Below are 144,179 nucleotides of genomic sequence, written 5' to 3'. Positions count from 1 at the left end.
CTGCCCAGCGCCGGGGACACAGAAGAATGTAATCAGGGCACCGATCACCAGTGCCCTGATTACTAGAGGTAAAAAAACATACACACAGTGCCCGCCATCAGCACCCCCATCAGTGCCCACAATCAGTGCCCATAGTGCTGCCAGTCAGTGCCTGCTCATCTAGGCACTGATGAGCACTGACTGGCAGCACTATGGGCCCTGAGTGTGGGCACTGATGGTGCTGACCATCAGTGCTCATCAGTGCTGCCCATCAGTGCTCATCAGTGCCACCCGTCAGTGTCCATCAGTGCCATCCGCCAGTGCCCATCAGTGCCATCCGCCAGTGCCCATCAGTGCCATCTGCCAGTGCCCATCAGTGCCGCCTGTCAGTGCCACCTCTCAGTGCCCAGCAGTGCCACCTCTCAGTGACGAGCAGTGCCACCTCTCAGTGCCCATCAGTGCCGCCTATCAGTGCTCATCAGTGCCGCCTATCAGTACTCATCAGTGCCGCCTATCAGTGCCGCCTATTAGTGCTCATCAGTGCGGCATATTAATACCTCCTCATCAGTGCCCATAAGTGCCACCTCATCAGTGCCCATAAGTGCCACCTCATCAGTGCCCATCAGTGCAGCCTATCAGTGCCCATCAGTGCCGCCTCATCAGCGCACATCAGTGAAGGAGAAAAATGTATTTATTTTCAAAATTTACTCGCAGAAAATAAGAAAAACTTTTTTTTTTCAAAATTTTCTTTTTTTTTTTGTAAAAAATAAAAAACCCAGAGATGATTAAATACCACCAAAAGAAAGCTCTATTTGTGTGAAAAAAATGATAAAAATTTCATATGGGTACAGTGTAGCATGACCGCACAAATGTCATTCAAAGTGTGAGAGCGCTGAAAGCTGAAAATTGGCCTGGATGGGAAGGGGGTTTAAGTGCACAGAAGGCAAGTGGTTAATCTCATAAAGAAATGTACAATCCTTAATTGTGTAAATACAAACAAAATGTGTTATAATATAAAGATTCTTAACATACATAAAAACCATCACATAGATGAGTTAGCACAACAGTGCTCCTGGTTCAGGAGCATGTTGGCTCATGGCAACATGCTCCTGAACCAGAAGAACCCATAAGTGGTCCGACATGTAGCAGGGTCTGTGTCTGAAGACCATCAAGATGGCCGACCTCCTATGCCCGGGTCAGAAGGGTTCTAATGTGCATTAGAACCCTTCTGACCCGGGCATGGGAGGTTTGTTGTTGTTCTTACTCATCTATGTGATGGTTTTTATGAATTAAGAATCTTTTCCTTATAATATATTTTGAATGTATATACACAATTAAGGATTGCACATTTCTTTATGATATTAACTAGTGGATGCCTCTAAAGTCCTATCACTTCTGGTGGTATCCTTTCCCCCTTTTTTCGCTTCTTTACATACAGTATGTATTGGTTGTGCAACACTATATCTAGGATCATGTCTCAATTTTTGCATGCCCCTACATGTTAGCCCATGTGTCTAATGCACACATTAGCATTTAGAGGAGTTTAAATGCAGAAAAAAGCCTACTGCCAGCACATCCAGGAGCAGCCGTGTTTTAGTAGAAAAAAAATGTGTGATGCAAGTACATGCGTAGTAACGCTAGACACGTTTAGCTCTTGAAAATCAATTCATTTCAACATCCAGAATAAATTATTATTCTGACCAATTAAATGAATTGACGCCCACACACTTGATGCACCAGACATTTCACATGTGTTTACAAGCATCAAGTGTTTTTTAAGCCAAAATGCTGCTGCCAAGAGGAAAGGTGTCCACAAGAGCTAGCAAAGTATCCAGTGTGCATGGGGCCTTACTCACATAATGGAACTTATCTGCACAAAATAATGTGTTTGTTACAAAAACTGCAAATTACATTCTATAAGAATAGCTAAATTGATTTGCAGTTTAAAAAAAAGTTACTGCAGTTGTATTATTTTCAATAAAAACAAAGTCCCAAGCAATAGTATGAGTTGTAGCTGAAATTGAAACAGTGACGCAAGATGCCCAGTGTAGTAGACGGATGATTAATTATAATTTCCAGGATAAAATTGATACTAGTAAAATCAAATTACAATTTGTGTCACAATAGGTGTTGATTGATGTTATCATATTTTTTTTACCTCTAAGGGTCTCCTCCTATAGAAGTATTGGCATGATATTCCTAAGCTGCTCTGCTTTTCTGGATTTCTGACAGCCATCTTGATTTTTTTGCTTGCTCTTTCAATGGCTTTACAATGGGTGGCAGAGTATGGGGTGATACACTAGAATCTGCTGTAATAAGTGATATGCAACTATACAATCAGAACCCATGCATATACAAGAAAACAGCTTTTAACCACTTGCCAATCGCCCCACGCAGATTTACTGTGGCAGGGCGGCTCGGCTGCGCATTATCACGTACATGTACGGGATTATGTGCATGCGGTCTCAGCGGCTTGATTAGACACAGAGGGAGCCAGTCCGCGGGAGGAGCAGGCTTGATCGCCGCCAGCCTCCCGTGATCTTCAGGGAAACTGACAGAAGAGCCACCTGCCTGTGTAAACAAAGCAGGCTGCTCTCCTGTCACACAGGCACAGTGAGATTGCGAGTCTCAGCTAAGCTAAAACACCGATCTCTGTGTGCCTTTCACAGAGGCCCCCCCAGTTAGCAATCACATTTAGGAGCACATTTAACCCCTTGATCACCCCCAATGATCAAGACCAAAATAGAAAATAAAAAGTCCAAAAATCTATCCAGTAGTTTGTAAACGCTATAACTTTTGCGCAAACCAATTAAAATATGCTTTTTGGGATTTTTTGAACCAAAAATATGTAACAGAATACAAATTGGCCTAAACTGATAAAAAAAATAGATTTTTTAAATGTTTTTATTGGGAATGTTTTATAGCAGAAAGTAAAAAATATTGTTTATTTTTTCAAAATTGTCACTCTTTTTTTGTTTATAACGCAAAATCTAAAGACCGAAGAGGTGATCAAATACCACTAAAAGAAAGCTCGATTTGTGGGGGGAAAAAATGACATCAATTGTATTTGAGTACAGTGTTGCGCGACCAGGAAATTGTTAGTTAACCTGCTCACATCCGCGCTACAGCCTATATACGGCTGCAGCGCGGACTTGAATTTTCGGGAGGCCGTTTTTAAACGGCCTCCCATAAACACGCCCTCCGCGCGCTCCCGCGAGCGCGCATCGGGCAAAAGCTGTGTTGGCCGTGTCCCTTGGACACAGCCAATCACAGATCGAGACGAATGGCCAATCACAGCGGCCATTCGTCACGATCGAGGCATCCAATGAGAGATGATCTCATATGTAAACATATGAGATCATCTGTCATTGCCTCGGTAGTAACAGACTCCCCGCGTGCTCCCGCGAGCACGCACCGGGGATAATCTGTGTTGGCCATGTCCCTTGGACACAGCCAATCACAGATCGTGACGAATGGCCAATCACAGCGGCCATTCGTCACGATCGAGGCATCCAATGAGAGATGATCTCAAATGTAAACATTTGAGATCATCACTCATTGCCAGCTCTCCCTCCTCACACACAGACTGCAGTGTGAGGAGAGGAGAGATCGTAAGTGTAAAAAAACCAGTGTGCCCATCAGTGCCCGCCCAGTGCTCATCAGTGCCGCCCAGTGCTCATCAGTGCCGTCCAGTGCTCATCAGTGCCGCCCAGTGCTCATCAGTGTGCCCAGTGCCCACCAGTGCCCACCAATGTGCCCATCAGTGCCCGCCCAGTGCTCATCAGTGCCACCCAGTGCTCATCAGTGCCGCCCAGTGCTCATCAGTGTGCCCAGTGCCCACCAGTGTGCCCATCAGTGCCCGCCCAGTGCTCATCAGTGTCGCCCAGTGCTCATCAGTGTGCCCAGTGCTCAGTGTGCCCACAGCGCTCATCAGCGTGCTCATCAGTGCTCATAAGTGTGCTCATCAGTGTGCCCACAGAGCCCATCAGTGTGCCCATCACAGTGCCCATCAGTGAGCCAGTTTAACCGTGCCCATCAGTGTCACCGTGCCCATCAGTGTCACCAACGATGGCAAAAAAATTTTTCTCAGCCGAGGAGGCCTTCAATATCATCAGTGAGGACATGGACAGGGAGCTTTCTGCTTCGGAATCTTCGAAGTCAGAGTCTGACTCCGAAGTAAATTACGAGCCGGTCATTAGCAGCGGGACGCAGACCGACTCCAACGAGGAGGAATACTGCCCGCCTGCCAAATGAAGGCGTTCTGGTGAGGAGGAGGCAGTGCCATCCACCAGCTCCACAGTGCCATCCACCAGCTTCGCAGTGCCATCCACCAGCTCCGCAGTGCCATCTACCAGCACCACAGTGCCTCGGCAAGAAAGGCCAAGCTCAAGTGGGGTGTCACCTCGCCCCCAAAGGGTTAGGACCAACGCCAGCCTTCCCTATGCCCTTCTGAACCCCCTGTGGCTTCCTCCCAACTCAGGAGAAGCCATCATCCCCCCTTTCACTGCCCAGCCAGGAGTCCAGGTCAACACGGAGAACTTTGCCCCAATTGACTACTTCCGTTTAATTTTTACGGAGGACCTGCTGACGTCCATTGTGGCCCAGTGCAACCTGTATGCACAACAATTTATCCAGAGTAACCCCACATCTTTTTATTCCCGTCCCTTTGAGTGGAGAGACCTAACGGTGGAGGAGTTCAAGATATTTTTAGGCCTCACCTTCAACATGGGACTCAATAAAAAAAACGAACTGCAAGCATATTGGTCAACCAAACCAATCTACCATATGCCCATCTACTCTGCAGTAATGCCCAGGGCCAGGTATTTGATGATCATGAGGTTCCTCCATTTTAACGACACTACCCAGTGCCCTCCCCGAAATTCCCCAGCATTTGACAAGCTGTTCAAAATTCGGCCACTTCTAAATTATTTTTCAGAAATATTCCCTCAATTATTTACCCCAGACCAAAATATATGTGTGGATGAGTCCCTTGTGAAATTTACCGGCAGGCTGGGCATCAAACAATTTATTCCCAGCAAACGGGCCCGCTATGGGGTGAAGCTTTACAAACTATGTGACCGAGCCACAGGGTACACCTATGCCTTCTGGGTGTACGAAGGGAAGGACACCCAGCTGCATCCCCCTGAATGTCCGGACTACATGGGATCAAGCAGGAAAGTTGTTTGGGACCTCATTTACCCTCTCCTTGAAAAAGGCTACCACCTGTACGTAGACAATTTCTACACCAGTTTGCCCCTGTTCCAAAACCTTCACAGAAAGAAGACTCCTGCATGTGGCACGGTCCGAAAAAAAAGGGAAAGGCTTTCCTCAAAGGCTAGTAAACACCAAGCTGAGAAGAGGGGAGACGGCGAGTCTGAGAAATGAGGAAGTTCTGGCTGTGAAGTGGAGGGACAGAAGAGACGTCTACATGTTGTCTTCGATCCACAATGACAACTATGTGGAATCCCGATGAAGGAATGGCCCAGTCCGAAAGCCAACATGTGTACATGAGTACAACTTATTCATGGGGGGAGTGGATTTCAACGACCAAATGATGGAACCCTATCTACCCACAAGACGTACCTATCATTGGTACAAAAAAGTAGCAATTTATATTTTTCATTTGGCCATATACAATTCCTACATTTTATACCGCAAATCCACCGAAAGCCCCCAACCCTTCCTTTATTACCTGGAGGAAATCTTCACAACCCTCATATTTCCAAACGGCCCACCAGAAAACATTAGATCTGACGTAATAAGCAGACTGTCTGAACGCCATTTTCCCAGTAAAATCCCTCCCACACAAAGAGACCAAAAACGGCAGAAAAAATGTAGGGTGTGTACCAAGGCAGGAATTCGAAAAGACACCCGCTATTATTGTCCCCAGTGTCCTTCCCAACCAGGCCTCTGTGTAGACGACTGTTTCCGCCGTTACCATACTTGTCTAAATTATTAGTATGGTAAACGTAGTCCTCCGCTTTCACCCCTTATGCCACTGTATGCTCCTGAAATGACCCTGGACTGTTATTCAATGACGCCTTTGCCTGCTGATTTTGTACCTATGTCTGCCTGCTCCGGAACTGACCCTGGCCTGTTTTTTGACCATGCTTCTGCCTGCTGATTCTGTTCATACCTCTGCCTGATCTGGAACTGACCCTGGACTGTTATTTGACCATGCCTTTGCCTGCTGATTTTGTACCTACCTCTGCCTGCTCTGGAACTGACCCTGGACTGTTTGACCACGATTTTTGCCTGCCTCTTGAAGTAGTGGGATTCATACCACAGGGGTCTCACATATGTGACGGGACCAGAATTGTTTTTCTGGATGAAGAAAACAATTTTTTTTGTTTTTCTTCTTCTCAGATTAGGGTCTGGATCCCGGAGGCTTCAAAGCGATTTGGGTGGGAGAAGCCTCTACCCCTGTCCCCATTCTATCCCGACAGAGGCCCTACTTCTGCCTGCAGGACTACCATCATGCCTCTGCCTGCCGCATGCACTGACACTGGACTGGTATCCTTGCCTGGAGAATTGCATGCACTGTTGCTGACCAAGTCCCTGCCTGCTGCCTGGACTCAACTCCTGTGGACAACTGCGCTTCTAAAACTACAGGTAAGCTTTTGTTTACCCTTTGCTCAGCAGAATGTATTGTGGGGTGTAATTCATGGTAATTCATGGTATGTGCATGCTATGTGTCTTTGCATGTTGGGCCTCTGTATGTGACCTGACTGCGTAAAAGTCTCACACATGTGGTATCGCCATACTCAAGAGGAGTAGCAGAATGTATTTTGGGGTGTCATTTTTGCTATGTACATGCTATGTGTTGGAAATATCTTATAAATGGACAACTTTGTGTAAAAAAAATGCGTTTTCATTTTTTTTCCACATTTTCCGAAAGATTCTGGAAAAAAATGACATGTTCAAAAGACTCATTATGCCTCATAGATTATACGTTGGGGTGTTTGCTTTCCAAAATGGGGTCATTTAGTGGGCTTTTTCATTGTGCTGGTGCTCCAGGGCCTTCAAAATTGTAATAGGTGGTTGAGAAATGAAAAGTGTATTTTATGCTCCGAGAACGCCTGGAGGTGCTACTTCAATGTTGGACTTCTGTATGTGGCCTGGCTGTAAAAAAGTCTCACACATGTGGTATCGCCATACTCAGGAGGAGTAGCAGAATGTATTTTGGGGTGTCATTTTTGCTATGTACATGCTATGTGTTGGAAATATCTTATAAATGGACAACTTTGTGTAAAAAAAATGCGTTTTCATTTTTTTTCCACATTTTCCGAAAGATTCTGGAAAAAAATGACATGTTCAAAAGACTCATTATGCCTCATAGATTATACGTTGGGGTGTTTGCTTTCCAAAATGGGGTCATTTAGTGGGCTTTTCCATTGTGCTGGTGCTCCAGGGCCTTCAAATTGTAATAGGTGGTTGAGAAATGAAAAGTGTATTTTATGCTCCGAGAACGCCTGGAGGTGCTACTTCAATGTTGGACTTCTGTATGTGGACTGGCTGTAAAAAAGTCTCACACATGTGGTATCGCCATACTCAGGAGGAGTAGCAGAATGTATTTTGGGGTGTCATTTTTGCTATGTGCATGCTATGTGTTGGAAATATCTTATAAATTGACAACTTTGTGTAAAAAAAATGCGTTTTCATTTTTTTTCCACATTTTCCGAAAGATTCTGGAAAAAAATGACATGTTCAAAAGACTCATTATGCCTCATAGATTATACGTTGGGGTGTTTGCTTTCCAAAATGGGGTCATTTAGTGGGCTTTTCCATTGTGCTGGTGCTCCAGGGCCTTCAAAAGTGTAATAGGTGGTTGAGAAATGAAAAGTGTATTTTATGCTCCGAGAACGCCTGGAGGTGCTACTTCAATGTTGGACCTCTGTATGTGGCCAGGCTGTAAAAAAGTCTCACACATGTGGTATCGCCATACTCAGGAGGAGTAGCAGAATGTGTTTTGGGGTGTAGTTGTAAGTATGCATATGCCATGTGAGAGAAATAACCTGTTGAATATGACAATTTTGTAAAAAAAAAAATAATAATTTTGCAAAGAATTGTGGGAAAAAATTTATGAAGAAAAATTACTAATTTGCAAAATTTTATAACAGAAACTAAAAAAAAAACATTTTTTTTTAAATTTGTGGTCTTTTTTCATTTATAGCGCACAAAATAAAAAGCCCAGCGGTGAATAAATACCATCAAAAGAAAGCTCTATTTCTATGAAAAAAAGGACGAAAAATTTATATGGGTTGAGTGTTGCATGACCGCGCAATTGTCATTCAAAGTGTGAGCGCACTGAAAGCTAAAAATTGGTCTGGATGGGAAGGGGGTTTAAGTGCAAAGTAGGCAAGTGGTTAACATAACGAAGTGCCAAATCGCAAAAAATGGCCTGGTCATTAAGGGGGTAAAACCTTATGGAGCTGAAGTGGTTAAATAGCTGTCCACTGTAGTGACCACTATGAAAGGGTTAAAAAAAAAAAAAATGTGAGCAACACACAAAGGTATGTAATTAGCAGTGAAAAAAAAATACATCTATCAGAAAACAGTAAGGGGAATCTGATTTCTTTCAATTCGTTTTGGTATATGTATTTTCTTCTTGCACTGATTTATTGAAATGGCTTAACAACAGGAAATATGCTTTGCGATTTTGATCAAGTGTACTAAAGCAGAATTTTTGAACCACATGCAGACCCAGTGCTACTTCTTACCAGCCCTAAAGCATTTCAAGAAATTGAATTAAATGAGGCTGCATACTGTTCTACAGCATATGTGTGCTAGATATCTTTACTAAATTTGTGTGTTAAATGTCTTCAGGATTTTTTTTAGATCAGGTATTGTGGCCCATAACAGGTCTAGAGTGACAGCTATTCTACTTCATTTGTCCCTATGTTTTATTTGAGTCTCATATGCCTGGTTTAAAAAAAACAAACAAAATAACCTTGTTAAGAGTCATATAAATGACTGATGTAGCCGGGCGCAGATTAGAGTTATCTGACACTGCAGACTTATTCTCTGTTCTCTCAGACTATCTCTGTGCTCCCCTAATGTTGGTCTCGGATTTCATGCATCATACTCCTGAGATTGGAAGAGACCATTATGAGAACTGTAGTCTTCAGGAAAGATATTACTGCATTGCTGAACTGTTTATGAACTACACCTCCCAGTAATCCATTCGCTCCAGGGGAAGAGACTATAAAGGGATCTGCTTAACAGGCCCACGCTCTCTTGCGTCCCGGGATCCCTTGTGTGTGCATCGGTCTGCCGCAGAGAGAGAGAACTGCGGCCTACTGCACACCACCCAGCTGTGTGCAGACTCAGCCCAGGCGGGACAGACAATGCTCACTACATCGTGGACATCCCAGAAGCATAGCTGATCATATCAGAGTCGGAGGGACTCACTGAATCAGCAGAGCACAGCCATCCCAGTGTCTCACAGCGTGGAGAGTTGACTTTGCTTGTTCTTCCAGGAGTTATAGGAGGGTCATCAGGATGGGTGAGAGAGCACCTGCTAAAAGTCCACTTATCAATTGCTACAGCATCTCTTGAACACTGTATACAGACACCCTACATTTGGATCAGTTAGTGGATCATCATTATTTAGAATAAGCTATCTTGCGTTGCTTGTCTCACACTGTGCTACACTTGGGAATCATTTGTTCTTTGAGCTCGGCCGTTGAAGATAATAGCGAGGCCTCGCATTCTGAACATTGCTATTTTGTTGCTTTTAACTACTTATCGACCGGGCCATAGCCAAATTACGGCTAAGGCGTGGTCGGCTTATTCTGGGAGGGCGTACAATGACATCCTCACAGAATCACACTTTCTCCACGCCCCCTGGGGACCAATGACAGCGGCCTTTTACCTTGTGATCGCTCCGTCCAATGATGGAGTGATCATAATGTAAACAAACAGTGGTCATTCAGGGGTTCAATCTCTCTCCTCACATCGATACAGTGTGTGTGGAGAGGAGAGAGATGGTTCTCAGGACCATAAGTCCAGCAATTGCTACAGTGCCCAGTGGGGCCCAGCAGTGCCACTAAAGTGCTCATTTGTGCACCATCAGTGCCACATCAGTGCCACATGTGCTGCTACAGTGCCACAACAGTTACAACTGTGCCACTACAGTGTGCATCAGTGCTACATCATGGCCACTGCAGTGCTCATCTGTGCCATCAGTGCCACTACAGTGCTCTACAGTGCTCTACAGTGCTCACCTGTGCCATCAATGCCACTACAGTGCCCACCAGTGCCACCTGTGTCACTACATTGCCCACCAGTGCCACATCAGTGCCACTACAAGGCTCACCTGTGCCACCAGTGCCACATTAGTGCAACATCAGTGCCACTATAGAGCTCATCATAAGTGCAACTACAGTGCTCACCTGTGCCCTACAGTGCCATCAGTGCCACTACAGAGATAATCTGCACCACTACAGTGTCCTACAGTGCCCATCAATGCCACATCAGTACTCTAGTATCAAAAAAAGATAAGAAATAAAGTGAGAAGTTGGTGTGCAAACATCAAAAGAGGCAAACAACATTAAAAGCAAGTGAGTGTGCACACCCATAAGAATGACAAGGTATGGAACTGGATTAGGGAGGTAACTGGTCTAAGAATCTATCTAATAAGGAGTCATTGTGCTGAGGAGCTTAGGGAGCGGAAGTTGCGAGCGAGTTATACTTATGGTATATAGAGAGCTTGACCCAAATATAATAGGGTTTGGGTATATGATAAATGGAAGACTCAAGGAGAGTGGGGTATGCTGGAATGTTTGGTGGGGCTGGAAAGTTGTGCTGAGTCTATAGAAGGCTGAATCTTGAGTTTGCCCAGGGTGTTAGGGAGATCTGCACGCAGGTACCATTCGGAGTATTTAAACAGCGTCATGTGGAGGGAGATTTCCTCTGGTGAGAAGGTATGTTCCATATATCGACACCATCTGGCTACAAATCCTTTTAAGGATTTGGATTGTTGAGTGATAGCTTCTAACTTTTCCAGGAGATATAGATTTAAGAGCTCTTGTTTCAGTGAGCTAAGATTTGGGGGAGAATGGTGTATCTAGGCTTGCATGATTGTCCTGCAGGCCGTGAGAAGGCAGATGTGTTGAATCCATTTTAAGCAGTGGGTCTGCTACAGTATCAGAGAAAGAGGAAAGTGTTAGTGCAGTGGCATCCACTAGTAGCGCAGTGCCATTCACAAGAAATGGCCAAGCCCTAGTGCGGTGTCATCTCAGCCTCAAAGGGTTAGGACCCATGCCAGCCTTCATTATGCCCTTCAAAGCCCTCTGTGGCTTCCCCCTAATTCAGGAGCAGCAAACATCCCCTCTTTTACTGCCCAGCCAGGTGTCCAAGTTATTACAGAGAACTTTGCCCCTACTGATTTTTTTATTTTATTTCATTTTTACCCAAGACCTTTCATCTTCCATTGTGGCCTAGTGCAACCTCTATGCACAACAGTTTATCTCAAGGAACCCAGATTCAAGTTATGTTCGTCCCTATGAGTGGAGAGAACTAACCGTGGAGGAATTCAAAATATTTTTGGGCCTCACTTTCAATATGAGGTTCACAAAAAAAAATAAAAATTATATTCCTATTGGTCAACCAACCCTATCCACCACATGTCAATTTTCTTCTCCATTATGCCAAGATCAAGATGCCTAATGCTTTTGCTGTTCCTTCATTACAATGACAACATCTAGTGCCCCCCCCCCCCAAATAACCCAGCACACGACAAATTATTTAAAATTCGGCCATTTCTAAATTTTTTCTCTGAGAAATTTGCTCAGTTATTTACCCGTGACCAAAATATCTCCGTGGATGAGTCACTTGTCCATTTCACAGGTCTGCTGGGCTTCAAGCAGTGTATCCCCAGCCAAAGGTCCTGTTATGGGGTTAGGCTCTACAAATTATGTGACAGAGCCAAGAGATACATCTATGCCTTTCTGGTGTACGAAGGGAAGGACACCCAGCTGCATCCCCCTGAATGCCCAGAGTACATTGGAGCCAGCAGAAAAGGTTTTTAGGAGCTTCTATATCCACTCCTGGAAATAGGTTACCATTTATATGTGGATAACTACTACACACGCTTGCCCCTCTTCCGCAATCTTCACTGGAAGAAGACTCCAGCGTGTGGGACAGTGAGCGCTAAAAGGAAGGGCTTCCCGCAAAGGCTTGTAATGAAAGACTATGACGAGGGGAGACGGCGAGTTTGCTGACTGATGAGATATTGGCTATCAGGTGGAGGGACAGAGGAAACATCTACATGTTCTCATCCATTTATAATGACACCTTTGTGAAAATCTCCAGAAGGAATGGCCCAATTAAGAAACCAGCATGCGTCCACGACTATAATTTGTTCATGGGGGGAGTCGACTTCAATGATCAAATGATGGAACCCTACCTTCCCACAAGAAAAACCAACCATTGGTATGAAAAAGTCTCCATTTATTTTTTTTTGTTTCCCCAGAAAGCATTCGCTCAGATTCAGTGAGCAGACTCCACAAACGCCATTTTCCTGAGAAACTTCCCTCCCTTGAAACAGGTCAAAGACATCAAAAGAAATGCCGGGTGTGCTCCAGAGGAGGAGTTAGACGAGACACTTATTATTGCCCCCGGTGTCCTTCCCAACCAGGCCTCTGTATAGGTGACTTTTTTCACTGTTACCATACTTCTCTACATTATTAGTGAAGTATGGTAAATGTAATTCTCAATTCCTGTCATTTATCTCCACAAAACCCTTTATGCCTTCTCCGGAACTGACCCTGGCTTGTTATTTGTCCACGTTTCTGCCTAACACTAAACTGTACTTACCTCTGTCCACTGTAGAACTGACCCTGGCCTGTTTTACGACCACACTTCTGCCTAACGCTAACCTGTACATGCCTTTGCCCACTCTAGAAAAGACTCTGGCCTGTTATAGGACCATGCTTCTGCCTAATGCTAAACTCTACATACCTTTGCCAGATCTGGAACTGACCCTGACTGTTTATTAACCACACTTATTGCCTGCTTCTTGGACTGATCTTTTACCCTGCTACTGGAGCAGTGGAGACGAGAGGCTTCAAAGAGTTTTGGGTGGGAGAAGCCTCTACCCCTGTCCCCATCCTTTCCTGGCCTGCTACCTGTACTATGGACAATGCTCCTGCTTACTACCAGGACCATTATTTTGGCACTGCTGGCAATATCTCTACCTGCACTGACCCTGGACTATATATGGACAGTATCCCTGCCTGTACTGACTATGGACAATATTGCTGTCTGGACAACTCTGTTCGCTGTGGCTGACCACATCCCTGCCTGCTGCCTGGATCAATGCTTTCCTGTGGACAACTGCACTACGAAAACCACAGGTAATCTTTTGTTTACCCTTTGCTCAGCAGAATGTAATTTGGAGTGCAATTCCTGGTATATACATGCTATGTGTTAGAAATATGAAAGGTCTTCAAAAATGTGATAGGTTGTCAGGAAAATATATGTGTAATTTATGCTCCTAGAACTCCTAGAGGTGCTTCTTGCGTGTTGGGCCTCTGTATGTGCCCAGGCTGTGCAAAAGTCTCACACATGTGGTATCACTATACTCAGGAGGAGTAGCAGAATGTATTTGGGTGTAATTTGTGGTATGCATATGCTGTGTTTTCAAAAACCGTATAAATGGACAACTTTGTGTAAAAGAAAATGTGTTTTCATTTTCTTTCCACATTTTCCAAAACCTGTGGAGAAAAATGAGATGCTCAAAAGACTATAATGCCTCATAGAATATATGTTGTGGTGTAAGCTTTCTGAAATTGGGTCATTTTGAGGCGATTTCCATTGTCCTGGTGCTCCAGGGCCTTCAAAAGTGTGATAGGTTTTCAGGAAATTATATGTGTAATTTATGCTCCTAGAATGCCTAATGGCACTTTTCCACTGCAAGTACCGGCTCGGCTCTACTCGGCCCTGCTTGGCCCTGTTTGCTTTTCCACTGCTGGTACCGCATGGTACGGTGTTGGAACAGTTTGGTACGGTACGGTATGGTTTGCTTTTATGGGTGGGATAACAATGGGGTGGGTGGGATTCTCTGACCAATCAGTGGCTAGTAGTGACTGCATGCAAAGGATTGTGGGATATGGTACCGGGTATGGTACCTCTTGGAACCACAATCGAGGTGGTACTGTTTTTGAGAGCCGTACCGTTCAGTCCCAGGCAGTGGAAAAGCGCCGCCGTACCGTACCATACGGAACCGTTCCTACACCATACCATGCGGTACCAGCAGTGGAAAAGCACAAAAGCGAGCCAAACCGTTCGGTTCCATGCAGTGGAAAAGCGCCATAAGTGTGCTACTTGCGTGTTTGACCTCTGTATGTGGCGGGGCTGTGTAAAAGTCTCACACTTGTGGTATGCCTATACTCAGGAGGAGTTGCAGAATTTATTTTGGCGTGTAATTTGTGGTATGCACAAGCTGTGTACAGATTTCGGGAGACAAAAATCAGATGAGCAAGACTGGGCATGCTCAGAGAAGAAAAAATAGACGGAAAGTTAACCATCACATGACATCACTTCTGAAGTTGGTTTTTGTTGACCGAGAAAATTTGTGTGCAGTCTAGAGCACATTTCAACCAACACAACAACACTGGACAAAAGACGGCCGATCGGTCGGCCGATAATTGTTGCGTGTGTACGAGGCATAAATCTAAAGGAAATCGGACAACAAAAGTTGTATAGTGTGTATCCAGCCTAACTTTTGGACAAAATTTATGAAGAACATTTACTAATTTGCAAAATTTTATAACAGAAACAAAGAAAAATATATATTTTTTACAAAATGTTCACTGTTTTTTTATTTATAGTCCAAAAAATAAAAACCCCAGTGGTGATGAAATACCACTAAAAGAAAGCAATATTTATGTGAAAAAAAGGACAAAAGTTTATTATGGGTAAAATGTTGCATGACAGAGTAATTGTGATTCAAAATGTGAGAGCACTGAGAACTGAAAATTGGCCTGGATAGGAAGGGCGTTTAAGTGCCCAGTGGGTAAGTGGTTAAAGGGGACACACTACTGGTACCTAGATTGTCTCATCTCTCATTACGATACAGGAACTATAGACTGGCCAGGGGTTTCCCTTTAGTATGAGTATTTCATATAGCAATTCACAGCTTTCTGAGAGATTCACTCACTTACTGTCAGATACTGTGTATATTGGTGTTTTTTGCTTGTTACTATAACTGGTTGACTAGCTGTTTTTTTTTTGTATGGTTTCAACTAAGCCCTGGCTGTTTACCTAGAGCCTCGTGGATTAATACCTCCTTTAGGCCTTCCTTTTGAGTAAAGTAAATCTTAAGAGTTAAAACAGATCTGCATTGTGTCATTTAGAGGTATACAAAACATGTCTGAACCTAGAGTGTCAGGAGGGCTGTACAGTTCACAGCGTCAAAGTGGCACAGAAGAACATACTACAAGCATCCCCCAAGGGGGCATTGCTACACTTAAAAAGGACAAGTCTGAGTTTTAGACAAATGTACTGAGAAAGTTTTGAGTTTTGAGAGAAAATATTGCCGATGGATTGAATAAGTACTGTATGTAATCAAGGACGTGTAAGGACAAGTAAGATGGGGAATGATTGAAAGGATTTAAACAAAATAGGTAAGCTATACATTCAGATACAGAAAAATATTAATACTGGCGCAAAAAAGGAAAATATGGGTCCCACAGGTTCCACACTAGGGACCTGAAAAAAGAGATATCAATCGACAGGACAAATCTCTATAAAATAGCAATCATTAGTCCATATGATAAAGTCAATATCAGACAGTCTATATATATTCCATATACACTGCACTCTGAAGGCTACTCTGGTGGCAAGTAAGAAGAGGGGACTTGGAGACAGTGTAGGGAGAACACAGGCACCACTCTAAGTGTAGTATAAAGTATTTATTCAAATAAAAATCATATACAATTGTACTCACAAACGAGCATGTAATTGAGCATTAAAGATATCCATAAGGGGAAGATCCGTCTATCCGGTGCTGTAATTCAGGATGGCTCAAGCGGTCACAGCTCCCAGAGTAATTGCCGGTGGTTACCAGAACTTCCTGGTGTCTGGAATGCACAAGGGGCTCCTCCTGACGTCACTTCCCAGATGTGACTTATTGGCGCAGGCGCCGCGTTTGCGGAGCATGGGCTCCTTCCTCAGGCCTATCATATACAGTCAGATACAGTATGCAGTATTAGAAATCAACCCTTTTGTGACCAAATGTCATTGCCTCATTTCATTCAAGAATAACTCTATTACTAATTTGCCAATTCGGCAGCAGTGCCTGAAAACTAGGAAAGTACACAGGTGATTATTTTTAGTGATCTGTTGGACCATTATAGAGAGATGAACTCCAGAGCGGACACAGACACAGCCTGCTCTCTTCTATGAGCGGTTAGATGTAAACGGACCTCCTGTTTACACCCGACTGCCATCTGATCCAATCCGCTGCATGGAAGGGTCTCTTTTTGGCAGATTGTATTGGATGTAGGCGGGTGTAAAGAGACACATGTCTGTTTACACCCACCACTGGATAGAGAAGAATTGAGGTATTGATCGGGTCAACCTGAAAAATGGACAAGCAGACCTGATCAGATTGTCCATGTAAAATGGGCCGTATGCTTTGATCATTTCACAGAGAAAAGTTGTGTAAGCTCTAACCTCATGAGCCAATGCCGTTGTAAATAATATGCAGGCTGTGATGTGAGAAACAGTTAACAGAAGTGCAACAATTTGACCAAAGTGGTTGACCTGGGACAACTTAGAGCTAAATAAAATAAATGATTATTTACTAAATAAAAAAGTTAAACTAGGGATAACAATAGAATACACAGCTTGATATTTCTTGTAAACTCTGCAACTGTACCCAGCAAAGTTTTTTAGTAATCTGGATGTTTGGAGCAGAGTTATTGGGGTGTGAGGAGGTATTTCAGGTGGAAGAATGGAATGGGTGAGTTAAGGTTCTGGAGTTTTGGGAGGTCATCATGGTCTGTGTTTTCAAATCTTTCTTGAAAGCATTTGGTTTGGTCATTAGATAAAGATGCTTGAAATCAACATTTCAATAGATTATAAAAAAAACAATATAAAGGGTGAAACCTCAACAGTAATATATACTGTGCAATTGTCAGATAAGCAAATATGGTTTCAGGCTTCTTCATTTATTAAAAGCAATAGCATTGCAAACTGTGATTATGGAATGTATGCTCTTGTTTCCCATGTGCCACATGCTTTTGAATGGTTTTAGTGAAACTTAATAAACACATCCCAAGGGGTACTGTTAGGCTATCTGTGTGTTGGGGCACAGTGGGTTTAGTCAAACTTCAGGTGTTAGGTTCTTAGGCGATTATTAACCTCTTCCGGACCGCCCGCCGCAGGTTTATTGCATCAGGCAGCCCCTCCTGCGCGAATTGACATAGCCCTACATTGGTCGCAGCTGGCACGCTCCTGCCCTGATTCGGCAGTGGGGACTCCGATGCACGGGGCTGGCGTCTCCGATTGCCACCGGGCACTCGTGATCGCTCCCCGCTGAGAGAGAAGGACGGGCAGCTGTTGTAAACACAGCTGACCGTTCTTCTCTCTGGAATGATCACTAGTGATGAACGAACATCGGCGGGGCGGTTCGCGAACGCCAGCCGCAAATTTTCTCAAAAGTCTGCGAACCGCGAGTTCGCGGCGGGCCCCATTGACTTTAATGGGAGGCGAACTTTAAAAACCTTTAGGTCATATTTGCAGCCACAAAAGACGTACTAGCTGTGCACATATAGTCCCAGCACATAGACAATGTCATAACAGAAGTATTGCAATTGAAAAAGTTGCCCTAAATTTTTATTTTTATTTTTTACAGCAAAAAATATATATATTTTTTTTCATAAATCAGCCAGAACTGACAGCAGCCGGTAAATACATTGTCTAATACATATAGGGGCCATTCACACATCTGTAAAATGGGTCCGCATCCATTCCACAATTTGGTGGAACCTTCACAGACCAATTGTTTTTCATTTCCAGTCTGAAAAATTAGGCATTCATAAAATAAGGCTAAATAATTGATATGCAACTTGCATCATACATTACGTTTGCTACATTTATGAGAGCATTTTAATCTAGGACACCAGTATCAACACAGTAACTGATTTTGTAAAATATTGCAATAACAACATTTCATTAATATATAACCACTTTCCTGCTGGGCACTTTTACCCTCTTCCTGCTTAGACCAATTTTTATCTTTTAACACTATCACATTTTGAATGACAATTTTGCGGCCATGCAACACTGTAACCATATGAAGTGTTTTTTATTTTTTTTCACACAACTAGAGCTTTTTTGTGGTGGTAGTTAATCACCACTGGGTTTTTATTTTTTGCTAAACAAATGAAAAATGACTGATGGGTACTGATAGGCTGCTCTGATGGGCACTGATGAGGTGGCACTGATAGGTGGCACTGATGGGCTCTGACAAGGTGGCACTGGTGGGCTCTGACAAGGTGACACTGATAGGTGACACAAATAGGCACTGGTAGGCGGCACTGATAGGGAGCACTGATAGGTGACTCTAAAGAGAAGGCACTGATGGGCACTGATTGGCAGCATTGGTGGGCACTGTTAGAACTGTACTGATAATCAGGACATCGGCTCTCTTCTCCTTTCCTTACTCTGTCAGCACGAGGAAAGAAAAGCTGATAACCAGCTTGTGATCCATGATTAGCTGCCATTTGGCACAAAGGATCACATGGTAAAGGGCCTCTGTGATTGGCCCTTTACCCCAATCTGTGAATCCTAAGGGCTCAGCGAGCACAGATTGGTGTGCAGGCAGCGTGATCATGGGACGATGTCCATGGATGCCCTCTTGGCAAAGTAAGTCCCCTGCTGTAGCTGTCGGCTATAGCGGGAGCATGAAATGGTTAATTTACAAATGTATCAGACTCTTATTTATTTATTTATTTATTTTTTATTATTTGTTTTGTTCTGAAGTTATTTTAGATTTAAATTGGACATATTTTTATCCAAAGCTCATTCCAAGCGAACAGCAGGGAACTCCTACTTATTTTGTATCAGCCATTATGAAGCATTCATTACCTCATAAACCCCAATGTAACCATTCTAATCAATAAAAGGAAATTGATTTATCAAATCAAAATAAAGTGCCGTGCTATACTTTCAATAAAAAAATTTCTAATACTCTATGAGTATGTGCAATGAGTAAATAAGTGGATTCAAACAAGTTACAAATAATGCTATTATGTGAAAAAAATATATAAAATATATATGCTTATGCAACAAAACAATTATCCAAATAGGGCTCCTTGATCTGGATTTTCTGAGCAGTAGTGCCCCAAAACTGTATATCAAAGTGTCTCCACACTCGTGCTCCCCACCATGGTTTGCGCCTCACCTCAGGTGAGTGTGACCCTACAATTAAGTATGGTCAAACTGCATTGTGAGCCTTTCCTGGGCTCTATCAATATGGATCAGGATCCCCGACATCTATATTACCACACCAGTAGGAGTCATCCGGGGCTTTCACTTAGAAGAACCTACTGTTTGTTTCACCTTTCTTCTCACACTGATTTCTGAATGGTAAGGTCTGCACTCATCACAGGCACCTGGTGACTTCTCTGTTCTATGTCCCAGGGAAACAGCTGTAGAGATTTTTTTTAACCTCTTATTGCCGGCACCTTCCGGCCCTTCGAAAGGTTTATGACGCCGTGAGGTGGAGCGGGGCTTAGGATCATGTGACCAACATGATTGGCTGTCACGGTGGTTACGTGATCTGAAAACTCCTTGCAATCGGAAGCTTTCGGTTAGGCAACAGTAACTGTGCAGGGAGCGCGAAGCGTGCATGCTCTCGGCACAGGTGTAATGGCAGCAATTCACACAAATATGAAGCCCCTCTGCACTAGGGACCAGGCGCTGAGAGGCCGCATATTTGCATATGAACGGTGTACGAACGGTTTAAAGAAACCTGTTTATTAAACTGCCACTAAATCATGTACACAGTTTATATTATATTAGATCCATATTATATATTCATATTATTCAGATTATATTAATTCATGTGGCATCAACAGATCAGCCAATCAGAAACCCTTCCAATGGTAATGACTGGCAGAAACCTGCATATCAAGGGGCAAATTAAACTGGGGGGGATTTTTGAAAGAAATAGCCTAGGGTATAATGTAAGTGGATTTTTGTACATACGTGGAAGACACATAGATGCATTTATAAATTGTATATGTATGCAGGCTATGCGGAGTATCTATACTGTACACTTGCCAAATTGTTATACAAAATAACTTCATATTCTGAAGAGACTCTTTGGTCATTGGGGATTTTGGTCATTGTAATATTTTGTATATACTCTATCGGACTCCATTTCTGGAGTCCAATAAATGCTATACATTCTAGAAAAAAGAACCAGGGTTCCCTGAAACTGGCTTAAAGAAACTATGATTATTTTATATAATTGACAACACTACCTTCATAACAGCAGCCAAAGACATCACACAAAGTTGAAGAGCAACTTACCCCTCAGCCAATTTTGTAGGCTAGCTAGAAACTGTTCCAATTATACAGACTATTAAAACTAGCATACATAATTGTTACATAATTTAACAGGAGACCCAGTGCCATCCATAACATTCTTAACAAAAACTGGGAATTACTGGGAAGAACTGATCCCAAACATAAGACGCCTTTCAATCAAAACCTAAAGTATTCTTTAGGAAATTGAAGTGTGTTGAAAATTTGATAGCCTCCAGCAGAAAAAAAAACTGAAGGGAAGCCACTAAAAGACCATCAATTTAAAACTTTCCTGTCATGTAATAGAATTTTGCAGTGTGGAAAAAAGAAGGGTCCCACATGTCAATTTATTACACATGGTCAAAATGCTTCCATGACAGTTAAGAGAAAGAACATGTGATTAATGAATGTATAACATACTTTACCACCTCTGCAATACATGGTTTAAGCTGTCCTTGAGGGCAAATATATGTAGGAAGGACAAAAAGAACATTGAGAGAACACAGGAGACTAATAGAATAAAGTATAAATCATAGCGTTCCCTGCTACACTTGAAAGAAAGCCATGATGGCAATATAGCAGATCTAAAATGCTGTGCCATCCAAGCTATTCCCTCACAATATTTTTTAAAAGAAAGTTGTGTTTTGAAGAAAGCTTTTGAATCTTTACCTTAAGTGCATTGGTTTCCAATGGGTGATATGAAGAGCATACCCATACAATTATATAATAAATATTTATCACCAAAAAAATATTACCCTTCAACAGTTTTCTTCTTCCCAAAAAAGGTAGATTTTAGTATACAGCATGTTAATATAAGAGGTACAAACCTATGTTAAATCAGTGTGTGCTACCGTTTGTGCAAAACCTCAAATAAAAAAAATAAAAAAGAAATATGCAAAGTATATATACCCAATATAAGTAATGGTTCATTGTAGAAGAGGAATGTGAAGGAAGTGCCCTGTAAAGAGGATGTGAGGGAGGGTACCATGCACTGGATCCGACAAGGAACACAGGTGAGTGGGCTGCTTAAATACCCCCCATCTCCCAGGCTCCTCCTATAAGTTCAGGCCACCATACTATCCTTCTTATTTATAGTCAGAGCCCTCAAACTAAAATAGATGTAACGGATCAGGGCAGCCCTGACCGGGTACCTCCGTTGACAAATGCTCCCAGTGCTTTCCAAGGGCTCCAAGCACTCCACCAGACACACCGTAACCACTTCAGACCCCACGAACTGCCACAGCTTGGTTAGGGTCTCGTTGAGACAGAACTCTAGATTGAGGGTGAAGGAACTCTAGAACAACTTTATTGAACAAGACTTATATACAGAATTTGGAACATCCGCCCCCAACAACCGCTTTCCTATTGGTCATTTGTAAAGTACCTGTAGTCCTCCTTCAGGTCCTCCTTAGCCATGCAAATGAGGACTTGAAAATGAGTCAGCAGGGATTGGTCCGATAGCTTGACCAGAAGGACAGTTATGTGTAATGAGACAGAAGCCCCCAGGGGGCAATCAATGTACACAATAGTCAGACACAGAACAATGGGAGGTCATTAGTACTTAACAATGAGACAGGGCAATCCACATTCCCTCCCAATACACAAACAAAAGGAAAACCTGTCTAACATTGAAAGATATGTAATATACACAGCATTTAGGAATTACAGATTTCATGGCAAATGGGAATAAATCTTAATATTTCTATATGGAGATATTGCTGGCAAATATGAAGCAATCCAAGCCATTACTTATCTGTCTTTAAATTCCAGTGACGGTGAATACTGTCACAGATGTGAAACCACATAAAGACGCCACAAGACACACAACATAACATAGACCTGATGCCCTGGTCAGCTGGACAGTACACCAAAAAGAGGGCAAAAATACCCAATAGGAAAAGCTGTTTTATTGGTGTACATGACATTTATTGGGCAAGCTTGGTGAAGGCTTTCAACATCTCAACCTGAGGATTCGGAATGTACCGGTAAAGCAGGTGGATTTCCATCTGCCTAATGCCCCATACACACGTGCAGATTATCTGAAGACTTTTGTCTGCAGACTTACCAAAACCATATAATATGAGGTCAAACCTAAACACTTTCAATTTGTATGCAATCCGGCAGGCCCTTGCACTACATAGAAAAGGTAAATCTGAAGACAAATGTCTTCAGATAATCTGCACGTGTGTATGGGGCATAATCTTCTTATGAGGCCGCTCTGATCCGGAAGGAGTGCCCGGAAAACTGGGTTGAGGCCTAGATTAGCCAGGAGGATGCGAACATGTCTGATGAACTGGCTAGCTGTTAGTGGGCTGGAAGGAAAAGGCAACAATGGGCTGGAGCTAGATTCACTCGGCAGGTATGATAACAACTGGTCCAAAACTACTGGACACCATTCGTTGTGGGTCTGGAAGAATTTGATGTTGACCCCGGTGCCAGACTGATGAGTTTGGACAGATGTAAGACAAAATGGTCTTGAAGGCGGGCCAGATGATACCTGCATAGCACCTGGCAACCAGGGCAAGCAACTGTAAGTGAACTCACTTGGCCATAGGAAGCCAAAGAAGGTCAGGTAGATAGCTGCTTCCATGAACAGGCTAGGGAGCAACCCAAAAGGGGACCGTGACAGGATGGCTGACTTGTCCCGGAATGTCGAACTAGATATTTTCTACTATAATTCAAGCATCACGTCCGCCGGACCCACTAAATTGCTCCCCCTCTGGCCAATTGGCGCGTGTGCATGCCACTGGTGGCGTGCGCGCACCACCACTATCTATCACACAAAGCGACGTACAGGTACATCATTTTGCGTAATAGAGCCAACCTGCTGCCGTAAAATTATGGCGGCTGGTCAGCAAGTGGTTAAACATCAAAAACCGGTGTTTTTCAAGTCCAGCACCCCACTAACCAAGAAGCATACACATCTAAAAGAAACCTAAACACAAAAAAATAACCATATTTATGCAGCCCAGTATAATGAGGAATACAGAGACCTGATCATTAGGGGTCATAACAAGTGTTCAACAAACCAATGAATCAACAGTCTTCCTACATCTGAAGAAAATGTGTTTTTTTTTTTTTTTTAAAGGTTTTTATATTTTGGTCATTTTGGAAAGCTGAGTCACAAAAAGCCATCTACATCAAACTGGAACAACCATTCATTCTTCTCTTCAGTTTTTACAAACAAAACGGATGGGTATAATAAAAAAAAAATCAATAAAATTAGTAACACTATGTAGCACTGCCCCCTAGAGGACTGTTGGTGATTGACACTTTTGGATTCCTCTGGGTTACCAGTAGAAACTGCATGCAGAATTCTTAGTACTTTACGTTCTTGGGTCAGTCAATGATCAGTCTAGGGGTAGGTTTTTTTGTTTTTATTTTATATTGGAATGGGAGAAGGGATGAGTGGATACTCCAACCTTGAACTATTCACAAATTCTGAGGACTTCTAACTTGAGGATGATGCAAGGCCGCTACTTCATCCTGACACTTGAATGAAGCTAGGGTAAATGTTCCTGTTTGTATTTCTCTTCAGGGTACTCCCCCAGTACCCCCTTTCTCAATACTGACTGACACCCGTCCCCTGACTACACTCTCTGGAGTGGTCCCCTTTCTGGGCAGACTCCTGGGCAAGATCCTCTGTACTCACAATACTGCTTTCCAGATTCTCGCAGTGCCCCAAGTCCTCAGTCATTTCTCCTGGACCTCTGGGTTCAGCTCCACACTGTAGGTTCACCAGGCCGACTGCCTGTGACCATCACCAACTGCTGCAGAAGAGGAAGCAGTCGCTACCCTCCTTCTGGGACTCTGCTTCTTGCCAAAGACCTCTACCTCAGGTGCCCCTGGCTTTTTATACCCTGCCCCACAATACACAGAGACAAACAGTCTGTCCCAATCCCTGGGGCTGTATCAAAAGCCTGTGTGTCATTGGCCAGGTTTCCTCCACTGTCCAATGTGCCTCCCCATTGGACACAGTGGGGACACACCCTCAGACCAGATACATCACACACTGGGCACACTGAGCAGACCTAGCTTACAGCAGAGTGCAATATAGATTTTACCTGCTGCTCCTCTGATAGGCAGACAGAGCCAAAACTATACTCACCCTCTATCACCTATCTAATCTTGGAGGACGCTACATCTGTATTAAATGTACCCTTGTGGATGACATAGATCTGTGTTAAAAAAAAAAAATAGAAAAACATAATGTAAATAAAACACCAGTAGATGGGTTACACCTAGGAGTCTTCAAAAAACTCAGCCATGATTGTCAGATTCAGAATACTTTATTGATCACAAAGGGAAACTATTGAAACACATGCCACACTCAACAAAGACAACACAAGATCACAACAATGAACATAAACCAAACACAAAGACATAACACAATTTCCAATAACAGCTATTATTATTATTACCACCCAATAAAATAAATTGAAACTACACTGTAATAAACATCCATACAATTACTATATAGTTATAGCCATGGTATAGTCCGGGCATCACTAAATGGCGGCCCGCGGTCCGTTTCCGGCACGAGCTGCTGCTCTGTCAGGACCGCCGCGATCAGCTGCTTGTTTTCTTCTCTGCCTCTGCTGCTGTCATTAGCAGAGCAGGGTGGATGGACGGAGGCGGGACTGTGATTGGGGGCAGGACCGGCATTGAATGGAGAGAGGCAGCTGCCTGAATTAACTTTTCAGGTTGGAGGTGATTGGCTGCTGGGAGGCGGGAGGTGATTGGCTGGGAGTCACACAATCGGCTGCCTCTCTGCTTGCAGGGCTGCTGTTCTTCTGCCTCTCGAGATTGTCCCCACCTCTTGCTCTCTGTTCTGTGTGTGTAAGGTAGGAGAGTGAAGTGAGGACATGGCTGTGAAGTTGTGAAGGATGATTGGGGAGCAGGGGTCATGTACATGGGGGTAGTGTGGTGTGTGGGGATTCATGTAAAGGGGAGCAATGCTGTGGGAGGTGATATGTTAAGAAGGTAATGGTGTGCGTGTGTTGATGTAAAGGAGGCAGTGCTATGGGGGGGTGTGTTAACAGGGCAGTAATATGTATGTGTGTGGGGGTGATATAAGGGGGCAGTGGTGTGTGTGTGTGGGGGGGGAGGGGTGATGTAAAGGGAGACAGTGCTGTGAGGGGGATGTGAAGGGGGCAGTGCTTTGGGGGTGATATGTGAAGGGAGCAGTGCTGTGGGGGATGGGTGAAAGGGGCAGTGCTGTTGGGGTGATATGTGAAGGGGGCAGTGGTGTGGGGGGATGTGAGGGGGGCAGTACTTTGGGGGTGATATGTGAAGGGGGCAGTGCTGTTGGGGTGATAGGTGAAGGGGGCAGTGATGTTGGGGAATAGGTGAAGGGGGCAGTGATGTTGGGGGGATAGGTGAAGGGGGCAGTGCTGTAGGGGGATGTGAGAGGGACAGTGCTGTGGGGGGATGTGAGAGGGACAGTGCTGTTGGGGGGATGTGAGAGGGACAGTGCTGTTGGGAGGATGTGAGAGGGACAGTGCTGTGGGGGGGGGGGTGTGAGAGGGACAGTGATGTTGGGGGGATGTGAGAGGGACAGTGCTGTTGGGGGGGATAAGTGAAGGGGGCAGTGGTGTGGGGGGATATGTGAAGGGGGCAGTGGTGTGGGGGGATATGTGAAGGGGACAGTGCTGTGGGGGGATATGTGAAAGGAGCAGCACTTTGGTGGGTGATATATGAAGGGGGCAGTGGTGTGTGTGTGTGTGGGGGGGGGCTGGTGATGTGAAGAGGGACAGTGCTGTGTGTGTGTGGGGGGGGGGTGTGAAAAGGGGGACAGTGCTGTGTGTGTGGGGGGGTGGTGATGTGAATGGGGACAGTGCTGTGTGTGTGGGGGGGTGGTGATGTGAAGGGGGATAAGCAGCTGCACAGAAAACGTGCAGGGGTACCATTGACTCTTAAACGCAATGAAATATAAGGTGCGGTTTCCCACACATGGAAATTGCATGGTGCAAACGCACAATGCACTTTCTATGCGACTGCATTTTAAAAAGGTGCCAGGGCTTTTTCCCAGCAGAAAATGCAGACATAGCAGCCCATTCAAATAAATGGGCTGTCGTGCCTGCACAACTGGGCTGTGATGTAAAGAATCCGAGTCATCATGCAAAAATGCAATTCGGACCTCTGCTGGAAGAAAATTTTACTAATCGGACCTCCATGAATTTTAATTCAATACCACTGGTAAAGTCAAATCATTGTTCCTAATTTTAAGGAACGTCTTACTTACTGCAATAGTACCAACAGATTGTCAGAAAGCACATTTGGTACCAATATTTAAGGAATGAAATACAAAACCGGAAACTAAGCTAAACTGCCTAAGCAGTCAGCTTGGCATCAAAAGAATGTAAAGTATTGGAAGAAATGGTAAGGGACAATTTCCAAGAATTTGCCAGCAAAAAATGGTCTCATTAGTGATAACCAACAGGGATCCATATTGAATTGTTATTGCCAGACAAACCTTTAACATTATATGAGGAAGTGAGCAGCGATTTGGATAGAGGAAGGCCCATGCAGGTAGTGTACCTAGATTTTGCTAAAGCATTTGACACAGTACTCCACAAAAGTTTATCTACAAATCACTGCACTTTAGAAATCACTGAAATGTGCACTGTAGAAATTATATGTACAGGGATATAAAACTGGTTACAGGTGATCAACCAGAGAGTGGCTCATTTTTAGAATGGTCTTGAGTTGAAAGCAATGTTCTCCTGGGCTGTGTCGTGGGATCAATTCTGTTTAACTTGTTCATAAATAATATGGAGGTTGAATTAAATAATAGTTTAGTCTCAGTGTTCACTGATTATATCAATCTAAACAGGGCTATAACTTGCTCTTGGGTACATTGCCCGCCCTATTGGTGTCTCCTTGCTGCCTGGACCCTCTGCAAGAATCGCTAACTGGATCCTTATGTAATGTCTGCTTGATGGGCACATTACTTACCTGTATCTGGTAAGCGTATTGGCATGCTTTGGTGATTGTGGCACCGTGGTGGAGGAGGAACATTTTTTGCACTTATACTCTTCAGCAAATCTATTTATATTTTTTTCATTTATATTTCATTATCCTTTGTTATAAATTTTTTGGGACTATTATTATTGAGCTTATTCACTGATTACTATTTATTAAGGTTTTTGGGATTATTTACTTTGGATTCATGCACATATTTTTTCACATTTATAATTTTTAGATACATTTATTTGTATTTTGTCACATTGAGCGCAGCTTTTTTATTGTTGTATATTTTTGGGGTCATCTCACTATAAGCTGAAGCCTGCTTGTATATTAGCGCGGTCATATTTTTGACACATTATCTGGTCACAATATGTTTTAAAAAAAAATAGAAACAAAGAAGGAAAGACAAGAAAAGATATTTTAAAATTAAAAAAAAAATCATTATTATTTCTTTTTATTTTTTTACATATAATCACCAGTCAGTGTCCTTGGTCACTGTCACATTGGTTATATTATGATGCTGTACTGCACTAATGATAATATGTAAAAAAAAAAAAAAGTGAAAAAAAAAAAACAGTTTTCTTTAAAAAAAAAAAAGTGACAATAAAATGACAACTTCAAAAAATGTGCCATGCCTCTTACTAAATACCTCTGATTGTCTACTTTTCAAAAGGTCATTTGGGGGGTATTTGTACTGTTCTGGCGTTTTTTGGGCATCAAAAATTATATGTCAGTACTTCAGGATTGATCAATTTTCAGATATACATAGAATGCTATAACGTTCCTACAGACCAAATAATAATCACTGATTTGGGTTATTTTCACCAAAGAAATGTAGCAGAATACATTTTGGCCTAAATTTATGAAGAAAGATTATTTATTTGAAAAACATGAAAAACATGTCATTCTTTTTTCAAAATTGTGGCTTTTTTGTTTATAGCGCACAGAATAGAAAACCCAGTGTTGATTAAATACCACCAAAAGAAAGCTCTATTTGTATGAAAGAAATGATAACAATTTCATTGGGTACAGTGTTGCATGGCCGTGCAATTGTCATTCAAAGTGCAGCAGTGCTGAAAGATGAAAATTGTCCTGGGCAGGAAGTGGGTAAAAGTGCCCCAGTATGCAAGCGGTAATATTGAAATATGTAAAGTAAATGTAAAGTAATTCACTTGGAAGCAAAAACTATTCATACAAACTACTTACTAGTGGAAAAACCTCTGGGGGTATCAAGGATGGGAAATAATCTCTTGGTTATTGTTGACCACAGACTCATGCAATGCCAAGTTGCAGTAAGCAAGGTAAACAGACTACTATCATGCATTAAAAATGGCATTTATTCAAGAGAAAAAAACTATAATTTCCCCACTTTATAAAACACTGGTTTAATCTAATCTTGAATATGCAATTCAGTTTTGGTCACCAATCCTCAGGAAGGATGTCTTTCAACTGCAGGGAGTCCAGAGAAGGGTAACAAAACTAATAAGGGGGATCAGTAATGGGAAAAGACTACTAAACATTTTCTCCCTGGGGAAGAGACTCTAATAAGAGGATATGATCACAATATACAAAGCTTTCACTGGTGACTGTAGCATCTGGAGAAAACTGTTTAATCGAAGGTCTAAAAAAGACATAGTCACAAACTGAAGCTGGATGAGAAGAGGTTTAGTCCTAAACTATGTAAGGAGTTCTTTACTGAAAGAGCAGTAAAGATGTTGAATTCACTTGTGCAGTTAGTGGTATTAGCAAAGAGTGTGGAAAACTTAGATGTGTTTCTCAGTAAACAAATTTTACAGAGAAATGTAAATTGGTAGTGACACAGAAATACACACACATACAGTGCCTTGCGAAAGTATTCAGCCCCCTTGAACTTTGCGACCTTTTGCCACATTTCAGGCTTCAAACATAAAGATATAAAACTGTAATTTTTTTGTGAAGAATCAACAACAAGTGGGACACAATCATGAAGTGGAACGGAATTTATTGGATACTTCAAACTTTTTTAACAAATAAAAAACTGAAAAATTGGGCGTGCAAAATTATTCAGCCCCCTTAATTTAATACTTTGTAGCGCCACCTTTTGCTGCGATTACAGCTGTAAGTCGCTTGGGATATGTCTCTATCAGTTTTGCACATCGAGAGACTGAAATTTTTGCCTATTCCTCCTTGCAAAACAGCTCAAGCTCAGTGAGGTTGGATGGAGAGCGTTTGTGAACAGCAGTTTTCAGTTCTTTCCACAGATTCTCAATTGGATTCAGGTCTGGACTTTGACTTGGCCATTCTAACACCTGGGTATGTTTATTTGTGAACCATTCCATTGTAGATTTTGCTTTATGTTTTGGATTATTGTCTTGTTGGAAGACAAATCTCTGTCACAGTCTCAGGTCTTTTGCAGACTCCATCAGGTTTTCTTCCAGAATGGTCCTGTATTTGGCTCCATCCATATTCCCATCAATTTTAACCACCTTCCCTGTCCCTGCTGAAGAAAAGCAGGCCCAAACCATGATGCTGCCACCACCATGTTTGACAGTGGGGATGGTGTGTTCAGGGTGATGAGCTGTGTTGCTTTTATGCCAAACATAGCGTTTTACATTGTTGCAAAAAGTTTGATTTTGGTTTCATCTGACCAGAGCACCTTCTTCCACATGTTTGGTGTGTCTCCCAGATGGCTTGTGGCAAACTTTAAACAACACTTTTTATGGATATCTTTTTGATTTCAATAAATTTTTATTCAAGAATAACAAGTACAAACAAATGCGAAAATGGTACAGGAATGAAAACTGATTCAATAAAAAGGTTAATGGATACAGGTAGAACAGTATAGTGTGGTGGGTATGTAACAAACTATGCTTATATGTATCCAGTAGTGATTCAGAGCAAATGGAACCATACCTCGATCCAGAAAAACCTAGAAAAGAAAAAGAAAAAATGAGGGTACCAGCTAATAGGCGACGGGAGCAACCCCCACAACGGTAGGGCGCCACCCTCGAGACACCCCAAAAGGGAGCAAACTGTGTCCCGGAGGAAGCGCACCCAACCTCCATTAGTGAAACATGTGGTATCCCAAACACGAGAACTCCGAAGGAGAGCTGGATAGAGGTACGTAATTCCCAGTCCCAAGCTAACCTAGCAAGGGACCCGTATTCCAAGTTGTAAATAAGAATAGTAAGAGAGAAAATTCTAACAATTCAAAAACCCATCCCAAGTAATTGGCAGGGGCTCCGGGCCCAAACCTAGAGACCCCACCAGGTATAGTCATTGACAAAACACTATAAGTACAGCAGTACCAATAGGAGAGCAATAAGAGGGAAAAGAAAGAAAAATAAGAGGGTAGAGGTGACAGAAAAGGAGGCTGACAAGCAGCAAGGACAGAGATAAGATAACAGGAGGAAGAGCAAGAGGGGGTAGAGGGTTCCAGCGGTCCCACCTCGGCTAAATGGTAACATGAACGTAGGCCGCCCAGTGTTCCCAGATTCGTTCAAATTTCGTTCTGGAGTCATCAAGAATACTATACATCTTCTCCTGCGCCATTATCCATGAGATCTTGCGCTTAGCCAAATAGAGCGGAACAGAAGGCTTTTTCCATTGCCTGGCTATCGCCATTTTGGCACCGAGGAAAATGTAGAAAACGAGGGCCTGGGTGTGTTTGGGAACTTTAGGAATGCGCTGACCTAAAAGAGCATGCGTAGGGGATGGATGTACCACAAGACCAGTAATTCTCCTTACCATACTATAAATGCGCCCCAGAACGTCCACAGTTTGGGGCATTCCCAAAAAATGTGTAGACTAGTACCCATCAGGTTGCAGTCACGAAAGCAGGTGGGTTGCGTGGAGGGATAGATGGTGGCCAGCCGAGCGGGCACCATATACCACCTCATAAGCACTTCCATGAGACCAACATTGTGAACACCCCGGAAAGAACGCCCAACACATGCGTGCCAGTCAGGTAGGTTCCAGTCTATATTGAGGTCCTGTTCCCATTTGAGCATGTAGGCTGGTTTATTTTGAGTGTCGTTTAGAAGAGCATAAATGAGGGGGGGCGTGGCCGCCGCGTAACAGCATGGACGTCTGAGCACAGAGCTCCGCCAGACCAGGGAGAGAATCTACTACCATCGGCGCCCTAACACCTCGCAAATCGCCCTGCTCCTGCCTGTGTGATTGCTGGACTCGCCCTGCCTTCGATACCGATGGCTAGGAAGAAGAAGGATACCTGCCAGCCACGGCAGCTCCAGCACTTCTTTATGGCCCAGGACAAGCAACGCAGCCAAGATGGCGGCGGCGGCGGATCTCCGGCCTCATCCAGCGGGACGTCTCACTCCTCGCCTAGCCCTCCACACACCTCGGCACAGAAGGCGGGACAACCTAGGTCCCCGGCGGCCTCCACCCCGATGTCCAGGAGTCCTGTAAAGAGCAAGCCCAGACTATCGGGAGACATGTCGGCCGTGGAGGTAAGCCAGGGGGACCTTTCATCCACCGACACTACCCGGGAATTGTCCCCTAACATAGACACCTTCCCTGCCAGCGAGAAGCCGGTCTCTGAGGTCAGACTCAGAGACATGATGATGTCCCTGCGGGCTTCCATGCACGCGGATATGATGGAATGTGTCGCTGCATTTAAGGTGGAGGCGCAGGCCCTGGGAGGACGCATGGACAGGGTTGAATCCAAGATGGGGGAGTTTGCAGCCTCACACAATGAACTGATCGATGCCCACTATACCCATGAGGATGAGATTGACAAGCTCAAATCAAAATTGGCTGACATAGAGGATAGGTCGAGAAGGAACAATGTAAAGATCAGGGGGGTCCCAGAGTCGGTGCACCCTGGTGCCCTGGACCAATATGCACGAGACCTTATTTTAGCGGTCCTCCCGAACACACCACAGTCTGAACTTGTCATTGACAGGATTCATCGCCTCCCTAAGCCTTCTCACCTACCGGAGGAGATCCCCCGAGATGTTATTATGAGGATTCATTTTTATCATGTAAAGGACAGCCTCATGTCAGCATTCCGAAAGAGGGATCCTATACCGGAGGCATACTCCAGACTCCAGCTTTTTGCTGACTTGTCACAATACACCCTGCAACAAAGGAGGGTTTTACACCCACTGACAAAAATCCTCAGGAATCATTCCATTATCTATAGGTGGGGGTTCCCTGTGAAGCTTACGGTCACGTACAACAACAAGCCCCACATTATTACCACCATGCAAGCTGGCCTGGACTTGCTTCAGTCTTGGGGTCTCCTCCCGGACCAAGATAACACCCCTCCAAGGCCATCCGGGCGCATCTCCCCACTACCTGAGGACTGGCAAATGGTCACCCATAAGAAAAAGGGGAAGAAGCAGCCCAAAGGGTCGCCACCTCAAGCTTTTCCACAAAGACCCTCTCCCTGAGCCTGGCCGTAGTGCCCACCCAAACCTCCCCCCATGACTATGTGCAGTAAACCTGCTCACGAGTTTGTTCTCAATTTTTTATGCATATTACGAGCATTTCACCTTTGCTCCTATGTTTTGTTGTTTCTCTCTTTTTTTCTACTCCTTTTTGGTCAGCAGATTAAACCCATGGACTATGGACACCTCGCATGGACACATGTTGCGGACGGCCCCTGCCTTCTTTGCTCACTGTGGCTCCACGGATGGTTATTTCTGTGCTCCCTACGAAGTCGTACTGGATCAGGTAATATCACCACCGCCTACACGCTTAAATGATGGCTATCACAATCACCTCCTTCAATGTACACGGCCTCAACCATCCTGCCAAGCGAGCTTCTATGTGGCGTGAGGCTCTACAGTTGAAAAGTGATCTCCTATGTGTACAAGAGACTCATTTTATGCAGTCCTCAGCCCCAACGCTGTCACACAGAAGTTTCCCTCATATCTACACAGCATCGGACAGTTGTAAACGCAAGGGAGTTCTGATAGCAGTGAGAGACTCTGTAGCCTTTTCCCTACACAGGGTTGTTCCAGATCCGCTGGGAAGATATCTTATACTGCAGTGTGAACTGAACAATATCCCCTATACGATCTTGAATGCATATGCCCCCAACACGCGTCAGATACGCTTCTGGCGGAGGATGTTCAGACTATTGGACAAGCACAAGTATGGTTCCTTGGTAGTATGTGGGGACTTTAACTCAACGGCGGACCCCGCGTTGGACATCTCCTCCTCACCCAAGCGAACGCCTCCGGCTTTACAATCTATATTTCATGAGGTGGAGATGTTTGATGTGTGGAGATGCCACCACCCGGGGGAGAGGGATTATTCATTCCACTCCTTGAGACATAATACCTATTCCCGCATTGATATGATACTGGTTGACAAGCGTCTGTTACAATTGACACAAACCTCGAGCATTCATAACATCACGTGGTCCGACCATGCCCCAGTATCCATTTCTGTGCGGGAAGATCGTACCCCGGGTCCAGCGTATCTCTGGAGGGCGAATGCACAGGTGCTAGACTCTCCTCAATTTGCCTCTCAGATAGAGCGACATCTTGAGGAATACTTTTTGCATAATGAGGGTTCGGTTCCTGACCCCACAGTGATCTGGTGTGCCCACAAGGCCTTTATTCGGGGGATACTTATTAAACTGTGTGCAAGGCTTAAGGGCATGGCAGAGATCAAGCGCTTAGAACCCCTAAATAAGAACACCCCCCATCCTCGCTTTGCCCAACAATTACTCAAACTTAGATCGGATCTGAGAAACCTACTGGTTGAGAGCCAAGACAAATATTTTAGAGCCCTAAAACTCTCCCACTACTCGGCAGGTAACAAGGCCGGGAAGGTATTGGCGAATAAACTTAAGGCTAAACGCGTCAAAAACAGAATTGCATACCTCCTGGATCCCGCCACAAACTCAAAAATCATGAACCCGCAGGAAATAGCTGACGCATTCGCTAAATATTATGGATCCTTATATAACCTTAAAGATGACCCTTCCACCCCTCAACCAACCGATCAACTTATTTCTGATTTTTTGGCGTCCATAAACTTGCCGACACTTGACCCTTCCGCCCTGCAAGCTCTGAACACCCCAATCACGACAGCCGAGGTGGAACGGGCCATACGCACCCTTCCCTCCGGTAAATCCCCGGGCCCTGATGGACTCCCCAATTTATATTATAAGAAGTATGCAAAGACGCTTAGTCCTCACTTAGCCTTGATGTTTGCGGCTGCTGTGGCCTCTGCCTCCATGCCAGGGGAGTTACTCCAAGCATATGTTGTTACATTACCTAAACCTGGCAAGGAGCCTACTTCTCCCCCCAATTTTAGACCGATATCCTTATTGAACACGGATATCAAGCTGTATGCTAAGGTGTTGGCCCTTAGACTTCACCCTATATTGCCGAATCTCATCAACCCGGACCAATCCGGGTTTGTTCAGGGACGACAGACGTCGGATGCCACAAGAAGGGTCATAGGGCTTATAGACAGGGCAGGGTCTGGTCGGGTGCCTTCTCTGCTGCTCTCTTTGGATGCGGAGAAGGCATTCGACCGGGTCCATTGGACATACATGAACAGGGTGTTGCAGCGGTTTGGCTTCCAGGGATCTATCTTGAGTGCGATTTTAGCGCTCTATTCCAACCCTTCCGCGAAGGTGTACACCTCTAATATGCTCTCAAAAGCTTTCCCAATCACCAACGGAACGAGGCAGGGCTGCCCACTCTCCCCCTCAATTTTTAACCTTCTTATCGAACCTCTGGCGGAGGCCGTTAGATCCTCTCCTCACATCAAGGGCCTTGTGACCCCTTTGCGCTCCCATGTAATAAACCTGTTCGCAGATGATGTTATAATCTTCATGACGGACCCAGAAAAATCCCTAGCGGCTACACATTCCCTGCTGCAGCGGTTTAGCCTGGTTTCCTACTATAAGGCTAATTTTGCGAAGTCCTTGATCCTTCCCCTGGGCTTACCTCAACAACTGAGTCGTAAATTACAATCTCTGTACCCCTATACATGGAAACGAGATTGCATACCTTATCTGGGGATCTTACTGACCCCAACGGTGGATAAATTGGCTGCTACGAATTTCCCCCCTTTGGTAACTAAAATTACGCAGGAGTGCCAGAGAATCCTGAAAACTGAACTCACCTGGTCGGGCCGCCTTGCCTCGTTCAAAATGATTATTCTACCTCAGATCCTCTACATATTTAGGTCCTTAGTAATTCCTGTCCCCCGTCAAATTCTCGCATCGCTTCAGACAGCACTGAAGGGGTTGGTATGGAAGGGGAAGAGACCAAGAAGTGCCCACTCCCTTCTCTCTAAACACTGGACCGCAGGCGGAATGGGCATGACGGATGTCGGTGACTATCTCCTCGCCTCGCACTTGGCTCAATTAAAGCACTGGGTGGCCCCAGGGTGCCAAACGGTGTGGAGTTCTTTGGAGGAGGACATCTGCTCTCCCCTTCCCCTGCGGACGGTGCTCCTGGCAGATGTGTGGCGCCCATTGCCGCTAGAGAAGTTGCCCATCTCTGTCAGTCCCTCGCTGTTGGCTTGGCGGGCGTTCGTGACTTGTGCACTACCGTCATCCCAAAAAGCGAGGGTCCCTATCCCTACGGGAGTATTGGAAATAGTTATCCCTCACTCCTCCTTCAGAGTTTGGACTAGTAGGGGCATTACGAATTTGGACCATATTCTGATAGGAGACAACATCAAATCCTTTCAAACCCTACAGGCGGAATACGCGCTCCCCTCCTCTGAGCATTACAGGTATCTACAGCTCGCCCATTTCCTCCGCTCCTTGACATCCCCTCATATCCACTTGCCCCTAAGGGGCTGGACGTTCCTGCGGGGTAACCTCCGCTCGATTAAAGGAACCTCCCTTTTCTACAACCTTTTTCACAACAAGTTGGATTACTGCAAAATTGTCCCACTTACAAAATGGGAGGGGGATCTGGGGGACTCATTTACTGATGAGCAGTGGAAAGCAGCCTTCCGTTCGGTTAGGCAAGCCTCATCTTGCACAAACCACTGGGAACTGTCCCAAAAGATCACCCTGCGATGGTACCTCACCCCATACCGCCTTTCTAAGTTCGTACCAAACTATTCACCCCAGTGCTGGAGGGGGTGTGGCGCCGTAGCCCACCTTGTTCATGTGTTTTGGTCTTGCAAGCACCTGACCAGTTTCTGGAACAAGATATTCTCCATAATCTCAGAGATTACTGGGGTGATAACCCGCCCATCTCCAGCAATGGCGATATTGAATATAGGGGTTGAGAGGTTCCCTATAGAAAGTAGCTCCATAGTTACCCACATACTACTGGCCGCCCGCGGCCTGGTGACTAGACGATGGAAATCAGATATTGTACCCAACCCCTCAGAGGTCATTGCCATGGTCAAAACTAATTCTGTATATGAGGGCATTCTCGCACGCAAAGCTGGTCGCAGCGCCAGATTTGACCGTGAATGGTCCTTGTGGTCCTCTTGGATCTCGACTAAGGGTTATTAATCTTGCTTTGCTGATAATTTGATTTTGGATTACTCTGCTGACCGGTTATTCTTGTTTTTTTTTTTTTTTTTTCTGTTATGTTTAATGGCTATGCCCTAATTTCACCAGTTCCCTACTTTTTGCTGGATATGGCTGATGTATGCAATGTTATGATGATTTGCAGACAACTCACAAACTAGTCTCCCCTCCCCCCTTTTTTTTCCCCTGTTTTCCGAACCTGTGGTCTCCTCAACCCTTCCCCCCTCTTCCTTCCCCTCCTCCTCCCCCTTCCCTCCCCCCCCTTTTTCTTTTCTCCCTTTCTTTTCTCCTTCTTCCCCTCTTATTATGTTTTTTCCCATCCCTTCCTTCCTTGTCTCCCCTCGTCGCTCCCCTCCCCTACCCTTTCCCTTCTCCCCCCCCCTCCCTCCTTTCTTCATTACTCCTTCCTCCCCTGCCCCCTCCTCCTTCTTTCCCCTCCTTCCCCCCCTCTCCTCTCCCTTCCTTCCTTTTTCACTCCCTCCAACCTTCCCTCCCGGCCCCCTTCCCCCTCTCCCCTCCTCCCCCTACCTCCTTCCCCCTTCCTCCAATTCTTCTATCCCCCCATTCCTCTCCCCTCTTTTCCTATACCCCCCCCCACATCTTTCCCCCCTCACTTTCCTCCCCCCTTTTCTCTTCCCCCTCCTTCCTATGTATCTCCGGCCTTCTCTCCCTGCTCTTCCTTCCTCCCCATTTCTCTCATTCCTCTCTTCTCCCATTTCTTCCCCCCCCCCACCTCCCTCCTCCCTCTCTACCTATTGATGCCCTCATCCAAATCTTTATGTGCATCCATGCTGGCAGACGAATACTGCATTAGATGACACATTACATCCCGAAAGGTCTGCCCAAGACTCTTAATGGTATAATTGTATGACAATTCTAAATTCTAACTGCTGTACATATCCGTGTTGCAATTTGTATACCCTTTCTTTGTTATGCTATGTCATAAAATGTACTGTTCCTTTTAAACCTAATAAAAACTTCCTTAATGGAAAAAAAAAAAAGAAGAGCATAAATGAGGGAGATACCCCCCCTTAACATCAGTGATTTGGGCACACCATTGTTCATAAAGCGATGCCCGAAGGGGAGCAGGAGATTTGGACTTGAGGGAATTAATAAAGTGTGAAATTTGAGTCAGACGGAACTTCTCCACAGGCGGCATCTTCAACTTGGAAGTACAATGTGATAAGGTTAGAGGACCAGAGCTATCTACAAAGTGTCCGATTCTATACATGCCTTTGTCAGTCCACCATTTAAATGCCCCTATGTTTTCTCCTGGAGGGAAGGCCGGATTATGGAATAAGTGAGTGAGCGGGGCCCAATGTGAAGTCACTTTATGCGATTTATGTATGCGATCGCAAATGGAGAAAGAATGTGAAAGGGTAGGAGATAATACTGGGGGGCGGGAAGAGGCTGGACACCACAGTAAATAATCAATAGTGTGTCGGGGGACAGCCTGACGTTCTATATGGCACCAGTCAGGCTTCCCACCCCTGGAGTATATAACAGAGAACTGTGTTAGTTGTGCTGCTAGATAGTAATTCCAGAGGTCCGGGACACCCAACCCCCCCTGTTTCCTGGAGCGTAGAAGTGTATGTTTATTAATTCTATGTCCCTTCTGTCCCCAGATAAATTTAAAGATGTGGCCTTGTAAACTCTGAACATGGGATTTACGCACAGGGATCAGGAGAGACCGGAATAAATAGAGAATCCGGGGCAAAAGAGTCATTTTAGTTGCGTTGACTTTCCCTATCCAGGAGATTTGATAGCGCGACCATTCAGAGAGATCTTGCTTCAGTCGTCGGAACATGGGCGGGTAATTGGATGGGTAGAGTTTGTCTATAGTGGGGGTTAACGACACCCCTAGGTAGGGGATGGAATCCGAGTGCCAGGAGAAAGGGAAGCAGTCCTTCAGCCAATCCACAAGGGAAGAGGGGATGTTGACGTTAAGGGCCAGAGATTTGGACATATACACTCGTAAACCTGAGGCTGCCCCGAAGACGTCTAGGAGGGAAACGATATTGGGGAGAGAGATCAACGGGGAGGTGACAAAAAGCATAATGTCGTCTGCAAACAGCGCACATTTGTGGGTCGCGGGTCCGCATTGTATAGCATGAATATCAGGATGGAGGCGGATGGCTGTTGCTAAGGATTCCAGAGCCACCGCAAAAAGGAGCGGAGAAAGGGGGCATCCCTGTCTCGTGCCTCTCCGGGTGGGTATGTTCACCGAGCAGTAACCCTGCATCTGGACCTGAGCCACTGGGTGAGAGTAAAGGGCTCGAAGAGTGGTGAGGAAAGAGGGGCCAAAGCCCCAACATTCAAGAGTGCGGAAGAGGAACGGCCAAGAGAGGGAATCAAAGGCCTTTTGTAGATCCAGGGACAGTAGAAAACCATGTTGGGGAGGGCCACCATCCCACCCAGAGTTCAACAGAGAGATGACATCAATCACCCTCCTTACCTGGTCAGGTCCCTGCCTACCCGGAATGAACCCCACCTGATCCTTATGAATGTATTTGGCAATAAAGCTGGAGAAACGATTAGCGAATATTTTTGTCAGGATCTTGAGATCATTATTAATAAGCAAAATTGGCCTATAATTGCCCACCTCTGAGGGGTCCTTCCCAGGCTTAGGGATAACCGAAATGTAAGCTTTATTAGAAACTTCTTCAAGGCTAGCCCCGCCCCTGAGGGCATTAAAGAACCTGACCAGATAAGGAGATAGGACCGACACAAAAGTCTTATAATAAGAATTTGAAAAACCGTCAGGGCCTGGGGCAGAATTGGGCCGAAGATTCTTGATAACATCCAGCACCTCCTGTTCATCAATAGGGGCTTCCATAAGGGATCTATGTGTAGCTGATAGGCTGGGAAGAGGTACTTCTTTCAAGAACGATTCAGGATCATTCCCCTTGTGGGGGGCAGGGGCCGCATAGAGATGTGAATAGAAGGAGTGGAAGGAGTCCATGATGGAGTCGGGGTTTCTCGAGAGAACGCCAGAGGGGGACTTAATCTTAGGCATGGAGATCGCTCGAAATTTGGGGGAAAGTTTCAGCGCTAATTTTGTGCCCAATTTGTCCCGGGAAACATAAGAGCGAGCATTTTGCCACCTCAGGGCCTTCTCTGCCCTAGAAGTCAGGGCTAAGTTCAATGATAGCTTAACCGCATCAAGTTCTGCTAACGAGGTAGGGTTAGGGGATCTCTTATGGGCTCTACGGAGACAATCATATTCATTCTCCAAATGGGCAATGTCGACCAGTCTTTCTTTTTTAGTTTTCGCCCCCAGTTGAATGAGGTAGCCCCTGATAACCGCCTTATGAGCCCCCCAGATGGTAGAGGGGGACGTATCAGGGAGAGCATTGAGCGTGAAGTAGTCGCGGAGTGCAGCCTCTACCTGTGAACATCTAGCGGGGTCGCTCAGGATGGACTCATTGATTCTCCAAGGCGAAGGGCCTCGGGGAGGTAAGGAGCAGGAAAGCTGAAGCGAAACCCTGGAGTGGTCCGACCAAGGGACATCCTTAATTTTAGACTTCTGTGCAGAAGGGACGTCAGTTGTGGGGATGAAAATGTGGTCTATACGCGCAAACGTATGATGGGGTGCCGAGAAATGTGTATAATCACGGGAAGAAGGGTTAAGTTCCCGCCAGATGTCAATCAAGCCTAGCGAGTGAAGAGTTCGAGCTACTCGAAGACTCTGTTTGGAGGGACGGCGAAGCCTACCACCAGAGGAGTTAGATTTATCAAGGGTGCAATCAAGAGCTAAATTGGAATCCCCCCAATGAGAACTCGACCCTCAAGGTGAGGAAAGAGTATGAGGAACATGTCGGAGAAGAATTTCGCCTGACCCCTGTTGGGTGCATAATAGGAGACAAATGTGTATAACTCCCCTTGAATGTGACCTTTGACTAAAATGAAACGACCGTGGGGGTCCCGAACTGTGTGCAGATGGGAGAAGGAGAGGGATTTAATATGAATATGGCAACCCCTCTCTGCTTGGTGGGGGCATTGGCAAGATAAAACAAGGGGTATTTGTGGTGGACATATGTAGGTTGATAAGACTCCAGAAAGCGAGTCTCCTAAAGCAGGAGAACCCCCAGTCTCTGGGAGTGATAATGTTGGAATGCCTTCCTACGTTTAACCGGTGAATTTAGGCCCTGGGTGTTGTGTGATGCCACCTGCAAAGAAGATACTGTACTCACGTTAGACGTCATGGTGTTCTGTCATGGAGTGCGCTGGGGTGAGTGTAGTAATGGATTCCCAATGGATCCCCTGGGAGAAGTCAGGCACAGCAGCTGCAGGAGTAGAAGAGACATGAGCAAACCAATCGGACTGCAGGAACCCTCTGAAAAGAAAAAGATACCAGTGAAAGGAGAAAAAGAAAGTGAGGAAGACAGTGAAAGGAGAAGAAAGGCGCAAGAGCAGGCTCTTGCTCCGGGATGAGGTGACCGCAGGCAAAGCCCACAGTCCCCCATCAGACGTACGGATGCGCCCTGAGCCAGTCAGGGCACATTCCTGTGGGAGGTAAGAGGTTACCATCTCACGTCCAACAGGAGGAGGCGCAATGAGACCTCCCCGGTCAAAGAGTACCAACCCAGCACTCCAATAAAATGCAAATACAAAACAAAGTCAAAGCACTACGATCACTCTAGATATAGAGCGGGATCTATTAGCTTACACCGTGAGGAGTATGGGAGAAGAAAGATGATTGGGGATAAAGTCCGGGGACAGGGAGGGAAGGAGGAAAAGGGAAGCGGGAGGGGGGAAGGGACAGGGAAAAGGTGGGAAGGGAGGGAGGATGGGGAGGGCCAGGGATAAGAGGGAGTATGAGGGGGGAAAAGGGGACTATAAGCAAAATAACCCAAAAAGAAAAATATACATATATATGTATATATATACACATATACATATATATATATATACATACACACACACATACACAAAAAAAAATTGCAACCAGCTCAGTAGCAGAAAGTCGTTACCAGCAATGACCTAAAATATAAGAGAGTTAGTTCGCTGGAAAAGAAAAACTCAAAACACAGTCCAAACATGGACCCAAAAAAGGTGGGTCAAAAAGTGAAGGCCGGGATCAACGAGGACCCCAAATCAGGTGAAGTAGAGTAAACTCTAACCGCCAAGAGGAAGTGCAGTTGGAGGATTCACGCAGGCATCAGGGTGGCTGGACGTCACGGTGGCGCTCCGGTTGCTGCTTGTTCCAAACCGAGGGAACAGGGCTGATCGGTGGAGGCCGCTTGGAAGATTCTCTCCTGGTGGTAGATGAGGCGGGGACAGGGTCCCTGGTGAGAATTCACAATTGTAGAAGCAGGTGCTCGCCCTCCTGGAAGTTGGTAAAGCTATGAGTCTTGTTTTGCAATTGGAAATTCAGGCGCAAGGGGAAGGACCACCAATATTTCAGCTCCCTAGCAGATAATGCTAATGTAAGCGGCTTCAATGCTCTGCGGCACTGAATGGTGAAGGGGGAGAGATCAGCAAACAGTTGGATCTTGTGGCCTTGGATGTTCAAGTCCTCTCTACCCCTGCTCCTTTTCATGAGCTTCTCCTTGACCCCGTAAAAGTGTGTCTTGACGATGACGTCCCTGGGCAGGCCATCCTTGCGGGGCAATTGCAGGGCCCTGTGAGCTCGGTCAAGTTCCAGGCGATGGTCAGAAATGTCCGGTATAAGGTCCTTAATAAAAGCTTTAATAGTGACAGAGATATCTGTGATGGTTTCGGGGATCCCCCTGACCCTGAAATTTAGACGTCTGCTCCTGTTTTCCAAATCGTCTAATTTGATGAGTGCAGTGTCCAACTGATCTTGCAGAGTCTGGATGCAAGCAGTACTCTGATTGGCCCGTGCGACCGTTTGGTCCATAGTGCTCTCAATTGCTTCAATGCGGGTACCAAGGTTCTGAAGTTCTGCCTTGATGGAGCCAGTAATTTGTGAGGCATTTTGAGCCAGGCCAGAGGCTAACATTTCTGAGAATCTAGCCATCAGCATTGTCAGGTCCGGGAAGTGACCGGGCGAGTTGAGGCCTAGCGGATGTGGCGAAGCTGGGGCCTCAGGTGATAGCAGCCCCGGGATCCCTGGGGTCTGCTCTACGGTTCTCCTAATCAGGGATTCCGTGGATGCTGGAGAGGCCAGTGGGGGCTGAATTAGATGCACGGGAGTTGAAGGGGATGGCCAGGGGTCTGGAGGGGGTGACAGGGAGTCCATAGGGCATGCAGCTGTTTCTCCTACCTCCAGTGGGCCTCGGTCACCTGAGGAGAGGTAAGGCGCGGTTGCCATCTTGCCTGTGTCCCGCTCCGGGGAGAGGAAGAGAAGACGGCGGGATACCTCGCAATGGTGACCCGCCGACATCCACTGAAGGTCTGCGGGAGGAAGGGGCAGCCGGTCGTGCCGGTCGGGTGGCGCAGTGCGCTGGGAAGCCGGTGCTGGGGCTCTCGAGAGACCGGGGAGGCGCGGAGCTCCGGGCTAAGGCGCCATCTCGGAGCAGCCGCGCATGCGCACTCTCCTTTATGGATATCTTTAAGAAATGGCTTTCTTCTTGCTACTCTTCCATAAAGGCCAGATTTGTGCAGTATACGACTGATTGTTGTCCTATGGACAGAGTCTCCCACCTCAGCTGTAGATCTCTGCAGTTCATCCAGAGTGATCATGGGCCTCTTGGCTGCATCTCTGATCAGTCTTCTCCTTGTATGAGCTGAAAGTTTAGAGGGAGGGCCAGGTCTTCGTAGATTTGCAGTGGTCTGATACTCCTTCCATTTCAATATTATCACTTGCACAGTGCTCCTTGGGATGTTTAAAGCTTGGGAAATCTTTTTGTATCCAAATCTGGCTTTAAACTTCTCCACAACAGTATCTCGGACCTGCCTGGTGTGTTCCTTGTTCTTCATGATGCTCTCTGTGCTTTAAACTGACCTCTGAGACTATCACAGTGCAGGTGCATTTATACGGAGACTTGATTACACACAGGTGGATTCTATCTATCATCATTAGTCATTTAGGTCAACATTGGATCATTCAGAGATCCTCACTGAACTTCTGGAGAGAGTTTGCTGTACTGAAAGTAAAGGGGCTGAATCATTTTGCACGGCCAATTTTTCAGTTTTTTTATTTGTTAACATAGTTTGAAATATCTAATAAACGTCGTTCCACTTCATGATTGTGTCCCACTTGTTGTTGATTCTTCACAAAAAAATTACAGTTTTATATCTTTATGTTTGAAGCCTGAAATGTGGCAAAAGGTTGAAAGGTTCAAGGGGGCCGAATACTTTCGCAAGGCACTGTATAGGCTGAACTGGATGGACTTGTATCTTTATACAACTTTACCAAATATGTAACTATTTAACCATTCCTAAAGAGTAGTAAGGGATTTTGACACTCTCTGCCATAATATAAATGTCATTTTACTATATCTACCCTGGAGATTTAAAGGATAAGTTCACTTTGTTAAAGAAATAAATAAAACGTTTTAAATAAATGCACATTTTTCTGCAGGTAAAAAAAAAAAATGCATGTACTATTTTTTTTTTTTTTTTGTAGGAGCCTAGAAAGCATTGCACCTGCTATCAGCAGATCACAGGTGCCATGCCAGACTCCTACAGACTGTTAGTGTAAGCTGGGCAGGCATTTTCACAAAGACAGGAAGACTCAATTAACTACTCAAGCACTCAACAGCATAGCATACTGGTAACTGGATTGTATATTCAGAACTTTGTGGTTTCACAAACTTTCAAATCTTTAATTTTGTTCTTGGACAATGGGCCTCTGCTTTGAAACATATCTAGCTAGAACTGAATTATTTCACAAACCTTTCATTTTGTTCTTGGAGAATCAGCCTCCGCTATGACACATCTCATGGTGATTGGATTAAGGTCACAGAGTTAAAATTACTAAAAATGCTGGAGTATGTTCCAGACAATAGAGCTTGATAAAGATATTAGTCTGGTTATCAAATAAAATATAACATAACCTGGGTTCACTCTTGTGACATGAACTTTCCAAGATCTTTTGAGATAGCTAAAATAAGCAAGGTTAGAAATATTTTATGACACGACTATCTGCAAACATAGGCTGAAGGTTATCCTGCACCTTGTTTGTTGGTTATCTATAGTGTGGCATACCATACTTGACTATCTATCCCAAATCGGTCATGCTGACAAAATTGCTAATATCTATTAACATTGCTGACCAATCACGTATGTGTTTTCTACATGGTATAAATACCTCTGCTAAAGAGCAACTCTCGGCCATGCTCCTTTGAAGAATGGTCCATGCGCATGTAAGTTTGTTCAAGTTCATTTCAGGTGGTCTTGACTGAATTCCACAACAACTTGTAGAAGCTAGTTAGATGACATTCAACATTACAGAACAAGTTGCACGTGACTAGTTGCTACTTGCGAAAGAAAGTGAGAGAAAGGATCCAAACGACTCAGTGTCTGTCTGTTTTCTTTCCAAACTGCTTTTTAAGCCCTGATGAAGGGGAATTTACAAACCCCCAACTATTGGTGTGGAGCTCTTGGCCTCAATATTGCACAAGGTGCTTTTTAAGGCCCTTTGGTGTACAAAGACAATAGAACGGTCACCCAGGCGGGACTTTATATGAGGTTGCCACAATAGTCATAAAGAGTCAAACAGTAAATTTATTAGTAGAGTAAAAGCATACAATGAATATATATGCATATCCATAAGCATAATTACAAGACATGTACAGCATATAAGATAAATTGACAAAAGAACAGCATAGCAGCAAATTGCACATGATGGCAACATTACAGCATCCATGTAGCATAACAATGGATATATCTGTATTGGAAACTCAACGCGTTTTGTGGGTCTGTGCGCCCACTCATCAGGAGTATATAAGTAGATCTGTCTAAAGATAAATAAAAATGTCAATGTTTGCTGTGCGTTTATATTGGCCGACAATTGTGAAGTTTCAACAAATGTTTGACTCAAGTGGGGAAACAACACTTACATCAGTCGTAAACAGATTGATATACGCTGAAGTGGGGTGCCAACGTCTGATCCGGGAGCTGAAGAGACAAGAATACCCACAACAAAATGGGGAGCCGGGCAAGGAAACATGTGTGGTGGAGAATATTAGAAAGGGGGCTAAATTAGCCCCTCTTTCATATGGGATGGTGGAAGGGATAGCTAGATAACATAGGGTTAAAGATGTTTAGTTTATGAGGCCCATATTTCTCCTCAGTTATGCTTTTCCCGCCAGGATGGGTTACCAGGCAGGTTTATTGGGGGTCTCTAGGCTGTTAGGGTAGTTGTTAGGCAGTTTAAGCTTCTCTGTAGGGATTCAGCGAATGAGCCCCTTTCTCCGCTCGCTCGCCTCAGCCTATGAGGTGGAGGTTACCTCAGGGAGAGATGTATTTAAGCTGCTTCCCGTCCCTCAGGGGCTCAATCTTCATCATACCTTCTCACCTGTTTTCAGCTGTTTCCTGTGTTCCTGCTTTCTTTGGTCTTTGCGCCTGTCTCCGGTAGTGATGTCCCTCATCCGGCAGTTGCTGGAGCGTGTGGGTGAAGACGGCGGCGAGGACTGGCTCCAAAGATGTCTCCAGCTCCCCCGGTCATCTGAGGCAGTGGGACCGGCGGGGACCGCATCGGTGGCGGCGGCGGCGGAAGTCGGAAGATCAGCTGCCGGGTCGGAGTTCACTTCGAGTCAAGTCGAGTCAAGTCCGCCCGGATGTCGACGCCGGTCACCGGGCAGGTGACGTCAGCGGAGAGGCAGAACAGCGGAGCAGTTCCGGGGCAGTCGGCCCGGAGAGGAGGAAGCGGACACCGCGGAGAAGATATTCGCCTGCGGCTCCGAAGCGCCCGGACGGGCGGAGAGCGGACAGCGGGGACCGTAGAGGACGTCCGGAAGAGGCCGTGTCGGGGCGGAGAAGCGTGTCGGCAGGATCGAGGCCGACCGTATCGCAGCAAGCTGGACGTCAGGCTGGAGGGAGGCTGCCCGCTGCTGCCCAGGGTGCGCTCCTCCAGGTCGGCAATCCACCCTGCATCCCTCAACAGGATTCCCAAGAGGAGGCGTCCGAGCCTGAAGACCCGAATCCCCCCAGGCGCCAGCCATTCCCAGGTGGTGAGTTGCCGGGCGTTTCAGACCCGGATGCCTTTTTCCATATGTTCAGGAATTTCTGTCAGAGTTTTCAGTCATCTAAGCCAGTGGAGGTGGTGCCTGATCTCACTGAGGTCTGGGTGCCCCCTAGTGTCCAGAGTAGAGGTAGCATGTTTGAGACTGCAAAAGTCCAAAATCTCCCTGAATCCATTTTGAAGGAGGCTATGCCCTGTGCAATATCGCCCCTGGGCATGCATTTGCCTGAATCTTTGAAGGAGAGGATCTGGCAGGGCGTGTATATTGATTTACTGACCCTGCTTCCTTCTGCTAGGGAGTTTATGTCCAAAGGGGATAAAAGGGAGGAGGAGAATGATAGGAAACGCTTCGTGCCTAAATTGATATTTAATTGGCTTCAAGCTTTCTGTATCTACTCCTCAATTTTGTGTGAGAAATTTCCTAGCAAGAGCGTGGGTTTATTCCACCACATCGAGATTATTCTTGAGGCTTATAAGGGGTTCGGGGGGGTTGCTTGGTACAATTACGATGTAGCTTTCAGACAAAAAATGGCTGTGCATCCCGGTTTGTCTTGGGGTTCTAAGGATGTTGGGCTGTGGTTGGATTTATTTCTTCCTCAGCGGTCTTTTCAGCCCCGATTGGCACCTGGTGCCCAGGTGCCCCAGCCAGCAGCTCCCTCGGCTTACAAGCGAGGGATCTGCTTTGCCTTTAATGATGCACAATGCAGATGGCCGGGTACTTGCAAGTACCGGCACGAATGTGCATTTTGCGCCGGGGCTCACCCGGTGGCCAAATGCTTCAAGCGTATGGCGGGGGCCCAGCAGGGAAGTGTTCCTAAAGGCCTGAACACCGGTGAGGCTGGCAGAACTGCTGCCATGGCTGCAAGCGTACCCCGACCAGTGGAAGGCGGATCTGTTAACTGATGGATTTCGGTTTGGTTTTCGTCTTCCACAGTTTTCGGGACGGGGGTGCACTGTAGTTGACAATTTAAAATCTGTGGTTGGTATGTCCCATGTGGTTTTGGAAAAAATAAATAAAGAGATAGTTGAAGGAAGGTTTGTGGGCCCATTTTATTCCCCCCCCTTTTGAAAATTTTAGAATATCCCCGATTGGTATTGTCCCTAAAAAAGAACCAAATTCTTTTCGTTTGATCCATCACCTGTCGTATCCTCGGGGTGATTCTTTAAACGAACAGATTGATTTGGACTATGCGTCCGTGCATTATTCTACGTTTGAGGATGCTCTGTGTATCGTTAAAAGCTTCGGTCGGGGGGCACTGCTGGCAAAGGCAGACATTAAGTCCGCCTTTCGGTTACTGCCCTTACATCCTTCCTGTTTTAGTTCACTGGGCAGCTTTTTTGAAGGAAAATTTTACTTTGACAGGTGTCTTCCTATGGGGTGTTCACTTTCCTGCTATTATTTTGAATGCTTTGCTACCTTTTTGGAGTGGGTGGTGAAGCAGGTGTCTGGGAAGTCCCAGATATTGCATTATCTGGATGACTTCTTATTTACGGGGAAAGTGAACACCCCTGATTGTGAATTCATTTTGAAGACTTTTTTCATGCTCTGTAAGGCCTTTGGTATCCCTTTAGCGGGGGAGAAAACAGTGGGGCCTTGCACCTGTATTGAGTTTTTAGGTATCACCGTGGACTCGCGATTGATGGAGTTCAGACTGCCACCTGACAAGATTTGGCGACTGCGAGGTATGTTGTACCTGGTGATAAGGAAGAAAAAAGTATGTCTCAGGGAGATGCAGTCACTTCTGGGTCTGTTGGCCTTTGCCTCCAGGGTCATACCTGTGGGGAAGGCTTTTTCCAGGAGGCTGTATCTTTCTGTGTCAGGTTTGAAGTCCCCCTCGGCACATGTTAGAGTTACTCATGATATGAGGGAGGACTTGTTGGTGTGGTTACAGTTTCTGCTTAATTTTTGGATTTTATTTTGGATTCAGACTTCCTGCTCTTCACTGACGCTGCGGGTTCAGTGGGTTTCGCAGCAATTTGGCGAACACACTGGTGCGCGGAGCGGTGGTGCGAGCGCTGGAAGCGGACGAAATTGATTAAAAACATTGTATTGCTAGAGATATTTCCCATTATAGTGGCTTTGGAGGTTTGGGGTGAGCATTTTCGGAACAGGCGATTGTTGGTAAGTACGGATAACAAAGGTGTTCTGTACGCCATTAATTTCTTGTCCTCTAGGTCTCCGCCGGTCATTGCTTTGCTCAGGTACATGGTTTTTAAATGTTTGACACTTAATGTGTGGATTAAGGCTACCTATGTTCCTGGGAAAAGCAATGACCTGGCGGATTCTTTATCTCGTTTTCAGGTTCAGAGATTCTTTCAGCTCCTCCCGGAAGCGGATACTGTAGGCATGCCATGCCCGACTCACCTGTGGGAGTTAGTTTAGCTTTGGTGATGGACAATGTGCAGCACTCACTGGCACACAGCACTTGGTCGGGCTATCGATCGGCGTTTGCTGTGTGGCTGGCTTTCCTTGATTCCTTGCACAGCCCTCGTGAGTCCTTCTCAGAGGAGTTGGTCCTATTTTTTCTTAATTCACTTTTTGAAAAAGGTTACTCCTGGTCGCATGTTAATAAGATACTGGCAGGCGTTTCCTTTTTTGTCAAGCTGCAGGGTCATCCGGCTTGCTCATCTTTTTTCTCGGTACAGCAGGCAATGAAGGGTTATAGAAGGAGAACAGCTCATGCGGACTTGAGGCGCCCTATTACATTGGATATTTTGAAAAAACTATGCGATGTTGTGGCGGGTGTATGTTATTCGCCGTTTGAAATGATACTGTTTGGAACGTTTTTTTCATTACTATTTTTTGCAGCGTTAAGGATCTCGGAGCTTATTCCGGTGCGCTCGATTGCAGGCTCGGGTCTTAAATTAGCTAACGTTTGCTGTACGTCTGACAAGTTGAGCGTTTTTTTTTTAGTTAAATCCAAAACAGATCAGAAAGGGGTGGGCCACTGGTGCCACATGAACAGGTTTCGGGGTTCTCCGGTTTGCCCTGTAATGCTGGTCTCTGATTATTTAGAGGTCAGGTCTGGTGACAATGTTTATTTTTTGATACATGCGAATGGTAAAACACTTACTAAATATCAATTTGACTTTGTGCTTAGGAAATGTTTGCAATCACTTGGGATGGGTCGGTTGCGGTTCTCGTCACACTCTTTTAGGATTGGGGCCGCAACTGAGGCATCTAGGGCAGGTTTAGAGGTTGGTTTGATCAAACGTATAGGTAGATGGAAGTCCGATTGTTACACCTCCTATGTGCGTCCTAACCTTATCTTTGCTCCTTTCAGGTGATCCCTTGCAGGTGTGGATTGTGGGGCACTCATTTGTATTTTGGGCCCAACAAAGAGCGAGGCACCGGATTTACTCCAAACTCCTTGGCTTGGATCACCACAATTTTCAAGTTTCCTGGTTCAGTAAGAGGGGCATGAGGTGGGAGGAGTTATTGCCCAGCTTAGAGAATCTGTTTGTGTCCCGCCCTCCACCTGATATTCTTGTGGTGCATTTGGGGGGTAATGATGTGGGTAAAGTGAGAACACTGGATCTAATTTTTCGGATCCGTGATGACCTGCACAGCCTGAAGATGAGATTCCCGGAAATGGTCGTTATGTTTTCGGAAATCGTTCACAGGTTGGTTTGGTCCTCTAGACGTTTACGTTTATTAGGTAAAGTTAAGAAACGAGTCAATCGGGCTCTTGAAAATTTTTTGGCACAAATTGGGGTCCTAACGTATAGGCACTCGGACCTGGAGGGTGAAATTCATGGTCTCTATCGTGAGGATGGAGTTCACCTCTCAGGTATTGGCCTTGACATATTCAATGCCAATCTGGATTCTTTAATTGAAATGGCCGCGCTGCGGGGGTTTGGTGACAGGCAATGAGGCATTGCCTGTCTGGTGGATGTTGATCAATTTGTTTTGATCTACTGTGAATGACAACCCGAGTTGTTTATGACTGGGTTGGTCTGTTGTTTTATATATATTTATAAAGATGGTTTTATGTTTATATTGATACCAGTTAATAAAGCAAGCCGCGGCCGATTTATCCAATCTTGAGTCCCAGTGCCTTTTTTTCATATAAAAAAAAAAAAAATATATAATGTGCAGGTGTTTTTAAGGTTGATTATTGTTTTTTTAAAAAAAAAAGATTTAGGGGTAAGCATTACTCCTTCCTACCATCCCATATGATCATTAAAGATGATATGACACTGGCTGAAAATGCAAGGAATAATAAACCAAAGTATTATAATATGGGCTGTATCACATAATGAAAAGTAAGAGTATTCTATGTGGAAGGTATATTCCAGCAGAAACAGTGTCAACATCAAAAGAAAAGCAGAAAGAAAGCACCAGAAAGAGGCTCAGATCCCAGAAAAAGTGCTGATCTCTATGTAACCAATAACCGAGAATGTGTGATAAGAAAACTGTGATAAATGAAGTAAAGTGAAGTAGATGAGCTCATATGGTTTCATAACACTGAGTGAGTAGACATAAATAGTGAAACATAGTATCTCAGGATAATATTAGTACAAAAAAGTAACAATGTAATAAAAATAATTCAAATGAAAATATAGTAAGGTTGAGACAAGTGTGGAAACCATAAAGTAATGAGCTTGCAGGGTGATACCTGTCCTAAAAACAGCAATGCCGAAAGTCTCGCACTGCTTCAGTCCAACAAATGCAACATCACAGCATTAATTCAATAAAGCATTATATATATTATTTTAATAATTCATTTTACCATTCTTTTTTTCAGGTGCACTTTGGCACCCAAATTTTAGTGGCATATGCGCTTCCCCTTGGTGGCGGGTGCAGATCTGCTTTGGTTGCTGCGATATATTATGCGGAGGGTTAAAAAAAAAAAAAAAGAATGGAAAAATGAATTATTAAAATAATATATATAATGCTTTATTGAATTAATGCTGTGATGTTGCATTTGTTAGACTGAAGCAGTGCGAGACTTTCGGCATTGCTGTTTTTAGGACAGATATCACCCTGCAAGCTCATTACTTTCCACACTTGTCTCAACCTTACTATATTTTCATTTGAATTATTTTTATTACATTGTTACTTTTTTGTACTAATATTATCCTGAGATACGTTTCACTATTTATGTCTACTCACTTATAAAACCACATGAGCTCATCTACTTCACTTTACTTCATTTATCACAGTTTTCTTATCACACATTCCCGGTTATTGGTTACATAGAGATCAGCACTTTTTCTGGGATCTGAGCCTCTTTCTGGTGCTTTCTTTCTGCTTTTCTTTTGATGTTGACACTGTTTCTGCTGGAATATACCTTCCACATAGAATACTCTTACTTTTCATTATGTGATACAGCCCATATTCTAATACTTTGGTTTATTATTCCTTGCATTTTCAGCCAGTGTCATATCATCTTTAATGATCATATTCTCCACCACACATGTTTCCTTGCCCGGCTCCCCATTTTGTTGTGGGTATTCTTGTCTATTCAGCTCCCGGATCAGACGTTGGCACCCCACTTCATGGCAGCATTTATCAATCTGATTTGGCCTGATGTAAGTGTTGTTTCGCCACTTGGGTCATACATTTGTTGAAACTTCACAATTGTCGGCCAATATAAACGCACAGCAAACATTGACATTTTTATTTATCTTTAGACAGATCTACTTATATACTCCTGATAAGTGGGCGCATAGACCCACGAAACGCGTTGAGTTTCAAATACAGATAGATCCATTGTTATGCTACACGGATTCTGTAATGTAGCCATCATGTGCAATTTGCTGCTATGCTGTTATTTTGTCAATTTATCTTATATGCTGTACATGTCTTGTAATTATTCTTATGGCTATGCATATATATTCATTGTATGCTTTTACTCTACTAATAAATTCACTCTTTGACTCTTTATGACTATTGTGGCAACCTCATATAAAGTCCCGCCTGGGCGACCGTTCTCTTGTCTTTGCAAAATTTAGGGATGGAGGTGTACACAATTGCAAGTGCTAGACCATTCTCTTCTTTTACTTTGGTGTACAAATGCCACTTAACCAAACCTATCTAGCTGTGCAGTCTTCATTTTACACTGTGTAATGGAATTGTTATTACAATTATTCCAGTTCCTTCTATCAATACATGTAGCGTTTCATTAAGCAGTGTCATTAAAGCAAATGTGTACTAAAAGCATGCCCGTCCTTTACACCTATGCTGCTATTGAAGACAATAACCAAAATGGTGCTATGTATCACAAGTGTTTGACATTTCATTGTGTGTTAAAATAAGATGGAAACATGTGGTTTAAAATTGAGAAGCAAACATACAGCCAAATCTTTAGTTTTGAGGAGGCAAAAAAAGTCTTGTCAGTTATTTCTTGACCATTTCTCCATTTAGAACAGGCATGTCCAACCTGCGGCCCGAGGGCCGAATGCGGCCCGGAACCACAGGCATTGCGGCCCACTGCCCTCTGACAACTTTTTTTTTGCTGGGGAGGAAGGAAGTCTGGTCGGGGGCATGGCACAGCAGCTCCCAACTAACGGTAGGCAGAGGCCGCCTCAGACGGGAGGGGAGCATGTGCAGTGTTTCTGATTCCTACCTCCATGACCACTTCAAATCACTGAAGTAGTCATAGTGGTTAGAGTGTTCCTTTATTATCTCTCAGAAGAAGTAAACCTTTGTATACTGATTTAATTTCATTTGATCATCCTCTAGTTGTGTTAAAATTAGTCCGGAGGGCGCGGCGGCGTGGGAAGGGCACGGCAGCATTTTATTACTTTATATGCGGCCCGATAAAATTCCTCTACACTCAATGTGGCCCAGAGAAGCCAAAAGGTTTGACACCACACCCATGATTTAGAAAATTCTGCTTTGCTACCTGTTTCAGTGACAATGTTGTCACTATGATAAGATGTAATAAGTATCTCTCAAACAAGAATACAATGGTAATGCAAATAATTTTTAAAAGGCGGTTGAGGAAGAGTTAGACCATTTATATGTTACCATAGCTGACCTCATGTAAAAAAATAATAATTCTAGACTACCTGGAAAACACGGATGCTGTAATTGCATTCAGGCAGACTAACCAAAGACAGACTTTGGAAGGTAACAATTTTGTTTTAACAACTGTTATCTAGGAATTGCAGAAGAGCTATAACATGGAAGGAACAAATGGTGCTTTGCAACTGTCTCTATGCACAGGTTCTATTAAATGGGATAGTAAGAGGAATGGCATAAATCACTTGGCATAAATGTAATAACTGGCCCTTTGACCTACAGAGGTTATGGGAGATCACAGATGCATTGCTCCTGACTTAACATTCTTGGAGTTGACCCATGTTTAGGCCATGACTGTCAGTAAACATAAAATAGAAAAAATAAATGATTAACAACATTAAAGAATTTTTAGCTCTACAGGTAATTAATCAGTTTTGTTTGTCACCTTTATTTCACCGCCACAAGACCCATTTGTGTCATTTTTCACACTCAGCAGCACTAAATAAACTGGTGTCTCATGTTCTAGCCACAAAAGAAAAAAGATATGTGTTACTTTTATTTTACTGGTACTAGATACATTTGTTTCACTGATATTATACCATCAGTGAAATAATGCATATTGTGTTTTAACTACAGTAAACAAATGTGTGCCCCTTTTTAAAGATGCTCTGAAACTTCTGTCTTACATCCCAACCACAGGAAAATTTGTGTCTGATAGTTTCTTACCTGTAGATCAGTTTGTGTCACTTTTATTCCAGCCACAAGAGACAGAATTCAGTTTTTTTTATTCCAGTAAAAACAAGCCAAATGTATGCCACTTTCTTTTTGCAGCAAATGTAATTATTATATTCCATCAGCAGCAAACGATTTTCTCTTTCACATTCTGGCTATAGTTGAATAATATTGTATCACACTGTAAACAGAATGTAGCTTCAATTTAAGGAACAACTTACAAAAATAGCCTCAACTTTAAAATGAAGAAAGTCCCTTTCTGGCCATCGCTACATTATTCAGGCACTCCTCTCCTACATGTAAAAATTATCATTTTTTTGCTAGAAAATTACTCAGAATCCCTAAACATAAAATAAAATACATAGGGAATAAAATGGCGGTCACACAGTATTTGCGCAGATATCTTTTAAACGCGTTTAAAAAAAAAACGGTTTCATGAATAAAAAAATACAAAAAACCCCTGAAGTTATCCCAATTGTTTTGTATAATGAGAAAGATGATGTTTTGCCAAGTAAATAGATACCTAACATGTTACGCTTTAAAATTGCGCACACTCGTGGAATGGCGTCAAACTTCGGTGTTTAAAAATCTCCATAAGCATCATTTTAAAAATGTTTACAGGTTACCAGTTTGAAGTTACAGAAAAGGACTTGGGCTAGAATTGTTTCTCTCGCTCTAACGTTTGCAGCAAAACCTCACATGTGTGGTTTGAAGGTTGTTTACATATGTGGGCGTGATGAATGTATGCGCTCGCTTCTGTGTGTGAGCACGCAGTGTTGAGGGGTGCTTTAACCACTTAAACCCTGCTCACATTGCTGCTACTGCGGCAATGTGGCACGAGCCCGTCCAGCGACGTAGACCTACGTCGCTGGACTCCGCCCCTTGTGGGCGGCACTCGCGCACCGCCGGAGGCTCGCTCCCGCTGTGTTCAGTCACAGCGGGAGTCGGGCCAGGGGAGGAGCAGCGGCGATTGCCGCTGCTCTGCCCCGATCATCGGGGAATCCAGTTTGGAGATCCGCCCGCCTGTGTAAACAGAGCGGGCGGATCTCCTAAGTGACAGGGACTGACAGATCGGAGTGTTCAGCATAGCTGAACATCCGATCTGTCCTTCTGTCACTCAGTAACCTCCCCCCCCACACGTCAGTAAGCACCAGGCATACATTAACCCCTCCCTCTCCAATAAAATTAACCCCTTCCCTGCCAGTGTCATTTTTACAGTAACAGTGCATATTTATAGCACTGATTACTGCAGTAATGTCACTGGTACCCCCAAAAGTGTCAAAAATGTCAGTCAAGGGTCCGATCTGTCCGCCGCAATGTCGCAGTCCCGCAAAAAAAATCGCAGATCGCCGCCATTACGCGTTAAAAAAAAAACACCAAAAATGACAGAAATCTTTCCCTTAGTTAGTAAACGCAATAACTTTTGCGCAAACCAATCAAAATACGCTTATCGTGATTTTTTTTACCAAACATATGTAGCTGAAAACAAATTGGCCAAAAATTTTAAAAAAATTTGATTTTTACATTTTTTTTGGGGGGGATTTCATATAAACAAATGTTAAAAATATTGTTATTTTTTCAAAATAAACGCTCTTTTTTTGTTTATAGTGCAAAAAGTAAAAAGCGCACAGGTGATCAAATACCACCAAAAGAAAGCTCTGTTTGTGGGAAAAAAAAAGGATGTAAATTTCGTTTGGGTATGGCATTGCACGACCGCGCAATTGTCAGTTAAATTCGCACAGCGCCGAATCGCAAAAAGTGGCCTGGACGTAAGACAGCAAAATCCTCCGGTGGTAAAGTGGTTAATTAATTTTTTTATTTTTTATTGTTTATTTTATTTTTATATTTTTACACTTTCCCTTTAACTTTTTTTTTGATCACTTTTATTCTTATTACAAGGATTTTAAACAACTGCCAGGCTGGATGTGACGTCATAACTTTTCACCCTGGCCTCCAAGAATCATAGAGACTGCTGGGGACCATCTGGTCCTCTGTATTCTCTATGATGAACTTCTAACACTGGCGGATTCCTTCTCCGGCTCACTGATCACACGGGCGACAATCTTCTTCATCCTAACTGACATTTTAGTAACACTACTCCAAATATCCATATGCCTTGTGCAGCAGAACCATTGGGGTTGATTTACTAAAGGCAAAAAGGCTGTTCACATTCCAAGGGAAGTTGCACCGTGCAATGCAATTTTTCCTAAGAGATTAGTGAATGTGGTGACATTTCACTTTGTAAAAAAATTCCCAATCACATGCAAGGCAAATAAAGAAAATGGAATTTTTGCTTACAAATGAATAAATGATAAAAGCCAGTAGATTCACCTTATTCACTAAGCTCTGGGGGAAATCATTTTGCAAAGTGCAACTTCCCAAGTAAAACAAATGGTCTATTTGCCTTCAATAAATCAACTCCATTGCCTCTAACACAACCAGTTGTCTATTTTATGTTTAGGGTATAAGAAATTTTGAATATGATTTAAGGGGGATATGACCAAAATGTATAAATACACACAGTAAGTGGTTGATATAGTGAACTTGTTGTTGAGTTATTCACTTTAGGGACATCACAGAGGACAGGTGGCACTATTTATGTCTGAAAGAAATTAAATGTAATCTCCAAATATGGAAAGGCTTCTTCATAGTAAGAGCTGTGAAAATGTGGAATAGACTCCCTCAAGAGCTGGTTCTGTCCAGCTCAATAGATTGCTTGAAAAAAGGCCTGGATTCTTTCCTAAATGTACATAACATAACTGGATAATGGATATAGCTAAAGTTGATCCAGGGATCATCTGATAGCCTCTTGGGGGATCAGGAAGGAAATATTTTTCCTGTCAGAGCAAAAGGATCATGCTTTGCTAGGTTTTTTGCCTTCCTCTGAATCAACTGTTGGTATTGAATTGTGTATATAGGATTGTAAAACATTTTTTTGTTTTGTTATGTTTTCCAGTTTTTATGGGTTGAACTAGATGGACTTTGTGTCTTTTTTTCAACAAGACTAACTATGTAAGAATGTCCCAAACAAAAGTGATCAGCACACTAATCTTTGGTAAAAGCAGCAAGAGGAAATAAAATTGAGCAGGTTTTGGTATAATGTACCACATAGAATAGGAGAGTGGGCTGATTATTATTATTATTAGACTCACATTTATTAACACAAATGTGAAAAGATAATCTCTAATGATACATAGCTAACCAACATGTTGTGTTCCTTGTTGCAACATCTATTCCATGCAACAACAAAAAAAAAGAAAGTTTTCCTACCATTTTTAATGCTGATTCTTTTTCTCCATTCAAAGGTAATTTCTTGTTGTCCTAGCTTCCATTTCCACTTGCTGCTAGTTCCTATTTGTCCTGTGTTCATATGTGAAAAATGTTTATCATGGCACCTTGGTTTATAACCACCTTGCTCACTTCCTACTGATCTACTGCGGCAGAGTTAAACATGTTGATGTAAAATTACCTGTGTTGCCCAAAGCTTTCCATTTTTGACATTTGTACCAAATAAAATTCGTTCATACTGTATATTATAAACTTTTCCACATGCTTTTAGTAGACAGTTGATTTGCTATTGTATAAACTTACTGAGTAGGGTTGAGCGAACACCTAGATGTCCGTGTTCGACGGGTTCGGCCGAACTTTAAAAAAAAGTCCGGGTCCGTGTCCCGGACTTTTACCGAACTTTTCCCGGACACCGAACCCCATTGAAGTCAATGGGGACCCGAACTTTAAGGCACTAAAATGGCTCTAAAACACCAAAGGAAAGGGCTAGAGTGCTGCAAATGGCAGCAAAACGTAATTAAGAGCATGGCAAGTGCTCTGCAAACAAATGTGGATAGGGAAATAACTTAAAACAACAAAAAAAAACAGAAAAATAAAACAATGTTCTTCTTCATCTCTGAAGGACGAGGCCCATATGGAGTAGGAGGGAGGTTGAGGTGGTGGTGGATGTGGCGGTGACTAGACATATGCCGGTTTTCGGTAATTCGATATATCGCGGTATTGCATAGCCACGGTATTGTTATTGTGGCATTTTTAAAATACCGAGTTTCTCTGTCAAGTCTGCCTGACTTGTGAATTGATACATTTCAGTGAGCTGGATGACTCATTCACTCACTCAGCTAACACCTTTCAGCATTAAGTCTCCTAACTATAAACAAAAATGATTACATTTGTATCTTTTCCTTCCCTCTGCCAGGGAGAAAGGAAGTTTAACCTCTTAAAGACTGGATCTTTTTCTGACACTTGCTGCTTGCAAGTTAAAATCAGTTTTTTTTTTGCTAGAAAAGTACTTAGAACCCCCAAACATTTTATATATTTTTTTAGCAGAGACCCTACAGAATAAAATGGCGATTGTTGTAATATTTTATGTCACACTGTATTTGCGCAGCAGTCTTTCAAACGCAATGATTAGACTTTAATGAATAAAAAAAAAAAAAAAAACGTAACAGTAAAGTTATCCCAATTTTTTTTTTTTTTGTTACACAGAGAATCGTGAGAGAATCGTGATCTTTATTCCAAGCTAAAAAATCGTGATTCTCATTTTGGCCAGAATCGTGCAGCTCTAATAAATATATATATACACACACACACGCCTAGCAGCCCACATTACATTATTATATAGCCATCAAGCAGTGTCTGGCCTACCTGGTGATGACTGGTCCTGGCGCTCTGATCCGATGGCCTGGTCTTTAAAGGGGCAAATCCTTGCGATCCAGAAGTGGTTAAACCTGCAGGAGGACCGGTGTTTTTATCTATTAATGACTTTACTATTGCTTTAGGCCTGGTTCACATGTATGCGGGTTGGTGGTTCACATGTATGCGGGTTGGCGGTTCACATGTATGCGGGTTGGCGGCCCACATTTGCACAGGCATAGCAGCCCATTGATTTGAACGGGCTGCTATGCCCTCATTTTCCGCAGAAAAAAGGTGCATGCAGCATTTTTTTTAAATTCAGTGGCCTTGAAATCCATCCTGCTTTTGCACCATGCGACTAACCTGCAGTTCCTGCTCTGGCAAGCTTTCTGCATTTTTTGTATACGTGGGCACGGCATTTAAAAATAAACAGTTTGCGTGTGCAGCAACGGCAGGTAAGTCGCATGGTGCAAAAGAAGGATGGATTTCATGGCCACTGCATTTTTTTAAATTCTGCATGCACCTTTTTTCAGCTGAAAACGCAGGCATAGCAGCTCAAGCCCATTCACATCAATGGGCTGCTATGCCTGTGCAAATGTGGGCCCCCAACCCGCATACATGTGAACCAGGCCTAAAGCAATAGTAAAGTCATTAATAGATAAAAACACCGGTCCTCCTGCAGGTTTAACCAATTAATGACTTTACTATTGCTTTAGGCCTGGTTCACATGTATGCGGGTTGGGGGCCCACATTTGCACAGGCATAGCAGCCCATTGATGTGAATGGGCTTGAGCTGCTATGCCTGCGTTTTCAGCTGAAAAAAGGTGCATGCAGAATTTAAAAAAATGCAGTGGCCATGAAATCCATCCTTCTTTTGCACCATGCGACTTACCTGCCGTTGCTGCACACGCAAACTGTTTATTTTTAAATGCCGTGCCCACGTATACAAAAAATGCAGAAAGCTTGCCAGAGCAGGAACTGCAGGTTAGTCGCATGGTGCAAAAGCAGGATGGATTTCAAGGCCACTGAATTTTAAAAAAATGCTGCATGCACCTTTTTTCTGCGGAAAATGAGGGCATAGCAGCCCATTCAAATCAATGGGCTGCTATGCCTGTGCAAATGTGAACCACCAACCCGCATACATGTGAACCAGGCCTAAAGCAATAGTAAAGTAATTTATAAACAACACCTCCTTCAGGTTTAACCACTTCTTGACCACAAGGATTTGCCCTCTTAATGACCAGGCCATCGGATCGGAGCCGAGCGCCAGAACCAGTTATCACCAGTTAGGCCAGACACTGCTTGATGACCTATTTTAGGCCTGGTTCACAGAGTCTGTACTGACTGACTATATAATAATGTGCATAAGTGAACCAAAGCCCCTAAATTCAGCAATGAAATTGAAGTGAGGTGGAAATTTAATAATTTAAATTTAATAATAGAATACCGTGATAATACCGTATACCGTGGCAAAACCTTAATCAATTAATCGCAGCATGAAAATCTGATACCGTCACAAGCCTAGCGGTGACATAGGCGTGCGCACAGGGTGTGCTGGGTGTGCCTGGGCACACCCTAATCACCTAGGGCACATAGCATTGCCAGTGAGGAGATGGGAAAGATCTCCCTGGGACCTGCTCTGCTCTATTTCTCCTTGCCTACAGGTACATGGCCCCGATACATTACTCTCCCTGCTGGCAAACACATGCATGTGTATTTCAACTTTGGGGTGCACACCTTAATGCAATAGGCTGCGCACACCTATGGGCGGTGTAGGTGGAAGCGGCGGTGGAGGAGGACCAGGGCCGGATTAACAGCATCATGGGCTTGGTGCTGAGGATTTTGAAGGGCCTTAAGGGCCGTGCCTTGCCATGCACCCAGAGGAGGAAGGGTGCAGCCATGCATGCCTAATTCAACATGGGATGCTGTCTCTGAAGCCCATAAACACATCCATGCATCGCCAACTGTCCCTCCTTGTCCGGCCTTCACGCTGTGTGGGGAGGTTCTGAGGGTGCTGCCTGGGGAAGCGAGCATAGAAGCCAGACTTCTGTGTTTACAAGTGACAGAAGAGCGGTAACAGTGAATATGGCCAACCCGGGGCCTATATAAAAGGTAGGGGCCTGGAGCTGCAGCTCCAATAGCCCCTACATTAATCTGGCCCTGAGGAGGAGGACGAGGTAGCCAACACTGCTTCTTTTCAAAAATTTTAAATGAGGGTACACCCCAAAAGAGTGAGAAAGAGCAAAAATGGAACAATGGGTGGGTAAGGTCGGTATCCATTGCTATTCTGCATAAGGTACGGAAAAGTCCCGTGGGATCCATGCCTGGTTCATTTTAATGAACGTGAGCTTGTCCACATTGTCTCTGGACAGGCGGCTGCGCTTGTCTGTTATAACGCCCCCAGCCGTGCTAAATACCCGTTCAGATAATACACTGGCTGCAGGGCACGCCAGCACCTCCAAGGCGTAAAGGGCAAGCTCAAGCCATGTGCCCAATTTGGAGACCCAGAAGTTGAAGGGGGCAGACCCGTCATTCACTACATGTAGGCGTGTGCACACATACTGCTCCACCATGTTGGTAAAATGCTGCCTCCTGCTAAGACGTTCCATCTGAGCTGCTGGTGCTGCTGTTTGTTGTGGCGTGCTGACAAAGCTTTTCCACATTTCGGCCATGCTAACCCTGCCTTCTGAGGTGCTGGCGGTGCCCTGGTTGCGTTGGCGACCTCCTCCTCCTCCTCCTCTGCCTTGTGCTTCCACTGTGGCCCCGCTGTCAGATGGGAATGCCAGCAGCATGGCGTCTACCAGCGTGCGCTTGTACTCGCGCATCTTGCGATCGCGCTCCAGTGAGTGAATTAAGGACGGTACGTTGTCCTTGTAACGGGGATCCAGCAGCGTGGCCACCCAGTAATCAGCACAAGTTAGAATGTGGGCAACTCGGCGGTCGTTGTGGAGACACTGCAGCATGTAATCGCTCATGTGTGCCAGGCTGCCCAGAGGCAACGAAAGGCTGTCCTCTGTGGGAGGTGTATCGTCCGTGTCCTCTGTATCCCCCCAGCCACGCACCAGTGATGGCCATGAGCTGGCCTGGGTGCCACCCTGCTGTGAACATGGTTCCATCTCCTCCTCCAGCTCCTCCTCCTCCTCATCCTCCTCATCCTCCAGAACTGTGCCCCTGCTGGACAATTGCGTCCCTGGCGTTTGCGTGTGCAGGAACCCACCCTCGGAGCCCCTTGCGAATGACTGCCCTGAAAGCCTTGGAAATGTTACCTCTTCATCCTCCTCCTCCTCCTCATCCTGTGCCACATCCTCTTCCATCATCGCCCGAATTGTTTTTTCAAGGAGGCATGGAAGTGGGATAGTTAAGCTGAGAACGGCGTCATTGCCACTGGCCATGTTGGTGGAGTACTCAAAACAGCGCAACAAGGCACACAGGTCTCGCATGGAGGCCCAGTTAAATTAAATAGCGGAATAGAAAATATGATCCAAAAAAAGTGTATGTATATCACACGTACACAACCACACTGGGCCCCAATTACTATTGTTTGTACCCCTAAAAGGCTAGATGAGGAGTAGGGGGAGTATGGAACAGGCAGCACCCTCAAACCTTCAGAAGTATGAGATGAACCCCAACAACTTGGAAAGGTGGATCTCTCTCACACGTACCGACACAGACTATCCCGCAATTCAATTGATCCTCAAAGGTTTTTATTGAATAGCGGAATAGGAAATATGATCAAAAAAAGTGTATGTATCTCGCACGTACACAACCACACTAGGCCCCAATTACTATTGTTTGTACCCCTAAAAGGCTAGATGAGGAGTAGGGGGTTTATGGAACAGGCAGCACCCTCAAACCTTCAGAAGTATGAGATGAACCCCAACAACTTGGAAAGGTGGATCTCTCTCACACGTACCGACACAGACTATCCCCCAATTTAACTGATCCCCAAAGGTTTTTGATTAAATAGCGGAATAGAAAATATGATCCAAAAAAAGTGTATGTATATCACACGTACACAACCACACTAGGCCCCAATTACTATTGTTTGTACCCCTAAAAGGCTAGATGAGGAGTAGGGGGGGTATGGAACAGGCAGCACCCTCAAACCTTCAGAAGTATGAGATGAACCCCAACAACTTGGAAAGGTGGATCTCTCTCACACGTACCGACACAGACTATCCCCCAATTTAACTGATCCCCAAAGGTTTTTGATTAAATAGCGGAATAGAAAATATGATCCCAAAAAAGTGTATGTATATCACACGTACACAACCACACTGGGCCCCAATTACTATTGTTTGTACCCCTAAAAGGCTAGATGAGGAGTAGGGGGAGTATGGAACAGGCAGCACCCTCAAACCTTCAGAAGTATGAGATGAACCCCAACAACTTGGAAAGGTGGATCTCTCTCACACGTACCAACACAGACTATCCCCCAATTTAACTGATCCCCAAAGGTTTTTGATTAAATAGCGGAATAGAAAATATGATCCAAAAAAAGTGTATGTATATCACACGTACACAACCACACTAGGCCCCAATTACTATTGTTTGTACCCCTAAAAGGCTAGATGAGGAGTAGGGGGAGTATGGAACAGGCAGCACCCTCAAACCTTCAGAAGTATGAGATGAACCCCAACAACTTGGAAAGGTGGATCTCTCTCACACGTACCGACACAGACTATCCCGCAATTCAATTGATCCTCAAAGGTTTTTATTGAATAGCGGAATAGGAAATATGATCAAAAAAAGTGTATGTATCTCGCACGTACACAACCACACTAGGCCCCAATTACTATTGTTTGTACCCCTAAAAGGCTAGATGAGGAGTAGGGGGGGTATGGAACAGGCAGCACCCTCAAACCTTCAGAAGTATGAGATGAACCCCAACAACTTGGAAAGGTGGATCTCTCTCACACGTACCGACACAGACTATCCCCCAATTTAACTGATCCCCAAAGGTTTTTGATTAAATAGCGGAATAGAAAATATGATCCCAAAAAAGTGTATGTATATCACACGTACACAACCACACTGGGCCCCAATTACTATTGTTTGTACCCCTAAAAGGCTAGATGAGGAGTAGGGGGAGTATGGAACAGGCAGCACCCTCAAACCTTCAGAAGTATGAGATGAACCCCAACAACTTGGAAAGGTGGATCTCTCTCACACGTACCAACACAGACTATCCCCCAATTTAACTGATCCCCAAAGGTTTTTGATTAAATAGCGGAATAGAAAATATGATCCAAAAAAAGTGTATGTATATCACACGTACACAACCACACTAGGCCCCAATTACTATTGTTTGTACCCCTAAAAGGCTAGATGAGGAGTAGGGGGAGTATGGAACAGGCAGCACCCTCAAACCTTCAGTATGAGATTGTGTTCACTGTACCCCACAAAGATTGAGTTCACTGCACCCCACAATGATTGTGTTCACTGCACCCCACAAAGATTGTGTTCACTGCACCTCACAAAGATTGTGTTCACTGTACCCCCCAAAGATTGTGTTCACTGCACCCCACAAAGATTCTGTTCACTGTACCCCACAAAGATTGTGTTCACTGCACCCCAAAAAGATTGTGTTCACTGCACCCCAAAAAGGATGTAGTTCACTGCACCCCAAAAAGGATGTTGTTCACTCCACCCCAAAAAGATTGTGTTCACTGCACCCCACAAAGATTGTGTTCACTGCACCCCAAAAAGATTGTGTTCACTGCACCCCAAAAATGATTTTGTTCACTGCACCCCAAAAAGGATTTTGTTCACTGCACCCCAAAAAGGATGTTGTTCACTCCACCCCAAAAAGATTGTGTTCACTGCACCCCAAAAAGATTGTGTTCACTGCACCCCACAAAGGATTTTGTTCACTGCACCCCAAAAAGATTGTGTTCACTGCACCCCAAAAAGGATGTTGTTCACTGCACCCCAAAAAGGATTTTGTTCACTGCACCCCAAAAAGATTGTGTTCACTGCACCCCACAAAGGATTTTGTTCACTGCACCCCACAAAGATTGTGTTCACTGCACACCAAAAAGGATTGTGTTCACTGCACCCCAAAAAGATTTTGTTCACTGCACCCCAAAAAGATTGTGTTCACTGCAGCCCAAAAAGATTGTGTTCACTGCAGCCCAAAAAGATTGTGTTCACTGCAGCCCAAAAAGATTGTGTTCACTGCAGCCCAAAAAGATTGTGTTCACTGCAGCCCAAAAAGATTGTGTTCACTGCAGCTCACACACAGAAAAATGGATGTGGATCACTGACACCTGCCTATCTCCAATCCCACACCACACAGCAATATCGATTGTAGTTTGTAGAACACAGTTTCCCTAAAATTCAGCAGACTCTGTCCCTAACAGGATTGAGAAGAGATCGTAGATCAGGATTGAGTGCAGACCCCACCCCCCACACAGCAATATCGATTGTAGTTTGTAGAAGACACTGACCCTATATAATTCAGCAGACTCTATCCCTAAAATGCCTACAACTCGCCCTGCCTAAACACTCCGACCTGTCCCTCAATTCTATCCGGACACAAATGGTTTTTTCCTGCCTATCTTTCCCTAATCAGCAGCCAGCACGTTGATGTGTGCTCTGTCCCTGAATCTAAGCAGCATAATGACGCCGCTGCGGCTGCCTCGAACTTATAAAGACTTGGTCACATGCTTCAGACGGCCAATCACAGCTACTGAGACATTTGCAGGCATGGCTGGGATGGCTTAAGGCACACCAGTTAAACGATTGTTGATTGGCTGTTGAAAGCCCGCCATGAAAAGAGCGCCAAAGCATGCAAAACCCGGAAATAAAACGACCGAACACGGATTTTTACCCGAACATACAGTAAAGTGTCCGTGTCCGTGTTCGGGTACAAAAAATCCAATTATTCGGTACGAACACGAATAATACAGTCCGTGTTCGCTCAACACTATTACTGAGCAGTCCTTCACCTTTCAGGTTTTAAATTTTGTTCCAATTGTTGAGTAATGTATCCAAAGGTAAGAGACGTATTCAGTTATGAAGTTTTTTGGAGGATTCTTTTCAAGTGCATAAAGGTTGTTAGGAAAATGAATGATAACATTGCAGAGGGGTGCACTTATTGTTTAGTGTGGCATGTGATAATTCTGCTACTGATTTGTAATGAAAAAAGACATGTCAAGTATATCTACAGATTACAGGCGGGATGCATTATGGGATGCATTATATACCTTAGTGTATTACTGCTCCCAAATAATGACATATGTAAAAAACAATAGTCCACTATATATAACATACAGATTTAACTGAATCCATCATGGGAAGACACTCACTAAACAATATTATCAGCCCTACGTGATGGATCTCTGGTGAAGTTACATGACTGTGACAAAATGCGTAGGATGGAGCTTGGTGACATCATTGCACACAGACTAGAAAAGGACAAGAATTACAGACTGCTATACTAGTACGTGTTATATACAGAGTGGAGATAATCTTAACCACTTGCTAACCAGCCGCTGCATGCAGTTATAAAATTATGTAGCAGAATACAAAGTGGCCTAAAATGATAAAAAAAATAGATTTATTTATTTTTATTTTTTTGGGGGAATTTTATATAGCAGAAAGTGAAATATACATATATATATATATGAAAAACAAGATGGGATAAATGAGGGTGTGTGAAAAACAGCCGATCCCTAGTTTGAAATGGAGGGAGACGCTTGCTTTACAGGCGGGTGTCTCACTCAAAGTCCCCATTTGCCTATGGCATCTTTACTAAAGGGATGGGGGTGTGTGTCTCCCAGCTGATCACATTTAGTTTGCACCCCATGGCTTTTTTGTGCAGCCATGCGTTTTTCGTTGCCAGTCGTGGATTGGAGCAGGTGGGGGAGGATTGGGCGGTCTCCAATCCCATCTGTTTCCAATCCACCTATTAGCAAGCATGTACTTCCCTTTGTGAAGACACTTATACACTCAGGTTGAGCAGTGTTATTTAGTGTTAGGTTCTGCAAGAACGCAGGATGCCTTGTCGCTGGCCTTGCAGCTTCCGCATGCATTTGCAAATATGTGTTAACTAAACTCCTGCTTTTAACTTATATTGTTAGACAGGTTTATTTTGGTTTGTTAGCAGACTGGTGGGTAAGTATTTCAAACTAGGGATCGGCTGTTTTTCACACACCCTCATTTATCCCATCTTGTTTTTCAATTGACAGGGATGGAGACACTGTGCAGTGCTCGCCAGTTCTCATATAAAGTCCCAAATTGCCCATTTCTTGTATATATATATATATATATATATATATATATATATATGTTTTTTTTTTCAGAATTGTTGCTCTTTTTTTGTTTATAGCGCAAAAAATAAAACTCAGAGAGGTTATCAAATACCACCAAAAGAAAGCTCTATTTGTGGGAAAAAAGGACATCATTTTTATTTGGGTACAGCTTCGCACGACCACGCAATTGTTCATTAAAATAACGCAGTGCCGAATTGCAAAAAATGGCCTGGTCATTAAGGTGGGAAAATCTTTCGGTCCAGAAGTGGTTAAAGATCACTGCTTACCTAAGTGCATTGAGGAATGGTGCCCCTGACATGTGTGAGTTTATGGTTTTTATTAAATGTTTATTTTTTAAATGGAGAACACTGTGTAGTTTGTTTTATGCTTTGCCTTGAGTGGTTGTGAGGAGAAGTGAACATAATCTTCGATCTCTGGGCCCCAGAAATGGGGAAAAAAGTATTTGTATGGCCTCTAAAATGCGCAGATCATTCTTTTAAGATGAGAGTATATCTGCAGTGGAGCACATTTTGTGGGGAGGGGATGGAATGAATCACAGAGAAGATTTGCACAAAGTGATAAGAAGGAAATGCACATAACATTTCCAGCACTTGGGACTAATAATATTGTTTATTGATCTTATAAAAACTGGTTTGTTGTGATCACGTGAAGGATTAAGTTTAATCCTATTTAATCTTTATATTACTATATGGTGGAATATTGTTTTTCACTTGATATACAGCATGTCATCATTTGGGAGTAGAGCTGCACTAATGTATATAGTGATTTGTCATGCTTGATATGTGAAACACAAAACAATGTGAGCGAGATACTAATTATTTGGATTAGACTGAATTGGGATAAGCAGAACAGAAGTTTATTTAATAGTAATTGGTTACAAGTGGGCTTATTGATAAGTTCAATTTAATTTGATGCATTAGGTCACTTATAAGCATGTCTGGAGCAGCAAAACCACAATTTATAATAGCAAAGAAAAGTATGTTTCCACAGTGTACACTAGTTATTTAGAGTGAAATACTGTGACAGCTCAGCACAACACTGCCTATAATGTTATCATTCGAAGTATCAGATAGAATGGACAGGAGCTGTCAGATTTATACTGACCATTGTATGTAAATATATCCTTTGGTGCAAACCATTTTTGACAGTTTGTCTAACATTATGAATCATTTTATTTAGACTTAACTATGTTTATATCAGATGTTTGTAAATATGTGAAAATAGGTTTTATAAACCACTTGAAGACCGGAAGGATTTGCCCCCTTAATGACCAGGCCCTATTTTGCAAGTCAGCACTGCGTTATTTTAACGGACAATTGCGCGGTCCTGCAACGCTGTACCCAAATAAAATTGATGTCCTTTTTTCTCCACATATAGAGCTGTCTTTTTGGGGTATTTGATAACCTGCGCGATTTTTAAATTTTACGCTATAAACAAAAAAAAGAGCGACAATTTTGAAAAAAAAACAATATTTTTTACATTCTGCTATATGACATTCTCCAAAAAGGGCGCTTGCCCTCTAGCTTCTCGCGCGCGAGTGATGTAGACCTACGTCCGTTTGTGCAGGAGAGCCACCCCACCGCAGTAAAAAGGTTGCGGATGGTCGGGAAGTGGTTAAAAAAGATGAATAATTAAAGCAGAGTTTCACCCAAAAGGGGAACTTCTGCTGTAAGCACTTCTGACCCCCTTACATTTGGCATGTCATTTCTTTTGGGGGGGAAGGGGGAACCTCGTTTTGACAGGTACCTGCTCCCCCTTCAGCTCGGAGTGCCCTGGCGCCCTGAGTGGAAGTTCTCCTCTCCCTCTCCCTCCCTGCAATCTTCTAGGACAAGTCAGAGGTCCCTGGAGATTGCCCAGCTATTCAGAACGCGCAGTGCAACTCACGCATGCACAGTACGCACCTGTCTGTGCAGCCACAAGCTCACAGCCAGGTGCCCGCACTAGTGATGTTAGTTCCGCAGAGAGGAGAGGAAGAGGAGCAAGGCTTCAGGCGGCCACATCGCTGGAATGTGGGACAGGTGAGTGTGTGTTTATTAAAAGTCAGCAGCTACACTTTTTGTAGCTGCTGACTTTTATTAAACACAGAAACGGCTGGAACTCCACTTTAAGGAAGTACAAGGAATTTGAATCTCACTGTACACATCTGCACACAGTTTTATATCATGACTTTTTTTTTTTTTAATACCAACGTTTTATTAGGATTCAAAAATAGCAAAAAACAAAGGAACAGATACATATAGATAAACTTTTTGCAGGTAAGAAACCATGCGTTCTCATATCACACCTGAGCCGTCAGCATCACTTTTTGTAAAAAGAACTGGATATCAGTACATATAAACTGTAGTTGACAGTATCCAATATACCATAAGGAAGGTGTACAATCTTACATAACAGAATAATAAAATCAAAAAACAAGGGTATAGACTTAGCATATTTATACATGAGAGTATATAAGTAACCTGCCATTAGATTCATGTAACCAATATATATCTATGACATTAACGTAAAAAAATGAAAAGGAAAGAACTAAATGTGGATAGAAACACCCACTGGCCACCTAGTGCAGGACTGATCAAAGAATGTAAGAAAAGGTTAAACACCAAGTGTTCTATTGTAAAAGTTACCCCGTGGTCCACCGCTCCCATTTCCGATCAAATACTTGCATAGAATCATATATAGTGTGGTGAACTCGTTCCATGCATCTAATTGATTCCATCCTTTGAAGTATTTGAGCCCATGGGACTGATGCTGAATGCCAGTTGAGGGCAATGTCCCAAAGTACAGAGCAGAAGAGTGTATGAGCTAGTTTTTGTGTTTGAGTGGAAGAACCAGGTAATGAGGCAAAGAGCAAACATATCTGTGGCGTCAATGTAATTTGAATCCCATTAATTTGTGTTACCTTACTTGATACCTGACTCCATATTGTGGTGAGTGCCCTGCAGCTCCAAAAGACATGGATCAAGGTACCTGTGTCTTGACATCCTCTAAAGCACCTTTTTAAGACCCCTGGGTAAAATCTATGGATCAGGTGTAAGGTACCATCTTGTGTATAGTTTCACCACTGTTTCCTTCAGGGCCATGGATCTTGTACACTTATGCATGTTCAAAATCATGTCCGACCACTTCTCCACAGAGAACTCCGTAGATTTCTCAGGTAGATAAAATCCATTCAAATGCCCATATAACCGCAATATCACTCCTCTATCTCTAGAAGAGTTGTGACATATAGATTCAAAGAGCGTAAAACTAGAGCTAATGTTTAATGAGCATAGGGATTTGTAAAAGTGTCTAATCTGGAGGTATTTGCAAAGTTCAGTTCTATGGGGTATTATGTTTTTTTTAGAGACCCATAAAGGAGTAAAACTGAAGCCTCTGAGTCAGTGCGTGTAGGGTGGTCAAGGAGCTTGTTTCCCACCAGCTATAGCTATTTGGGGATGTAAATGCTGGAGTAAACTCCTTTTCACCCATAAAATCTAGCAAAGGGGGTCTCAGAGAATGCAGTTTATATTTAACCTGATATAAGGATCATAACCACATTGTGTACCAAACTATTCCATTAAGCGGTCTAATGTCTTTAGGCTCTATTGTGGAGGACAACAGGAGGCCCTGGAGGCTATAAGGGTGGATGGACATCCTTTTGAAATTCTGCCATGGAGTCAGTGGATGTGTGGCATGCCACTGAGCAGTCTGAGCCAATCTTGTGGCCAGATGATATGCCACAGGTTAGGAACACCCAACCCTCCCTGTGAAAGGGGTCTGTATGCCATAAGTTTACCACATCTTGGCTTTTGGCCCCTCCAAAAGCTCTTTGGACATCCTCTATGGCTCTGGGAGGGACAGCAATAGGCAAGGCCCTGAAAAGGTACAATAGCTTTGGGAGGATAGACATCTTCACAGCCACTATCCTATTAATGAAAGAGATTGGGAAGGAGTGCCAAAGATTTAACCATTGTTTCGCTTTTATAAAGGCCTGGAGATAGTTTGCGTTAAATATTGATTGTAGGGAGGGGGCTAGGCATATTCCTAACTATTGTAGGGTGTTAATTGTAATGGTGAACCAAAAAGTATCTTTAATCATTTTAACCCCGCCCGCGGCAGTTTTACTGTGGCAGGCAGGCGCTCCTGGGCAAAGTGACGTAATACTACGTTGCTCGCTCAGGAGGCTGTAGGGAGTGAGCACGCGCCACCGGTGGCACGCTCCTGCCCCCGCTCTTTAGCCGGGGAGTTAGTGCGTGGGACCGGCAGCTACGATGCCTGCCAGCCACTCATGATCTCCCGCAGCTGAGGGAGAAAGACAGACGGCTGATGTAAACACAGCCGTCTGTCATTCTCCCTGAAGTGATCACAGAGGCTATGTGATCCTGCTATATAGGATCACATGTCTCTGTGATTACTTCACAAGCCACGCCCCCTGACAGTTAGAATCATGCCCCTGGGGACACACTTAACCCACTGATCACCAGCAATGTTAACCCTTCCCTGCCAGTGCCATTTTTACAGTAACAGTGAATATTTATAGCACTGATTACTGTAGTAATATCACTGGTACCCCCAAAAGTGTCAAAAATGTCAGTTAGGGGTCCGATCTGTCTGCCGCAATGTCGCAGTCCCACAAAAAATCGCAGATCACCGCCATTACTAGTTAAAAAAATACAATAAAAATGGCATAAATCTTTCCCGTAGTTAGTAAACGCAATAACTTTTGTGCAAACCAATCAAAATCTGCCTATTGCGATTTTTTTTTTTACCAAAAAAATGTAGCAGAAAACCAATTGGCCTAAAATGTTAAAACATTTTGATTTTTTTTTTTTTTTTTGAGAATTTCATATAATATAATGTGAAAAATATTGCTATTTTTTCAAAATTGTGGCTCTTTTTTTGTTTATAGCGCAAAAAATAAAAATTGCACAGGTGATCAAATACCACCAAAAGAAAGCTCTGTTTGTGGGAAAAAAAGGATGTCAATTTTGTTTGGGTACAGTGTCGCATGACCGTGCAATTGTCCGTTAAAATTACTCAGTGCCAAATCACAAAATAGGGTCTGGTCAATGAGCAGCCAAATCCTCTGGGGCTAAAGTGGTTAATGCTATTTAATACTGTCTGTGGGATGTTGACTGAGAGAGCAGAGCATTTAGATAAATTCACTCCCAGACTCGAGATGTCCCTACATTTCTGTAAAGTGTTTATCAGGTTCGGGAGGGAGACTACTGGGTCCGAAAGAAACACAAGCACATCATCTGCGTAGAGGCTGGCTGATCTTTAATTCCTCCTCACCCTTCTGATATCCTCTTACATCTAGGCTATTCCTGATTGCTCTCGCTAAGGGCTCAATCGCGAAAGCAAATATCAAGGGCGACAAAGGACAACCCTGTCTCGTTCCCCTGCCCAGGGGGAAGAAGTCCGAGGAGCAGCCCGGCAGCTTTATTCTGGTGTGTGGGTTATGATAGAGAGCCTAAAAACCATGCACAAATTTGCCCTTGAATCCAAATTTGGCCAAGACCACATCCAGATATGACCAGAGCACACTGTCGAATGCCTTATGGATGTCTAGGCCTAAGATTAATACTTTACGGTCAAAAAATCTGCGTCTTGGATGATATTAGTGGCTAAATGGATATTGTCCATAATTTGTCTGGAAGGGATAAAACCTGTTTGCTCTGGGGCTATCAAGGAGGAGACAATTGGAGCTAGTCGATCAGCTAATAGGCGACCCAGAATTTTAAAGTCATTATTTAAGAGTTCGGCCTATAATTCTGTGGTAGGGAATGGTCTTTATTTGGTTTGGGTATTGGTGTCATATTTGCATTGAGCATATCGTTTGGGAGCTTGTTACCTTGTAGAATGAAATTAATAAGTGGAACAATTACTGGACAATAACTGGGATAGAATATCGGTGAATTTTTTGTAATATGTAGATGTAAACCCATCTGGGCCTGGAGCCTTCGTGAGCTCAAGGGATCTAATAATTGTAGCTACTTCTTGTTCAGTGCATGGTGCATTCAGGATGCCGAGCTGCTCCTCAGTCAACGATGGGATAACAATATCATGCAACCATGAAAATAACTCCTGCGTGGGATGTCTGGCGGGGTGGATAGCAGAGTCTAGTAGAAAGATGTGAAGACTTTTAACACATCCTTTGGGTGAGACACCATCTGCACCCTATCATCCCGGACTTTATAAACATGTGCTGGCTGGAAGGACTGTTGCAGTTTACGGGTGAACATGGCTGAGGCAGTATTGCTATGTAACAAGAACCTGGCCTTAGCCGATCTGAGCGACTTTTCAGTATTATCCGATAGGATAGTGTCTATTGCAATTCTCTTTTGATTCATTTGTTTCAAAACATCTGGGGAATGGGACTGACTATGTAGATGGTATAACTTGTTCAGTTCAAGAGTTAGGGATCCGATTTCAGCAGTTTTTTTATGTTTTCTAATTGTGACCAACTCAATCAAATATCCCCTAATCACAGCCTTATGGGTTGCCTATAACTTAGGAGGTAACACGCCCCCTGTGTCATTTAGCATAAAATATTCCTTTAAATGATCTGCAACTCCAGAGACTGTTTCTAAGTCAATCAGAATGGAATAATTCATTCTCCAAGTGGCTGTGAAATAGGGGAGTCCTATTTGGGCGGTGTCAAAGGAGACTGCGTGAAGATCTGACCATGGGCAAACATGGATCCTTGGCAAAGATGAGTTGGTAGTCCTTCAGGCACATGACTATATACCTTGGAGGCTTGTCTGGAGTTAGTTTAGGTCTTAAGGCTCCAGTGGCGGCTGGTGCTCAAAATTTTGGGGGGGGGGGGGGGCGCAAAAAGAAAAAAAGAAAAAAACGCGGTAAAAAATTGCGTGACTTTGACCAACTTGGGAACCATCTTATACCAGGCCACTGTGTGCCATTTACTATTAATAAATATATAGTGCCAGACCAGCATTGTATTGAGTGTACACAATATAAGACAGTGTAGGCCAGGCCAATTACATTGTACATCAGGTAAAGTTGCTGGCCTGGCACTATATATTTATTTATAGTAAATGGCACACAGCGGCCTGGTATAAGATGGTATAAAACTCAGTAAAATTATTAAAACAGAAAGTTAATATTCTGAAGAGGAGTAATTGTCCTATGAAAAGCAATGCCATTTAAAAAGTAAAATAATTTAGAGCCTGCACACTGAATTCTCATAAATTAGTAAAGGTCTGCACATTAAGTAACTCCAACACAGATATATACTGTACACAGGCTGTTAATATTTATAGGTCACAGATACCCTGTGTATGTAGGCCTTAGACATGACCAGCTTGCCGTGCCCCCATCATCAATGCAGTGACCAGCTTGCCATGCCCCCATCATCAATGCAGTGACCAGCTTGCCGTGCCCCCATCATCAATGCAGTGACCAGCGGGCCGTGCCCCCATCATCAGTGACCAGCTTGCCGTGCCCCCATCAACAATGCAGTGACCAACTTGCCGTGCCCCCATCATCAGTGACCAGCTTGCCGTGCCCCCATCATCAATGCAGTGACCAGCTTGCCGTGCCCCTATCATCAATGCAGTGACCAGCTTGCCGTGCCCCCATCATCAATGCAATGACCAGCTTGCCGTGCCCCCATCATCAATGCAGTGACCAGCTTACCGTGCCCCCATCTTCAGTGACCAGCTTGCCGTGCCCCCATCATCAGTGACCAGCTTGCCGTTCCCCCATTCCCCATCAATGCAGTGACCAGCTTGTCTGCCGTGCCCCCCTCCCATCAATGCAGTGACCAGCGTGCCCCCTTCAAAGCAGTGTGTGGGCCGTCCCCCCCCCGAGGCATCACTTCACTTACCTCTCACAGGCGGTCAACGTGTGCTGCTGCTGCTGAGTCAGCCCGGAGTCTTCTGAGACACAGACGAGAAGAACGCTAGTCGAGACAAACGAGTTCCTCTTCTTCCTCACGCGCTGGCTCTCCTCTGGTCTGACGGCAGCGGTGATGGGAAGGTGATGACGTGACGCCGGGACGGTGAGTGACTGACGCACGCACCTCCCCCACGCGTCACGTCACCCAGCCCCGGGATGTCCTCCTGTGTGGTTGGTCCAGGCTGGAGTCTGGACCAATCACAGCCAGGACATCACTAAAGTGGGGAGTGTCGGGGCGCATTGCTCTGCGCCCCGATGACCCCCAGAAGGCCGCCAATTGGTGCCTCTGCTACACGCACGTGGGGTGCAAAACCCCCACCCCCCCATAGTCACCAGTAGGTCCAGCGCCCCTAGTGGGCTGAAAATTTTATTTTTTTCCTTTTTTTTTTCTTTGGCCACAGATTGGGGGGGGGGCGCCCCTGCGCCCCTTATAGACCGGCCGCCACTGTAAGGCTCTATGGAGCCTGTCCCAGGCAAAAGTGGTCAGGGATTAAGGAGCGGAACAATTTTTTGATTGCTGCCGGCATATCATGATTTTTTCAGTTTCTTTTCAGAGTTGTCCCACATAATATTAATTCATTAGTAGACAATATAGACCTAGAAAGGTCTATATCTCTCAATAAAAAGTTACCGAAGAAAAAAGGTGTTAGTGAGGAACGTCCTACAAAACAGACCTGAAGGACACCCATACTGGAACATTTAGTATGTTTATATTGTATAAATCAATAATAATGGCAGTTTCGGGGGGGGATCTTTCTTCTCAGTTCATCATCTACACTGATGCTGAGCAGTCTTTAAAACACATCTAAATAGCAACCTTTAGGCAAGATACCTGCATTTGCTTTTTTTTTTTTTTTTCTAGGCCTTTTTCTATTGCTCTTCTCTCCCTTTCTGTCTAGTTGCCATCTCCCATGAAGGATACTACTTCAGGGCCTGTCAAACATCTGTCCAACTTTTTCACATAAGAATTTACCAGCCTTTATGGTTCATTTCTCACTTCTAGAAGGGCTTCTGTTTTCAGTTTAGAATTGACCTATCTGTCTCTTCCATGTATCTCTATCAATCTAACACCAAGTCCTAGAATGTCTCCTCTGCTGTTCATCTCTAACAAGCAAATCTAATGGGCCTCTTTTCTCTTGTGGCCAGAATGTGCCTGGGTTTTCTCTTCTTTTGTGTGTATGGCATCAATCCCAGGGTTTGCTCTTTTTTCTTCTCACATTTCTAATTTTGCAGAGCTCAACTATCTTGTGGAATATTTTTCTTCCACTTGGAAATCCATTCATAACAACCCGATGTATGCCTCTACCTTTCAGAAAGCCTCTGCCGATAAGCAAAGATTGGTTAATCTCACTTTCAAGCTAAGTGATATGCACCCACCATATCTCTCCCAAGGTCCCCTCTCAGATCAATCCTGTTTGTTTCCAACTAAAATGTCAGCCATCCAAACCAAAAGCCTATACATAAAGTTACTAACAAAAGTAAGCAAATAGAAAATGTCTTGTCATGTAGAGGTCATGCAGTGCAAGTCACCTTTTATATTTCCTTTTCATGCATTATGTCCACATCATTTAGCTTCATGTCAGGATAACTGAATACTGCAGCTTGAAGGTCATACATACCAAGCACATGATATGCAGCAGGTGCTCCTCAGTGTATAAAAGAGTTAAGCACTCAATTGTGTTTTTTTTTCTTTTATGTAATGTCTATGTAATGTTTTTTATGTAATGTTTTTCTTTTCATTTGTAGCATGTAATAAATATTTACCGTATATACTCGAGTATAAGCCAACCCGAGTATAAGCCGAGGCCCCTACTTTTACCACAAAAAAATGGGAAAAATCATTGACTCGAGTATAAGCCTAGGGTGAGAATGCAGGGCGGCGGGCATGGTACAGGAGAATGCAGGGTGACTGGCATGGTGCAGGAGAATGCAGGGTACTGGCATGGTGCAGGAGAATGCAGGGTGACTGGCATGGTGCAGGAGAATGCAGGGTACTGGCATGGTGCAGGACAATGCAGGGTACTGGCATGGTGCAGGAGAATGCAGGGCGGAGGGCATGGTACAGGAGAATGCAGGGTGACTGGCATGGTGCAGGAGAATGCAGGGTACTGGCATGGTGCAGGAGAATGCAGGGTACTGGCATGGTGCAGGAGAATGCAGGGTACTGGCATGGTACAAGAGGATCCGGGGTTGTGGGCATACTACAGGAGATGCAGTGCTGTGGGCATGGTACATGTGGACCATGCCCGCAGCACTGCATCCCTTGTAGTGTGCCCGCAGCCCTGCATAATGGCAGGTAGTGAAGATGTTTCACTTACCTGTTCCAGAGGCGCCTTCATTTTAAATGACACGTCATTGCGCACGCGCCGCCGCCGCTCGTATACTTTCGGCTATTCCCGGCCTCTCCCGAGTGGCGCCGGGAATAGCCGAAATTACACGTGTGGCGGCGGCGCATGCGTGGTGACATGTATGCGACGGGCGGCGCCATTTTTAAAGCTTAAGCCCGTCGGAGCGGACAGGGAATTTTTTTTTTTCCTTGACTCGAGTATAAGCCGAGGGGGACGTTTTCAGCACAAAAAAATGTGCTGAAAAACTCGGCTTATACTCGAGTATATACGGTATATAATTTTTATTTATGCTTGAGTCTAAGTCTATTGCTCTTTTCACACACAGCTACAATGTTTAAAATGACACAATAAGGCCCCATGCACACGGGACGTTTTTAACGCCGCTGTAAGCAGCGTCAGGCGTTTTCTTTTTGCAGCCTAAAAACGCCCCTCCATGTTATTCTATGGCCTCATGCACACTCAGATGTTTTTGAGCTGTAAGTGGCCTAGGCGTTTTTAAGCTGCAACAAGAACCCACGACCTGCGCGTTCTGAGGACCAGCGTTACAGCGTTAAAAACGCCTGACGCTGCTAAAAGCTGAATAACTTTGCTATAACGTTGCTTAACGTGCGTTAAGCCACGTTATATGTTTTTTTTCTTCCATTCAAAATCAATGGTTCCCTATGGGAGCCTATTGATTTGAATGGAGGTCGCACCGCAACACCGCAAGTCGGATCCGACTTGCGGGGTGACTTGCGCTGTGGGAATCTTGAGGGGGAACTCCACACCAAAATGGGAAAAAAACGGCGTGGGGGTCCCCCCCAAGGTTTCAATCCAGGCCCTTCGGGTCTGGTATGGAATGTGAGGGTAGCCCCATGCCGAAAAAACGGCGTGGGGTCCCCCCCAAAATCCATACCAGACCCTTATCCGAGCATGCAGCCCGGCAGGCCAGGAAAGGGGAGGGGATGAGCGAGCGGCCCCACCCCCCCTGGACCACACCAGGCCACATGCCCTCAACATGGGGGGGGGTGTTGGTGCTTTGGGGCAGGGGGAGCTCTGCACCCCCCACCTCAAAGCACCTTGCCCCCATGTTGATGAGGACAAGGGCCTCATCCCCACAACCCTGGCCGGTGGTTGTGGGGGTCTGCGGGCAGGGGGCTCGTCGGAATCTGGAAGCCCCCTTTAACAAGGGGCCCCCCAGATCCCGGACCCCCTCCCTATGTGAATGGGTATGGGGTACACTGTACCCCTACTCATTCACCACATAAAAGGCAGTGTATGGAAATAACGACAAGAGACGTTTTGGAAAGTTTATTAAAAATCTTCATCCGACTCTTCTTGTCTTCTCCTCTCCGGGGTCTTCTCCTCTCCGGGGTCTTCTGCTCTTTTGCTGTCCGCCCTTCTTGTCTTCTCCTCTCCGGGGTCTTCTCCTCTCCGGGGTCTTCTGCTCTTTTGCTGTCCGCCCTTCTTGTCTTCTCCTCTCCGGGGTCTTCTGCTCTCCGGGGTCTTCTGCTGTCCGCCCTTCTTGTCTTCTCCTCTCCGGGGTCTTCTGCTCTTTTGCTGTCCCCCTCTTCTTGTGTTCTTCACTCCGGGGTCTTCTGCTGTCCCCTCTTCTGCTGTCCTCTCTTCTTTTCTTTTCTTCTCCTCTCCGGTCTTCTGCTCTTTTGCTGTCGGCTGTCGGCTCTTCTTCCTCCGGTCCTCCTCCGACGACGTCTCCGCTGATTATGCCTATCTCCGGTCTCTGCAGCCTATTATATAGCAATTAGGGGCGTGGCCCCGATGACGTCATCGGGAGGCCCGCCCCCTCATGTCACAGATGACATCATCTGTGACATGAGGGGCAGATAGACTTAGAGTAATATGTTAATGTTTATATGGGTTTCAGGGGAGATTTCAATACTTATAAGCCAAATATACAGTGATATGGCAAATGACAGTGAGAAAGGAGCTCCACGGACAGAGAATCCCACGAGGATCTCCAGAGTGAGGTCAGAAACGCACAGGTCATCTGTAAAGAAGTAGTAGAATGAGCATGTCCCCCGATGGATTTATAATGCTGGGACGTGTCCAGCCGTGCATCCCTGTTGACATATAATATGTCAAGCCTGTATAAGTCTGTACGTGTGAGTAATGGCGGCGCGCTCCATACACTGCCTTTTCCATACACTGCCTTTTATGTGGTGAATGAGTAGGGGTACAGTGTACCCCATACCCATTCACATAGGGAGGGGGTCCGGGATCTGGGGGGCCCCTTGTTAAAGGGGGCTTCCAGATTCCGATGAGCCCCCTGCCCGCAGACCCCCACAACCACCGGCCAGGGTTGTGGGGATGAGGCCCTTGTCCTCATCAACATGGGGGCAAGGTGCTTTGAGGTGGGGGGTGCAGAGCTCCCCCTGCCCCAAAGCACCAACACCCCCCCCATGTTGAGGGCATGTGGCCTGGTGTGGTCCAGGGGGGGTGGGGCCGCTCGCTCGTCCCCTCCCCTTTCCTGGCCTGCGGGGCTGCATGCTCGGATAAGGGTCTGGTATGGATTTTGGGGGGGACCCCACGCCGTTTTTTCGGCATGGGGCTACCCTCAAATTCCATACCAGACCCGAAGGGCCTGGTTTGGAACCCTGGGGGGGACCCCTACGCCGTTTTTTTTCCATTTTGGCGTGGAGTTCCCCCTCAAGATTCTCACAGCGCAAGTCACCCCGCAAGTCGGATCTGACTTGCGGTGTTGCGGTGCGACCTCCATTCAAATCAATAGGCTCCCATAGGGAACCATTGATTTTGAATGGAAGAAAAAAAAACGCTGCTAAAAGCAAGGTGACAAAACGTGCAATAACGCCAATGGAAAAAGCTACTGAAAGCACGTTTTTACAGCTGCTTTTTCCAGCGTCAGAACTAACTTTGACGTACGTTTTTTCTAACGCCCCGTGTGCATGGGGCCTAAGATTACAGAATGGTACCAAGCAAAAGCAGTTGCCAGTATTTAGTGATTCTTCCTGAAGATGACATCAAGCAGCAAAAAGAGAAATTGTCCATCCTTTATTCACATAAAATATGACATTTATGCGCATGCAGTGCTTTTAGTGAATGTTTTGAGAAAGGGCAGGAAGACTAAGGAGAGTATGGGAGATTAACATACAGGTAAACCATCCAATGGTAATCTCAGTAATTCTGACCAAGGCTTTAGAGGTTTAACTACAGTATGGTGGCTTTTAGTTATTTGTTTCCATTGATGTGAAAAAAAAAAAAAAACTAGAAGCACATCAATGTAAACATTTTAAACACATCATCTCAGGACTACCAATAACACTAAGTAAGATTTTTTATCTTAAAAGTACAATTAATCTGTATCTTCCCACGAAGAATTATAAATGTCTAATTTTTAAAAACCATTCACATTGATAAAGATGTTGTATATTTGTGTAATATGTGTCTGTTTATATAATCTGACTCAAAAGATTAATATGTTTTCTTGGTATTTGAATTGATTAATCATACTATATGCTGAATATGAATGAAGTTAGCTTTTTTTCTTGATTTTTCTTAAATGTCAAGGTCAATGAAAAAAATAGATGCATAGACTGAGTAGGAGTCTGTAACTGTAGCATAAGCAATATTAAAAATGCATTAAATAATCCTTTCATTATATTGATGGTAATCTTTACCATATATTACCAAGACACAGTACAATTTCACCAGCAAAAATAGTATACCGTAACTGAAATCTAAAGCAAGATAATATAGAGTAGTGAAATACAAAATAGCCTTCTATACTGTATGTCCTCTAAAGAGTCTATTTTCCATGTATTTCTTGTCACCTTCTCGGAGTGGATTTTTGTACATTTCTTTTCAAATGGCAAGACTGAATTAAAGACTGAGTTAAAGACTGAATGCTGACTTTCCTGGGCATTCTTAGAGGACAATAAGAATGGGCAGCAGCTCCTGTGAGTAAAGAGGGAAAGTCTTGTCTTTACTCAAGCTTGTAAAAATGTAAAATGTTTACCAGCTAATCTGTAGATCTTTAAAAAGGAGAAAGTCTCCCTTAGTCAGCTTTTAAAAAAAAAAATATATATATATATATATATATATATATATATATATATATATATATATATATATATATATACTATTTTTCTCCTGGAATGAATCTCCAATTTGCTTCTACTAAAGTACATTGTAAATACAATTGCTTCTGCAGGCTAGCATAGAGACTAATAGGGATTTGTTTTCCGGTTTGCCACACAGTGAGTTTGCTGCAAATGTGGGTACCAGTTTTGTGGTACAGGCAAATTTATGATGAAACTTGCTAGACCAAAATTTTTTTAAGGACCAATACTTCCCTGTCTGGTTTTGCAGCTGACATCATCTGGGTTATATTAACCAATAATGAGGACCTTGTAATATGCTAGTCCATCTATTTTTAACTCTTTCGCTGCCAAAGCTTTTTTTGCATGTTTTATGCACACCTTTAAAAAAATATTTTAGGCTGGAAGACTGGATAAAACCCCCAAAAATTTAAATTGTTTTGAAATCTAAGACTCTGGAAAGTAAAATAGTGGTAGTTATATTTGTTTAGGTTACAGAAAACTTGCACAATACTTTAAGTGCGTATTTTCTGCAAAGAAAAATACACTACCGTTATTTTAGTGTGTACAAAAGCAATAGATTAGCCACATTTTTGGTAAAATATGAAGAATAAGGTTTCACTAAGTAAAAAGATACCCAACATCCTGATGCTGTTCAGTGTGTTGTTTAGGGCTGGGCACTCTAATGCTAATACACACATGTAAAGGGTCTGCATTTACTGAATTTGTGATACAAAAGCTTTGGTGTTTTGTTTGAGAAACATTTGCTGCAGGCTGTTCACCCTGTATATATATATATATATATATATATATATATATATATATATATATATATATATATATACATACACACACACTATATTGTAAACAGTATTGGGACGCCTGCCTTTACATGCACATGAACTTTAATGGCCTCCCAGTCTTAGTCCCTAGGGTTCAATTCTGAGTTGGCCCACCCTTTGCAGTTATAACAGCTTCAATTATTGTTGGAAGGCTATCCACAAGGTTTAGGAGTGTTTCTATGGGAATGTTTGACCATTCTTCCAAAAGTGCATTTGTGAGGTCAGGCACTGATGTTGGACAAGAAGGCCTGTCTCGCAGTCTATGCTCTAATTCATCCAGAAGGTGTTCTATTGGGTTACGGTCCAAATCATTTGGTGGAGGGAGAAATGTGATATGGGTTTGTTTTTTAGGAGTTTGGCTTAACCCCCTAGTTCTAGTGAAGTGAACTCTTACGGGGTCAGCATACACATTTTGGACAATTTCATGCTCTCAACTATGAACCTGAAACATCATGAATGATCTTTATTTAGGTATTGTAAAGTTTTCAATGCACTATTGCTGTATAGGCTACTTCCCAGCTCAGCGTTCCACCTGCTCACATGGGACTTAAAATTGTTTCACTCAATGCTCATGGCCTAAACAGCCCATTTAAAAGAAGAGCCTTGTGGCAAGAGACCCTGTCCCTCAAGGGGGATATTCTGTGTGTACAGGAAACTAATTTCAAGGCTTCTGCTCCTCCAATTTGCACCCACAGAAAATGTCTCCATATCTTTTCAGCAAATGCTGCGGTGAAAAAAAGGGGAAGTCTAATTGCCATTTGCAACTCTGTGGTATTTACGAAACATGATCTAATAACGGACCCCAATGGCAGATTCCTTATCCTTCTATGTGACATTAATAACGTCACCTACACAATTGCAAATAGGGATGGCCTTGCGGTTCGCCTGGGGGGTCGGTTCGTGGCAAATTTTCCTTGTTCGCTACCCGCCAACTTTGTAAACACATGGCATTGTTCGTGGTGGCCATATTAGTTTACATTGGGGAGAACTTTGACCCATGAGACAGCCGTCAGGTGGAACGGGACAGCCAATTGAAACATTTCAGCACATGGACATGCCCTCTACCTTATAAATAGATCAGAGCTGGCAGCCATTTCACATTCTTCTTTTTGTCAGCATAGGGAGAGGTTGGCTGTGGGCATCAGGGACAGATTGCCAGACACAAATAGCTCTGTTAAGATCCACAAAAGTCCTTTTGAGGACTGGTATTTGGTATAGGTCTACTACACTTTCTTTTTAGTTTAGGGAAAGGTATGCTGTGTTCATCAGGGACAGATCAAGATCGGCAGTGACACAAATCGCTCTGTTAATGTCCACAAAAGTCCTTTTAAGGGCTGGTATTGGTATAGGTGTACAGTTTCTGTTCAGTTTAGGGACATGTATGCAGTGTGTGACGGAATCCGGACACCACCGACTGGGTATCTCCGTCAGTATACGGCTTCCTCGCAGTGATGAACATAGATATCAAATCCCAGCCGCCGTCATACAAAACTAGCCTGAAACTTAGCTTGTATACTGGAAACAACTAACTCATTTATTAAAACAAGTAGCAGACTTTTATACACCTGAGAAGCATGACAGTCACTACATGAACAATGACCTGAATATTTACATAAAGCATCACACAATGAATAGCTAACGAGGTACAGCTGACTCATGGCTAATCCCATCTAGACAAGGTTATTATTCACATGCTAATTAGCTCAGCGTACTTAAGTCAGCCTGGAAGCCCAAACTGCCAGCACCAAAGGTAAAACAAGATATAATATACATTATTATAGTGTAAATACTGAGAATCCACAGTAAACAATAGGTGAGCAAATCAGCATAATTTACAATGTGTGGTAGACAGGTGTTTGGGCTGATGACATGCATCTGTTACAAGTCTGACCAACTAAAGCAGTCCAAACCATCAATGTATCTGTCACATAGTTTTTTTCACTGTCAGTTACGGTGCGTACCGTCACATATCTTCCCCCCAAAGGTTGACGAACCAGGTACCAGACCCCCAACTTGTCTGTGCCTGAGTTCGTTGGGTAACAAGTCCCAAAGAGTCAATCCATCATGGCAGCTTCCTTGACAAAGTTCCACATAGTTTGTAGGTTTGTCCCGGCAGGGCGCATGGAGCTCTCATAGCCAATCAGTGTGTGGAAGTCTGGTTTGGGCAGGCCAGACTGGGCTTTTTGGTCACCCTGTGTCCCCAAAAGACACAGGGTGACTTACACATAAGAAGTGCCTAGGGGGTTAAGAGAGGTATTTCCCAACCTCTCTAAGGTAAGCTGTGTTCCACGGGCCCCCCAACCAAAGTGACTCCCGTCACATCTCTTCCCTTCCGGAAGGAGACTAACACAGGAGGGGACCCGAAACGGGTTGACTTTGAAGGTAATCTGTAGTTCCAGCCCCCCAATGTCTATACCCACACAGTACCCCAAGCAAATTGTCCCAAAGGGAGCAATACTCACCCAGCCAACCTCTGCCTCTGCCTCTCTCTTAGAACATACCCGCTGTAGGGAAGAAGCATGGACTGGCCCTTCTCCCTGGAGTCCTTTCAGCTGCTGGAGAGAAGACAGGGTGGCTTTGCTCACTTCCTCATGCTGTTGGGGATCTGGGCCGACTGCCCAGCATCCCTGGGGTATACAGGTGGAGATTGTAGTCTCATCCACCTGCTCAGGAAATCCATCCTTTGTAAGTTGAGGGCAGAGGTCAGCAGCACTCTGCTCTGTTGCCAGCCCTTCTGCTGGGTTGGTGTCATCATTCTGGGAAACACTCTGCTGCTGGGAAGGGACCGCCACCTTTTCACCCTGGGCCTCCAGAACTACCACAGGTGTAGGGCAGAGGTCTTGGACCCTCTGTCTAGTTGTCAGCGCTTCTGCTGTAGAAGTTTCTTGTAACTCCACAGATGCTGTTCGTGGTGTTGGAAAGAGCTCAGTGATATAAGGCCCTGATGCCAGTGGTTCTGCCAACAAGTAAACTGCAATGCCTGTGGCCTGGCACACACCTTCCTGGGTCACCAATTGTTGCATCCAGAGGTCAGCAGCACTATGCCTGGATGGTTGCTCATCTGCTGTAGGCTCACTGGGAGGTTCCTCCTCAGCAGAAAAGTCTAATAAATCTCCAGTCTCTGGAATTGCTGAAAGTCCAGGACATGGACTGGTGGCACTTGGGTCCAGTGCCAACACTTTTATAGGTGATTTATAATCCAAATCATCTTCCAATGGAAAGTCCATTAAATTTGTAATCCGTGGTTTGGGAATGAAGATGGCTTCCTCTTCTCCCATACCTTTATCCAGCAGCTGATCAGATGCATTCCTCCATCCAAGCTCGTCCTGTACAGAAACAGGTTTGTCAAGGTGAGTCAGCACTTGCTGCATCCGCCATAAGACCTCCGCATCCAAAACCGTGGGTGCAGGTGTGCAAAGCACAGTATTTTTGTGCCACATTGCTGACTCTTCAGTCAGGATTTCTGGACTGTCAGCTGGTACTTCTGGATATTCCCAGGCAAGGGGAGCCCAGGCCTGGCACTGAGCAGAGTCTAGCAGCCGTCTGTAGGCGATCTCCAGCTCCCATTCCTGATTGGCTAGAAATTCCAAATCTTCCAGTGCCCAGTGCACGTCCAAGACATTCAGCATCTGTTCTCTGTATTCTAAGATTTCCTCCAATTCGCTCCCAAAGTCAGGGTCCTCAGACAGCCTCTCTAATAACAGCCCCAGACCGCCGTACCAAAAGCCTTCCGTTGGGCTGTCGTCTGCTGTCCATGGGCTCTATAGCTCTCATCCAACCGCATCTCCACCTGGACCAGCCTTCTTAACTCTGCTTTCCATTCATTATGCGGTTGTCTCCCCAAAAACACCATTCGCACTTCGTACTGCGACCAGTACCTTTCCTGGAAGTAGGGGAGGATTTTTCCCTGGTGTCGCTGCTCACAGGCTAGCGCTTCCTCCCAGAGTTCCAATTGGATTGAATCGTGCCATCCCAGCAGGACCTTCTCTGAAACTGGTCCCCTGTGCTGTGTTTGCATCTCTCGCAACCTCCTTCCAAATTCCTCTTCCATGGCGGCTGATATCTGTACCTCTCCTCTTCTGCTCCCCGGACCTTGGATCCCGGTGGAGGTTTGGATGTTCCAGACTGCAGGAAGCATCCCACCACTGCCACCAATGTGACGGAATCCGGAACCCACAGACTGGGTATCTCCATCAGTATACGGCTTCCTCGCAGTGATGAACATACATATCAAATCCCAGCCGCCGTCATACAAAACTAGCCTGAAACTTAGCTTGTATACTAGAAACAACTAACTCATTTATTAAAACAAGTAGCAGACTTTTATACACCTGAGAAGCATGACAGTCACTACATGAACAATGACCTGAATATTTACATAAAGCATAAACACAATGAATAGCTAACGAGGTACAGCTGACTCATGGCTAATCCCATCTAGACAAGGTTATTATTCACATGCTAATTAGCTCAGCGTACTTAAGTCAGCCTGGAAGCCCAGACTGCCAGCACCAAAGGTAAAACAAGATATAATATACATTATTATAGTGTAAATACTGAGAACCCACAGTAAACAATAGGTGAGCAAATCAGCATAATTTACAATGTGTGGTAGACAGGTGTTTGGGCTGATGACATGCATCTGTTACAAGTCTGACCAACTGAAGCAGTCCAAACCATCAATTTATCTGTCACATCGTTTTTTTTAACTGTCAGTGACGGTGCGTACCGTCACACAGTGTTCATCAGGGACAGATCGAGATCGGCAGTGACACAAATCGCTCTGTTAATGTCCACAAAAGTCCTTTTAAGGGCTGGTATTGGTATAGGTGTACAGTTTCTGTTCAGTTTAGGGACAGGTATGCAGTGTTCATCAGGGACAGATCAAGATCGGCAGTGACACAAATCGGTCTGTTAATGTCCACAAAAGTCATGTTAAGGGCGGCTATATATTTGGTATAGGTGTGCAGTTTTTCAGTTTAGGGACAGTGAGCACCATATAGTAGTGTGAGCACTTCCGATTCATGGAGGAGTATGAGCACTTCCGGTTCATGGTACAGGAAGCCACGTTTAGCCCCTTAAATTTATATATTTGGCAATTCTTTTGATAATAAGCATATTCATAATTGAAGTTTGCCCCCCTTTTTTTACACCAGGCTATTCTTGATGTGGCAAGTGTGGCTGAACATTTTTGCACCCTAGAGGTTTGCATATTTAACATCTTGCAGACACTAGGGGTGTTCTTCAACAATTTGCTGACGTTTCCCTTCCTGGGTTAAAGTCAGTGTTGATATCCTGGATCGCTAAACCCGAAGTGGAATGAGTACAGTACATCCGGTTCATGAAACCGGAAGTGATGTCATCAGACTTCCAGAATGCCGCAGCTGGACCAGACTTGCACATTACATGCGGCTATTTAAACATGGAGGTTGACAGCGCGCCTTTGTGCTCCAGTCCCAGTAGACGACCCCTTGTGTGGAAACGCGTCGGAAGGAGCTGGTCGCGTTGTCATTTTGTCACGATACCGTTCTGCAGGCGGCCGTGACGTTCTTCAGCTTGTTGCATCTTTTTAACTTGGATTGCCGTAAGTGTATTTGCCTTTATTAAATTTGGTTTTAAAGGATAATGCACTATTAGTCCCTTTCTTTCTTTTGGGAATGGATCTTTGGGCCATTTCATCTTGAGCCGCACCAAGTTTTTTTCTGGATGCTGTGGGTGGATGTGATCTGGAGGATCGTCAAGGAGAGTGCTCCACCTCTTCAGTCCTGCTAACACAGGATCATCTACCTACTTAGTTGAAGTTTTTACCTCCATCATCTCTGGTAAGAGTCCATTTTTATCACTGGGCGTTATTTTATTATCACATTGTCACATTGTCAAGTTTATTTGGAGGCTCTGTTTTGTCTAACACGTGGTAAGAGGCCATTCACTACGTTGGAATTTGAACACAGTCACCATCTAAATGTGGACTCACCACTAAACATACTATTTGCACATGTTTGATTATGGACTTTAATTGATAAACTGTATTTTGATTACACATGATTCTGAAGTTCTCCAATTTTGTGCACTATTTTTGCACCTACAAGATTTGATTGTTTTACACATTAATATTGTTGGTTTACTATTGAAGCGCATTACTATCCAGTTTCACTTAATTTACATATTTTTCTAGTGCTGCCTCTACTTATTGATTTGCGCACCTTTTTTTGACTTTTCTAAATACTGTATGTCACTGTAAAATATGAAGGAAAAAAGTTTTTTTTTTTTTAAATCCATATTAAGCAGACACATATGCACTGAGCTTGCATTACATGGCTGCTACACGCCGCACACCTAACAGGTTGGATACTGTTGTTGTTCTTTTCCACTATTGAGTAAAAAAAAAACATTTGAATGAAAACCTTAAAAATATATTTTTTCCCCTTAAATTGTGGATTTTTGAATAGCAGATTAGAACAGCAGTGTCTAAACACTGTAAGTCACTGTAAAATATGAAGGAATTTTTTTTTTTAATCCATATTAAGCAGACACATATGTACTGAGCTTGCATTACTTGGCTGTTACAAGCCGCACGCCTAACAGGTTGGATACTGTTGTTGTTCTATTCCGCTATTGAGTAAAAAAAACCCATTTGAATGAAAACCTGAAAAATAATTCCCCTTAAATTGTTGATTTTTGAATAGCAGATAAGAAAAACAGTGTCTAAACACTGTATGTCACAGTAAAATATGGAGGAAAAAAGTTTTTTTTTTTTAATCCAGATTAACCAGACACATATGCACTGAGCTTGCATTACATGGCTGCTACACGCCGCACGCCGCATGCCGCCCACCTAACAGACTAATAAAAGTTTTTTTTTTCTCCCTCCTCCTCACTGGGCTCAGGTCAGGGCAAAAAGATTGTGCACTGCACCCCCACACAATAAAATCAATGTAGATCGCTGTCTGATTAACTACCTCAATACCGGGCACTTAAACCCCCTTCCTTCCCAGACCAATTTTCAGCTTTTAGCGCTGTTGCAATTTGAATGACAATTGCGCGGTCATGCAACGCTGTACCTAAACCAAATTTGTTTCATTTTTTTCCCCCCACAAATAGAGCTTTCTTTTGGTGGTATTTGATCACCGTCAGGTTTTTTCTTTTTTGGTGCACAAATAAAAAAAGACTGAAAAGTTTGAAAAAAAAAAAAAGTTTTTTTGTTTAGGTTATACAATTTTGTAAATAGATATGTTTTTTCCTGCACTGATGAGCACTGATGATGCCGCACTGACAGGCACTGATGAGGACACACTGATGGGGTGGCACTGATGGGGTGGCACTGATGGGGTGGCACTGATATGCAGCACTGATGGGCACTAATAGGTAGCACTGATATGCAACACTGATGGGCACTGATATGTGGCACTGATAGATAGCACTGATATGCAGCATTGGTGGGCACTGATAGGCAGAACTGATGGGCACTGATAGGCAGCACTGATGGGCACTGATTGGTGGCACTGATGGGCACTGATAGGTGGCACTGTTGGGCGGTAATGATCGGCACTGATCGGCACTGATGGGTGGCACTGATCGGCACTGATGGGGGGCACTGATGGGCACTGATAGGCAGCACTGGTGGGCAATAATGGGCACTGGTGGGCGGCACTGATAGATGGCAATAACGGCACTGGTGGGCAGCACTGATAGATGGCATTGGTGGGCAAAACTGATAGGGAGGGCACTGGTGGGCTCTCTGAGCCCTGTTTGCCATCCCTGGTGGCCATAGTGGGCACCCCTGGTGGTCATGGGTGGGCATCCCTGGTGGCTTAGTGGCACCCCTCCCCCCCCAGGGCTGCACTGGTAATCAATGTTCTGATTACCAGCACAGACCCCCCCTGTGATCAGTGAGTAATTAGAAATACTCACTGATCACCCTGCAGCAGCACGATGCTCTGATCTTCTCCTCACTGACAGGATCTGTCAGGAGGAGAAGAGATTGAAGCCGTTACAACGGCTCTATTTAGATTACATGACGGCTGTGATTGGACACAGCCGTCATGTGATCAGGAGGGCCAATCACAGGGCCCTCCTGCCGAATGATGTTGCTCTGTGTCCGAGGGACACAGGCACATCGAGATCGCGCCGCTGCGCGTGCCCGCGGCTGCGCGATCTCTCTCCTTCTGAAGGACGTTCCGGAACGTCCATTCAGAAGGACGAGACTCCCGCCCGGCCGTATATTTACAATGGCCCGGGTGGGAGGTAGTTAAAGAAGATTCTCCTATTCTTTCCCTGAAAGCAATCTCCAGCCTGCCCCTACAATAATCTCCTATCTCTCCCTCATATCAGCAGCAGCAGGAACCTGACCCTACAGTAGTTAGAGCAGAGTGTCGTGCGCTGCTACGTGACTCCAGCTTATATAGAGGCTGGGTCACATGCTGCACTGGCCAATCACAGCCATGCCATTAGTAGGCATGGCTGTGATGGCTTCTAAGGGCACACTAGTTAAACGCTTGTTGACTGGCTGCCTGCAGCTGTTGAAACTGCGCCATTAAACCGCGCCAAAGCATCAAATAACATGAAATACAATTACCGAACAACGGACTGTATCCCGAATATACAGTAAAATGTTCGGGTCCGTGTCCGGGTACCGAACACCCAAAAGTCCGGTACGATCCCGAACAATACAGTCCGTGTTCGCTCAACCCTAGTTGTAAACCCTCAAGTACTGTTTGTACCTATAGGTAAGCCTATAACAAGGCTTACCTATAGGTACTGTAAATATCTCCTAAACTTGCACTGTCATCAGACCATAAAAACCTTTGAAAAAATCTGTCTTCAGATATTTCTTGGCCCAGTATTGACATCTAAACTTATGTGTCTTCTTCAGGGTTGGTTGGGTTTCAGCCCTCCCTACCTTGGCCATGTCCCTCTGCACTGAGCACTGAATACCTTTACTTCTGGGCACTCCAGGTAGGTTTTAGTTCTGAAATCAGCACTGGAGGATAAGGGGTTCCTGGTAGCTTCACTTTTGATTCTTCTCAAATCTGTGGCAGTTAATTTGCGTGTTTTTTTCAACCCTGTTGACTATTTCAAGCAAAATGTTTTATGGTTCTATGATCACTCCCAAATATCTTAGCAATTTCAAGAGTGCTGCATTGATGATTTGGCCAAAATACTCACTAATAATTAGGCACACAATGTAAGTCAGCTTTGTTGGACATAGTCTCAATCCACAAGGAATGGCGTTTGGCTGGGTGACTGAAGCCATGGACATTTAAGGATATAAGCTTAAGTCCCATGGTGAATATGCCAACCGATAGTGACAATGATGTCTAGGACCTGGAGAAAAGGTTAAAGTGAGGTGCTTAGAGATACCAGGAGTGTGTTCCTATTATATACAGTTATATACATATACATATTATATACTGTTTCTGTCTTGTAATAATTCATCACTCAGTACAGTGATATTTTAAGGTGGCACGCGACATTTAGTGCATGTAGTGATAAGGCACTTTAATATACAATATTACCACTTTCTAATAGTAATATATATCATATACAGGTTTCAGTTCAGATAGGGATCTATGGAAATATGGCACCTGGATGAATAAAAACAGGAGACTACAATAAAATGGCTCCCGCTCACAGGTATATATGGAGAGCACTGTGCCATTCAATCATATATCCCTGATGAAGCCACATGACCCTGTAGCGTAACGCAAAGGGGAGGGGCTGAATGACATCATTATGCTTTGTGCACAAGATAGCGTGATAACTATATCCTCTGGAAATCTGATTGCTGTTGGATACATTGTATGTGGTTTTAAAGTTTGGTGTGCTTCAGCACCTGTACAATGTGAGTGTTTATAATATATCCTTATAGGCAAAACTTTCTTGTCCCTAGGGAAGGAAAAAATAAAAATAATATTGCTAATAGGTATGAGATGGCGTTTGTCACTACCTTTTCATCCAAATGTCGATGGGTTAATCAGATTTTTTAGCAGGCATTGAAGGGTGTTGTATGAGAATAGGGTTTCAAGGGCCTTCACTCCCTGATAAACACAGTGTGAGCTTTAAGAGAGCGAGGAAACTTAAGGATTTTTTGGCACCCAGCTCCACTGAAATGTAGCCTAAGATTAATATGTTTGGTAATCTTAAAGGTTTTTTCCCGATTGCAATGTATGTCATAACTCTAGAACATCAAGAACCACTTCCTTTACATCACATGTTACCTGTCGCAACTACCATATAAAATATTTTATAACATGTGGAACCAAGAGGGTCATATACCTCTTTCGGTGCCTGCGTAGGTTCCTGTATGTTGGCAGGACCACACGGGCACTGAACGTTAGAATAGGTGAACATTTAACCAACATCACAAAGGGGTTCAGGGGACATAGTCTGTCCAAACATTTCTCGTTACATCATAATAGGAATCCATCCCTCTTGCAGGTCATTGGCTTAGAAAAATATGCCCCTAATTGAAGGGGTAGTGATTTAAAAAGACAAATATCTCACTGTGAAACTTGATGGATATTTGAACTACAGTCTAACAACTCCTGGAGACTCAAAGTGGAATGGGACATTAACTGTTTCATTGATAATAATTGAGTGCCATATAGTGGCGGAAGCAATAGGTTCAGCTCCTAAACTTCTAATTGTGTTGGTCTGGTGACCACATTAGATGTACCGTTTTGATGTTTGGACTCCATGATCCTTTAAAGGGAATACTAGATTTCATGTTCTTTGGGCATGAAGGTGAGGCCACACTAGAGGTCCAGTCGCAGACATTTTGCTGTGAGCTTCTCTGGACCGGTGCAAAGAAACCCAAAAGTTTCTGCAGCTGCTGTTTTTCTTGACACTCTTGACACTGTTGGGCCATTGCTAGGTGTTCAGGAGGCAGTCATGTCACTGGTGGCTCAGTTGTGCAGCTCTGGGTGATCATGGATGGGCTGTTTTCCCAGAAGACTTGCAGAGCAAGGGCTTCATGTGGCCATCTCGGTAATCAGTCACCACACCCCGCCACAAAACACTTTTTATACCATGACAAGATACCATACTGTCACACTGTCTATAATCAAAATGTGTTGGGACCTGATATCATAAAGTGAAAATGCAAAGCCATTGGCACAGGCTTTCAAGTATGCTGTGGAATCTCTGTTAAAAACCATGCCATGGCTCCCTTTTCTGTAAAAAAAAAAAAAAAAAACTGTATGATTTTACCCTGCTTATACATCAGATAAACTACTTTTACACCAAGGAGGGAGAAAAAAACGTGGGCAATAATCAATTATTATTATTATGAGAAGAACCCCATCACTTGTATACTGTTGTTCTATTCCACTATTCAATAAACACCCATTTAGGGAAAAAATATTAAATTGCGGCCTACTCAGCATATGTTACTGTGAGATACACCCTTTGGATACTGTTGTTCTATTCCGCTATTCAATAAACACCCATTTAGGGAAAAAATATTAAATTGCGGCCTAGTCTGCATATGTTACTGTGAGATACACTCTTTGGATACTGTTGTTCTATTCCGCTATTCAATAAACACCCATTTAGGGGAAAAAAATTAAATTGCGGCCTAGTCTCTATCTGTACGTGTGAGATACACCCGTTGTATACTGTTGTTCTATTCCGCTATTCAATAAACACCCATTTAGGGAAAAAATATTAAATTGCGGCCTAGTCTGCATATGTTACTGTGAGATACACCCTTTGGATACTGTTGTTCTATTCCGCTATTCAATAAACACCCATTTAGGGAAAAAATATTAAATTGCGGCCTACTCAGCATATGTTACTGTGAGATACACCCTTTCAATACTGTTGTTCTATTCCGCTATTCAATAAACACCCATTTAGGGAAAAAATATTAAATTGTGGCCTAGTCTGCATACGTTACTATGAGATACACCCTTTGGATACTGTTGTTCTATTCCGTTATTCAATAAACACCCATTTAGGGAAAAAAAAAAAATTGCGGCCTAGTCTCTATCTGTACGTGTGAGATACACCCGTTGTATACTATTGTTCTATTCCGCTATTCAATAAACACCCATTTAGGGAAAAAATATTAAATTTCGGCCTAGTCTGCATATAGTAGTGGTGGCTGGGCACGACGTACTGTGGGACAGCCACCGCCATAAGGCTTTTAAAACTCTGCACCTCAACCAGATGGAATGACAGCATTTCACAGGCCAGGAATTTTGAAATGCTGGCATTCAGGGCCAAGGATCGCGGGTGGGTAGGGGGTTACTTCCTCTTCTGCTCCAGTGTTTGGGAGATAGAAAGCTGAATGTTTCCACAGGACATTGTGGAGATGGTTGTTGGTGACCCAGGTGGTGGTGTTGCTGGTGGATCCTCTGTTTGCGGGGAGGCAGGTGCCACTGTCACTACAGAGGTGGATGAAGAGGCCGAGTTTACAGCAGCAGAAGAGGAAGCAGGAGGAGCCAGAGACCTTTCTTGGTTTTTGAGGCGTGCACTCCACTGCAGCTCGTGCTTTGCACTTAGATGCCTGGTGATGCAGGTTGTGCTCAGGTTGAAAAGGTTTATGCCTCACTTCGGGCTCTGATTGCACAGCGTGCAAACCACTCGTGTCCTGTCATCATCACATTGTCTGAAGAACTGCCACGCTAGGGAACTCCTTTGAGCTGGCTTTGGTATGCTCAGTCCCTTGCTGCATTAGGCAGTAGCAGGCGTAGTGTCTAGGGCTCGGCCATTCCCCTTTTGCACCCTGCTCCCTCTTCTGCTGTGCTGGTGGCTCTGTGCAACCACCGCCTCTTCCTCCAAACTACTCAACTCACCTGAATGATGTTCATTCCATGTGGGGTCAAGGACCTCATTGTCCTCCACATCATCTTCCACGCAGTCTTCACCCCTGCATCCCTTGTCGGTCTCCACAATTCGGAATTCCGCAGCAGTTGTCACCTGTGTTTCGTCATCATCTGACACGTGCTGCGATGGTCCTCCCATGTACTCATCTTGAGACATAAGTGGTTGGGCATCGGTGCACTCAATCTCTTCCACTTCTGGGGCAGGGCTAGGTGGATGGCCCTGGGAAACCATGCTAACAGAGTCATCAAAAAGAAGAAGAGACTGCTGCATGACTTGGGGCTCAGACTGCTTGGCTGATTTGCAAGGGGGTGAGGTGAAAGATTGATGGACATCGGCTGCAGGTGGCAATTCTGACCTTTCAGCAGAAGACTGGGTGGGAGACAATGTGAAGGAACTGGAGGCACTGTCAGCAACCCAATCTACTATCGCCTGTACTTGTTATGGCCTCAACATTTGTAGAGGCGCAGTAGGCCCTGCCAAATACTGCTGTAAGGTTCTGTCACCTACTCCCAGCTGAGAAAGGTGTTTCATTTGTGCGTGTAGATGGCACAGATTGTCCACGTCCTCTCCTTGCAACAGGAGCTCCACCAGCAGCACCACGACCCAGCACTAACATGGTGGAGCAGTATGTGTGCACACGCCTAGACGTACTGAATGACGGGTCTGCCCCCTTCAATTTCTGGGTCTCCAAATTGGGCACATGGCCTGAGCTTGCCCTTTACGCCTTGGAGGTGCTGGCCTGCCCTGCAGCCAGTTTATTATCTGAACATGTATTTAGCACAGCTGGGGGCGTTATCACAGACAAGCGCAGCAGCCTGTCCAGAGCCAATGTGTACAAGCCCACGTTCATTAAAATGAACCAGGCATGGATCCCACAAGACTTGTCCGTACCTTGTGCAGGATAGACATGTATACCTGCCTTACCCAGCCATTGTTGTATTTTTAATCTTTCTCACTCTTTTGGGGTGTACCCTAATTTAAAAAGAAATAAAATTAAAAACAAAAACCAGTGTTGTCTACCTCGTCCTCCTCCACCTACACCGCCACATCCAGCGCCACCTCAACCTCCTACTCCATATGGGGCTCGTCCTCCTCCTCCACCGCCCCTGCCGCTTCCACCTACACTGCCATATCCTCCGCCACCTCAACCTCCTACTCCATTGGGCCTCGTCCTCCTCCTACATCATTCAAGATGATTATTTATTATTTTTCTGTTTTTTATGTTATTTTAAGTTATTTCCCTATCCACATTTGTTTGCAGAGCACTTGCCATGTTCTTAAGATGATTTTGCTGCCATTTGCAGCCCTCTAGCCCTTTCCACATTTGTTTTAGAGCCATTTTAGTGCTCAAAAGTTCGGGTCTCCATTGACTTCAATGGGGTTCAGGATCGGGGTAAAGTTGGGTTAAGTCCGGTTCACAAACCCGGACTTTTTTTTTCCAAGTTCGGCCGGACCCGCCGAACCCGGACATCCAGGTGTTCGCTCAACTATTATCACAACGTAAAGATTTGCTTAGAAAAACTTTATGCAGTGAGGCATGATGCCAAACATATAGAAAAATATATTAAGGGCTTCTATATATTTTAATTTGTTGAATAGTTTGTATAGGTCATCATAGTCTAAAAGTATAAATGGCAGATGGAAAATGGCAAGTTTATATCATTTAATATCAGATAGGGTAAGTTGTAGTTTACAAAATTCTGAAGCTGTTATTCTGTAAAATATGCCAAAGTGACATAAAAGCAATGAAACATGTGATGGTATGTTTTTGTTCTTTTTAATAAATAGGTTTGATGGTAATTTGTGATTTTTACATTTCACTGCTCAGGTGACTTTCAAAATTGATTTGCCTTTTTGCACTTTAGAAGACCATGGTGTACATTTACAGCTATAATGGCTCGCTAACACATGTTTTTATACCACCAATTGGAGAAAAAAGACATAAAGATTTAAATCTATGGAGGAATCTTTTTAGAAAATTCTATTTCCATTTATTTTCAGATGATTAGATACAAACCTGAGTGACATTGTTTCTAGTAATGACATATTTCCAAGCTGCTAGTATCTATCAGCAAAAAGACATCACACATTACTGATACAATTCTTAGGGTTAACATATCATTTATAACACCTAACTGTACTTTGTATGACTTTTTTTAATCATCTGTCATGTGTGTAACCAATGTATTTATTTATTTTTCTTGTTTAATATACTTGGAAAGAATCCTAGCAATTTCAAGCAGTCAGGTTTATTTTAGATATATTTATATTAACAATTAGCGACATGTTGATCACACGTGGAATGCATTTCACTTAAAAATAAAACTGAAACCTGATATTGTTTCTGTTCGCAGTAATAAAAAATAAAAATAGTACTTAAGAATTCGAGAAATTTCATAAATTGTAATGTTCTATACCTGTTATGGAAGAAGGCATTGTATGGGGCTACAGCAATGCCAGTATGTGGCTTATGTACAATCACTTCTATTGTTATCTCACAATATGAACTTTTGCTGACTGAATGACCAGTTTTCAAGCTGTATACCATGTGTTATTTTTATAGCTAGTGGGGAGGATTTACTATTGTGGTAATGGACAAAACAAAGACCTGTGATGCCAATTTACATGAGTAGCTTTGTTACAGGTAAGACCTAGATTGCTGGCTGTATGTAAATGGTCTTAAGGATTTCATATGTTTCAATGAAAGTATAAAGCACTCTGTACTGGTATTAAAAACACATTAATAAACTGATTTAAGCAAATATTTTATTATTATTCTAGGAAATCATCTTTGTGTAGAGCTACCCCGGGAGAAGCCGCTTAAGTATGATTGGTTTTTACTCTGCCTCTCAACCGCAAGAACAATCTGAGCCCCTCTGGCACACCTGGCAATAGTGTAAGAACAAGGACCAATGAAAACACACACTGTATGATTAAACACAGAAACGTCTTTACTATAAGGTTTCTGTGGAAAAGTAACTGACAGTAACAGTATATTCTTGAATGAATAACTGAGATTAAAGCCAGAGATCTCAATATTTTATATCAGGCTGCTTTCAGGGGATTTCACGACTGCAAAAAAACTCAAAAGCAGAGGCAAACATTTCCATAACAGAAAATCACAAGATTTGTATACTGGATTGGTTACCTATACTTAAATTGGCTCTATGAGTCCAGGCAGGAGGAGAGGAGAAAAATAACTTTCTCTTATGTCAGATCTCTCTCTTCTATCCCCTGACACCACAGACCCAACTAAAAACACTGTACCTAATTCAGTGCTTAGTGGCTTAACTCCCAAGTCAGACTACCCCACACAAACATTACATGTACAGAGCCCTGAGTATGCGTGTGTGTGCCCGTATGGCACCAGTAACTTCATTCCCTTGGAAGAAGGATGAGGTCTTGTATCTTGGGATAGCCACTTTAGTTGGGCCACTTAGAACTCCTGTTTGGCAAAGTGTAACTGTGGTATGCTGACAGTATCCGGATAGCAAGGCAGACATTGTGACTGCTTAACAGGGTTTCAATGAGATCCAGGTTCTGGAAAGAGTGGGCAAAGTGAAGTAACTCTGTATATGCATATGGCACCTGTTGTTAATTTCATTAACACCAAAGCAGCTGATACTGATTGACAACTCCCTCTGCTACTTAACTGACCGGATCAATTTTCCAGGACTTTAATTGACTTGATGCTATGCTCTGAATAAGAAGTGTTCCTTAAATTTTTTTGAGCAGTGTATTAAAAAACACACAACCATGGCAGCTGCAGGTAAGTTGTATAAACAACCTCCTCTTCCCAAAAAAAAGAAAGGGGAACAAAAAAAGGTATTAGCACATGTTTATAAATGTATGTGTACCAATGAGGGGTACAGTCTATATCAACTAGATCATAAAACATATAACATTGCCTCCTTCATATTGTAAAGTGGTAATTTATAGCTCATAGGTGAATATTATTGAAGATTCCTTGAAGGGGATTCTTTGGTAAGGTATGTTCCAGAACTGGTTTGAAATTAGATGTTACTTAAAGTCTATTAGGAAATCTTCTCATGTATATGCAGAAGTCCAGACTACATGTAGACAATGTCACCCCCGTGTGGCTGACAATGTGATCAAATTTGTTGGGCTGTAGCATGAAATCAACCCAGCTATGAGTGATATGATGGGCCACAACATGCGGTTAGTAATATGTAGAGCCCATAAAGGTATTCCATATAGGGTTAGTCCTTATATATGCAGCCTGGATTGAGACTGAAATAATGGCTTATATAATGAGCTTAATGTAAAACTGGAAAATTCCCAGGGAGAGATGTCCTTGTCATCACTTATGGTACTCTTGTAGTTTGTAGCAAGGCATCTACCGCACTCCCTTCATGATCAACTAAATAACAGAGGAAAACTCCTCCAACTGTGTAATATGTGGTTTGTCTTTGCCCAGTGTGGGAGCCATCAGTAGGGATGATCGAACTTTTCAAAAGTTCGGTTCGACCAGAACACCAGAACTTCCAGAAACTTCGGCCCGGATTTCAGAACCCCATTGAAATCAATGGGACCCGAACTTCGGTAATCAAAAAACCCCATTTTGAAGCCCTAAAACCCAATAAATGCCCCTAAAAAGTGCCTAGGGCTCTGGGTCATGCCCCAGAGACTATTAATCACACAAAAAAAGTTCTTAAAAATTGTCATTTTTGATAGAGAGCCAATTATTGAAAAAATTATTGGAAAAAAAAATGAGATTTTTTTATTTTGACTTTGGAATTAGTGTCTGGGGGATCCAAAAAGTGTACCTGTGAAGTTTCAGCTCTGTAGCATGTCCAGAAACAGAAAAAAAAAGATAATTTCTATTAGGTCACTTATAGAACAGGGATATGGCTCCGCTATTTTCACACCTTGCCGGTTTTGTAGCAAGTGTTTTTTTTGGGGGCATTTTTTGGGGGTTATTGGAGGCAGGCATAACATCAGAACTTCTGTGTAGGGGTATATATACACACACACTTATATGTATATATACACATACACATATATAGGTGTGAAAGTAGCTTGCGCTAATGAAATAATTAACACCCATATGGCTTCTCTCCTTTCACACCTATATATGTGTATGTGTATATATGTAATGTTCCGGTACCTTTGGTACCCTAAATTACTCTTTTCACAAGTGTATGCGCCCCACCATTCTCTTTTGGAAAGGTGCGCATACACTTTTAAGACTGAAGCTGTCATTAGTCAGCACCGGACTAGATGGCTATTTAAATCGCCGGTTCTCACTCACATGTGTTCGTTCAAACACCCTTACCTGGATTGTTTGCACGGGTTGACAACCCTATGGGTGTTATTTGTGCTGCGTAGAACAGCTTAGTTTAAATTGTTTGCCCGATGGTGGATGTATGATCGTAATAGTTCTGATTACCTCTTCAATGATGGCGGAACGGTCTTCACCCACTTCCGGGCATCCAGTCCTCTCTTCTTATAAATAGATGGCGTCAGTACGCCGTCCGCACCTTTGATAACGTCATCTGTGACGAAACGTCGTCAGGGCAACGGCGTACTGACGTCATCTGACTGCGACCCACGAGTGCGGACGAGCGGAGCCGTCCGGCCGGCGGCAACCTCCATTGCTCACCCATTCCTGGTCTTTGTAAGTTTTTTTGCTTTTATGGAATAAAATGCTTTTATGGTTTTACGCTATGGGAGCCCTTTCTTTCTTCTTATGGTGGTGATATCCTATATTGCTGAAACTTCTGAGACCCAGTTACCTACACCTCTGGTCGGATCCCCTGGTTATTCGTATATACACAGGCTTGGATTCAATTTGGGGTCGGTCTTTGGCCACTTGATTTACCCTACAGGCTTGATACAACTTCATATGTGGTAAGAGGCAACTCTCACAGGTGTGAAATTGCTGGCTCCTGAGTGGTACACTGGATTTGTTTAGTGCACTTTGGCTAATCTATATCTATCCAGGGTAAGAGGCGAATTCAGCTGGTGGTGGTTCAGCACGATTACCTTTTTTTCAACGTTTTCTTCACTGTGTCATTATTTTTTTTGTTTGGTAAGAGGCTACTCCAACCGATACACATTAATCACTCAAGGCATCAACCCTTAACCTCTCTGGTAGGGGTTATTCACCCTAAGTTCCTTATATTTTTGCATGATTTATTTATTTCATTTATTGTGGTGGAGGTCATATCACATCACAATTTTCATTTACCCACACCTTTGGTGATAGTCACAATTTGTTTGTTGGGTTTTACGCTATTGCGGTACTTTTTTTTTTTTTGCTTTTCATGATCCCATGTCCACTGAGTTGATCGATCATAGAAGCTTGGATCTACTGTCAAGGTGACAAGTTTCCACGCAGCGAGACTGCCTTTTCCTTACCTTCATCTGGTAAGCACATACCCTTAAGGGAGTTTGGTCCTGGAATTTATCATTAATATTGTTTTGGACTTTTATGGACTTCACATCTCCATCTAATATTTAGCGCGACTTATATGTATAATATTTATTAGGGTGTGGTCACACTTGAAGTTGCTGCTGTTCTAATTTATCTGTTCCTTTAGCGCGGTTATTATTCCCTTATTCTACATTTTTGCTTTTGACCTTTAACTGCTGCTTTTGGATATATCCATACAAAATGGATATCTTTGAATATAGAGCCTCTAGGTCACTTAATACTGACGGGGTTTTTGAGGTACTTTCCACAGAGGAAACCGATGTAAGTGGACTCTTTATGAGGCTGAAAAACTTACTTGTATCAGAGATCCATACTCAATGGGACATAGCCTTTTTGGACACCTATATCAAAAAGACTATGGTCCCTAGAAGCCTCAGGTGGGAGGTTTGTCCTCAGCTCGGTGAAGTTGAGTTAGAGGATTGGTATAAATATTTCAATGAAGCAGGGGTGAACTTCTTGCGTTTCCTGTCAGGTAGGAAGAGTGCTAAACTTTCCAGACTCGATGACGAAATAAAAATAGTCAAAGAGAAATTGGCACCCTATAAGGAAAGTGAAGAATATAAATCTTCCTCAGCTGATCTATTAAAAAATCTTGAAAAGGAGGAGAGAGATCAGAAAATCAAGAAACGCAAGAAGTTCAATAGGGATCTCCAAGATTACCATTCTAGTGGCGTTTTTGAATGGCAGAAACGGCTAATGGCTGAATTAAATTCAGAAGAAGAGGGCATGGAGATCTCTACCGCTCAAATCAATAGAGCTGCCCCAGTTCCCCCACTAACAGTGGACATCAATAAAAAGCCACAAAAAAAGGGTGCACATCAGAAAAATAGACGCCCTTCATTCAAATCACCCCATAGGGGACCTAACCCCAAAAAAGGTAAACAACCACAGAATCAACCCAAATCTAATGGTACATATAACAACCAGGGTTATAAAACCAATTGGCAACAAGGGGAGAGGGATCAACCTAACACTCCGAATTATCATCAAAGGGAATACACCCATTCATCTGGTTATCCCAACACTCCGCAATGGAGAAAGGGGCCCTATAATTATCCTGAACCATCCTATCACTATAGGGATCAGGGTCCTGACTATGGCCACCAACGCCACTCATATGGGAGATATGATCAGAGCCCCCCTAGACCTGATAGACGTTGGTATGATCCGCCCACAGGGCCTTTTAGGGGCTCTTTGAGGGAGCCTTATTGGCAGGGTAGGCCTGATAATAGACATGATAACTATCAATATAACGTCCCAGTGGAAAATAGATTTTACCCTTTAAGGGACAATGAGGGCCCTAACAACACCTTACCTCCCCCCAACCAAAGTGCTTCTCAGCCCCTTAGGGAGATAACGTCAGATAATACATCATCCCAGATACCCACCAATCAGAGCTATCCAGGGTGGGGTTTTCCCAGGGCCACACAGGGAACCAAGCGCCCCGCCGAGCCACAAGAGGAAACCGAGGAGGCAGGCGCATCAAACTTAAAAAAAGTAAAAACATAGCTGGGGCTGGTATATTTAATCTGAGTAAGGTAGTACTATCTGAACCCGAGAAACTTTTATTGGATAAAGGCTTGAAATATGCTCCTCCGAAACGTCTGGATAAGTTCCAGACGTACATGGATATCCATAAATTTGTAAGAAAACTCAATATAAAAAGATACATATTGAGTAACCCTATTAAGGAAAATCGCTTAGTTAGCTCTGAGATTCAACACTCAGGGCTTTCTAATGCCTCATTATTTAACCCGCCTGGTTCTTTAGCTCCATCACTAAAGGTATTTAGGGATGTGTTACTTAGAGATCTGGATAGGGTCAAACCACATAAAACCTCCTTGTCCGCCGACCTACAAAAGGGATTAGATTCCCTTTGTGACAATAAAGACCTGGTCATTAGGCCAGCGGATAAGGGGGGTGGGATCGCTGTACTTGACCGTAGCGATTATAACCGGGAGATGCATCGGATTTTAGGTGACAACTTAACCTATGTCCCTCTATCTAGGGATCCCAAAGTTTCCTATAAAAAGATTCTTGAGGGTATTGTAGAAAGAGGATTCAATCAAAATATAATCAATAAAAAAGAAAAGGCATTTTTGATCCCCAAATGCCCCCGCACTCCGGTTATTTACTATCTACCGAAGCTGCATAAGAGTCTGACTTCCCCCCCGGGTCGTCCCATTGTCAGTGGCATCGACTCTGTGACGTCCCGGGTGGGGAAGTACATTGACTCTTATCTGCAGCCACTGGTGCAAAATACACCATCTTATATTAAAGACACGAGACATGTCATTGGTCTTTTGACCAACGTGACCCCCACTGATAATCTTTGGATGGTCACAGCTGATGTCTCTTCCCTATACACAATCATTCCACATAGTGTTGGGCTAAATGCGGTTAACATGTTTCTCAATAGGAATTCTGATTTGCCGGCTATCCAGATATCATTTATTATGGAGTTATTGGAGTTTGCAACCCACCATAATTATTTTTGGTATAGCGGGCAATTCTATCGCCAGGTCACCGGTGTGGCCATGGGTGCCAAATATGCCCCATCCCTTGCAAATCTGTTTATGGCCCAGTGGGAGGAGGGCGTCATCTATGCCCATCGTAGACCGCAGATACTCCTTTGGGCTAGGTATATAGATGACGTGCTCCTCCTCTGGGATGGCCATTACAGTGACTTGATATCCTTTTTAGATCATTTAAACATCAATGATCGGGGTATACAGTTAAACTATGAATGCAGCCAGTCTACTATTAATTTTCTTGATCTTACTATTAACATCAAAGAAGGACAGTTCTGTACGTCCACATACTTTAAAGCAACCGATAGGAATTCATATATTCCTACCGATAGTTGCCATTATGCACCTTGGCTGAGGGCCATACCCAAAGGCCAATACCTCCGCATTAGGCGCAACTGTAGTGACTTTCATGATTTCCAAACTCAGGCCCGTGTCCTCACTAAGAGATTTCTTGATAAGGGATATGACGAGGGATTCCTTAGAGAGACCCTGACGGAGGTTAGTCGAATAGACAGAAGTCAACTACTGAGTGGGAATCCAAAAGTGGATCCTAAGGATTCATCATTCGGCCTGCCTTTTGTCACTTCTTTCTCTAGCCAGCATATGAGTATTAAGAACATTGTCAGCCGTCATTGGCACATTCTAGGGAATGACCCTGTCTTGGGCAGCACTTTGCCAGATAGACCACGTGTGGTGTTTAGAGGGGCTCCCACCTTGAGAGACAAGGTGGCACCTAACATTTTAGAACCACCAGCTCCTAAACCTACCTTTTTAAGCCAAATGACTGGATTCTATAAATGTAATAGATGTCGGGTTTGTTCCTTTAGCTCTAACAAGCGTAGAACAGTTAAAGAATTCACTTCTACCAGTACAGGTAGAGTTCATGCCATTAGACCATTTGTTTCCTGCATGAGCACTGGCATTGTATATTTACTCCAGTGCCCATGCGGGTTACAATACATAGGCCGAACTAAACGACCGCTACAAGTGAGACTCAATGAACACATATCCAATATCCTTAAGGGATTTCCTAAACACTCAGTGTCCAAACACTACGCTCTTGTTCATGGTAAAAATCCCGCTAATACTTTATTTTTAGGGATAGATAAATTCACACCACACTGGAGAGGTGAACCCCTAGTTAGAGGCATCTCTAAATTAGAGATGACCTGGATTCACCGAGTCAAAACTTATGTACCGTTTGGACTGAATGTGGATATAGAAGTGAATGCGTTCATAAATAATGCTTAGTTTGATCCGGTTATTCAGTCATATAAGCCCTTATTTCCATTGTTATTAATATATTTTCATCATCTGATGGAGATGTATGATATCACCTGTACATTTTGGATTAAGTTCACTTGACCAAATATTGTTTTTATTATAATTTTACAAATTTTAAATATGTATATCATTTAAATTTTATTTGAGATTGTAACAGGACAACACCAATATATAACTGGTATATGTGACATTTATTGATGTAGGGTGGGGCCAAAATTTTTTGAGTTGGTTTCGGTTCTTGACCCAATATACACAATGATTGAGAGCGGTTTGTCAGGATTAACTTTATTTCATATATCAGCAACCTTTGATTATATTCAATAGGTTAATATTGTTGTTGTCTTGATGGGGTCTATGTGAATAAGATCATATATATGGACCTTTCATATTTAATATATCAAATATCCACTAGATGGCGTTGCAGCCAGCCCTCTCTATGGGATTGACATTATTGTTTATTATATATGTATTGCACCAATGTATTGTTTGCACGGGTTGACAACCCTATGGGTGTTATTTGTGCTGCGTAGAACAGCTTAGTTTAAATTGTTTGCCCGATGGTGGATGTATGATCGTAATAGTTCTGATTACCTCTTCAATGATGGCGGAACGGTCTTCACCCACTTCCGGGCATCCAGTCCTCTCTTCTTATAAATAGATGGCGTCAGTACGCCGTCCGCACCTTTGATAACGTCATCTGTGACGAAACGTCGTCAGGGCAACGGCGTACTGACGTCATCTGACTGCGACCCACGAGTGCGGACGAGCGGAGCCGTCCGGCCGGCGGCAACCTCCATTGCTCACCCATTCCTGGTCTTTGTAAGTTTTTTTGCTTTTATGGAATAAAATGCTTTTATGGTTTTACGCTATGGGAGCCCTTTCTTTCTTCTTATGGTGGTGATATCCTATATTGCTGAAACTTCTGAGACCCAGTTACCTACACCTCTGGTCGGATCCCCTGGTTATTCGTATATACACAGGCTTGGATTCAATTTGGGGTCGGTCTTTGGCCACTTGATTTACCCTACAGGCTTGATACAACTTCATATGTGGTAAGAGGCAACTCTCACAGGTGTGAAATTGCTGGCTCCTGAGTGGTACACTGGATTTGTTTAGTGCACTTTGGCTAATCTATATCTATCCAGGGTAAGAGGCGAATTCAGCTGGTGGTGGTTCAGCACGATTACCTTTTTTTCAACGTTTTCTTCACTGTGTCATTATTTTTTTTGTTTGGTAAGAGGCTACTCCAACCGATACACATTAATCACTCAAGGCATCAACCCTTAACCTCTCTGGTAGGGGTTATTCACCCTAAGTTCCTTATATTTTTGCATGATTTATTTATTTCATTTATTGTGGTGGAGGTCATATCACATCACAATTTTCATTTACCCACACCTTTGGTGATAGTCACAATTTGTTTGTTGGGTTTTACGCTATTGCGGTACTTTTTTTTTTTTGCTTTTCATGATCCCATGTCCACTGAGTTGATCGATCATAGAAGCTTGGATCTACTGTCAAGGTGACAAGTTTCCACGCAGCGAGACTGCCTTTTCCTTACCTTCATCTGGTAAGCACATACCCTTAAGGGAGTTTGGTCCTGGAATTTATCATTAATATTGTTTTGGACTTTTATGGACTTCACATCTCCATCTAATATTTAGCGCGACTTATATGTATAATGCTAACTTGGCTTGAAGCTTTCGTGCTTGCAAGCATACCTCGCTGACGGAACCTCGCTGCGCTGATCCCTGCATCCTGCTTCCGGATCATCCGCTCCTCCTGAACCAACCTTCGGCTGTATTGCTATTAGTGCTAAGTACCCCGCAGGGGAACCCTCTATAAACTTATACTAAGCTTACACTATCTAGCTCTGCATAGTAAAGACTATTTATCACATCTGCATATCTAGATTGCTAGCTCTTAAGACTACTGCTACTTATTCCTGCACTGGGTTGATCACTCTTGTATGTCCACCTGCTACTCTGTCATCTGCTACCATACATGATTGCTAAACCTACCTGCATCCATCTGCTACTGTCTTACCTTCAAGTGTCTGTCACCTACCACCTCCACTCAACCTGTCTCTTAAATCTTCATCACTGTGTTACTACATACATAAAGTCACTCTAGGAACCAGCTTGTTGAGTGTGTGTATTTACTAGCTGAATTAAGACCTTCCACACATGATGAGTCATTGAGGTTGGGAATGGTATCTCAGCATCTCTCTTACATGACTACTGAAGTGGAATATTTCTGCAGCTGAAAATCCACACCATACATGAAACGCAGGAGCGTTACAGATTGAACGAACCTACAAATGGATTCAGCAGAAATAACCACTCAGGTGACACAATTAAAACAGCAAGTAACTGCGTTAATACACGCACTTGCTGAATTAAAAGAAGACAATCAGGCTCTGTCGCAGCAGGTAATTAGACTGACACAACTTACCTCTGCTCAGTCCCCTGAACCCAAGATAAATCCCCTTTGGTATTTACAGGCGATCGCAAAAAATTTCGCGAATTTAAAAACGCATGTGAGTTATTTTTTTTGCTAAAACCTCGTACCTACCTTACTGATCACATTAAGGTTTGTACTATTATTTCTTACCTAACAGGCGATCCTCGAGCCTGGGCAGACTCTCTTTTTGAGAAAAACGACCAGCTTCTCAACTCCTATGCCTTGTTCCTAGCAGAACTCACTAGCCTATATGATGACCCCAATAGGCAGAGTACTGCCGATCTTCAATTAAGATCCTTGAAACAAGGAAGGAGGCCTGTAGAAGACTTTGTCGCGGAATTCAAGAGATGGACCCTTGATTCAGAATGGAATGATGCATCTCTGAAAACCCAATTTAGGCTTGGCCTATCAGAAGCCGTTAAGGACGAACTCGCCCGAGCGGATCTACCAAAAACCCTGGATGCATTAATACAACTCAGTATTACCATAGATAGAAGACTACGAGAAAGAAAGGCTGAGAAAATGGGAATGCCATTATCCGTTTCCTCTCGGATTCCGGCCGTTAACCCCGTTCCTATGGAGGTAGGAACCATACGCCCACCGCTATCAACTATGGAAAAAGCCAAAAGACGATATGAAAATCTCTGCTTGTACTGTGCATCCCCGGATCACAAGATAAATGTCTGTCCCCTAGTCAACAAAAAGAAGGGTGAGTGTTCACATGTCCTCCTAGGGGGATTGACAACTTCATTCACTAACCCTTACATTTTTGTTTGTTTGACATTACAGTGGGACCAGAACAGCATTACTACTAAGGCCATGATTGACACAGGATCTTGTGGAAATTATATTGATATATGTTTTGCTGCTTCAAATAAAATTCCTATTATTTCTAAACTTAAATCTGTCTCAGTAAGTCTTATTACCGGTGTTCCGTTATCCTCTGGTCCAATCACCGATCAGACACAAGCACTTCTAGTCACAATTAACGAGTCTCATAGGGAGACTACTACCTTCGATTTAATACCTTCACCCCACTTTCCCATTGTGTTGGGACTTCCCTGGTTACACACACACCAACCAACCATAGATTGGAAGGAACGGTCCTTGGCCTTCCTCTCTTGCTATTGCGAGAATACGTGTAACCTCCCGTCTTCCGGGAAGATTCTGTCTATGGTGACAGATGAGATTGCACCACTATGTTATCAGGATCTTTCTGAGGTTTTTCTTGAGAAAAATGCTCAAGCATTACCTCCTCATCGAGACTATGATTGTAGCATTGATCTACTCCCAAATAGCAAATTGCCGTTCGGTTATGTTTATCCTCTTTCACAGGATGAACTTTCCCATCTCAAAACCTATTTGGATGAGAATTTGGAAAAAGGTTTTATTAGACCTTCCACTTCTTCCACAGCAGCAGGACTCTTTTTTGTTCGCAATAAGGACTCAAGTCTCAGACCTATCATCGACTACAGGAAATTGAATGCTATCACAATAAAAGATCGCTATCCTCTACCGCTTATCCCTGAGCTCATTGAGCAGGTGCGTGGAGCTACCTATTTTTCAAAATTGGACCTGAAAGGAGCATACAATCTCATTCGAATCCGTGATGGAGACGAGTGGAAGACTGCATTCAGAACCAGATATGGATTGTTTGAATATCTTATGATGCCATTCGGGCTATGCAACGCCCCTGCAGTTTTCCAACGATTTATAAACGATATTTTTAAAGACTTACTAAATGTCTGTGTTGTGGTATATCGTCCAGATATAACTCTGAACTTCTGTATACGGGTATATATACACACACACTTATATGTATTATACACATACACACATATAGGTGTGATAGGAGCAGAGCCATATGCCTGTTAATTATTTCATTAGCATAAGCATAGTGTTCTGCTCTTTTCACACCTATATATGTGTAGGTTTATATACAGTTATAAAAGCTTGTGTATCATTGGCCAGGTTTCCTCCACTGTCCAACATGCCTCCCCATTGGCCACAGTGGGGACACTCCCTCAGACCAGATGAATACACACTGAGCACAGAGAACAGGCCTAACTAAAGATCAGAATCCCCTGATAAGCATCAGGAGCATTAGATGCTTTTACTTATCACCTGTCTAGGAGGGTGTAACACTAGTATAGTCTGAAAAGATCAATATATTTGATCAGATTAGAACTATACTGGCGTCCTTGATAGTATAGTGTTGCCAAAAATGCAACATTAACAGGATCAGCCCTGACACCTTCCAGCACCTGTGTTTAGCCCCTCTGCCAAAATGCCAAACAAAAGGGAAACTAGTGAAGAGGTCTAGAATACTGAGCATGACAGGTGAGAACAATGAGGAGTCCTCACTGTCAGAATCAGGTTTAGTATACAAACCTGTAACGAGCAGTGGCACCCTGGCAGATAGCTCTGACGATGGAGTAGAGATCCCTGCTAAGGTCAGGTGTACCCAGTGTGCAAGTACTAGTGCCGCTCTACCTTCTGGTGAACTGGCGAGCACCACCAGCATAGTACATCCTGGCTGTAGACAAACCCGCACTGTAGTAACACTTGGTGAAGTGGAGAGTCCCATAAATTCAGTTCAAGCTGGTATGGTTGCTAGCACAAGTAGTATCCCGCAGCCACCAAGAATTCAAAGACCGGCCTGCAGAGCACACTGTGCCGTTCCTGCTGCAAAATCCTGTTTGGGAGCCCACAAATTCTGCAGTGCCTGTACTTCCCCCATTCACTGGCTAACCCTGGAATTTAGGTGGAAACAGCAAATTTAATTCCCCTTGGTTTTTTTAGCTGTTTTTCATGGAAGATCTGTACAGATATATTGTGGACCAATGCAATTTATATGCCAATCAATTTATTACCTGCAAACCTAAATTTGAACCTTACCAGACAATTTGCATGGAAACATATCAAGGTTTCCGAATTTAAGGCTTTTCTGGGTCTATCCCTCAACATAGGCATTACTAAAAAGAATGAGTTGCAGTCATATTGGTCTACAGATCCAATTCATCATATGCCTGTGTTCTCTGCTGCCATGGCCAGGAAAGCAAACCATGCGGTTTATGCACTTCAACGACAATGAACTCTGTCGTTCTTGGGGTGATCCTGGCCATAATCGGCTCTCCCCAACAAGCTGTCTGCATAGATGAGTCCCTGATTACGTTTTCTGGCCGCCTTGTTTTCAAATAATTTCTCCCCAGCAAGCGTACCAGATATGGGGTCAAAATGTATATGCTCTGTGACAGAACAACAGCCTATACATAGACTTTCCTGATTTATGATGGAAAAGATAGCAGCGTGGAGCCCCCTGACTGCCCAGACTACATAGGGAGCAGTGGCAAGATTGTTTGGGACTTGGTGTCATTCTTATTCGTAAAGGGGTACCACTTGTACGTTGACAATTATTATACAAGCATCCCACTTTTTAGACAACTGTTTGAATTTGGAATTGGTGCATGTGGCACCACATGACTGAATCGCAGGGGGCTTCCCCCAACAGCTTATAAATATCCAAGTTAGACAGGGGGAAAGAGCCTGCTTGAGAAGTAATGTATTGCTGGCAGTGAAGTGGAAGGACAAATGGAATGTTTTTGTTCTGTCTTCCATTCACACATATACGACAGTCCAAACTGCAATGGTGACTGGTGTTGTTGAGAAGCCCCTCTCTGTCCACAACTACAACCTTAACATGGGAGGGGTGGACTTCAACGACCAGATGATAGAACCGTACTTAATTGCACGCAAGGCCAGACATTGGTTCAAGAAAGTGTCGGTATATTTATTCCAATTTGCTCTATTCAACGCTTATGTACTATACAAAGCATCATGAAAAAGTGGATCCTTCCTAAAATTTCAGGAAGAGATCATCACAGCACTTTTGTTTCCAGAAGGTGCTGTGGCCCAATTTCCCAATCCAGATGCAGTGAGCCAGCTGCATGAGAGGCATTTTTGCAAACGTCCTCCCTGGTACACCTACCCAAAGAGCACCCCAAAAAAGACGTTGCGTCCGTAGTAAACATGGATATAGGCGTGGCACACGCTATTTTTGTCCCTCCTGACTTGGCCAAGCTGGTCCTGTATCCAGGACTGTTTCCATCGTTACCACACACTAGTGGATTATTAGTATAGAGCACAGCACCGCACAATCACACTGGGTCTCGAAAGATGTTGGATATTTAGGAAAATTTCATATAAAAAGCCCCTGAAGAAGACCACAACTTTAAAAGGTCAAAACGCATTGATGTATTCCATTGTTTGGTAGCTCCACTATGGCTACCATGCATTTATGTTTTTAACTGTTGGATGATTTTTGTTTCTGTAACCAGAATTTAAATTTTATGTGGCATCTAGCCTTTTATGAATTGTTAATAAAATATATTTTTTTACATCAACACTAGCCTGACTTAATACATTGCTGCTAAAAAACCCTGGGGGAATTCCTTTTGCCTTGTTCTTTTTAGATAGTTAGGAAACTGACCATTGCATTTTGAGAGACCCTAGCCTGGAACGTTTAAAGTTTTTTTTATAGTTGCAAAAATAAAATAAAAAAATAAAATATAGGGGGGGTTGGGGCGGACAGAGGGCAGATCGCCCCTATGCTTCGGCATACATTTTTTACTCTTTTTTGGCACAGATTGCAATAAAAAAAGTTGCTGCTTCATTGAGGTAATGTTTTATTGTTACTGTGTTTTATTGTTAACCATTGCTTGCTTTGCAGGAATGCCATTCAGCTGCAACACTGATCTGTTTATTCTTACAGGGTTTGCTTTCGGGATACATAAATCAATGACTACAGCGCTATAGGAGGTGATTTCACCACCACAGTTAAAAAAAAAAAACGTATATGACGAAGCATGGGGGCTGGAGTGGACAGTGGATAAATGAAACCTATGCTTCAGCATATTTATTTATTTTTTTCACTTTTCTTAGCAAAACATTGCATGTATGCCCATCATGAGAAGTGGGAGGATGCAGGGCGGTATATTCTAAAGGTGGACATACCACACACTTTTTCTGGCAGAGATTTCTTCATCCCCATCGATCAATGTGAATGGAGGAACCTTTTAGGTCCCTTTTTTTTGTTCAGCCCACAGGCTACATGAAAAAAAAGAACATTATGATATATACCCAACAAGGATCAGCAATGTACTGGTACATGGCTGGACTTTGAGTGGCTAGTCTGTAATGATGCCTGCAGGTTTAGGCATCATCTTGGTATCATTTTTTTCACCTGGCAGGCGGCTTTAATGTAAAGGCAATCCTAGTGGCTCATAAGCTGTTTGCCATTTTTTATATTGGGAAAGCATCTTATCACACCGGTCTTAGTGTTTTTCAGATGCTTTAAGGGCAGAGGATAGATCTGGAGTCTAATAGACCCCGATTTAAAAAAAAAAAAAAAAAAAAAAGAGTACCTGTCACTACCTATTGTTATCATAGGGGATATGTACATTCCCTGTGATAACAATAAAAGTGAAAAAAAAAAAAAAGTCCATATATAATCCCAAACGTGAATTATGTCCTCAGTGAGTATAGGAAAGGTTCCTCTCCACCAGCATGCAGATGCACTATACACTCACCAGTCTTAATTGATCCCTATTACAGGAAGTCAAATTGCGCATATGGGAAAGTACAAGATGTCATACATGAGGTCACAGGAATGGATTCAAACCGCTGCTGTCATCCATTCAATATGTATATAAATAGTGTATTCAAAGCTCCAGTGTTGCCATATAGAGAGGCAGAGGAAGAAACACTCTCATGGTGCAGTATTTCAAATAATTTATTTAAAAAAAAAAAGGTTGAATTGCACTTACATCAAAGAAGACAGGGCTCAGCATGTATTGTATAAGAATTGCCAGTTTTCGCTCCACCTGCACTCCAGCTGACCGGAAATGACATATCTCAAACACCATCCAGCCTTCTCCTTTTAGGGAAGGATCATTCATCTAGTAGATAGGTTCTTATACTTGTGGCAAAACACCTTTTCCCTCTTCCACACCCCCTGCTTCCCTCCCCTGCCTCCTACTACTATTTAGTAGAAGTGGAGGCTTTTGACCTTTCCCTGCTCATCAGGTAGATACAGTAGGTCTTCTTTACCAATCTGCTCCTGAGCTAGGGTGAACACTATCTTCAGCGCCTGTCGTCTGCCCCCCCCCCCCCTTCAGGGAGATACGGCTCCGAGTCTGCTATGTACCTCAGGATCCCCACCTACTTGTTTACTATAATACTTTCTCCTTCCCTACTTTCTCATTTTAGTTTTACCAACATTTTCTAGTGCTAAGTAGTCCATTATCTGTTCTCTCTTTAATTTCACATCTTGTTCTTCTTTGGGACTAATTGCCACTGGTCCCCCTCTGATGGTGGACCGTCTTTCCTTTTGTATATCTATCATTGGAAACTCCAGTTTTTTACAGAAGTTTTGTAATTCCTCCGGGAATCTCAGTTTTGCTGAGCATCCATTCTTCCAGCCCACTAAACATGCTGGAAATGCCCAATTATATTGGATGTCATATTCATGCGTTTGATTCAGGAGTGGTTTTAAAATCCTTCTTCTGTCTAGTGTTCTGCTAGAGAGATCCACAAAGATCTGCAGGTTTGCTTCTTCATATTTTAATGGTGCCACTTTTCGCAGTTTTCCCCATATTTGCGCTTTCTCTTCATATTTATGAAATCTTACTATTATGTTTCTTGGGATATCCTTTGCTATATTTTGGGGTCTTCTGGCCCTATGGACTCTTTCTATTTTTAAGACTTATGTTGGTGGCCTGCCTAAGAAGGGATTAAATAATTGGATATTTTTTATAACAAAAAGTAGAAAATATAATTTTTTTTTTTTTAATTTTCGATATCACTCGTTTATATCGCAAAAAATAAAAATCCCAGTTGTGATCAAATACCATCAAAGAAAGCTCTATTTATGGGAAAAAAAGGACATACATTTTGTTTTGGTATAGCATTGGGGGTGGTTAGGAGGTTATATGTCACCTCACTGCATGATTTGAACCTATAATTGCATGGCAATGCACTAGATTGCAGTTTGGTAGTATGGCAATTATAAGTTTATATCAGGCAGTGAGGAGGTGACATAACCCCTTCCCACCACCTGCCAAACAGGAGCATGGATCGCATTTTAGATGAGCCTGCTCCACATTCCTTTGTGATTCAGTGTGGTGTGATTTTGCAGTGTCTGTATTTGAATAGGCTGCAAATCACGCCAGACTGCACACAAAAGTAGCGCATGCACTACTTTTCGATAATGCATTGTACCAAATACCATGCGATCGGGTACAGGCAAATGCACTGCATTTACAATCTGCACAATTTCTGTAACCTGTTGTTGTTTGACTGTTACTTTTTTGTCATATGCTTTAATTACCTTAATAAAGCACTTTTTTGTGAAAAAAAAAAAAAATACAATCTGCATTTGGGGTTTAACAATGTATTGGCAGAGGTAGTGCGCTTTTGAACGCGGTGTGGGAAATGCGCACGGAACACACCTTTCCTGCACTGTATTCTGGTGTGAACCAATCCTAACAAAAGGACACTGTGCCCGGTGATCTTTGACTTCTCCTTAGTTGTTCATGTAGATCTCCACCTCTCTAAGGTTGCCTACTGTTCTAGAGGAAAGTGTGTGGATTGTCACTATGGCAGCTAGGCTCATTAACAAAGTAATGATTTAGGGATGACTTTGGGCTTTTGTCTGTTGAAGGGCATAAGCCTGAAAAATAACTGATGAGTTGGTAACCTTGCCCACCTGAATAAAACACACACACAACCATATTGTTGGAAAGGGGCAACGCCACAGCTTTATTTAAGGATTTGACACAATTTTGCAAGATAAACCACTGTAACCAGTGTCAGTCACAGTTGTACTGTAAGCACGTTTTAATATTAGGATAACCAAGTCAAAGAGGTGTCTGTCCTTACCAGAAGTGCTGGACAGACATTAACCAATTCCAACTTCCAAACAAGGGCACAGCCCATTACGGCAAATAGTTTCACTGGCAAGGTCCAAAAAAACGCATAGGGAGGGCGAGTGGGCAGGTATTGCAGTCGCAGATCCTTAACCACTTCCATACCGGGCCAATTCTGGCACTCCACTTCTACATGTAAAAAATATTTTCTTTGTATAATGTGAAAGATGATGTTGCGCCGAGTAAATATATACCTAACATGTCATGCTTTAAAATTGAGCACACTCGTGGAAGGGCGCTAAACTTCGGTACTTAAAAATCTCCATAGGCAACACTTTAAAATTGTTTACAAGTTACCAGTTTAGTTTTACAGAGGAGGTCTTGGGCTAGAACTGTTGCTCCCGCTCTAACGTTCACGGCGATACTTCACATTTATAGATTGAACGCAGTTTACATATGTGGCCGCAACGTACGTTTGCGTTCGCTTCTGCTTGCAAGTACGCAGGGACAGGGGCACTTTACATTTTTTTTTTTATTGTTTATTTTTTTTTTTTTTTTTAGTTTATACACCTTCCCTTCAATTTTATTGTTTAATGCAAACATCCCTTGTAATAGGAATAGTGCATGACAGGTCCTCTTCATGGAGAGATGTGGGGTCAATAAGACCTCAGATCTCTCCTACAGGCTGGAGGGCCTGAAATAAAAAAAAAAAATAAAACAATCCCGGCTATCCAGCCAAGATCATGGCAGTATTGACAACTGCCAGTCCGGGCGTGACATCATAACTTTGAGCCCGGGCCTCCAAGAGTCATAGAGACTGCCGAGGACCATCTGGTCCTTGGTATTCTCTATGATGTACTTCCACCGCCCCGCCTCGCCGATCGCACTGGCGAGCCAGTAGAAGCACCGGAGGGTAGTGGGAGGGAGGGGTGTCCCCTCTCACTGCCTGAAAGAATGATCAAGCGGCTTAACAGCCGCTATGATTGTTCCTACTGTACAGGGAATCACTGGCTAAAAAAAAAAATGATATCTGAATGATTCCTGCAGCTGCAGGCATCATTCAGATATCCCCACTTAAAGCCCAGGATGTCATATGACGTCCAGCGGTAAGGAAGTGGTTAAAGGCACTATTTTACCTCAGAATCTACCTTTTATTTGAACTCAGACTCCACCCCTTCACCTCATGTCCCATAGCCAATCAAACTCAAGCTAATTTGTATGATGCTCAGGTCTTGGCCATGCCCCCAACAGTCAAGGCTCCCTTTTCTTATTAGGGTCAAGGGTCCTTAATTAACAAAGGTGTTGAATTCTACAGCAGGCTTAACGTACATTAACACGCCTATAGCACTAATGAGCATTTTGGTTGTGTTGCATAGGAATTCATGTTGCATCAGACAGCGCTCCTCAAATGGCCTGCGAGATGTGTTGTTTATTTTTTTAAAATTTGTACAGGGCTAACAATGCAAATTATCACTTTTGATGCTTTGCAACCACACCTTAAATGTGCCGTAAATGCCATAGGTATGTTTGGTGAATATGAGTGTGTGAAAAGGTAATGGTATATGTGATGGCCCCCTCTAAGTTACACATATCTTCTCTTCCCCACAAAGTGATAATATTCAGCTAGCTAAAGCTACAACTTAACCACTTCTGGACCAGCAGGTTTTACCCCCTTAATGACCAGGCTATTTTTTGCGATACAGGACATCGCTATTTAACTGATAATTAAGTGCAACGGTGTACCCAAAGAAAATTGATGTAATTTTTTTTCCCAAAAAAAGAGCTTTCTATTGGTGGTATTTGATCTCCTCTGCGGTTTGTATTTTTTGTGCTAGAAACAAAAAAAAAGACAATTTTGAAAAAAAAAAATATATATATATTTTTACTTTCTGCTATAAATCACATGCAATAAAAATAATGTAAAAAATCTAATACCTTCATCAATTTAGGCCAATATATATTCTGCTACATATTTTTGGTAAAGAAAAATCCCCATAAGTGTATATTGATTGGTTTGCACAAAAGGTATTACGTGTACAAACAATGGGATATTTTATGGCATTTTTTATTATGTATTTATATTTTTTACTAGAAATGGCGGCAATTAGGGATTTTTAGCGGGACTGCGACATTGCAGCAAACAAAACGAATACCTAACTGACACTGTTGACACTTTTTTTGGGAACCAGTGACATTATTACAGTAATCAGTGCTAAGAACATGCATTGTTACTGTACTAATGACACTGGCAGGGGAGGGCTTAAAACCAGGGGTAATCAAAGGGTTAAGTGTGTCCCTAGGGGATGCTTTATAACTGTGTGGGGCATGGACTGACTGAATGAACACAGAGATCCATACTCCTGCTTAGCAGGAACACAAGATCGTTGATTTATTCCTGACAGAACGGTGGTCTGCCTTGTTTACATCTGCAGACCGCTGTACTATCTCGCTGGGGAGCATTCGTGGGTCGCCAATTGCACCCCCACTGGCGATTGCATGAAACGACGTACAGGTACGTCGTTTTACGCAATAGAGCCAACCTGCCACACTATATATACTGTGACTGGTCGGCAAGTGGTTAAACTAACTTTCAAAGTAAGGTGCACATGGAAGGGCTTTGCCTAGCAAAAATAAATGTTTCCCAGCACACTGATCTGTTAGGCAGCAAAACAAAAAAAATCTCTAACAACTTGCCTTAAAGGTTCACCTTTTTTTAATACGAATCCCAGCTCCCCTATGTTCAAAAATACCAATAATACACCTCTGTTGCATAAAAAAAAAGCTTTCATTGATTTTTAGTAGAAGGCCTTACCTGTACCTGTAGCCTAGGGTGACCTGGCATTCCCGGTTTTGGGGACAGTCCCTAGACTGAGGACACCGTCCCTGAACCAAGTCTGTCCCTGGTTTTAGCTTGGATTGGATTAAAATTTTTCCACCCATCCCTCTATACCTCCCTATTTCAGACTGACCACAGTGGTGCCCACTGTCACAGGGATCAGAGCCTTGCTTGCAGTGCAGGGTCCTGTTTTGCAGGAGAGAGCAGGCCGGCTGTAACTTTAAGGAAGGACAGATAAATACTGGTTCTGCGTGATGATGCTCAGTAGTAGCAGGAAAGTAGTGAGAGATTAAGAGGGGAAAAGGCTGCCTGTCAAGTGTATGTCAACCACCAACCCGTCCCGATTCCAGAGGTTAGTAGTCTGCATTTATGGCTTATGCAACAGCAACTGAATAACTTTAAATTGATGTAACAGAATACAAATGACTCTGTATAATTAGTTTATTAAATGGCAGTGATATATTTATTACATTACTCAATTTGCATACATCTAGACCATCAGGGTCCAGGTATAAATCCAGGGTTAGACAGATAGCAATGTATTTATAGTTTTGTTTGCATTTATACATATGCAACTATCTATTCAACCAGCAACATGGTCATACATGCAATGACACACAATCACACATACAGACATACATTAACCAATTCTGGACCGGAAGGATTTGCCCCTTTAATGACCAGGCCCCATTTTGCGATTCGGCACTGCACTATTTTAACGGAAAATTGCGTGGCCATGCAACGCTGTACCCAAACGAAAATTGACATCCTTTTTTTCCCACAAATAGAGCTTTTTTTGGTGGTATTTGATCACCTGTGTGATTTTTATTTTTTGTGTTATAAACAAAAAAAGAGTGACAATTTTGAAAAAAAAAAAAAAAAACAATATTTTTCACTTTCTGCTATATACCATTCCCAAAAAAAAAAAAATTAAAAATCAAACTTTAACATTTTAGGCCAATTTGTTTTCTGCTACATATTTTTGGTAAAAAAAAATCACAATAAGCATATTTTGATTGGTTTGCGCAAAAGTTATCATGTCTATTAACTACGGGAAAGATTTTTGTCATTTTTTATTGTTTTTCTTTTTAATAGTAATGGCGGCGATCTGTGATTTTTTGTGGGACTGCGACATTGCGGTGGACAGTTCGGACCCCTGACTGACATTTTTGACACTTTTGGGGGTACCAGTGACATTACTACAGTAATCAGTGCTATAAATATGCACTGTTACTGTAATAATGACACTGGCAGGGAAGGGGTTAACAGTATAGATGATCAAGGGGTTAAATGTGAACCTAGGGGAGTGATTCTAACTGTGGGGGGCGTGGCTTCTGAGATGATCACAGAGACATGTGATTCTATATAGAAGGATCACAGGGGCTCTGCGATCATCCCATGGAGAAGGACGGTTGGCTGTGTTTACAACAGCTGACTGTCCTTCTCCCTCAGCTGGGAACGATTAAGAGTGTCAGGCGGCAATCGGAGCCGCCCGAACATTGTGCCGGCTTCCCCGCTGACGATTGGGGCGTGCTCGCCCCCCAGGTCCTCTCAGGTGAGCAACGTAGGTCTACGTCGTTCTGCCTGTACGAGCCACCCTGCCGCAGTAAAAAGGCGGCGGGTGGTCGGGAACTGGTTAATATATAGACACAAAATCATACTAACAGTCACATACATTGACATACAGTTGCATGCGAAATCACATTGACTCACAATTACATGCATTCATAGACATAGCCACACACACATGCATAGACCCATAATAGCAAATGCAGTTGAAGACAAACATACAGACACACACAATCACAAAAGTATAAATGCAGACACTCAAATACACACAGTCACATACTGACATTTAAAACTGTTATTGACCAAACCTCCCTCTCCTCCCCCTGCAGTTTACCTGTGTCGGCATCAGGGGGTAAGGATGAGAGGAGGCTGACGTTACTGCAAACCCTGGTGTCAAGTTGTTGGGAAGCAGGAGAGATTTCTGTTTACACAGAATTCCGTCTTGAAATAGGGGCAGAGAACTTTGCAGAGCCAATCCCTCTGCACTTAAAATACAACGTTGTGTGGTACAAGGCAGCCACGTGGTAAGGAAGACAGCAGAGCTAGAGGAGCACCAGATGAACCCGATTGGCCTGATCATCCAGACACCAGACATAGCCCAGTAGACACCAGACATAGCCCAGTAGGTAATGCAGGGACTGGCTGACTAGGGAAAAATAGGGGCAATGCCAGGGGTCTCCAATAGCTGTTGCAAGTTTTACTTAATTATAGTATTACCTAATAGTGCCCAGTCTTTATTTTAATCTAAATGAAGTTGATATGGTGCCAGAATGTCCCTGGCACTGGCTCACCATTCTCAAATAGATTAACCCCAAAGTCTGTGTTCCAGCACAGATCTCCCAGCATCTTGACTCCGGTTTAGAAATCTCTCTAAATTGGGAGGCTACTGCAGGGCCAGCCAGCAGCACCTCTGATTGGCTAAGAGCAGTTAGCTGACACTCTAAGCCACAGGTGTCAAACACAAGGCCCACGGGCCGAATGCACCCCCCCAGGCCATTTCATGTGGCCCTCGCACCTTTCCTGCAGCTGCGGCAACCCCCTTGCCTCTGCCCCACCCTGTCTCAGTAGTCAGCAGCAAAGTGAACAGAACTCCTTTGCCAGATCCTGTGCTGCTGTAAAAAGGCTCGTCTTTGCCCAACCCCCCTTCTCAGCTGTCTGCAGCAGAGAGGAGGGCAAAACTCCTCCTACAGATCCTGCATCTCGCTGTGCAGCCACGACACCACCTTGTCTCTGGCTCCCCTGGTCTCAGTATTAAGCAGACTCTGTAAGCTGACTCCAGCCCTCCTCTGGTCCTCCTCCAGACCTTGCACTTTCTTCTTCCCAGATCCACCTGCATCTTCCTGGCAGTAGCACAAGGTAAGGGGTGCATTGTGATATAAGAAAGGATGGGTGACTCTTGACTTATGATGGTGGGGGGCTCTTGACATCTCATGTAAGGGTGTAAGGGTGCGTGGGGTGCTCTGGACATCTGATCTTACAGCTATAACCGAATCTTTGAGGGCAACCATAATGCTGATGCGGCCCACAATTAAATTGAGTTTGACACCCCTGCTCTAAGCCATTCAGTGACCTACATTCATAAAACTAGCTTGAAAAAGAAAGCCTTAAAAACTGGCTGGATAAGGTAACCGCCTCTTATGGATCACCAACAGGTATAGGCTGTATATCTCCTGTGCCTCTATATCCAGATAAATATCCAGGTGATGCTCCCCAATGTCATGAAAAGAAAAGGGCCATCATCGTGCAGTATATTCTAAAAGGTTTATTTTACACGCAATAAAAAGATACACTTACAAAACAAAAAGAATCAATCCGCCTTTAGCAAACCCACGGGACGCCAAACGAATGGCCGTGCGTTCCACCCGTGTAACCGGAAGCCGGAAGCCGGAAGAGGTTGCAGCCGGAAATGACGTACTACGTGTTCGGACGGCTTAACCAGAAAGAATGTTTTAAAACAGAAGACAGAAAGTATTTTATTTATTATGAAAAATTAAATTCTGCTCAAAAGGTGAACCTAGTCTATAAAAACAGATACAGTATATGTGGAAACACCACCTTCTCTTTAAGCACTTGCTGACTGCGCTATAGCCAAATGGCGGCAACAGTGTGGTTGGCCAGTACTGGGAGGGCATGTCGTATGATGCCCTCCCGTGATCGCACCTGCCGGGTGCCTGTTGTGGTGCCTGGTTGGCATGCTTTGTGATTGCTGTGTCCTTGGGACACAGCTGATCACAGATTGGGGTAAAGAGCCAATCACAGCGGTCCTTTACCACATGATCAGCTGTGTCCATTTACAGCTGATCACGATGTAAACACAAGCCTTTTATCTGCATTTCTTTCAGTGTGAGGAAAGACACTTGCTTGTGTGAAAGGGACATCTGCACTGATAATCAGGGCACTGATTATCAGTTTCCTGATTGTCAGAGCAGCCCCAACAGTGCTGCCTATCAGCGAACATCAGTGCTGCCAATCAGTGGCCATCAGTGCTGCCAATCAGTGGCCATCAGTACTGCCAATCAGTGGCCATCATTTCTGTCAATCAGTGGCCATCAGTGCTGCATATCAATGCCCATCAGTTCCTCATTGTCACCTACCAGTACAACTTCATCGGTGCCCACCAGTCCTGCCTCATGAGTGCAGCCTATCAGTGCCCATCAGTGCAGCCTATCAGTGCCCATCAGTGCAGCCTCATCAGAGCACATCAGTTAATGAATACAATTACCTCTTTGTAAAACTAAACTATGAAAAAACGTTTTACTTTTTTTTTCGCAATTTTCAGTCTTTTTGTGTTTATTTAGCAAAAAACTAAAAACCCAGCGGTGATTAAATACCACCAAAAGAAAGATCTATTTGTGTAAAAAAAATCTCATAAGGATACAGTGTAGCATGGTCCGGCAATTGTCATTCAAAGTGGGACAGCACTGAAAGCTAAAATCTGGCCTGGTCAGGAAGAGGGTAAAAGTGCCCAGTAGGCAAGTGGTTAAGGCACCTCTGCAAAGTTTGGTTCTAACTTCAATCTTTGAGTGACTCCATGTTAGAGCATATAAAGCAATTGATACATTAAGGGCATGTATGCCTGGAGGCAGCCCATTCCTCTTTAAAGGTGCAGGGATATACCAGAATTCCAGCTCTGCAGAGACACTTCAGAGGCCTTCAGCTGCCATAGTGCTCTACTGGGCTTCTGGTGTGTCCCTGCACCTTTAGCCACTTTACTACCAGTCACGTAACCTCTACGTCGGCTGACTGAGTGGTTATACCAGGATGATGCCTCTAGCTAGAGGCATCATCCCGGTACCGTTGTTTGAAGCCGACGGTCGGCTTTCCGTCGGTAACGATCGATGCGGCTCGGGAGCCGCTCGATCGTTACCCGGGGGGGCGGGAGGGGACGTCCCCCCCCTCCCGCCGCCTTCCGCGGCTTTGCTCGGGGCTACCGTCCCACCGGGAGCCCCGAGCACCCAGCCGGCACGTCCGCCGGCTGGATGGAGTCCCGATGAATGCCGGAAACGGCATCGATCGGGTCTCCGATGACGTAACCCGGAGGCGGCGTCCATGACGTCACTTCCGGGTTACTGTGCTGCAAAAGGCGGCAGATTTGAAAAACGGCTGTATGCAAAAATGCCGTTTTTGGCGTTTTGCATACAGGGAAGTGTAGTGGAGGGGTCTAGGGTCTTTTAGACCCTCGATCCCTCCATAAAGTGTACCTGTCACGACATATTGCTGTCACCAGGGATGTTTACATTGCTTGTGACAGCAATAAAAGTGATCAGATTTTTTTTTTTTTAAAAAAACCTGTAATAAAGTTTAAAAAAAAAGAAAAAATAAATAGGAAAAAAAAAAAAAAAAATTTAGCCGTCCCCGTCACCGTTAGCTCGCGCACAAAAAAAAACGTATACGCAAGTCGAGCCGCAAATGAAATCGCTGTTCAAACCACACATGTGAGGTATCGCCGCGATCGCCAGAGCGTGGGCAATAATTAAAAAAAAAGAGCTACACACTAACTCTAAACTGGTAACCGTTAAATAAATTTAAAGCGTCGCAGATTGAGATCTCTATTGACCGTAGTTTGTCGCCATCCCACGGGGGGGCGCAATTTTAAACCGTAACATGTTTGGTATCTATTTACTCTGCGTGACATCATCTTTCACAATATACAAAAAAAATGGGCTAACTTTACTGTTTAGTATTTTTTAAATGCAGTGAAATGTGATTTTTCAAATTTTTTCCAAAAAAATGGCGTTTTAAAGACCGCTGCGCAAATACCGCGTGACAAAAAATTTTGCAATGACCGACATTTTATTCTCCAGAGTCTTTGCTAAAAAAATATATATAATGTTTGGGGGTTCTAAGTAGTTTTCTAGGAAAAAATACTGGTTTTAACTTGTGAACAAAAAGTGTCCGAAATAGGGCTGGGGCTAAAGTGGTTAGAGAGGAATGGGCTGCTTCCACGTACTCCTCCCCTTCATTTAGCCATTGATATATATACTCCAACATAGGTGCTAATTTTAAATTAGGGTATTTGCCTTTTTTTGTTCTGCTAGGGTTACTTGCTTCTGTAGGTCTAGAGAAGATTTACTAACGGATGGGCCATTTTCTGGTGATTTTGGAAGGGTTTCAGTTGCAAAAGGCTGGATATTTGGTTAGTTTTACAGTTTCCAACACAAATTGTAATTGCAAATTAATACAACGAAAAACTTTGTTTAACTTAAACTTTTCAAACAGTTTGATTATACTTTTTGTGCTGACTATCTGGATATGGTACATGGGGATTTTTTGTGTTGTTTAATTAATTACATGGCACAGTGTGTAATTTAAATATTAAAATCTGTTTTTAATATGTTCTTTCTTAAAGCTGGTAAATACAATAAACATGGGACTATTTTAAATCTCGCTGTAAAAGACAAGTGGGTGTTTTTATTTATTTTTTCAATTCCCATATAATGTTCATAGTTTTGTAAATAGCATGCAGAACACTGTTACTGTCATAGTGAACACTTTGTATACCCTGTGGAATGGGCAACTTATAATGATTAATAATGCTGGCATGTCCTTCATTTTTTATTATACATAATGTCATAAGACTGAAGGTCAGTGCCAATGAATCTTAAAATATACAAGCAACAATCATTCAGGGCAGACCTCAGATCATCATTGCCCATAGGAAAGGATGATTTATACTGAGCTGTTCTGCAAGCACATCTAAAAAAAAAGAGGTTTAAATGTTTTTTTTTTTCTCTCTCTTTTCAGATTATGGTCAGAAATGTTAGGTCATAGTCATAGGAAGAAAAGTAATGACTGCTTTTCCCATAAGAGTTTATATATTAGAGACTCGAAGAATCACTGATTTACAGTAAGAAAAGAGATGTTTTATTGCCCTGAAATATGTATATGGGTGCTTAGTGTTGGGAATTTTTTTAAATTCTGCAAAAAAAAAAAAGAATCATATAGTATCTACAATTAAAGAACAACTCTAGTTATATAAATAAAAAACATTTTCACTAATGCATTGCTACTAAAATTGTGTAACTCTTGTCCATTACTGATAATCCAATTATCAAAACGCTGTTTTTCTACTAAAATATCCAAATTATCTTGTGATCTGTAAGATGAAAACAGGCTTTTAATGACAGTATCTGTCCAGTAGGCTAATAGGTAGGATAGTGCGTTACTTAGGCTTTCAAGAGGAGAGGAGTTTAGGGTTGGTGTCGACATTGCACATAAATCAATCACCGATTCACTAGTGCATTGCTACTAAAATGATGTAGCACTTTTCTCCTGATAGTCTAATTATCTAAACATTATTTTTATACCAAACTGTCAAACAATCTGTAAGCAGATAGAAATCTTTCACTTGCAATATCTGTTCTGTAAGCTAATAAGTGGGATAGCAAAATACTTAGATAAACTTACAAGAGGGAGGGGGATCACGGTGGGTTGTCAGCATTGTAATAATATTTATTAGTAGAGCAAAGAGTATGTGGGCCAGTGACATTGCATTATATTGTACCCAGAAAAGTGTTATTTGATGAATAAACGTCCTAAAATCGCATAATTCACATCCTTAATATGTTGATATTCAGGTAGCAAGAGCAGAAAAGCTGAAAATGAGGAAGGGAAAAAATGTATTTAGTGTATTAAATAAAGCAGTACAAGGACTGAGAGGTGTTGGATACCTAGGGGTCAAAAAGAAAATACTTAGTTGGCAAACTATAACAGGCCACTTTACCAGTGTGTAATTAACTCTTGAGATTGAGATGTTGTCATGTTGTGGATGCAAGGTTAGTCCAGGTATGAGTTAAATATCTGTTAACCACTTCCCGACCGTCATATAGTAAAATGACGGCTACAAAGTGGTTGTCCCATCCCGGCTGGGCATCATATGACGTCCAGCAGGATAGGCTGCTCTGCACACCCCCAGGGGGTGCGCAGAGCGGCGATCGATGGTGCGGTGTGTCACTCTGACACACCACATCTCTGATCCCGGTAAAGAGCCTATGATGTAGGCTCTTTACAATGTGATCAGCCGTGTCCAATCCCATCTGGGCACATAGTAAACAGGAAGTGCCGTTGATTGGCTTTCCTCAGTTTGCGCCTGACAGGTAAAGTAGAGGAGAGCCGATCGGTGGCTCTCCTGACGAGGGGGTAGGGGGGTCTGTGCTGGTAATCAGAGCATTGATTACCAGTGCAGTGGGGAATGCCACTAGAGCCACCAGGGATTTCCCACCCATGGCCACCAGGGATGCCCACCCATGGCCACCAGGGATGCCCACCCATGCCACCAGGGATGCCAATTAGTGTTCAGTGAGTCTGTTAGTGCCCTCCTAAACAGTGCTGACTATCATTGCCATCTATCAGTGCCACCCACCAGTGCCCATCATTGCTAACTATCAGTGCCACCCATCATTGCCTATCAGTGTGACCTATCAGTGCCCATCAGTGCCACCTATCAGTGCCCATCAATGCTGCATATCAGTGCTACCTATTAGTGACGCCTATCAGTGCCCATCAGTGCTGCATATTAGTGTCTCATCATCAGTGCCACCCCATCAGTGCCTCCTCATTGGTGCCTGCCAGTGCGGCCTCATCAGTGCTCATCAGTGCAGGAAAAAACATATTTATTTACAAAATTTTATAACCTAAACAGAAAAAACTTTTTTTTTTTCAAACTTTTTGGTATTTTTTAATTTGTTTATCAAAAAAGAAAAAGCCTTGCGGTGTTCAAATACCACCAAAAGAAAGCTCTATTTGTGGGGAAAAATGACAAATTTAGTTTAGGTACAGTGTTGCATGACCACGCAATAGTCATTCAAAATGCAACAGTGCTAAAAGCTGAAAATTGGCACGGGCAGGAAGGGGGTGTAACTGCCCTGTATGGAAGTGGTTAATTACAAAGCATACAGACTAAGAGAATTGCTTTGCCCTGCTGCAACAACTGTAGGAAAAACATACATACATTAAAAACAAAACAAAACAAAAAAACAACTTTGCCTGGTCTTGCTTTAAGGGGAGAGATGCTGGTGTGACAATGCAGCAGGACAGGGGTTCCACTCTCAAAAGTAGTGATTGTGAACCCTACTTTATAATATTTTAAATTACATTTCCTCTTTAAAGTCCTACTAAACACCTAGATTTTGCTTTTATAGCAATCTAGCTGTTATTAATCTTTTTAAAGCGGAGTTTCGGCCACATACAACTTTTTTAGATAAAAATACCCCCCTAATCCTAATCTAACCCTAATTACCCTAACACTAACCCCACATTACAGGTCATTACAGTAAACAAATAAAGATAAATGTTTACCTTTAAAATTGATTGCAGAGCGCGGCCATCTCCGTTGTGGGCGTCTGAAGCTGCTGTGTCCCCCGCTGTGTCCTTCTTCCTGGAACTGGCTACCTAGAATGTTGATTGCAATCTCGCGCATGTGCTGTAGATTGCGATCGACATTCTGAATAGCGGCCGGCCGTTCCCATTGCATCCTGGGATTGATGACCCTCATCTCCCAGGACGTAATGCTAAGGAGGAAGTGACGTGGGCGGCCGTGTCCGCAGAGGGAGGAAGAGGAAGGAAGGTCAGTATATTTGCATTAAAAACAAGGTAAGTGAAAAGAAAAAAAGTTGTCATTATCCAATTTTTTTTCAGGTACTTTAAAGCGGTTGTAAACCTAAAATAAAAAAAAATAAAAAAAAAACCTTCAAGACAAAGGCATAATGAGCTAGTATTACTTACCTTAGAAAGAAGCCCCGGCACGGACACCGCTGCGGGCGCTGACATGATCCCACGGCGTCTCTTCCGGGTTTGGCGGCTCCAGCGCTGTGATTGGCCGAAGCCGCGATGACGTCACTCCCACGCGTGCGCGCGGGAGTCATTTTCCAGCAAGCTCCCGGCAAGGGAAGCTGAAGGTCTTCCAGACCTTCAGAGCGCATGCGCCACTCGCGTGAGTGGCTGCATGCACTGCAAATATCTCCTAAACCGTGCCGGTTTAGGAGAAATTAATTGTACCTACAGGTAAGCCTTATTATAGGCTTACCTGTAGTTAAACGTGGAAAAAAGCAGTATACTACCGCTTTAAAGCAAGCGGACAAGCAAAAAATTATTTTTAGGGTTGAACTCCACTTTAATATTGGTAATGCACGGGTCACCTTCGAAACAATTAAGCATATACAAAATGCACAACTGATATAAGCCAATGTTAGGATTTACAGCAGTGTGTATTAATTCCACAATGACCACTAAAACATCTTCAAGACTACAAGAGAGAACACTGGAAGAGTAAAAACTTTAAATAATAATGGAAATTTATTTGGCCTTTGACCCTGTAAAGAAATATGGAAAACACTATGGAGTGGTATATAATAGTGAATATGTATGCTATGTGATTGTCTGCTGATAACGTTTGAAATGACATGTGTATGGACAGTTTAAGAAACTAAACAAGGTTTTAAAAAATGATCTCTTTTGTTTTAAAATGTTGAGGGCTAGGAGGGCAGTAAATGCATCTTTAAGACACTAGCTTGCAATGCCACATTTTCCAACAACCTGAATTAAATTCTTTGGTAGAATGCAAACATCTCAAAGCAGGTACACTATTATGAGAAGTTGTATAAGTATGCTTTGCAAGCTCAAAGTGAAATCTTGATTAATGAAGTGCATTGTCAGCTGTCAATAATAATGTTGATTTATGCCAGCTCAATATGCATACATTAATAAATTTACAACAATTACTTACAGATCAGCTTTCATTTACAGTCAAGTTTGACTTTTGTGTCATTGTTGATACCATAAACAAGCATGTTGGTAATTTTAGTTAATAGTCTTGGCTGGTAGAGTAAGATTTTATTCTTTAGGAAACAAAAAAATAGCAGTATACAATAGTCAAATCAGTGAAGGCATGTTTACACCATATTTAATTATTACAGAAAATTATTATTTGGCAAGCTCAAGTACTTGGGAAGATATGCTAATTCTGTGTGACCAATGACAATTAAAGCCCTATTTGATATTTTTCATAGTAGAAAAGTACCAGCTGGAATATTGGATACACTTGAAAAATGTTCAAGTTTAAACTTCCAGCCAGCTGGCTAAATGATTCAAACAAAACTTATTGCTTGGATGTTATTCAAATGATCACCGGTCCATCTGGTACATAAATATAATGTACAGAGTACAATTATGTCTCATGTCACACAACATAGCCAGTTTTATTGTAAATAGGTACTGAAATTCAAATGTGTTTAATCAATATTTTTTGTCTGAGGTTTAGAAAAGGACCACATCTATGCCCTAAGTGATTCTGAAGCAAAATCAAATGTTTAGTCAAGAAAAACACAGGATTATTTGTATAATTTTTTTTTTTTATTTATTTATTATTTATTTATTTTTTTACCTGATCTGTTTAATTGTATTTTTACAGTTTTTTAAAGTTTGTTACAGAATACTTTCAATACTTCTTACCAAAGTATCAGCATAATAGAATCAACCTTTCATACAAAAGGTAAGGATTTTATTATTTCATTATTTAAAATGTATTTTCAAATTTCATTAGCCTAAAAAAATGTAATGTTTTTGAAAAAAATAATTTCATATCCAGGCTCGTTAGCTTCATGCGTTGAACCTAGTATCTTTTCTTTTATTTACAACTTATCTCATTTAAATGCAATTTTGCATTCACATTTAAAATGTTCCATGGTTGGTAGTCTCATATTCATATGAGAGTCATGCTGTCAAGAAATGTTCTTAAAGGTGAATTACTTCTATGCAAAGAGGGTGGAGTGGGTCAGGGTATTTACTGACTATTCTGCAGTATAGTTATTGGAAGGTTCTGCTCCATATTCTTCAGCCATATGCTGCCTGTTCACGAATGGCAGATTTTCCAAATAGACTTTTATTCAAGTCATTGAGAAATCCTATAGCGCACAAGATAGAAATCATTAACAGCATGAATTTAGAAGAAAAAAAAGTAATAAAAAAAGGACTGGGGACCCATTGATGTCAGTAGGAACAAAAATGTGTTATATAAAATTAACTAAAAAGCTGTGCAATTATTTATGTTAGTCCTATATACTGTATTAATATGTATGCACACAACAGGTTAGCTACAACTATTTTTTTTGTGTTCATAAATACAAATATAATACTAATTTTAATTTGTATTGAAAAAATAGTTATTTTTAAAGTGTATGTACTTTTCCTATTTGCTCCCTTTTGGTTTGTCAGAAATCCATTGAGGTGTCAAGAACCTGAGCACTCCAGAGTGTTATCTCAAGTATTTTTATTCTCTCTGGACCCTGACCAATTTATTTTTGTGAGCAACAGAACCCCTTCACCCTATGTTATGATGATGATGAGAGAGGTTTGTGTTCTAAAGTCCTAACTAGGGATAAGTGAAGCAAGCAAAGCTTCACCTGCAGGAGGCTTGACAAATGCAGCAGGAAGTCCCTCACATATTGCTGAACTCTGTTGAAGCATATGGGAGCAAAATCTTGCAATTTTATTCTGGCCGTTTTCAATTTAAAAAGTGGATTGGGAAATGGGAATTGCCATGGGGATGTAAAAAAAAGAATATTCTTCAGCATGCACCCAAAAACACTGTGCCTTTGAATGGTGTCCCTGATTCAGTAAATCACACTGGAAGGATATATATATCAAGCTATTTTCTTTACTTTTAACCACTTCCGGACCACAAAAGGAAGTGGATCTGCCAATGTGTGTTCTTGATAGAGTGTCTAGCTAATCTCCATCCCTGAACATATGAAGCAAAAAATAGGGGGGGCAAGTGGGACTTTAGATGAGTACGGCTAGACACCGGGGCTGGACACTGTTTATAAATAGAGATTAGGGTTGAGCGGACACCTAGATGTCCGTGTTCGACGGGTTCGGCCGAACTTTAAAAAAAAGTCCGGGTCCGTGTCCCGGACTTTTACCGAACTTTTCCCGGACACCGAACCCCATTGAAGTCAATGGGGACCCGAACTTTAAGGCACTAAAATGGCTCTAAAACACCAAAGGAAAGGGCTAGAGTGCTGCAAATGGCAGCAAAACGTAATTAAGAGCATGGCAAGTGCTCTGCAAACAAATGTGGATAGGGAAATAACTTAAAACAACAAAAAAAAACAGAAAAATAAAACAATGTTCTTCTTCATCTCTGAAGGACGAGGCCCATATGGAGTAGGAGGGAGGTTGAGGTGGTGGTGGATGTGGCGGTGACATAGGCGTGCGCACAGGGTGTGCTGGGTGTGCCTGGGCACACCCTAATCACCTAGGGCACATAGCATTGCCAGTGAGGAGATGGGAAAGATCTCCCTGGGACCTGCTCTGCTCTATTTCTCCTTGCCTACAGGTACATGGCCCCGATACATTACTCTCCCTGCTGGCAAACACATGCATGTGTATTTCAACTTTGGGGTGCACACCTTAATGCAATAGGCTGCGCACACCTATGGGCGGTGTAGGTGGAAGCGGCGGTGGAGGAGGACCAGGGCCGGATTAACAGCATCATGGGCTTGGTGCTGAGGATTTTGAAGGGCCTTAAGGGCCGTGCCTTGCCATGCACCCAGAGGAGGAAGGGTGCAGCCATGCATGCCTAATTCAACATGGGATGCTGTCTCTGAAGCCCATAAACACATCCATGCATCGCCAACTGTCCCTCCTTGTCCGGCCTTCACGCTGTGTGGGGAGGTTCTGAGGGTGCTGCCTGGGGAAGCGAGCATAGAAGCCAGACTTCTGTGTTTACAAGTGACAGAAGAGCGGTAACAGTGAATATGGCCAACCCGGGGCCTATATAAAAGGTAGGGGCCTGGAGCTGCAGCTCCAATAGCCCCTACATTAATCTGGCCCTGAGGAGGAGGACGAGGTAGCCAACACTGCTTCTTTTCAAAAATTTTAAATGAGGGTACACCCCAAAAGAGTGAGAAAGAGCAAAAATGGAACAATGGGTGGGTAAGGTCGGTATCCATTGCTATTCTGCATAAGGTACGGAAAAGTCCCGTGGGATCCATGCCTGGTTCATTTTAATGAACGTGAGCTTGTCCACATTGTCTCTGGACCGGCGGCTGCGCTTGTCTGTTATAACGCCCCCAGCCGTGCTAAATACCCGTTCAGATAATACACTGGCTGCAGGGCACGCCAGCACCTCCAAGGCGTAAAGGGCAAGCTCAGGCCATGTGCCCAATTTGGAGACCCAGAAGTTGAAGGGGGCAGACCCGTCATTCACTACATGTAGGCGTGTGCACACATACTGCTCCACCATGTTGGTAAAATGCTGCCTCCTGCTAAGACGTTCCATCTGAGCTGCTGGTGCTGCTGTTTGTTGTGGCGTGCTGACAAAGCTTTTCCACATTTCGGCCATGCTAACCCTGCCTTCTGAGGTGCTGGCGGTGCCCTGGTTGCGTTGGCGACCTCCTCCTCCTCCTCCTCTGCCTTGTGCTTCCACTGTGGCCCCGCTGTCAGATGGGAATGCCAGCAGCATGGCGTCTACCAGCGTGCGCTTGTACTCGCGCATCTTGCGATCGCGCTCCAGTGAGTGAATTAAGGACGGTACGTTGTCCTTGTAACGGGGATCCAGCAGCGTGGCCACCCAGTAATCAGCACAAGTTAGAATGTGGGCAACTCGGCGGTCGTTGTGGAGACACTGCAGCATGTAATCGCTCATGTGTGCCAGGCTGCCCAGAGGCAACGAAAGGCTGTCCTCTGTGGGAGGTGTATCGTCCGTGTCCTCTGTATCCCCCCAGCCACGCACCAGTGATGGCCATGAGCTGGCCTGGGTGCCACCCTGCTGTGAACATGGTTCCATCTCCTCCTCCAGCTCCTCCTCCTCCTCATCCTCCTCATCCTCCAGAACTGTGCCCCTGCTGGACAATTGCGTCCCTGGCGTTTGCGTGTGCAGGAACCCACCCTCGGAGCCCCTTGCGAATGACTGCCCTGAAAGCCTTGGAAATGTTACCTCTTCATCCTCCTCCTCCTCCTCATCCTGTGCCACATCCTCTTCCATCATCGCCCGAATTGTTTTTTCAAGGAGGCATAGAAGTGGGATAGTTAAGCTGAGAACGGCGTCATTGCCACTGGCCATGTTGGTGGAGTACTCAAAACAGCGCAACAAGGCACACAGGTCTCGCATGGAGGCCCAGTTAAATTAAATAGCGGAATAGAAAATATGATCCAAAAAAAGTGTATGTATATCACACGTACACAACCACACTGGGCCCCAATTACTATTGTTTGTACCCCTAAAAGGCTAGATGAGGAGTAGGGGGAGTATGGAACAGGCAGCACCCTCAAACCTTCAGAAGTATGAGATGAACCCCAACAACTTGGAAAGGTGGATCTCTCTCACACGTACCAACACAGACTATCCCCCAATTTAACTGATCCCCAAAGGTTTTTGATTAAATAGCGGAATAGAAAATATGATCCAAAAAAAGTGTATGTATATCACACGTACACAACCACACTAGGCCCCAATTACTATTGTTTGTACCCCTAAAAGGCTAGATGAGGAGTAGGGGGGGTATGGAACAGGCAGCACCCTCAAACCTTCAGAAGTATGAGATGAACCCCAACAACTTGGAAAGGTGGATCTCTCTCACACGTACCAACACAGACTATCCCCCAATTTAACTGATCCTCAAAGGTTTTTGATTAAATAGCGGAATAGAAAATATGATCCAAAAAAAGTGTATGTATATCACACGTACACAACCACACTAGGCCCCAATTACTATTGTTTGTACCCCTAAAAGGCTAGGAGTAGGGGGAGTATGGAACAGGCAGCACCCTCAAACCTTCAGAAGTATGAGATGAACCCCAACAACTTGGAAAGGTGGATCTCTCTCACACGTACCAACACAGACTATCCCCCAATTTAACTGATCCCCAAAGGTTTTTGATTAAATAGCGGAATAGAAAATATGATCCAAAAAAAGTGTATGTATATCACACGTACACAACCACACTAGGCCCCAATTACTATTGTTTGTACCCCTAAAAGGCTAGGAGTAGGGGGAGTATGGAACAGGCAGCACCCTCAAACCTTCAGAAGTATGAGATGAACCCCAACAACTTGGAAAGGTGGATCTCTCTCACACGTACCAACACAGACTATCCCCCAATTTAACTGATCCCCAAAGGTTTTTGATTAAATAGCGGAATAGAAAATATGATCCAAAAAAAGTGTATGTATATCACACGTACACAACCACACTAGGCCCCAATTACTATTGTTTGTACCCCTAAAAGGCTAGATGAGGAGTAGGGGGGGTATGGAACAGGCAGCACCCTCAAATCTTCAGAAGTATGAGATGAACCCCAAAAACTTGGAAAGGTGGATCTCTCTCACACGTACCAACACAGACTATCCCCCAATTTAACTGATCCCCAAAGGTTTTTGATTAAATAGCGGAATAGAAAATATGATCCAAAAAAAGTGTATGTATATCACACGTACACAACCACACTAGGCCCCAATTACTATTGTTTGTACCCCTAAAAGGCTAGATGAGGAGTAGGGGGGGTATGGAACAGGCAGCACCCTCAAACCTTCAGAAGTATGAGATGAACCCCAACAACTTGGAAAGGTGGATCTCTCTCACACGTACCAACACAGACTATCCCCCAATTTAACTGATCCCCAAAGGTTTTTGATTAAATAGCGGAATAGAAAATATGATCCCAAAAAAGTGTATGTATATCACACGTACACAACCACACTAGGCCCCAATTACTATTGTTTGTACCCCTAAAAGGCTAGATGAGGAGTAGGGGGGGTATGGAACAGGCAGCACCCTCAAACCTTCAGAAGTATGAGATGAACCCCAACAACTTGGAAAGGTGGATCTCTCTCACACGTACCAACACAGACTATCCCCCAATTTAACTGATCCCCAAAGGTTTTTGATTAAATAGCGGAATAGAAAATATGATCCAAAAAAAGTGTATGTATATCACACGTACACAACCACACTGGGCCCCAATTACTATTGTTTGTACCCCTAAAAGGCTAGATGAGGAGTAGGGGGAGTATGGAACAGGCAGCACCCTCAAACCTTCAGAAGTATGAGATGAACCCCAACAACTTGGAAAGGTGGATCTCTCTCACACGTACCAACACAGACTATCCCCCAATTTAACTGATCCCCAAAGGTTTTTGATTAAATAGCGGAATAGAAAATATGATCCAAAAAAAGTGTATGTATATCACACGTACACAACCACACTAGGCCCCAATTACTATTGTTTGTACCCCTAAAAGGCTAGATGAGGAGTAGGGGGGGTATGGAACAGGCAGCACCCTCAAACCTTCAGAAGTATGAGATGAACCCCAACAACTTGGAAAGGTGGATCTCTCTCACACGTACCAACACAGACTATCCCCCAATTTAACTGATCCCCAAAGGTTTTTGATTAAATAGCGGAATAGAAAATATGATCCAAAAAAAGTGTATGTATATCACACGTACACAACCACACTAGGCCCCAATTACTATTGTTTGTACCCCTAAAAGGCTAGGAGTAGGGGGAGTATGGAACAGGCAGCACCCTCAAACCTTCAGAAGTATGAGATGAACCCCAACAACTTGGAAAGGTGGATCTCTCTCACACGTACCAACACAGACTATCCCCCAATTTAACTGATCCCCAAAGGTTTTTGATTAAATAGCGGAATAGAAAATATGATCCAAAAAAAGTGTATGTATATCACACGTACACAACCACACTAGGCCCCAATTACTATTGTTTGTACCCCTAAAAGGCTAGATGAGGAGTAGGGGGAGTATGGAACAGGCAGCACCCTCAAATCTTCAGAAGTATGAGATTGTGTTCACTGTACCCCACAAAGATTGAGTTCACTGCACCCCACAATGATTGTGTTCACTGCACCCCACAAAGATTGTGTTCACTGCACCTCACAAAGATTGTGTTCACTGCACCCCCCAAAGATTGTGTTCACTGCACCCCACAAAGATTCTGTTCACTGTACCCCCCAAAGATTGTGTTCACTGCACCCCACAAAGATTCTGTTCACTGTACCCCACAAAGATTGTGTTCACTGCACCCTAAAAGGATGTTGTTCACTGCACCCCACAAAGATTGTGTTCACTGCACCCTAAAAGGATGTTGTTCACTGCACCCCAAAAAGATTGTGTTCACTGTACCCCCCCAAAGATTGTGTTCACTGCACCCCACAAAGATTGTGTTCACTGCACCCCAAAAAGATTGTGTTCACTGTACCCCCCAAAGATTGTGTTCACTGCACCCCAAAAAGATTGTGTTCACTGTACCCTCCAAAGATTGTGTTCACTGCACCCCACAAAGATTCTGTTCACTGTACCCCACAAAGATTGTGTTCACTGCACCCCAAAAAGATTGTGTTCACTGTACCCCCCCAAAGATTGTGTTCACTGCACCCCACAAAGATTCTGTTCACTGCACCCCACAAAGGATTTTGTTCACTGCACCCCAAAAAGATTGTGTTCACTGCACCCCAAAAAGGATTTTGATCACTGCACCCCAAAAAGGATGTTGTTCACTGCACCCCAAAAATGATTTTGTTCACTCCACCCCAAAAAGATTGTGTTCACTGCACCCCACAAAGATTGTGTTCACTGCACCCCAAAAAGATTGTGTTCACTGTACCCCCCAAAGATTGTGTTCACTGCACCCCACAAAGATTCTGTTCACTGTACCCCACAAAGATTGTGTTCACTGCACCCCAAAAAGATTGTGTTCACTGCACCCCAAAAAGGATGTTGTTCACTGCACCCCAAAAAGGATGTTGTTCACTCCACCCCAAAAAGATTGTGTTCACTGCACCCCACAAAGATTGTGTTCACTGCACCCCAAAAAGATTGTGTTCACTGCACCCCAAAAATGATTTTGTTCACTGCACCCCAAAAAGGATTTTGTTCACTGCACCCCAAAAAGGATGTTGTTCACTCCACCCCAAAAAGATTGTGTTCACTGCACCCCAAAAAGATTGTGTTCACTGCACCCCACAAAGGATTTTGTTCACTGCACCCCAAAAAGATTGTGTTCACTGCACCCCAAAAAGGATGTTGTTCACTGCACCCCAAAAAGGATTTTGTTCACTGCACCCCAAAAAGATTGTGTTCACTGCACCCCACAAAGGATTTTGTTCACTGCACCCCACAAAGATTGTGTTCACTGCACACCAAAAAGGATTGTGTTCACTGCACCCCAAAAAGATTTTGTTCACTGCACCCCAAAAAGATTGTGTTCACTGCAGCCCAAAAAGATTGTGTTCACTGCAGCCCAAAAAGATTGTGTTCACTGCAGCCCAAAAAGATTGTGTTCACTGCAGCCCAAAAAGATTGTGTTCACTGCAGCCCAAAAAGATTGTGTTCACTGCAGCTCACACACAGAAAAATGGATGTGGATCACTGACACCTGCCTATCTCCAATCCCACACCACACAGCAATATCGATTGTAGTTTGTAGAACACAGTTTCCCTAAAATTCAGCAGACTCTGTCCCTAACAGGATTGAGAAGAGATCGTAGATCAGGATTGAGTGCAGATTCACCCCACCCCCCACACAGCAATATCGATTGTAGTTTGTAGAAGACACTGACCCTATAATTCAGCAGACTCTATCCCTAAAATGCCTACAACTCGCCCTGCCTAAACACTCCGACCTGTCCCTCAATTCTATCCGGACACAAATGGTTTTTTCCTGCCTATCTTTCCCTAATCAGCAGCCAGCACATTGATGTGTGCTCTGTCCCTTAGCTAAGCAGCAGAATGACGCTGCTGCGGCGGCTGCCTCGAACTTATAAAGACTTGGTCACATGCTTCAGACGGCCAATCACAGCTACTAAGACATTTGCAGGCATGGCTGGGATGGCTTAAGGCACACCAGTTAAACGATTGTTGATTGGCTGTTGAAAGCCCGCCATCAAAAGAGCGCCAAAGCATGCAAAACCCGGAAATAAAACGACCGAACACGGATTTTTACCCGAACATACAGTAAAGTGTCCGTGTCCGTGTTCGGGTAAAAAAAATCCAATTATTCGGTACGAACACGAATAATACAGTCCGTGTTCGCTCAACACTAATAGAGATAAATAAACAAAAATATATAACATATCCATGTATTGCATATAAATATAGAAATAAAATGTCGAATTTTCATTGGTAAATACACGACTTTATTGTGAAAGCGATTGCTCCGTGGGTGCCAGACGGAGCACCCACGGAGCAATCGCTTTCACAATAAAGTCATGTATTTACCAATGAAAATTCGACATTTTATTTCTATATTTATATGCAATACATGGATATGTTATATATTTTTGTTTATTTATCTCTATTTATAAACAGTGTCCAGCCCCGGTGTCTAGCCGTACTCATCTAAAGTCCCACTTGCCCCCCCTATTTTTTGCTTCACTTCCGGACCACCCACCGCATGTATACAGGGTGGCACAACTGTGCAAAAGCACGTACATGTACGGGATTTCATGCACGGGTTTCCAGGGGTGCACACGCCGCTGTAGCACCGCAGTTAATGTGATTGGACACAGCGGGAGCCAATCAGCGGGCCCGGTAGCCGCCATGGCCATTGAGACCCGCTGATCGTTCCAAGGAATGACAGAACGGCGGTGTGCCTTTGTAAACAAGGCAGAACGCTGCCCTGTCACAGAGGAAGAGAGAGATTTGTGTTTCAGCTAAGCTGAAACACAGATCTCTTTTTTCCTCTAGTACATTCAGTCCCAGTACAGTTATAAAACACTCCCTAGGAGCACACTTAACCCCTTGATCACCCCTAGTGTTGACCCTTTCCCTGCCAGTGTAATTTATACAGTTACAGTGCTTTTATTTTTAGCACTGATCACTGTATTGGTGTCACTGGTCCCTAAAAAGTGTCACTTAGTGTCAGATTTCAATGTTGTGGTCCCGCTAAAAATCACTGATCGCTGCCATTGCTAGTAAAAACAATTAAAGAAAATAAAAAGTCCATAAATGTTTCCCATAAGTTGTAGATGGTTTTGCACAAACCAATTAATATACACTTATTAGGATTTTCTTTTTTACCAAAAATATGTAGCAGAATACATATTGGTCTAAATTGATGAAAAAATTTGATACATTTTTTTAATGGGAATGGAATAAAATAAAAATAACGTGCAGCGCTATGAAAAAAAATATATACTCAATGGAGATATATATTTAAACAAATACAGTAATTAATGTGAATAAAATAGTCCCAAGTGAGACAACGTGATATTAAAAATTCCTGGCTGCATAAAGCAAAAGACTGACGCGTTTCATCAAAAGTGATTATCAAAAGGTAAATGTTTTATAGCAGAAAGTAAAAAATATTGTTGTTTTTTTTTCAAAATTGTGGTTAGTTTTATTGTTTATAGCGCAAAAAATAAAAAAAACACAGAGGTGATCAAATACCACCTAAAGTAAGCTCTATTTGTGAGAAAAAAATACATCAATTTTATTTGGGTACAGTGTTGCACGAGCGCGTAATTTTCAGTTAAAGCAACGCAGTGCTGTATCACAAAAAAATGGCTTGGTCATTAAGGGGGGTAAAACCTTCCGGAGCTGAAGTGGTTAATAAGTGTTAGCTCTACAGTCACCTATACAATAAGTTTATTGAAGAATGTTTCAAGAAACCATTGGATATTAGAATACAGTGCTTGTTTGCATGTAGTTTTGTTTTGCCGTGTATCACATTGTAAAATAGATGCTTCATTTGAACTGCACTTTATCTTCAGTCAGCAGTAGTTCATTTCAACTTAAAATTAATTGTGAAAAGTATCATATTTTGCAATTTCCATAGCACTACTTGTAATGTGGACTGGCCAAAGTAAAGAATGATATACTATACACTATATTGTCAAAAGTATTGGGGCTCCTGCCTTTTCATGCACATGAACGTTAATGGCATTCCAGTCTCTGTAAGGTTCAGTATTGGAGGGAACACTATTTGCAGCTATACCAGCTTCAACTCTTCTGGGAAGTCTATCCACAAGGTTAGGAGTGTGTCTATGGGAATGTTTGATCATGCTTCCAGAAGGGCATTTGTGAGGTCAGGCACTGATTTTGGACAAGAAGGCCTGGCTCGCAGTCTCTGTTCTAGTTCATCCCTAAGGTGTTCTATCGGGTTGAGGTAAGGTCTCTGTTTAAGCCAGTCAAGTTCCTCCACCTTAAACTCACTCATCCATATCTTTATGAACTTTTCTTTGTGCATTGGTTTGAAGTCTTGTTGGAACAGGAAGGGGCAATCTCAAACCGTTCCAACAAAGTTGGGAACATGAACTAGTCCAAAATGTCTTGGTATGCTGATGCCTAAGAGTTCTCTGCACTGGAACTAAAGGGGTCAAACCCAACCTCTGAAAAACAAACCCACCCCATAATCCCCCTCCACTAAATGATTTGGACTAGTGCACAAAGCAAGGTTCATAGAGACATGGATGAGAGAGTTTTGGGTGAAGGCACTTGACTGACCTGAACATAGTCCTGACCTCAACCCCATATAATACCTTTGGGATGAGCTGAGACTGCGAGCCAGGACTTCTCTCCAACATCAGTGCCTAACCTCACAAATGTGCTTCTGGAAGAATGGTCAAACATTCTTATTGACACACTCCTAACCTTGTGGACAGACTTCCCAGAAGAGTTGAAGCTGGTATAGCTGCAAAGGGTGTTCCCTCCAATACTGAACCTTACAGAGACTGGAATGCCATTAACGTTCATGTGCATGAAAAGGCAGGAGCCCCAATACTTTTGACAATATAGTGTATATACAGTATATCATTACTTTGACCTTGTGGACAGCCTTCCCAGAAGAGTTGAAGCTGTTATAGCGGCAAAGGGCAGGCCAACTCAATATTGAACCCTATGGACTAAGACAGGGATGCCATTATTGTTCATGTATATACTGTATATTTATATATATACAGTATATATATATATATATATATATATACAAACCCGATTTTAAAAAAGTTGGGACACTGTACAAATTGTGAATAAAAACAGAATGCAATGATGTGGAAGTTTCAAATTTCATTATTTTATTCAGAATCCAACATAGATGACATATCAAATGTTTAAACTGAGAAAATGTATAATTTTAAGGGAAAAATAAGTTGATTTTAAATGTCATGGTATCAACACATCTCAAAAAATTTGGGACAAGGCCATGTTTACCACTGTGTGGCATCCCCTCTTCATTTTATAACAGTCTGAAAAAAAAAAAACGTCTGGGGACTGAGGAGACAAGTTGCTCAAGTTTAGGAATAGGAATGCTGTCCCATTCTTGTCTAATACAGGCTTCTAGTTGCTCAACTGTCTTAGGTCTTCTTTGTCGCATCTTCCTCTTTATGATGCACCAAATGTTTTCTATGGGTGAAAGATCTGGACTGCAGGCTGGCCATTTCAGTACCCAGATCCTTCTTCTACGCAGCCATGATGTTGTATTTGATGCAGTATGTGGTCTGGCATTGTCATGTTGGAAAATGCAAGGTCTTCCCTGAAAGAGACGACATCTGGATGGGAGCATATGTTCTTCTAGAACTTGGAAATACCTTTCAGCATTGATGGTGCCTTTCCAGATGTGTAAGCTGCTCATGCCACATGCACTCATGCAACCCCATACCATCAGAGATGCAGGCTTCTGAACTGTGTGCTGATAACAACTTGGGTTGTCCTTGTCCTCTATAGTCCGGATGACATGGTGTCCCAGTTTTCCAAAAAGAACTTCAAATTTTGATTTGTCTGACTACAGAACAGTTTTCCAATTTGCCACAGTCCAACGGCGAATGGCAGGATGGATTGTGTTCACCGACAATGTTTTCTTGAAGTATTCCTGAGCCCATAATGTGATTTCCATTACAGTAGCATTCCTGCATGTGATGCAGTACCCTCTAAGGGCCCGAAGATCACGGGCATCCAGCATGGTTTTCCGGCCTTGACCCTTACGCACAGAGATTGTTCCAGATTATCTGAATCTTTGGATGATATCATGCACTGTAGATGATGTTAACTCCAAACTCTTTGCAATTTTTCTCTGAAACTCCTTTCTGATATTGCTCCACTATTTTTCGCCGCAACATTGGGGGAATTGGTGATCCTTTGCCCATCTTGACTTCTGAGAGATACTGCCATTCCTAGAGGCTCTTTTTATACCCAATCATGTTGCCAATTGACCTAATATGTTTCAAAGTGGTCCTCCAGCTGTTCTTTACATGTATATTTAACTTTTTTGGCCTCTTATTGCTACCTGTCCCAACTTTTTTGGAATGTGTAGCTCTCATGAAATCCAAAATGAGCCAATATTTGGCATGACATTTCAAAATGTCTCGCTTTTAACATTTGATATGTTATCTATATTATATTGTGAATAAAATATAAGTTTATGAGATTTGGAAATTAGTCCATTCCTTTTTTACTCACAATTTGTACAGTGTCCCAACTTTTTTGGAATTTGGTTTGTATATACATATATCTATATCTATATATATATATATATATATATATATATATATATATCTCCTTAACCACTTGCCTACAGTGCACTCTTACCCCCTTCCTGCCCAGACCGATTTTCAGCTTTCAGCGCTCTCACACTTTGAATGACAATTACTCAGTCATGCAGCACTGTACCCATAAAAAATGTGTGTCCTTTTCTTCACACAAATAGAGCTTTCTTTTGATGGTAATTAATCACTACTGGGTTTTTTATTTTTTGTGCTATAAATAAAAAAAGACTGAAAATATTGTGAAAAAACACATTTTTCTTTGTTTCTGTCATAAAATTTTGCAAATTAGTCATTTTTCTTCAGAAATTTTGGCCAAAATTTATACTGCTACTTATCTTTGGTAAAAATAACCCAAATAAGTGTATATTATTTGGTCATTGTGAAAGTTATAGAGTCCACAAGCTATTGTGCTATTCACTGAAAATTTATCACACTTGATCACACCTGATGTACTGAAGGCCTATCTCATTTCTTGA

The sequence above is a fragment of the Pelophylax lessonae genome (assembly GCF_965119305.1).
Source record: "Pelophylax lessonae genome assembly, chromosome: 5".
NCBI classification, from domain to species: domain Eukaryota; kingdom Metazoa; phylum Chordata; class Amphibia; order Anura; family Ranidae; genus Pelophylax; species Pelophylax lessonae.
Note: the sequence above shows the minus strand (reverse complement) of the source record.